Source organism: Gymnoscopelus braueri (assembly GCF_963280865.1).
Source record: "Gymnoscopelus braueri genome assembly, chromosome: 23".
Taxonomy (NCBI): domain Eukaryota; kingdom Metazoa; phylum Chordata; class Actinopteri; order Myctophiformes; family Myctophidae; genus Gymnoscopelus; species Gymnoscopelus braueri.
This window is the reverse complement of record NC_137625.1, coordinates 13,400,750-13,532,659: the sequence shown is the minus strand read 5'-3', so window position 1 is coordinate 13,532,659 and position 131,910 is coordinate 13,400,750. Positions and strand designations below refer to the sequence as shown.

Here is a 131,910-nt window from a genome sequence, read left to right as displayed (position 1 = left end):
GTTGTCTATGGTTTATAGAACACTGGATTATAGCTGCTCATGTGCATATATATTTTTATTTATATTTTTTTGCAGATTAATGCCCTACTTCGTTGTACAAGAGCATCACAAGTAAGTAGATCTAGAGAACATAGTCAATCTACAAGTCAAGTTCACAACGCAACACAAGTGCGTGTTGTGAACTTGTAGATCGGCAATTCACCATTTAAAATGTTTTTCAAATAGCAGCAATGACCATATTTTAGAATGAAGGTTATGAAACTTCTCAAAAGTAGGATACTAAACGATAACGTGAACAGAATCAAACCACCTATCACTAGTTTCAACAGATCTAGGAGGATGAGCTTAGAGTAGGGCCAAGCAGTTGCTTTTGAAAAATAGTGGAAGTCTTCTGGAAGAAATAAAATTCAACAGGCATGTGCAGTTGGGCACACATCGGTAGGAACTTCATACAAGGCACAATGTTTTAAATACCATGAAAAGATCACACAAAACATTAACTCATTGAAAACAGGCCTTCAAAACATTAACTCATTGAAAACAGAGGCCTTCAAAAATGATGCTAATGCAAGGGTATGTTTAAATATAAAAAAAATATACGTGTGTGTATATATATACACACACACGAAATATATATTTTTAAAGTAAAGTTATTGGTTCTAAATATCGGTTTTGATATATTTTCTATTAATTGCCCAGCCCTAACATTTCTTAGGGATGTTTATCAGGTTACGGTATCTAATTTGAGAAGCCATGCAAGAATCTCATGTAGCTAGTACATATACACAAGATGTTAACAAAATAAAGCCACATTAAATTTGATGCCCTCTGCTGGTGCCCTCTGCTGGTAGGTGACCACACTTTAGGTAAATAAGACAGCCAGCCATCTACCGCCCGGTAAGCTGTAGTGGTTTCAAGAGGGGAAAAAAATATCCATGTTTACTTCAAAATATAAGCTTTATTACAACAAAACTCACAAATAAATAACTTTTAAAAACTCAAGTTAAAAGACAGATATCAGAACTAAAACCTAAGCCTTTCTAAAATTATTAATACAATATACTCAAAACTGAATGACAGTTACATTTTGAGTATAATTGTTTAAAGCTCTGTCGAGGGAAAGAACCCCAAAAATAAAATCATAACTTAACACCTATAACACAAAACAATTAACACAGATCTCTGACACGGCAGCTACAATCACACATTGAAATTGACTATGTACACAATCAGGTGGCAAGAACGTGTATAATATTATAACTTTACAGTCTTGTGGTGTACAGGGGAAATACCTTTTCGGTAACCACATTGACTAGAGTCAATTTGGGAGACGTAGAGGAGTGATAGTCAGAGGCTTGAGATCAGATTGAGAGCGATCAGATTGAGTGCATAGGTATGGATGCAGTCCCTCATTAAAGCACTGGCCAAAGAACGTGTAGATGTGAGAGTTAGCATTCACATCATAAAAAGAGACCTGTCCCACGTCATAGTCTACAAAGACCCCCACTGCCTGTGGTCTCTCCTTCACAAACAGATTGAACCATGAAGACACAGAGCCATGTGCTCGATATTGGCCGGCATCCAGCACCATGACCCAGCATCCAGTCTTAAAAGACATGCTGACAGGATTCTTTCTGTTAACAGACTCTCTTGCCACTCCTACAGCCCAACTAGCCTTTCCCTTTACCTGAACCTCATAGTAAAACTTCCCTGATGTGAACCCTTCCTTTGACAACACTGCGTGATGTTTAAAGCGCTTTTTAGTATCAGGAACATTCTGAGGTGTTGCTCCAAGCGTCACCGCTTTCCTAGCCTCGATCTCCAGGCTTTTATTGCTTAGTTTTGCTAAAAAATAAAAGCCTGGCCCAACTATAGCCTGTACTGGGTATGAGGAAGTGTTTCATTTCCCAACCAACCAGAGTGCAGTGGGCGTCGCTCGTAATGTTGTGTTAACGGGGCGGGGGTTGACGGACAGATCGGTGAACCAATGGGATCAGGCGCCGTCTCTCGCCGGCTCTATACACACGCCCCTTTATACACGAAATCAGGAGGGTTGCAGCAGGCTACCGCTTTCCCATCTGGGGACACAATGAGGTTACAGTGTGCAGTGTCTGGGTCAAGGGTCACATCCACTGCACAATCCTTCAGCCTCTGCAGATTGATTTCCTGAGCCAGAAGAGCTGCACATCTTCTCACACAGGTGGTGTCAGGCAGATTGAAGTCAACCATGGTGTTCTTCTGGTCCTTGTTTAGCAGAGTGGGCAGGCTTGACAGGAACAGGACAAGGCGATGGTGATCGTCAGAGTGAGAGAGATGCTCCAACTCAACCCGTTTCTTGTTGAGCTCAGTGATTTCCACGTTCAGTTCTTTAATGAAACCCTTCGCTTGTTGCGCTGCCGCTTTACACCGGTCCTCAATCACCCTAGCCAGCTCTGGCCGGGAGCGGATCAGCTGGTCACTGAAGACTCGTGCCCTCTTGGTTGAGCGTTTGATCTCGCCGATCCTCTGTGACCGTGCATTTATCACACTCTGGACTTTAGCCATCATCTCAGGCACTTCTGTAAGTTTGGATTCATATTCTTTCTCAAGTGGTACAATATGGTGATTTCTGTGGTGCGTTTTCATGCAATCAACACAAATACAAGTCTGGTCTGTCTTACAATAGAGGTCAGGGCGCCGGTGATGGTTCTTGCACAACCTGTCTTCAAGACCTGATACAGGTGCAGTTAAAGTGTGGCCCCTGAGGCCTGCAACTCTCAGGTGAGGCTCCAGGTGCGTCTCACAGAAAGAAGTTAGGCATACCAGACAAGACACAACAGCCATGTCCTTCCTCTCATAACAGACATCACAAAGAACATCATCAGCAGATTGGTCTAGAACTTGAGCCCACTTCTTAAGTCCTATAGCCAACTCTGACAAGACAGTATTGACTTGCATTCGAGGTCTGGTTGGAAATGTTGAATTACACAGAGGACACTGGTAAATGTCCTTTATGTCCCAGTAGTGTTGAATACACGCCTTGCAGAAGTTGTGTCCACATGGTGTGGAGACTGGCTCAGCTACCACATCCAGACAGATTGCACAGAGCAAGTGCTCGTCTGAAATAAGAGTCCTGGAAGTTGCCATATCTGGATAGAGAGAAGACAAACAAGCATTTATGATATGAATCTTAAGCCATTTCAGTTTAACCCCTAGTGTCCCCATTCCGGGGCTAACATTCAGTAAAAATAGCCAATCTACAAACTCACAACACATAGCGTTACAACACTTGGGAGCTTGTAGATCGGCCATTTTCAGCAACAATATTTAGTGTAGAGCAAAAACAGAGGGGGCCTAGTATAGAGCCCTTTGGAATCTGTTCAACTAGGTATAAGGTTCAAATGGTTAACCATCATATGTAGTTGACCAGGGCAGTGGAGTAAAGTAACTAAGTACATTTACTCAAATACAGTATAATTGAGGTATTTTTACTTTACTGGAGTATTTCTAATTTCCAGTACTTTTACTCCACCTCAAGGCAAATATTGTACTTTTACTCCACTACAATTTGAAAACTTGTAACTAGTTACTTTGTATTATTAACAAACATTAACCACTTCAGCCCACTATACTCATTTCGCCCATTTGAAAATGGCAGATCTAGCTGCCATTTTCAAAAGATGTATACATTTGAAAACTTGTGAAATGGGACAGTCTGCATAAGGAGTACCTTCTACTTGAAGTACATTTTGATACCAATACTTAAGGGATATTTCACTTTCAAAAAAACTTTTGGTCATTTTATCATCTACTCAGGCTTTTGTGAGCCCCCCAGACCGTTTTTAAGTTGCTTGATTCATTATTTAGATATTTGATATTCATTTTATCAGACACGCCCCCTTCCTATACAAACCCATTGTAACTTCAAACTTCATTTGAACCATGTTAGATTCATCAAAAACACCCGTCCTTGGTTCTGGTGACTCATCCTGCCCTCCTAATGCGTGAGGGGGCCGTGTTTTTTCAATTACTTTTTTCATTTATTTTTAATATATTGTTTGGAAAATGAAAAAAATAAAAGAAAAGAGTAATCGGAAAAACACGGCCCCCTCACGCATTAGGAGGGCAGGGTGAGTCACCAGAACCAAGGACGGGTGTTTCTGATGAATCTAACATGGTTCAAAGTTACAATGGGTTTGTATAGGAAGGGGGCGTGTCTGATAAAATGAATATCAAAATACTGAATCAAGCAACTTAAAAACTGTCTGGGGGGCTCACAAAGGCCTGAGTAGATGATAAAATGACCAAAAGTTTTTTTGAAAGTGAAATATCCCTTTAAGTAGTTTTACCTCTACTCCACCTCAGAGGCAAATATTGTACTTTGACTTCACTACAATTATTTTAAAACTTAAGTTACCATGTAGATTTTTATTACAAAACATGAATTAACCACTTCAGCCCCTATATACACACACATTTCGGCCATTTGAAAACTGGTGAAATTGGACAGTCTGCATAATGACTAGGCTACTTTCTACATTGATACCAATACTTTCTGGAATTTCACTTGTAACAGAGTATTTCTACATTGCAGTATTGATACTTTTACTTAAATGCAAGTACATTTTCCACGACTGGACCAGGGTCCCCCAGGGATAGTATTTCCATCTGCATTCAGCACCAAACCCCTTTTTTGAAAATAGCAGATCTACAAGCTCACTATTAGTCAGGGGATATTAAAAAAATCTTGGAATAAATTCCTTACCAAAAAAAACCTTCACCAATGTGTTTGTAAAGGTGTCTAGTAACACATCTCATAAAGACTGAAATGCAGTTTCCCTTGGAGAATTTGTGACAGCTCCTGAAAGTTGGGGTACCCACCATAACCTTATGCGGGGGGGGAAATCTGTTTTAAGTAGCATGTGAGGGGTCAAACTAGGGTGTTTTTATGATTCTGAATCCATTGCAAGCATTTGTTTTGCACCAAAACCACTCCTTGGGCTAAAAACGCCCATAGCCATCGTTCTCCAGGTATACTTTTTGTGTAAAAAGCCCATTGAGATTGGGCCGTTTTTAGCCCAAGGAGTGGTTTTGGTGCAAAACAAATGCTTGCAATGGATTCAGAATCATAAAAACACCCTAGTTTGCTACTCACATGCTACTTAAAACAGAAATAAATTTAGATTTTTTTTCTTCCCTGCATAAGGTTATGGTGGGTACCCCAACTTTCAGCAGCTGTCAAATTCCCCTAGGGAAACTGCATTTCAGTCTTTGTGAGATGTGCTACTAGACACTTTTACAAACACTTTGGTGAAGATTTTTTTTGGTAAGGAATTCATTCCAAGATTGGACATTTTTCTGCTAATATCCCCTGACTATATGCCTTGTGAGCTTTACAGAATGTTTGCCCCAGAGAAGATGTTTAAAATTGTAAAAGTGTTTTCCCATAGCACACAGTTTGAAAATACTTATATTGCGTAAACAAGTGAAAAACACCTTTTCTTACCTCGAACTGTGGCGCAAGTTTAAAAACAAAATTCACTCCACTGAATGGATTCAGGCAGGGTGGATGCTGACATATACCTGAGGAAAGTTTCGGGAGCTTTTATAGACTAGTAAACAGCTGAAACTAATCACATTAATTGCTTGCCATGGGATCATACGACGGTTGTCTGTCACGACCGTCATGGATTAACCTCAACCTGGTGTTTGCACTTTCTCCCTTTTTACCCCTTACATCTACATAAACGTTCATATTTCAAATATAAAGTGCTTACCCTATGGCCATGGATGTTACAATACTGTACGGGCCCTCGGAAGTACCCGTATCTTCCGTATTGTGCAATAAAAATAAATGTAATCCGATTGGTGGCCATTTTCTTATAGAGTTTTAGCGTGCAATACACCTCCCAACTGATAAGGATAATTCCTTTTAACAGGTCGTTCATGAAAGTCCTTGCGGTCTTGTTTCCAATGAGAACCTGTGAGCAATTGGGGTTAAGAGTCTTGCTCAGGGACAAATTTCATATCATCGGCGCATGCTGGGATAGCCTGGAATCGAACTTGGGGCAACCAGGGCCTCTGGTTCCCTAGGCGGGCTAACCACTCAGCTATGGCCGCCCCTTGATAGGGTCACGTAGTTGAAAGCATCAGTGAAAATACAGATAAAATGGCCACCGATCGGATTAAAATGCTTTATTGAACAATACGGAAGATACGGGTACTTTTGAGGGCCCGTACATAATTGTAACATCCGTAGCCATGAGGTAAGCACTTTATATTTGAAATCTGTACGTTTATGTAAATGTACGGGCCAAAAAGGGAGAAAGTGCAAACCAGAATAGATTGAAGTTCAGTTACTGTCATAATATGACAGTCATGTATGTTGACTTTAACACCACTGGATATATAATGTGGACTTGTGTTTTTGAAATCTTGCTCTGCCTCCCAAGCAATGCAGTGTTTTAACTATTTCGTTTGAAAAATATCTGTATGAACAAATCTTTCAATAAAGTCAAAGTTGAGTCCGTTTTTTTTATTGTGGTTTCACCTCTTTGATTATAGCATGGATTATACTGCAATATTTCTGGAAACAAGAAGTTGATCTTTAAAGGGATAGTTCAACCACAAAATGACTTTTTTCTGTCGATTAGTCACCCCATGGAGACTTGAATTCATGGGGTGACTAATCAATAGATGATTAGATAACTGTTTCTGTTATAAAAAGAAGTTCCACTTTCTTAAATATCTATCTATCTATCTACCCCTCTCTCTCTCTCGCTCTCTCTCTCTATATATATATATATATATATATATATATATATATATATATATATAATTTTGTTTTACACTAAAAGGGTTTATGTACATTGGAGGGTAACCTATTCCCCAATCTGGGAACCCATCGCCAACTGAAAATGAAAAACAGCGCCCTCTGCTGTTTGTTCTATGTCTGTTGGCTCTGGGCGGAAGAAAACGTAACGCCAGAGCGCAAGGAAACCGGTGTTTGTTGTATGCCTTCAGCGCATCACTTCCGGTTGGTGCGACTATGTTTTCATTCTTCTTCATCAACACAAAGCCACAGGCCTCGACAATATCCCCGCCAAATTTCTAAAAGACTCAGCCGCCTCCATTGCTCCAATCATTACCCACATAATAAACCTCTCCATCATACAGGGACGGGTCCCTAACGATTTCAAAAAAGCAAGGGTGACCCCTCTGTACAAAAAAGGAAACAAATTAGACCCTGGCAACTACCGCCCTATTTCTATTCTTAGCTCCATTTCGAAAGTCATGGAGAAAATAGTCTATGAACAGGTCGATAAGTATCTTGCCGAAAAAAAAATCTAATCTACAAATTCCAATCTGGTTTCAGAACAAACCACTCCACTGACACATGCCTTCTCTATTTGAACGACTCTATCAAACAAGATATATACAAATATTGCGGCATGGTCATGCTGGACCTCCAGAAGGCCTTTGACACCGTCAATCACCCAATTATGATCAATAAGCTCAAAGCAATAGGTTTTGATGATACGTCAGTGAACTGGATGAGATCCTACCTGGAAGGGAGGGAGCAAGTGGTGGAAGTAAACGGCACCCAGTCCCCCCCCCCTCCCTGTGACTTGTGGTGTCCCACAAGGAAGTATACTAGGACCTTTACTGTTCCTGATATATGTGAATGACATGTCATCGGCCTGCGACTGCAAGCTGTTCCTGTTCGCAGATGACTCGGCCCTGCTAGTCTCGGACAGGGACAGGCTGCAGGTTGAGAAAACTCTCAGCTCCGAACTCAACAAGATCTGCATCTGGCTCTCTGACAACAAACTTTCATTACACCTGGGTAAAACTGAATCCATCCTCTTTGGGTCCAGTCCTAACCTTAGCAAGGCAGAGAGTTTCACGATCAAAGTGGGTGATGATGTCATCCAAAGAAAGGATGAAATTACCTACCTGGGCTCCATCTTGGAGGCAAACCTCTCTGGTAACAAAAATGCCGAAAAAGTGATCAAAATTGTCAACCAAACAACACGCTATTTGTGGAGGATTGATCGCCTAGTCAGTAAGAATACTCTGAAGATTCTTGCAGGGGCCCTCATTCAAGGTCATTATGATTATGCATGCACTTCATGGTATCACAACACCTCCAAGGCCTTAAAAACAAGGCTCCAAACATCCCAAAACAAACTTGTAAGGCTACTTCTTGGCCTCAATCACAGAACCCATCTAACCCCTGCTCATTTTGCTAGGATTGGATGGCTTAGGGTTGAGGACAGAGTACAGCAACTTGCTATGGGCCTGGTCTTCAAGATACACCACAACATTGGGATCCCCCTGTATTTGTCAAAATACTTCCAAAATGTTAATGCAGTCCATGATCATAACACCAGAGGCAGCTCCACGGATCATGTTCAACCCAGATTTGGCTCAACTAAGGGTATGAACTCGTTCTCATGCTATTCAACAAAAATGTGGAATGCCCTACCAAAAGGAGTAAAGGAGTGTAAACCCCTACTCACTTTCAAAACTGCCCTAAAGATACACCTTCAGGAGACTGCAATTCGAAAATGGCCCCTGTCTAAGTCTTAACCTACCCCCCCCTACCCCCCCCCCCCTTCCTTCATTTTCCTCTTTTGTATATATATATATATTTTATTTTTCTCTCGTCATACCAGTAACCTGAAAGCTGATTGTATGACATTCTGTATAGTAGTGTGTATATCTGCCTGCCTCTTATATTTCATCATGATTTGTGTGCATGGGGTTCTCATCTTAAACAAGCTTAGTGCTTAATGAGGGTTTCCAGTTTAGTAGACCTTGTATTGTGAATTTGTACTTCCATGTACTGTTATGTACTGTCATGTACTATTCTCATGTCTTTCTAAATAAACTACATCAATCAATCAATCAATTCCCACTAACAATATTTCTACACGGAACACTAACACCACTTCTCCCAGAGAACATGGATCGTATTGGGTTATAAGCCCACTTGTTTCTATGATGAAAGAGTAAGTTAAAATGTGAATATCTTTCCGTGGTTTTGTCTGCTCCGCGGACGCTATTGTTAAATTAGTTTTGGTTTGTTTCGAGGGGGGAAGGATCGACGGACACGTGAATCCCGCCCACTACATTTGATTGGGTAAAGCGCGGCCTGCTTCCTGATCTGAAGGCACGCCCATGCGCACACGTTATGACGAACCTCCCCGACAGATTCCAACGCAGTGCAGAAGCTGTTCTTGAGAGATTACCTATTCCCTAATAATGTATTATTATTATTATTATATTATATATTTTATATTCATGAATAAAGCCAGTAATTATATTTTATTGTCATTCATATAAATGTACATTCAGTGTAACGCTAAGAGTTTAAATAAAATAAAATAAAATCATGGCAATTATTCGCAATTACAATGTTGCATATCAATTATAATCTTTAAGTGAAGACCGTGCAATTTGGAACTTTTTCAGGCTAAGTATTAAATGATAAACAGTTAGGAGTGCTTTCATTGTCTCTGCCAGGCCAAAGGAGTGGTCGAGACTATGTTTTGGCCCCTGTCCATCCGGCCGTGTGTCTGTCCGTCTGTGACCAGCTAATCTCCGGCACCGTTGGACCGACCGAACTTTGCAAGCACATTCCCTGGAGGCCAGAGCAGAACCTCTGGCCTGTTATAGGCCGAAGCAGAGAAATACAGAAAATAAAATACATTCAATTTCCAATGTGCTAGACCAGTAGGTTCTTCTGGATCAGGGCCCATCTGACCACTTAACACGGCAGGCTATCTATCGGCTGTCGTGTCAAGTGGTCAGATGGGTGGGCCGCATGCATTTTCAGAGTTATGATCAATCAATCGATTGTTTTCCAGCTTGGATCAATGGAACTAACTATGTGTTTTGCCAATTATTTGGGCGCCCACTTGAGAACCACTGTGCTAGAAAACTAAAATAGCAAAAATAAGATGGGTACTGTCATGGGGCAGCCCGTGCCCTATAGACGAATCCACAGACGCGCTGCCTGTAGCTGCCTGTAGGCGGCCATTGCTGCGGTGTCGCGTCCGCAGAGCGTTGACACCGCAGCAATGGCTGCGCCCAGGGCAGCGCTCCGTGGATTCGTGTATACACAGACACACTTAAAATGGACTCTCTCACGCACGCACGCGCGCACGCACACACAGCCGGTTTGTTGTGGAAGTGATTGTTTGTGGTGTGACATGTTTTTTTATCTCTATTTATTCAATAAAAAAAGAACACAGACTTAAGGGGTTCAAACATTCTGTTTATTTAAACATTCTTTATTGGAACCGAGCTGAAATGTTTGTTTGTCACCGGTCTCTCCTCTGCAGTACTGGCCACGCGAAACAGAGCAGGGCCAGTCCATTTGGTTAAAAAGGGGGGTTTCCCTGGGGAACGTGCCAAGTACAGTAGAGGAGAAGGGATGTGTGTTTACCAGCGTTCTTGTTGTTAAAGGCTTTTGATTATATTGGCACCTAAATCTGTGTGATTAATTTGTGTTGTACAACATTTGTTTAAAAGTTTAGATTATTCCTGTTGTATGGGGAATGTCTGTAAAAAGGAACTGATAGCTAATTGGAGTCTGTACTTGTGGTAGGATCCACTCCCTATTTAAGGGAGGCTGCAAAGGACAGAGTTAGTCATACTTGGGCAGGCAAAGCGTTAACAGCCTGAGATAGAGCGTCCAGGGCCCTTATTTAACCCATTAAGAGCGGGAACACATACATCTGTGTGTCATTTGTAGATTTCTTTGGCTGTTCAAAAATGGCAGATGTACAATTATTATCATTATGAGCTTGTAGATCTGCTATTTTTGAAAAATCATGAAAAGTCATGCAAATCTTGGAATATATCTTTTTAAAGAGAACATTTGTAAAATATTTAGTTCCAGGGACCCCCAGAAGCAAAGATTTGAGTTGCAAATGTCTGCTTAAAAAAAAAAAATCTAATATTTGCACAAATTTTCATATATCTGCTATTTTTGAATAGCCCAAAGAAATCTAAAAACGACACACAGATGCGTTCCCGGTCTTAAAGGGTTAAGGGGATAGCCTTTTTGTGCGGTGAACTGTTGGATTTGTTGTCTTTAGTTTTGCTTTAAGTCTTTCTATTTCTTCGTAGTCTTATTTTTTATTTAAAATGCCTTCTGTTTATTTGCTGCATGGGAACGTTGATCATGTACCCATTTGATGAGAACATCACCAATCTATGATGTCATGAACTGGGTGCGGCTCCCTGGAGGATGCACTGAGGTTTACAATGTGTAGGTGTAGTCAAGAAGTCAGGCTCTGCAAGTGAAGAATGAAGACCAAATGTTCTGGAACCTTCCATCTACAAAGGTCACTTAAACTTTCTAAAATAGCTCTTGATGTGAATGCAGTTTAGACTGGAACAGATCATAGTTACTTTCCTCTGTAGCCGCCTCGGTCAGCTGCCTCTTCCTGAACGTCAGTAAGACGTTGACCTTTTTCTTTTTCATTTTGAATGCTCACCAAGACCATGCCACAAACTACAACTAAAGGTTTTTTTCTGCATGAGTCCTCATGTGTTTTTTCAGATCACTCTTTTGACGACAGCCTTTACCACAAACCATACAACAGAAGGGTTTTTCCCCTGTATGAATCCTCATGTGTCTATTCAGATCACTCATTCGGCCACAGCCTTTAGCACAAACTATACAACTGAAGGGCTTTTCCCCAGTATGTGTCCTCATGTGTCTTTTCAGATCACTCTTTTGATTACAACCTGTGCCACAAACTGTACAAATATAGGGCTTTTCCCCCGTATGAATCCTCATGTGTTTCTTCAAATGTTTCTTTTGACTACAACCTTTATCACAAACTGTACAAATAAAGGGTTTTTCTCCTGTATGAGTCCTCATGTGGTCTTTTAGATGACCCATTTGACCAAAGCCTTTGCTACAAACTTCACAAGTAAAGGGCTTTTCCCCTGTATGCATCCTCATGTGCGTTTTTAGATTGTCCATTCGACTAAAGCCTTTTTCACAAAACGCACAAGTATGTTTCCTCAGAGTTTCATTTTGTTCAGATGAGGTGCTGGCTAGAGGTTCTGTGTCACTGTATTCAGAATCATCTTCACTTTTCACTGCTCGTAATGTCTGTGTTGACCCATTAGCCTCCTCTGGTCTTTGAAGTAGCTCCTCGTGCTCCTCTTTAATCTGTGAAGGCTCCGATTCCTCCTGGACCAGACTGGGACTCCTCTCTTGCTGATGCCGTTTGTCTAGGCAAAAGATAAAATGAGAGAAAAACATTACAGGTTTTAAATGTTTGTGTTTCCTCTGTTTTGTAGCCCAACTTCCACTCTAAATAAATGCATGCACCATTTATAAACCACAAGTCTATCTTCATTTATCAAAGACATTTTTGACTGCTGCCAGCATCTGGAGGATCATGACACAAACACAGTTTACAAAAGTTATTTTTTATCTTAAAATATTTATCTAAACTTTTTTCCACACCAAAGTAGGCACAAATAGCCTTGTGAAGTCATGTGACAATGATCATCAAGTTTTAATACTCTATATCTTTCGCATGTTATTGCCTTCATAAATTTGTGGGCCGAATATCAAGGAGGCAACATCCAATCATAGAACTGGAATGCATGTTGAGGGGCCTGTGTACACGAATCCACAGAGCGCTGCGCAATAATGATAGTGGTGCAATCATTATTGCGGTGTCAGACTGCTGCTGCCAGCCTGCGGTGTGCATTCTGCTCGCTTTACCTGCTTTTTCTTGGACTGGGATACCCCAGTCCAACAAAGACGAGGAGAAAGTGACGTCAGTAGTGGCACCTTTGCTCTACCTTTTGACGATTGGCCGACACTGGGCAGATTGCCGTGACTTTTTGATGACTTTTTGATGAATGATATGCTTGCAAATGTTCCCATGCTCTGGGCGGGCGTGTAAGCGAGCCACAGCGCTCCTCAGAGCGGACACAGGCGACTTTCACTGGCCTGTGCTGGGAACAGGGCTGGGAACAGACAGGACAGACAGACAGGACTGCCGCAGCTTGTTTCTATACAAACTATTAATTGTAGCCTATAAATAGATCACATAGTTATTCAGTATCGATTAATGGCTCGCACCACTGAGACATCTACCAGAACGCAAAAAAAGACAAAAGCGATGTACCTGTGTTTATTTGTCACATACCAGCCAGTCACCAGCCATGAAGAATCTGTGTGTATGTGTATGTGTATGTGTATGTGTATGTGTATGTGTGTATGTGTGTGTATGTGTGTGTGTGTGTGTGTGTATAGCGTTCTGCCTGCTGTTGATGTAATTAAGAGATTTGATAGGGGATATGTTTTATATACACACATTTACAAATAAAAGAGCGTCGGAAAGGGTTCATGCATTAAATTACAACCCGGTATCCCAGTCACACATATGACATTGACATAGACCACCGAAGTCTGACGTAATTTACACATACTTTGTTTGTCAACCTGGTTCGCAGTTTTCCACCCCCATTCTGAATCCCATAGATGTATTTAATATCGCGTCAAATAAGAACTGTGTTCCAAAAACAAACGAATGATCCCGGCGGTTTTACTCTTATGGACACGAAGCATCAACTGACAAACGCTAATGTTACTTCCGCCGAATTAGTTAAATTTTCGCCAGAAACAGACTGTATCAAATATAAGTGACTGACTATCATAAACTATACAGAACCTCCTCCCAGACAATTTCGCCGAGACAGTTTGTTTATTTTTGGACCACAATTCTTGTATGAGACGATTCTAAGATGACCCAATGTTATTCTCCATAGCGAAATTACTTTACGAACCTGGGGATGAACGAGTGACGTCAGGACTTCGGTGGTCTATTATGTCATTTGTTCTTGTTACTAACTAAATGCTCTGGCAGATACAAAGTGTTACTGATATGCATCAAGTTATGTCACTTGTTCACATTGGAAGTGTCAAATAGTCATATTAATAGGCAACTGAGTCCTCCCGAGGCATGGCATGCAGAAGAAAACAGGCAAGTTATGTTATCCAGAAGTAAATAACATAAATGCCACCAACAACATGCTCACACATATTATATTAGCCACTGTCCATTACAGAGAAGCATAGACTAATAACCATGCCGTCAAGAATAATGCCAAGTTGATCCAGCAGAAAATAAGTAAATACAGTTTTATAGTTCACCTTTCTTTGGTGTTAACTGTGAAGAACGATGTTTCAAACATTATATTCCCTGCCATCATAATAGGAATGGATCCCAACGGCCTTTGCTGCGTGTCACCTCCCCCATCTCTCTCCCCATTTCCTGTCAGCCTACTTTCCTATCAATAAAGGCAGTAAAAAAAAACAACATCTTTTTAAAAAATGTAATAAAAGGAATGGGTAACTGATTAAAAGAAGAGGAGAAACAAAGGCAGACTCTGCTGCGTTCACGGGAGCAAGACATGATAATTTATTGCTGTCACCTGTGTACAACTTGAGCTTACACATTAATTATATGTCAGTGTAAGAGTAAAGATTGTGCAACAGTTCAACAGGGAGGTCGACAGAATGAAGGGGGTATGTTAACATCTTCGGACGTCTTCACTCAGTTCCACCCAGCACGTGTGTGGGCTTGCGTGCGTGCGTGCGTGTGTGCGTGTTACATCCCTTATCATTTGAGTCGGCCGTCGGTATGATGCGGTTGAAATTATAAATGAGCAATTGTGGTGCAGCCGAATATAATAGACTATTTGACACTTTCAATGTGAAGTAGTGACCTAACATGATGCAAGTCAGTGACACTTTGTATTTTACACATCACAACAAGAGTCTGACACCACGATAATGATTGTGGATTCGTGTAGAGTGCACCATCAAAACCACAAAAAAAACAACAACAAAAAACACTTTAGCTTCTGCCCATAGGGAGAACCAAAAAGCAGTGGCGTTGAACTGTGTCAGTTGTTCTTTTTCTGTTCTTTTGTTTTTTTTCACTTTTCATACCAGTAACCTGTAAGCTGATTGTATGACTTTCTGTATAGTAGTGTGTATATCTGTCTGTCTCTTATGTCATCATGATTTGTGTGCATGGGGATCTCATCTTAAACAAGCTCAGTGAGTGAGACTCCCAGTTTAGTAGACCTTGTATTGTGAATTTGTACTTCCATGTACTGATGTTCTCATGTCTTACTAAATAAAGTACATCAATCAATCAATCAGTCATACAAACTATTTCCCCCCGCAGCTTACTCATATCCTGACAGCTGCACCCCACAACTGACACAGCCCTGGTTGGCCATCAGGCCTGGCGAAGACACTTTCCTGGATTTCGATGAAAATATAATAATTATGAGCTCATTTGACAGCTGTAACCAAACAGAAAAAAAAGATAAAAAATAAACAAAGAAGAGAGAGCATGAAACTTACTGGTGTCGAGGTGGTTTTCAGGTTTCTGTTTAATAGACCTGGTCCTCGCTGGTGCTGGGGAACTCATCTTCACCTGCAGACTGGACTCCACAGACTGGTCTGGAATAAAGGAATAGAATAAGCCAGGGACCTTGTGTTAAAACATTTCTAAATTAGAATAAAAAGATAGATTGCTCAACATTTTCCAACAATAGCCGATCTACAAGTTCACAACATGTCGCGTTGCAATGCGATGTGAGATCGGCTATTTTTGAAGTGGTTAAACCAATTGATTGTGAAGCAACAAATTTTGCGGGGGATCCCCTGTAAACCCCTGCTGCCCCCCTCAAGGACCCCCGGGGGACCCGGACTTCACTAAGCACTGGCATAAGGACTTTGATGTGACATGGGTAGTGGATGAAGTCAGAATGGGAAACCGAGTGAACAGAGCGTGAGAGGAAGTGTTTTTCAAAGACTAGACTAGGGTTGGGTATAGCCCCTTTCGGGACCCTGTTTACCTTTTTTGTATTTGGGAAGGCGGTATCCAGGGTCCCTTGTTGGTTAGAACACGCTCTCTCGTACCGGCGGCTACCACTGTCTGGTCTCGAGTTTACAGCTCGTCGCTTAGAAGTTGCAGAGATTTCTCAAAGGTACCAAAAAGAGCAATACTAACACGCGAACAAGCGGCATCAAAAAGCGGGGATCGGCGATGCCGTTTAACATTTTAAATAATTTAGTAAACCTTAAGCTCATTTCTCACACTCTGCTCCACTGCCCATGTCCCGCCTCCCCGCGGTGACTGACAAGCTGCGCGTCCTACGCATAACTCTATGGTCCTCGTTACTGCCTCTGATTGGCGAGCTCCTACATGCTTGCATGACAATCACAACGCGGGGAGGCGGGACATGGGCAGTGGAGCAGAGTGTGAGAAATGAGCTTAAGGTTTACTAAATTATTAAAAATGTTAAACGGCATCGCCGATCCCCGCTTTTTGATGCCGCTTGTTCGCGTGTTAGTATTGCTCTTTTTGGTACCTTTGAGAAATCTCTGCAACTTCTAAGCGACGAGCTGTAAACCCGAGACCAGACAGTGGTAGCCGCCGGTACAAGAGAGCGTGTTCTAACCAACAAGGGACCCTGGATACCGCCTTCCCAAATACAAAAAAGGTAAACAGGGTCCCGAAAGGGGCTAGGTTGGGTACTGAATCGTTGCCAGCATGGCAGTAGTTCCTAGGGGTCCGGTATCTACCGGATCGAATCACAACACAGATTTTGGTGCTTTATCTCGGTGCCACTTAAAAAGGAGCACTTCACCCATTTTAAACAGATCTTCATATAATTGGTCTTGACTCTTCAGTCTTCACTAATGCTCGTTGTAAGATCGCACCATTTCTGTCTACTCACTCAGTGTCTCATTGGTGGGCTGTGGACATTTCAGAAACCTGCCTAACACAGTGACAACATCGATAGGCAGGTTTGGTCATTTCAAACATGATTTCAAACGTATTTTACATGTATTAACACAAGAACAATGGCTTCTATTTCAGCATGCTACATTTCCAGGAGGAGAAAAGCTTTAGTTTCTATAAGCTTGGAATACCCATGATTGGTATAATAGTAATTAATTTAGCCTGTAATGACAATCCCAAAATCGGGATGCCAGATTAATTGTTTAGTAAAATGTATGTTTTTCCACAATAAAAAATGTTGCTTTTTTTTACAAAATATCTAACTGGTCTAAAACGCCAGTATTAAGTGGGCTAGGACTCTCCAAAACCGGGATCAGCATCGGACCAAAACATCTAGCAACGGTTGGGCACAATGGGCAGCTCTAATATATACTGTATTCCATTGATGCAATGCAACATTAAGGGGACAGATGAATAGAACACTTAACTCCATTTAAAACACTGTCACGTATCATTTAATAATTATAATTAACACTAAAGGAGACGCATTTAACGAGAGAGAGACACAGACAGACAGAGAGAGAGAGACACAGAAGTGAGAGAAAGAGACAGACAAACAGACAGCGCAGGGCTGCTATAATAGGTTGGGCATGTAGAAATAACAGTTGTGGAAAGTAACTAAGTACAACTACATTTACTCAAGTACTGTACTTAAGTACAATTTTGAGGTACTTTTACTTTACTGGAGTATTTCCAATTTGATATACTTTTACTTCTACTCCACTACATCACTTCCTAGATATATATCACTTCCTACATACATACAGATCTACAGTATAAGCTCATTGTGAGCTTGTAGATCTGCCATTTCCAAAAAGATTTATATACATTTTCAAACTTGAAATGGGACATTCTGCATAATTAGTACTTTTACTTTTGGTACTTTAAGTACATTTTGATGCTAATACCTTGTACTTTACTCAAGTACATTTTGAATTCCGGACTTTTACTTGTAACAGAATATTTCTAGACTGCAGTATTGATACTTTTACTTAAGTAAATATTTGAGTACTTTTTCCACCACTGAGAAACAATAGGTGGGTATGCAACTTGGGCAGTAGCCCAGATGTCAGAGAAGTGGACTAGTAACAGTTCCAGTCCATCTTGCCAGATGGCACAGAAATCTGGCAAAATAACAGCTGGCAAACAGAGAGTGAAGATCAGAGATCAGATGCCAGCTCATCGTGCCATTGTGTCCTTGTTGTAGGCACAAGTACTATTCTATATCAGCTGTAGTATACAACCCTCGTAGACGTATTTATGATTCTGACGTCTTCAATCTACGAGAGTTGTAGGGTTCACGCCCCATGGAGACATGGGCACACTATGCCCCATAGACACTCCAAACGTGTACAAATTGAAAATAAAGGTGCTAACCCCCAAGCCCCAAATGTTAACTGACTCTACGCGGTAGTAGTTTAATGTAATAATCCATATCTTTCAATAAAGCAGTCTTTTAATGCCGTCTATGTCCGAACGCCATTTTTTCACCCTCGTTTACTTCCTGTTTACATTTAGTGTAATTCCGGGTTTCACCGGATGCGCCCCGTCACTACCGCCCATTGGGAACTTCCGACAGAATCGGCCACAGACGGCATTAAAACACTTCTTTATTGAAAGATATGGATTATTACATTAAACTACTACCCAGTAGACCCAGTTTACATTTGGGGCTTGGGGGTAAGCACCTTTATTTTCATTTTGTACATGTTTGGAGTGTGTACGGGGCATAGTGCAGAAAGTCCCTGTCTCCATGGGGCGTGAACCCTACAACTCTCGTAGATTGAAGACGTCAGAATCATAAATACGTTGTATTAGCTGTATACTACAGCTAATTCTATATAGTACTATACTATAGATCATTAGATTCTAATTTAGGCCATACAAAAAACTATTTGAAGCAGGGAATTTGGAGGGATGAGGGATGAGAGAGAGAGAGAGAGAGAGAGAGGGGGGGAGAGATAGAGATAGAGGAAAGAGAGAGAAGAGAGAGAGACAGAGAGAGAGGAGAGAGAGAGCACAGACAGGCAGGCAGAGCTAGAGCGTCTAAAGGGAAGGAGGAAGTGAACAGATTCAGAATAAAATATAATAAATCAAATCAAAGAATGAAACATGATGACATACCAAGTCTGTACAACATGACGACTGGTTTCAACATGGTCCCCGCTGTGCTGTTGTTTACATGTCTCTTTCTTCTCGTGCTGAACGCCATGTTTGTTTGGTGTGGGTTAAGGTTGTCTGTCGCCATAAAGATCGTTGTTGTTGAGCAAATCACTCATCAAGCTCTTCACAATCAGAACTAATGATAGTTCCGATCTTGACTTTCAAAATAAAATCTTTTGCACTGAACCCATAGGCAAAGCATCACTTTCTCCACAATAAGAGTTGTCTCTATCGCGCGCGCACACACACACACACACACACACACACACACACACACACACACACACACACACACACACACACACACACACACACACACACACACACACACACACACACACACACACACACACTTGCAAGAGGCCCATATCATGAGCAGGGGTCTTCTATAGAGCAGGGGTCTTCAACGTTTTTCAGGCCAAGGACCCCTTAGCTGAGAGATGAAGCAGGGACCCCCACTACTGTATATTGTATAAAATTGTGTTGCAGATTAAACTCTTTCATAGATTTCATATATAGCTTCATAGACAGCTATATTATGTGTATGTATTATTATGTGTAAACTTGACCTTTCATTCTGTACTTAGTCTGCTTTTTTCCCTACACCAAACCTCTTTGTCGAAGATAGCCGATCTACGCTCACAATGCCTCGCAGCGCAAGGTGTTGTGAGCTTGTAGATCTGCTATTTTCGGGTAATGTTCCCCATAGAATAGGGATGCTAGGGTTCAAGTGGTTACTGTAAAAAAAAGAAGTTCCTATCACACAAAGATTTGGTGCCCCCCCTGTAGTAACTCTGAGGACCCCCTAGGGGTCCCGGACCCCCAGTTGAAGACCCCTGCTCTAGAGCTTAAGTTAGAGAGAACTACAACTAGGCTACTCCTGTAGCTTACTTTCCTCCCAAGTGAAATGTGACTGATTAACACAGTTGGGATCAAAGTAGATGGAGGAATCAGTACTGTCACATTATGGATTTTAAATTCTCACAGTTGTACACATCATGAAAGCATGAAATAAACTGAGCCATAGTATTATGCCATTGAAAAATGAAGTATTATGCCGTTACAAATGAGACTATGGTATAATGAAAAAGGTAGCATGCCAGCACTTTTACTGCCAATGAGGGCATGTGAAAACGGTCTCTCACATTGCCATTCCAGCAAGCTATGGAAATCTAAATCTATAATTTAGTTACCATCAGTCATCTCTCAGGTAAAACATCTAAAAGTAGGCCAACAAATCTGGTACCTTTCAGGTGCAGATTTTTGTCTTGCTATCACAACTGCGACAACTTTTTTACATTATGGCACCATAATTCTTATCTTAATAGCCTACAATCTTAACAAATAATTATCCCCCTAAGCAACCAACCGACCAAGTAACTTGGGCAAGAAGTGTTTTTGAATGATACCACCATGCAAAGTATAACCTAGATAGGTTAATCACACGCTTTAATTTCATGCATTTGTTTTTAAATGTATTTATTTATTTACACCAACATGAATGTAACCAACATTTATTAGTACCACAATGAAAACTCACTTTAAAGTTTTAAAGAAAAAATAGCATGACATTTCTTTCAAAAACAAATCCCGCAAAAAATATTATCAAAAGTTATATTATCAATAAAGTCGTAGTGTTTTGCCAATTATTTCCCAATTACACCATTGGGATTGTTCTGCAGCATACACAACAGGGAATAGAAAACAGAAGATAAACCTTTATCTTTAAAATATAGTTTGTTCAACTGACAGATTCAACAGGTTAAATATATGAACTACCAAAGTGAGAAACATAAGCAGTTTTGCTCAAAATAAAATTACATTCTGCCCTTAAAATGAGGCTGTTTAGTCTTTATATATATGTTTAAAAAAATATTTTGTGGCCGATGCAATCATCTTGTCACTCTCTCTTTCATAATAGAACCCAGGTGCATCGCTCAGTGTCTGCCATCACTCTTTTGTTCATGACGCTTTCAGGCAGTTCTACGTTCATGACGTTAACGCGGCAGGAGCTGTTCTCGGGAACTGGACACTCCATCACTGTGTTCACACAGGACTCCCTGTGAGACTTCAAAATGTCATCAAGGCCAGTGACGGCTTCTGTGAGGTCGCCGACCCCAATGAGACAGCACAGCCCTGTGTTGAGGTCCCAGCTGACCTGCAGGTTGGACTGGTATACGGTGAGCTCCTCAGAGTGCAAAAGCAGGCAAACGTCCATCAATACTTTGTCGGTCTCCGGGCACACTTCCAGTATGACAAAGTTATACACAGTGAAGGACATCTGAGGGCCCCAGACAGCATGGGTATAGACCACGTCATGGAGAAAATGCTCAATGTCCAGTGTCAACCTCTCCACACACAAGCTTTGTCCACCATGCGTACCAGTGACCAACTTCCGGTCCCTTCCCTCCAGATCTGTAAAACTGAAAGTGAAAGGTAGAGCATCCTGTTCTGCTACCCCTGGCTGTGGCACGTGGTAGTGCAGGCGATTGTAGTCAAGGTAGCTGGGCTTGTCGAGGTCTGCCTCTTGAGAAGAGGATGAGGGCAGGTATGGCGGGTACGATGAGGAGGAGGAGGAGGCAGGGGACCTGTTGTATCCCTGGGGTAGCACGGAGGGAGAAGAGGAAGAAGATGGAGGGGAAGGGGTTGAGGTGGAAATTGCAGAGGGTTGACCTGAAGGAGGAGCTTCTCTCTTGGTGTAGAGGATCTGAGATGACCAGCTCTGCTCACCCGCTGGGCACAGGTAGACGGCAAGGGCCAACAACCTGTTGGGGTACATGGAGACTTTCAACAGCATGACCTGGTCCTTTTTCAGCTGTAAGGCTGGCTGGTAGGTGAAGTGTGGGTACAAAAAACCTGTGGGTAGTAGGTTGAACATTTGAGTCATTTGAGTGTACAAGGTGTGGAACACGTAGCCATGTTCCAGGCATTCACCTGTGCGCGTGGCTGGGGAGACAGGCCAGCAGCGGCCGCAGGGTTTGGATGGAGGGTTGGGAGCAACGGTGACGAAGCAGTCGCTGGAGTCCTGGTTATCCATGTTGACCACGAGCTGATCTGTGCTGGTGCTGCGTGCACTGAAGCCAGAGATGACAATTCTGGAGTCGTCATTGGGCCACTCACACACAGAAACATACAGGTCACTTTCTTCTATGATGCTGTCACATGCAAAGAGTTTCACACGCTGGACATGTTTGAGGCTGCGCAGGTTAAACTCCCACCAGTGCAGAAAGTAGTTGCAGTGCAAATTGTCTGACTCTGACGCCGTTGATTCAGAATCAGATTCGGATTCTTCTCTGGTGTAGGACAGGATGTATTGGCCACTTTTGGTGAAGCCAAGGAAAATGTGTCCCTCTGGAGGAAACTGTTCACTTACAATGATGTTCCACAAAGAGACACTCACAAGAGGCGACAGTTTCCTGAAACGGCCTTGAGAAAACTGGCCTGAAAGCTTTCCATCTGTGATAAGATCGACGACATTGTGTTTCTTCACTGATATCTTCTTTTTCAAACTGGGCGCCATCGTCACTAATGTGATTTTTCTGCACACAACTCTACAGGCAGCTATTTCCCCGCACATGCAGTGTTGCCAGGTTTTGCAAGAGAAACAAGCAACCAGGTCTATGAAAACAAGCCCAAAAGAAGCGAGCCCTTCGCCCTTTAAACATATGCATTGGCTATTTGAAAATAGCTGATCTACAAGCTCACAATGTGCGAAGTGACGCATTGTGAGCTTGTAGATCGGCTATTAAAAAAATATATAATAATAATCTTGTGAAAATAAATTAAATATTTTCAGATGGGGGTCCGCAGACAAATACATATTAATTTGGGAGTCCTTGACTTGAAAATGTTTGAGAAACACTAGTTTAAACAACATTAGGGAACAAGCCCAAATAAGCAACTACAATTTAGAAACAAGCCCCAAAAAAACACAACCCGCAACTACCAATATTTACAAGCAACTTACCAGAAAAACAAGCCCAAAGTCGGACATGGCAACACTGCTCACACGTGTGTTTTTCACAGTGTGGAAAGCATGGTTTCACTTTACGGTTCAGCGCTCTTATCTAGTGTAAAGCCCACCCACCGTATCCGGTCATTTGAACACACAATTTTACTAACGCATACGTGTCGCTTCCGTATCTGTTCTAGGACGGATCTGCAACCTGCATAGTGAATCGATCCCAGTCCAGTGTTTTCATTTGCTCAAATTTTCATAGGATAGTGCTTCATTGATAGCACCGCCCACTCCATGTGGGTTTAGCAGGAGCAGAGCCTAGCCATGGATCCAAGACGTTCATTTGTCATGACCGTCATGGATGAACTTCAACATAGCAGGGCCGGTTCTAGGGGGGCAGGGGGGGGCAGGGGTGGGCAGTGCCCACCCAAACGTGCATCCTGCCCACCCAATCAAAATTGGGAAAAAAAAAAAAAAAAAAAGTTTTTTTTTTTTTTTTTTTTTTTTTTGCCAAAGTTTTTTTTTCTTCATAAAATATTTATGTAACATTTATTTATTTTGATTGGGTGGGCACCATAGACTGTAAGTGGGCACCGTAGGTAGCATTTTAGACCCACCTGAACACGCACCGCTTAGTGTTTCTCCGAAGCGGGGGGGTGGGGGGACTGTGACTGGCCGACTGCTCGCAAAACATTTTTTTATAGGTCTAACTGTGCCAAAATGCATATTTTCCTATGCATATTTTCCTACGCATTTGGGGGGTTTGGGGCCCCCGAAAACCCCCCAAATGGTTTTGGGCCCCCCAAAAATTTTTTCCGCCGCCGCGCTTTGCGCGGCGCCGAGGAAGCCGCCCCCCCAGCATTTATTAATGCCCCCCCAGTTATTAATTTCTGTATCCGGCCCTGCAACATAGTGTTTGCATTTTCTCCCTTTTTAATTTGCAAATCTACATAAACGTTAAAATCTCAAATATAAAGTACTAATCCCATGGCCACGGATGTTAAATGTATTTACGGGTTCTTAAAAGTACCTGTATCTTCTATATTGTTAAATAAAAAGCATTTGAATCCGATCAATGGCCATTTTCTTTATAGAGTTGTAATGTATCAGAGTGCAATACACCCCCAACCGATAGGGCCACTTAGTTGAAAGCATATTGAGAAAATACGTAGAAAATGGCCACCAATCGGATTAAAATGCTTTTTATTGAACAATACAGAAGATACAGGTACTTTTGAGGGCCCGGACATAATTGTAACATCCGTAACCATGGGGTCAACAACACTTCATATTTGAAATTTGAACGCTTATGTAGATGTACGGGTAAAAAAAAAAGAGAAAGTGAAAACACGTTGATCATATATGACTGTCATATGACAGTCATATATCAGGGCTAGACGTCTAGACTCTAGAGCAAAGCCCAGAGCCTTTGGTTTGTTGTGCCGCCATGGAGCTGTCACACTTTGGTCACATGATATGAATCGTATTTTTTATTTAAAGTAAATAATATAGACCTTTCTCGCACCTTTATCAGAAAAGTACATCAAAATATCCGTCATGGATGAGGACGGATTACCGATTGTCGGTTCTGGAGTTGATCTGACTAAGGTTAGTGTGGTACCGAGGAACTGATCATGTTTACATTCCTACATACAAACCTTACATCGACGTGAATGTAAATAATGTAACGATGATCGTTACATTCCAAACAGATCTGTTGTGCCTCTCAGGTCAGATACTGTAGCTCCAACGTTTTGAGGTAGAGACTCAAACGTAAGCATTGTGCACACAATAGAATCCTCAGTAATAAATAATGTAGGCTATCTATAGTCATTGATTTATAACGAGATTTGTACACCCTCAGAATTACATTAATAGTCTGGTACAGATTATACAGTGGAAAAAGTATATATATTTTTTACTTAAGTAAAAGTATCAATACTGCAATATGGAAATACTCTGTTACAAGTAAAAGTCCGGAATTCAAAATGTACTTGAGTAAAAGTACAAAAGTATTGGCATCAAAATGTATTTAAAGTACCAAAAGTAAAAGTACTCATTATGCAGAATGTCCCATTTCAAGTTTTCACTTGTAAAAAAAATCTTTTGAAAATAGCAGATCTAAATGATCTATGGATTGTAGATCATAAATGTATATAGGGCTGAATGAAGTGGTTAATGTATGTTTTGTAATAATAATTCAAATCTGCAAAGTAACTAGTAACTAAAGTTTTCTAAATAATTGAAGTGGAGTAAAAGTACAATATTTGCCTCTGAGATGTAGTAGGGTAAAATTATTGAAAATTGGAAATACTCAAGTAAAGTACAAATACCTCAAATTTGTACTTGAGTACATGTACTTAGTTACTTTACACCACTGGATTTTACTGTGGTGCAGTAACTGCTTTGCACATGTATCTAATTTATCATTGATTACCACTTTATTATTGATCATGTCTGTTATTGAATAATCATGTATCTATTATTGATTATCATATCTCTTATTATTGATCATCATGTCTCTGTTATTATTGAACATCATGTATCGATTATTGGTTGTCATGTCTATAATTGATTATCATGTATTGATCTTGTCTCTATTATTGATCATCATGTCTGTTCCTATCAGGTCCCAGCTATACAACAGAGGAGGATTGTAGCTTATCTCAATCAGTTCATCGTGCACACAGTCAGGTTTCTCAACCGCTTTTCAACAGTTTGTGAAGAGGTAATGTATCAGTCTATACCATTTACCCTCCATTGATTACTTCACCCTCGTGGTTTGGGTCACTATAAACGTCTAAATCAATGTAGCAGTTGATTAACCCATTAAGCCCGGGGACGCATCTGTGTCATTTTGATTTGAACCACTTTAACCGTTATTTTATACTTTGGCTATTCCAAAATAGCAGATGTACAAGCTCATAGCGCGACACCGAGTGCCACGCTATGAGCTTGTGGATCTGCTATTTGTGAACTAGAAAAAGTGCTCGTCGGAGCACTGCCAGACCCCTAGTGGTTGAAATCTGAAGATCAGAGCACTACGTCACGCTAAGCTTGGCCAATCAAAAAGAGGGACAGACCGGGAGGAAAAACGTTGAACCGGGAGGAAAAACGTTGACCGGGAGGAAAAACGTTGAACCGGGAGGAACAACGTTGACCGGGAGGAAAAGAGGGAAAGACCGTCAAAGCCTCATGTAGGCCGACCCCCTGGGTCTGGCAAAAATCTTGAACATTTGTGCAAATCTTTGAATGTATATGTTGCAGGGAAATTGGAGAACCAGGGAAATTGGAGAAGGAGCGCTCGTTTTCACCGCCCCCCAGGCAATTCTGTAGAACCAACACTAGAGGGCAATGCAAGCCACAAGGCTTCCCAACCACAGTGCACTAACATATATGGCCCCGACCACACACGCGCACACGCTCATGCTTTCAATTTGGTTTATTGAAAGCATGACCGTTAAGATAATTTTATTGTGTTCTGGCTTTTAACATTTGTTTTAGTTTATCCCTGACACACACACACACACACACACACACACACACATGGATAGTAATCCATGAAAAGATCTATTCTCTCCCTATCGGTTTACAACTCGGACGGCGCTGATTCGACTAGCAGACCATCGGCCGGTCGGCACGGTCACTCGCGCCCGGATTCGCTCGGGCGTGCCTCCTCGGCCTCAAGCTCTGCTAAGTCGGCGCACCTCCGTCATGGACAATAACTATTATCACGTGTGTGTGAACGAGTGTTCAGCGTTCCCCTAGCGTAGCTTCCTGGTTGCTATGTGGGGGGGAACAACAAAAGCCAGGTCCGCCTCGCATCAAAGCCCCTCCTCGCGGCGCCGCCTCCTCCTCCTCCTCCTCCTCCTCCTCCTCCTCCTCATCACACCGCCTCGCATCAAAGCCCCGCCTCGCGGCGCCGCGTCCTCCTTCTCCTCCTCCTCCTCCTCCTCCTACTCCTCGCGAGCCTCGCGTAAAAAACCCTGTCTCGAAAAGCCCCGCCTCGCCCCGAAGCCCTGCGCCTAAAAACGAGCGCTCCGTTTTCAATTTCCCTGGTTCTCCAATTTCCCTGTGACATATATATTTTTTTTAAGCAAACATTCTTTTACTCAAATCTTTGCTTCTGGGGGTCCCTGGAACAAAATATTTTGAGATGGAGGTCTGCAGCCAAAGACATATAATTTTGGGGCTCCTTGACATGAAAAAGTTTGAGAACCATTGATTATAGCAACAACATAAGTGTTTCAGAAAACTGTTAGGATTTAGAATACATTTGTAGAATCCCCAGAAGCAAAGATTTGAGTCACAAATGTTTGCTTTAAAAACTCAGTGCCGTGCTACGAGCTTGTATATCTGCTATTTTTTAATAGCCAAAGAAATCAAAAAAATTACACAGTTTCTTTCCCGGTCTAAATGGGTTAACACAATGCTGTCCTGTCACAACTTGTCTCTCGCAGAAACTTGCAAGTATATCCCTCCGAATACAGCAGATTGAAACGACACTAAGCATTTTGGAAGCAAAGGTCAGCTATTCAACTTGTCCCCACATGTGAACTTTACATCAGTGATTCTCAACCTCTGTAATTTCTTTGTTGAGACAGATGTTTTTCTATAACCCCCATCTAAGAACATATTTTACTGATTTGGTCCGATATGGACTGTCAATGAAACTTTGGTCAAAACATTCTTGTCTGTTCTCTTGTTATATTTACTGGTACATGTATTAATGGTAAAGACTATTAATAATTTAGCTGGGGATTCCCTGGAGCCCTCTCAAGGACCCATTGGTGTCCCCGGACCCCGATGTTGAAAACCACTGCATTATGTTATCTCATGTTATCTTGAATACTGAACACTCCTTAATGGCATTGTGTGCACATGCCATTCAAATAGAGTAGAGTCTGTGTTTTGATTGTGCTATGTAGTGAATATCCTCTCAATCTCTCCACAGCTGTCCTCTATTCCTGGGTTGGAGGACGTCAAAATTGAGAGTGTTAGTCAGAACCTAACAGGAGAGACCAATGAACCGGCAGTCAATCAAAGCCAAGGAAATGGTTCTGATCCTGTGGGGGTGTCAGTGCCACCTACAGAGGTAGATAGCCATGCTTAGATACCAGTTTCTTTTGGGTCCAATGCCGATCCCGATTTTGGAGAGTCCTAGACCAGCGATTACCCATATTTTGTAAAAGATCAACATTTTCATTATCAAGCATAATTTTTGGGCGGTGTAGCCGCCCCTATAAGTGGGGTTGGGACACCTCATTAGTATTAGTTTCCTGCACTGTGATTGGCCCATTAGTTAGACCCCTAGCTGTACTGTGATTGGCTGACTCTATTGGCTGACTCTATTCAGCACTGTGATTGGCTAGCGAGACACATGATGACATTAATAACCTATAAATAGGATTATGCACTTCCAAAAATATTTTTTTTTGGGAAGTGAGCTTCCATCACTATGATGACCACTGTGATGACCACACCGCCCACTTCACACTGGGTGTGATTTTTATTATACATACTTAAATATAAAATAAACATAAACTGAACCTTATTTTATTTAACCACTTAAGCACCAGTGTTATGTGGAAACCTGGTATCTCCCAAAAGTGGGTCTTCTAGGAACCAAGATGGAAATTCAGCCCAGGATTGAGAATAGTTTGATCTATGCAGGGACAATGGTTGATAACTCACATGCCCTATCACTATGATTGTTGTGGAGGCTGCGCTCGTTTTGGTTTGAATGATAACTTATTCCGTCCAAGGGCTTGCTATCGGCCTGCCTTCAATTTGAAAAGTCTTTTTGTTGGCATTTGCTGTAAAAACTGTGCACATAATGGTTCAAAGTTTCCCTCACCGTGAACCAAATTGAGCACTCCCCAAAGAAATAGGCTTTGGAATAACATACTCACGTTACTTACAGTTCTAAAACGGAGACCGTTTTCTATAGAGTGCTGCAGTGCACACATACACATCTTACAATCACTTATCAATTCATATTTGATCTAAATATTCTTCTGCCCCTACACCAGACCTCTCAGAACGTTTCAGAACCTACTCAGGAGCCAACAGAGCATGTAGCAGAAAGCGTCTTGACAGTGGCCAAGGATCCACGCTATGCCCGATATCTAAAAATGGTCCAAGTGGTGAGTTTACCATGAAACCCACATTGTAAAAGTAATGTGTTAATTTAACTCTGAAAGTGTACAAATGGAAATTTGTACACTCTCAGAGTTAAATGAACACTGAGGATTGTACTGTATAGTTAGAGGTGCCCTGATGACTCAACCAGTGCATCAACCACCGAACTGCAATATCTGAGGAGAAAAAACCCTGGTATGTTTCACTTTATCCCAACATGCCTTCACTTTTACAGGGGGTCCCAGTCATGGCGATAAAGAACAAAATGGTCCTGGAAGGTTTGGATCCCAGCCTGCTTGAGTGAGTGCTATTTAATGACATTAAGTGCTGTTACCACAAAGTATTCAGTCACATTTCAACATGTCCTTACTGTTGGATCTCACTGCAGTTGTAAGATGTAAGAAATGTGTGACTGAGCCAACCAGGCTTCAATGGTTTTATTGTCACATGTTTACATTAGAGTTGCACAACGTTACAGACAGATACATTCTTGGATGTAGAGCCTCCTCAACATTGTAGACAAAATTCATGATAAAAAAAAACAAAAAACAACAACAACATACACAGTATAAAAGAAGATTTAAAAAGTCAGAATAAAGTAAAGAAAATAACTACATTTGATCAACAATGGTGTACAAATAGCATAGAGCTATTTATAGCAAGAATACTTATGCCACTAATACAATAGCATTTGCACAACTGTAAATGCTGTAGTATTTTATTTTATTTGCTCGCTATAAATAGCGAAATACTATTTGTACATTGTAGCAGTTTGTTTGCCACATGTCACCTCTGAGGCTTTGCTGGAGTTCCTCTGACACTCAGTCAGGCAGATGGCACAAACACGTTTATTGTAGTGAGTTCAAGATGGTACAAGGCAGAGCAGATGTACATGTGTTGTCATGGATGGTTAATCCTGTGTGCATTGATCGATGCACAACAGGTGTGTAGTCACAGCCAGGTCAGAGTCTAAACTCAGACCAGGTGTGACTGCTTAAATCGGTCCATCACCCACACCACATACATCATTGTTGATATAATACATAAATGATATACATTATATAAGTAAATAAGCCTTGCCAAGCCATGAGGCCCATAGGGCAGGAGCCCATCTCCTGTTTCTGTAGCGTGACTCAGCTTGATGTACAAGTGCATCGCCTGGACATGACACTAGTATGCCGCAGGGTATATATATACAGTATATACATAGCCAGTAACTTCCCCATGATTACTGTTCACAGATCACCAGATGCACCTGTGCCTGATGGAGGCCAGAGGAACACAGAGGGACAGGATGACGATGACAGCTCTGGCACTGAATCATCTTTCAGTGACTGACCTGCTTCCTCTGTCCTCAACACCATAACACCGTCTCTATGAGCCGCTCTATACCGTCTGTACTGGTCTGTATGGAACACCCTGTACCATCTGTACTACTGGTCTGTATGGACCATCCCATACCATCTATAGGGGTTTGCATTGACTTCACTAGACTAGACCATACAAACTGGTCTGAGTGGGCCCTCATTTCCCATCTGTACTGGGGAAAATAAACTATAAATGGCAGTCCTTGGTGAGTAAATTAAAGCTAGAACAGCATGTTGCTCCACCAAGATTTATCGTGTAAATAAAGGCCTGCAAACAACATTTTCAAAGTTGAGGTTAAAAAACATTGTTTGCTGAGACATTTTATTTGCACAATAAATGTCTTGGAGAGGGTGTCTGGGTTTGCATATAGATAAAACACCCGCCCACCACCGCAGACAATTCAAGAGTGCAATTCTTACCCACGGGTGTCCTTTTTGACTGAATTAGGGAGAAAATGTGTAAAAGCACAAGAAGAAAGCATTGTTTGGGCAGTAAATGCCCTGGAGCAGCATGCTTTTGATTTATGTAACATTAATGTATTCATTCAAGTATTCCATTGAGTCTGCTGCACCGGCACTAAGCTGGATGTGCACACACAGCCTTACTTGAATCAATGTGCATGTTGAGAGAACCACTAATTACGGGTTTCTTCATCGTACAGCGGTGTCGCGTCAGCTAAAATAGCTGATCTACAAGCTTGTAGTTTGTCTATATTCAATGTGTAATTGAGGCATAACAATTTGAAGGATTTTCAACAGCTGTCTACCTGTGTTTATGTGGATGTACAGTACATTAGGGACAGACAGTCATAGCAAAGTGTCTGTCTCTGATAATAGTGACTGCATTGTAGTATGAAAAGGAGTTTCAATGAGAAAGAAATTAATTGCACTCTCATTGGTTAGTTACTGACTGATTTTGACCTCTCTTAAAAAAGAATGACATCACATTTAACTGGTTGAATGTGTAAACAGTAATTAGAACGCAGGGCTGTATGAAGTAGTTTTATACAAATACTAAGCGTAACTTATGTAGATATTGCTATTCTGTGTGTGTGTGTGTGTGTGTGTGTGTGTGTGTGTGTGTGTGTGTGTGTGTGTGTGTGTGTGTGTGTGTGTGTGTGTGTGTGTGTGTGTGTGTGTGCGCGTGCGTGCGTGCAGTTTTGTTAGCATTTGTTGTGGATTATAGAAACATGTGTAAGAGCTACTTATGTTAAAGCTGCAATCCGTAACATTTATGTCCCGGGCAACAAACCATGGAAGAGCTCATTAATTTTGGGAAAATTTGCCATTTTCGTTCAGAGTGTTATGCAATACCTCTTGTTAACCAGTAGGTGTCCTACCTGACCACAGGATCTAAATGTTGCAATGGAAGAGCAGGCTAGGGAGACCACCCCAGGCTCCAACCACCACAGTTGTGTTAGTTCTATTGTATTGACATTCTCAATGTGGGGGGGGGGATAAAATATGTTTGTACATTTCACTGTACACTGTGCACAGTTGAACTTCTCATTCTTCTGGTGCCATGAGGAAACCATTAAACATGAGCAAATGTCATGTTCATCCATGGATAATCATCTCTATTTCATCGCTGTCGGCAGAAACCTTGTGTTTCTTTTGAGTTTTATTTTTTATTAATGCCCTATTTTATACTTTGTTGTTTTGTCAGTGTCACACAAAAGTTGATCCTCACTAATGCTCATTATAAAATATCCTCCATATCTCATCAGAAACCTGCCTACCAGTGACATCATGGATGGAGAATAGCGATTCCATGCCAATAGAAACTACAGCCTTTCTCTTCCTGGAAAGTGAGCATACTGTAATAGAAGCCATGCAACAATAAATTGTCAAATAATAATAATAATAATACGATGACGTCACTTGTAGGCAGGTTTCTGAACTTTGCACAGTCCACCTCTGAGACACAGAGCGAGTAGATAAAAATGGTACTATCAATTATATGAAGACGGTGAAGGTTCAAAATGGGTGAAGTGTTCCTTTATATCTGTCTGTGGGTTTTATAAATACTTAACCAATGAAAAGTATTAACAAGAACTTGTAACTAAATCATAAGTACATTGGAACACAGGTCCTTTTTACCATTTCCCTGAAAAGTAACGGTTTTGAACGTACAAGGTTTCTGCCTGACAGCGACAATATGAAAAATGATTTGTGATGATGGTTTAATAAATTGGCTTTACCAAGTGTACTGTAAATTTGTATCTTGCATTACTCAGAACATGCTTTGTACTTGAGTGTTAATTTAACACTTTAAGTTAGATACATTTGGTTGAGGGTTAATTTTGATTGTATTTTGAGTATAGATACATCACTAAAACCACAGCCATGTTGTTGAAGTCCAGAATGCACTTTGTTTAAGAAACCAAGCGACTTGTCGAGTTTTGTTTTGTGAGCTTTGCCTGTTATAAACATTGAATACACTTTGCTTCAAAATGTAAAAAAGAAAAGATTTATTTTCAAGCTCAGTCTTTGTAGCATTGTATCAAGCAAAACGGTGCCAATAAAAAAAATAAAGTGACTAAAATATATACTGTATATTCCTGTAAAAAGCCTGGTCTGTGTTCATGTGACCACCAATCTGTAAAATGATTATTTTTTTATTAGATGTGTTAATAAGTGCTCCGAGCTAAACAGAAGGTGGCAGTAACCAGATTATGTATCAGTGTATACAGCAGAGACTGGCAATCATCACTGGGTTACAATGGGTTGAGGAGGTCAAACCAGATCAGGTGGTGGTGTGCATTGATTCTTTAGCTGTATTAAAAAGTTTGCAGTTCATTAAAGTCAGTCAAGGAGGACTTAGGCCTAGTTACTGAACTTAACCATTATTTGTTAGGACTACACAGAGGTGGCATAGATGTACGGTTTTGCTGTTTGCCAGCACATGAGCGGTTATATGAGGGTGCTGCTGATAAGCTTGCCGAAAGGGCATTACAACAGGAGATAGCTCTACAAATATTACTAGGAAAGGGTGAAGGGAAATATGGCAGAGAAGGTGGGATGAAGATCGGAAAGGAAGCTGGTAGGCTATTATAAAATACAAAAAAACAGTCACTGCAAAGAGTTCTAATGAAAGGAGCAGAAGGGGAGTTTTGATTGATGTAGTTTATTTAGTAAGACATGAGAATAGAACATGACAGTACATAACAGTACATGGAAGTACAAATTCACAATACAAGGTCTGCTAAACTGGAACTCTCATTAAGCACTAAGCTTGTTTAAGATGAGAACCCCATGCACACAAATCATGATGACATATAAGAGGCAGTCAGATATACACATTACTATACAGAATGTCATACAATCATTGAGTCTACTCTAGACGCCGAGATGGACAGGCAACATTAACAAGACTGTGGGTCATACAGGGTTAAATAGCACATTGTTTATTATGCATAAGGCAGTGAGCAACAATTGTGGGAACTGTGGTGACACAGAAAATGTAGAGCACATTTTATTGAATTGTGACAGTCATGCAGAGGAAAGAGTACAATTACATGACAAAGTTTGTGAAGCAGGACGATAATGGGATCTTATAGGGATTCTTGGAGCAGAGGGGAAGGGAGTAGTAATGGTTGGTAATGGTAGCAGAATAAGATAAAAGTTAATCGCTGGGATAAATGACATGATGTTACACACTCTTGTACAGTAGGTGGCGGTATATACCTTTACCTTGGTTGCGATCCGTCAATAAACCAAGAGAAGAAGAAGAGGCGGAAGAAGAGTTGAGGCGTCGGGTGCTTGCGTTCCATTAGCGCATGTTAGCCACTAAAACCACAAACACCCATCGTTTCACTTATACATTCATTTACACTTTTGCACCAGAACGGTTTTATTAAGTCATGGATTCTAGAGGATCAAATCAAAGAATTATTGGTATGTATCTGAGTAAAGTTGCTTTAGCATTAGTGGGAAAACTGCCAAGCAACCAGTTAGCCTGGGATCAATACCATTTTCGTGTTTCTGATCCGGTCGGAGCGGAAATAACTTTACGTCATCAGGTGGCCGGAACCTCTGGCGCCGTGCACCTCCAAAATGATCCCCCTAGTTTAAAATGTGTTTTTTTTTAATATATATAATTGTTTCGCTTCTTTTGGTATAATAATGCTTTGGTATGTCCATCTTTTTTCCCAACTCGCAGTGTTACTAGTGAGACTAAACGAATTGATGCGCATTATGTGGGGAACAAAAGCAATGCGATGCCAACCGATACCCACCACCGGAACATGATATTTTTTTCCTCCTTTTTTCTAAACCGGATCTTCCTCCGCGGTGGAAATGCTGGTGACGCGAGGTTAATCGGCAGTACATGACTATTTAATGGCACTAAAAACGCATCACGCGTGTTAAAAGTGTTATAATGTGTTTATTTAAATCATTTATGTTATTTATGTGTGTCCTTTTGTGTTGATGCATCATGTCTGCGAAATGTGTTGGCATGTAATTTAGTCTAATGGCCACTGTACATTATTTGTCTCCAGCAACTACACTAGTTCATATTCTGATGCCCAGTGTAGTTATTGACAGTGGTGTAAAGTAACGAAGTACATTTACTCAAGTACTGTACTTAAGTACAATTTTGAAATATTTTCGACTGGAGTATTTCCAATGTTCAGTCCTTAATACTTCTACTCCACTACAGATCTCAGAGGCAATTATACTTTTACTCCACTGTCATTATTTGAAAACTTTAGTTACTAGTTACTTTGTAGATTTTTATTATTATTACAAAACATGCATTAACCTCTTCAGCCCTATATACATTTCGGCCATTTAAAATAGCCGATCTACAAGCTCACAATGCGTTGCAGGCATTGTGAGCTTGTAGATCTGCTATTTTCTATTGGACATTCTGCATAATGAGTACTTTCTACTTTTGGTACTTTAAGTACATTTTGATACCAATATTTTTGTACTTTTGTAAATTTGAGTACTTTTTCCTTCCACCACTGGCTATTGAACACTTGGGTCATAGTAAATGTAAAGAATAGTATATATTACATTTCTGTAGTGAAACAATTGAGCAAATGAGGTTTTGAAAATATATTGCAACCTGGTTTAAAGAACTACTCCTGGTTGTGCTGGGGAAAAAAATAGAAATAATAATTTGGGATAATTTGTTTTCTAAGAAAATATAAATATTATTTATTTTTCTTTGATTCGTTGAAATATAAGGAAACCTTTATACATACAAATCGACACAAGAAAATTAGAATAGATTTTTTTATAATCAGCTAAATCGACCTTTAAGCCCTGTAGGCCTACATCATGCAATTGAATACCGAAAATTGCTGATCTACAAGCTCACAGATTATCTATCTATTTTTAAATGATGAGAAGCCCCCCCCCCCACACACACACACACACACACACAAAGTTTCAACATAGATCACTGTAGTTGAAGTTGATTCCATAGTGTCAGTTGTGCTGTGCCCTCTATACAGTGGTTCTCAACCTTTTCAGGCCGTGACCCCTCAAAATAATCATATGTGAACTGGGGACCCCTCACCCTGACGCACTTGTAGGAATGTAGGAGTTGAGGCATTCAATTTAGTTTGCCTCTGTTCCACAGGTAAATATAGTGAAAATAGCAGATCTACAAGCTCACTTGTGAGCTTGTAGATCTGCTATTTTCACAATTTTTGCCTCTTTCTTATATCATTTGACAATTTGGCCAATGTTTTTTTTGCCATTTTAAAAAAAATGGTCTTTTTCTTTTCTTCCTTTTGTCCTAAAAGTCTTTAAATTGTCACTTCACTGTCATCTGGGGACCCGCCCCCCCCCTTCCAAATCATGTGGGGACCCGACCCACAGGTTGAGAACCACCGCTCTATAACGACCCATGCTCCTCTTGTGTCCCGCATAGACCCGGGTCTGCCCCTCTCTTCCCTGCGGCTGCTGGTTCCACCGCTGCGGCTGCTGTCCGCCGCCATGTGGCAGGTGGCCAAGCAGAAGGACGTCATGAGTTACGGCGCGCTGGAGCAGCTGGTGCTCACGGTGACGGAGTCGGTGCCTGGACTCATAACCCACATGCAGAGAGCTCAGCTCGTTCTGGGGCTGAGAGCCAGGGTGAGCAAGAAGTGCCGAGTGTGTCCAAGGTTGTTGTTACAACCACTTACACCCTCTCTAGACCAGTGGTTCTCAAACCTTTTCATGTCAAGGACCCCCAAAATGATATGTATTTGGTCGCGGACCCCCCCATCTCAAAATATTTTGTTCCAGGGACCCCCAGAAGCAATGATTGGAGTTGAACACAAATATACATAATCAAAGGTTGCAACAAAAAAAAACACGATTTATACAAAAATAGCAGATCTACTACGAGCTTGAAGATCTGCTATTTTTGAATAGCCAAAGTATAAAAGAAAATGTTCCAAGAAAAAACGTTTTTTTTTGGTGCAAGTGAAAAGATTTTAGTTCAAAAGTTATAGTTCTAAGGGGCGCCCGCTGGCCTAGCGGTCTAGGCTCATACAACATAGACTATATAGCTGTCAGGCTGTCTAATGCAGCCTGACAGCCAAAAAAACTAAGTAAAGACAGAAAAGCCCCAAAGAAATCTACTGAACAAACACTATAGCAATGATTACTATCAGAATATAGACCTGATTAACATTTATTTCAACAGACAAAATCGCAGCATCTTAATTTTGGGGGTTTTGCAGTGACTATATTTCTGTGTTTCAGCTTATTCTGGAGCTGTGCAAAGGTTCAAGCCGCGGCTGTGTTGACTCTCAAGCGGTCCAGCGCGGTCTGGACAAGCTGCGCTTCACCCCTACAAACACTGCAGTAAGCAAACCTTGTATCTCCATATTTCATATTTTAACCAATGAAAAGAGCTTGTGACTAAATAATAACAACATTGGATCCATTGGTGATTTTTTATCTATTTCCTGAAAAGTAACGGTTTTAGACCAGCAAGGTTTCTTACTGACAGTGACGATATATTTGACCTACATATTGATAATTATATAACTTTATTCATTGGTTCTGTTTTGTGACATCCGTTTGTTGTTTTGCAGTTCAAGAATGCGGATGTGGAAAAAACTGAGTCCACTTTCATTGCTCTTGTTCAGAGCCTGCTTAAAGACCCGGCAGAGAGAGCGTACTTCTACCAGGTTTGATCCTTTCAGATAGACACCAGCATAGTTCTGAATCCTGAGCGATAATGCTGCAATCCAGGGTTTACTTTAATGAATAAACATCATTGTAATGACCTCTTCTCTTTAGAGGATAAAACGTATGGAATCTAGCTTTAACACTCGGAGTTAAATTCACTCACGGTTTGACTGTGTAACATACCCCTAATAACTGACAATTTTATGTAAATAAATATATATATGCTGTCATCATTATTATTATATAATTCATCTATAGAGTTGACTTTCAAAGCAGAAGGCTAATAGTCTGTGGCTGTTTTATGAATGGTTGCTGCCTTCCAGGAGGTTTTTCCAGTGGAGTATGGATCCAAATATGATGATGCTCTGCATATTCTCCTGTGGGAGTTGGTCTCCAAACTGGAAAAGCTGTTTCCAGTACCAGACCTCAAACAGGTACCCTCCACACCTGCACCTAACTATTAATCTTACGGCATCGCCACCCAGATGTCTCAATCTCTATCCCTTGTGCAATGTGTTGCAAAACATTCCATGTTATACAAACCCATGCTGCTGAATTATGTCACAGTTGCATCCACGTAATGGAACGCTTTTAGTTTTAGTTTTTTTTTATTAATATTCTCGGGTTTACACACCACATACATTTAAAACACATTGCACTGTCCTTTCACACTGTATGCAAGTTGTCCTTGTACTGTACATCCAAACGTGCTGTATGTCACAATATACGACATCAAAGCAGTCTTTTTTTGGGGTGTGCTATAAAAGCCAACTCTGCCATTTTTCTATTTGATCTCTGTGTCATTTGGTGTGAATGAATCCTGAAGACCTGAGGCCGATTCTACAAATGCCTTCTAAATCAAGTAGTTCTCAAACTTTCATTTCTTTCATTCACGACTCGCATTCACACCAACAGATACAGAGAGACGGAGTTAATGGAGTTATCCTTTTAAGTGTAACAGGCTGTGAACGTGTTTCTGGTTGTGGTCCTAGACTGCAGCGTGGCTGGGGTCTGCTCCGTCCTCGCTGGAGGAATGTGCGCAGGCGACGCCTGAAGAGCTAAGCTTCATCTACCAGCACCATAAAAGCGCGGGTCTTCTGAAGGTGCCATGTGAGTGTCTTTAAAACCACTTAAACCCTATACCTAGTTGACACCCTCCTGTTTTCGCTCTACACGAAATATCTTCAGGGAAAATAGCAGATCTACAAGCTCAAAACGTATCACAAAGTGATGCGTTGTTGTGATCTGCTTCCCAGAATAGGAAGCCTTGGGTCCAGTGCTGTACCAAAGAATGAGAAAGGTTCAAAAGACATGGACATCCTAGACCTAATAGGGTGCTGAATCAAAAAAGCTCACCATGTAATAAAGATAAAATACACACACCAGGAGGCTCCCATTTGTAAAGATTTATTATAGTGACGTTTCGAGCACTAGGGCTCTTCCTCAGACTTATGTTTAATACAGAGAGTCGCCGGCTTACCTGGTGTGCAGATCTTTTATACACAAGTGTTGTACCATTGCCATATAGTGCAATCAAAATATTGTGGTGCCACAGCATCATTTTGAAAAATATGTATACTTTTTGTGTGTGTGTGTGTGTGTGTGTGTGTGTGCGTGTGCGCGTGTGCGCGCGCGTGTAAATAATGTACAATGTATATACAGTATATTAATTGTATAGATGTTCCTATCATCAGTCGTTAACTCTTTGACTGCCCCGGACGGGAATTCCCGTCCGATGGCTCTATGGCTATCATGGCCAATGACGGAAAGAGGTTTTTTTTTTTTTTTTTTTGATTTTTTCTGAATTTTTTGGTATTTTTTTGGGGGGGTTTATCTCAAAGGAACTAGGAGATAACGCTATCCAAAAAATTGCTGCTCCATTCACTTCAATGTTAAAAAACAAACAGAGGAAAAATGCACCTTTTTCCTGGCAATGGGACAACACATTCTGAAATAAGTCTGGCAGTGAAAGAGTTAATCACTGTCACTATGCTGCTACAATGTCAGAGGACCGGGACAAAACTAATTTGTACTTTTAGGTACATGTACACGAGACGTAACAATAAAGAACCTTACATTTTACTCTTTTCTCTCTTGCTAGATGGCCCTTCATCCACTGCTGGCAGCTGTATAATGTCTGCTTTATCCATCCCTCCCTCGCAAAAAAACACTGCTGCCATTGGACTAGAAGCGATGCATAGCTATGCTAACATACTTAATCCCATCACTTTTGTGGGAGCAGACCAGTATAGGGTTGTGACGGTTTACACCGATTACACCGAAGTGGTAGTCGGGCCTGAGTTCACTGAAGAGGTAGTGGAGTCAACAGAGGAGGTCCACATCCAGACGGAGCTCTGTGAAGCACAGATGGAGGCTGTAGAGGATGATGGTGACGCTGGTGAAGAGATGGAGGCTCTGAGTTCACATGGGGGAGAATCCGGTGAAAACCTAGATGTGGCTAAAGCACTGGAAACCTTAACAAAGACGTTTAAGCTCAGGAAGGAAGCCATAGACCTGGATGCATCAGCAGAGAAGGTTGATGATTCAAATGAGGTGGAGTCAGAATTCACCACAGTTGAAGGAACAGCACATGAAGTGAGCGTCCAATTAGACAATGAAGTTGATGACATTGTACAGCCTGGGCAGGTAGGGAACGGGCAGACGGAGTCAAACATGCAGTTCAGGGATGAAGAAGAGTCTGTGTCTGTCAGCCAAGGGCCGACAGACTCTTCCAGTGAACCCCCTGTCACTGAAACTCAACAGTCGGCCCCTGACCCTGAAACTCAACAGCTGACCCCTGGCCCTGAAACTCAACAGCCGACCCCTGGCCCTGAAACTCAACAGTCGACCCCTGGCCCTGAAACTCAACAGTTGATCCCTGGCCCTGAAAATCAACATTCGGCCCCAGGCTCTGAAATGCAACAGTTGCCCCCTGGTTCTGAAACGCAACAGTCCTCCCCTGGCTCTGAAACGCAACAGTCGCCCCCTGGCTCTGAAACGCAACAGTCGCCCCCTGGCTCTGAAACGCAACAGTCGCCCCCTGGCTCTGAAACGCAACAGTCGCCCCCTGGCTCTGAAACGCAACAGTCGCCCCCTGGCTCTGAAACGCAACAGTTGCCCCCTGGCCTTGAAACTCAACTGTCGCCCTCCTCGGAAATCGTGCGCAGATCCACCCGTCTCGAAATTAAGAAGTCAACCAGGCAGCACACACTTAAAGCCAAGACTTCGTCGAAGGAGAATATTGGAAAACATAAAATGTATAGTATATTATTTGCATACTTTTTGTATGATGAATATAACGTGTCATTCTGTTGTTTGCCACTAATATATCAGCAATATATATTTTTTTTTTTCACCAGGAACAGTGCTGAGGTAGCAATTGCCTCATCTGTCATAGCAGTCAAAGGAATTAACACAGGTAAATAAACTAGAGCCCCACCCATGGCAGATTTTTGGGTCCGAACTCGATTTTCGGAGAGTCCTAGATCGCTGATAACCAATGATTTGACCAATATTACCCGGAGGGGTCTTTATCACCGTAAAGGGGTTTATTTCTCGACAGTGACCTGCTCACCATTCATGGCTACTTAATAAAGCAATTAATAAAATTGTCACAAAATATTATAAAACTATTTAATAGATTTAGGATTTAATTGCTTCCAGTAAAGACAGATAAGAGTCCATTAGATCAGTGGTTCCAAAACTTTAGCTCAAGACCCAAAAAAGAAGTTAGATGTTTGCCCGGGACTCAAACTAGTGAAAATAGCAGATCTACAAGCTCGCGCCACGTTGAGCTTGTAGATGTGCCATTTCCACTACTTCTTAAACATTTATTTTTATGGAAATTATTTGTAAATTAGTTTTTACTTTTTTAAATATTTTTAAATATTATATATATTTTTTTAATCTAGGGTAAAAATGGGGGATATTTACTCACGATCCATTAAAATTGGTTTGGGAAACGGTGCATTAGATTATGGCAGGTGCATCCAGCTAACGCAACAGGTTGGCTAGGAAATGTCCAGTTGGAAATATTGATCAAATATGAATCAATAATCTGGTACTGCATTGCCTATTGCTTGCCTCAAATGTTTTCAAAAAAATGTTTTAGTTTACTTTAGCGTAAAAGGACATAGTGTGTTAACATAGCTGCCTTGTTGAATGCGGCAACAACCAAGCACTGCAGATTGATTGATTGATTAATGTGATTCAGCGGTCATTATTGAATAATAACAGATCAGAATCAAATATTCAACCAAGCCATATAATGAATACATTTAAAATACACAAACCGAACTTCTTTGACCACTTATGCCCTTTTCAAAAATAGCTGATCTACAAGCTCTTAACAATTTAACTCGCCTATAATGACATGCCCAAAATAGAGACACCAGAATAAAAGTGGTTAAAAATGTAGTCACTTCGGCTGCATCATTTCCGATAGCATGTCGTCAAAAATGTATCAAAATGATATGGTTGACACCAAATGCACATATTTGAACCGCTCTCTATTTCTTATTTATTCTAGATGAATGTGGAGAGATGACCTCCATCATCTTCACCTGCTCACAGTGTCCTTTCCATAACTCGGATGAAGACGGCCCCCCTCATATCCACATACAAAACGTCCGCACAGACGAGTACAGGACACTCACGGACGCAAAGCAGGACGGAGATGAATTCTTGCCTTCTCCTTGCGACACGGATCAAATATTCACCTCAATCAAGCTTTTCCCCAAAGGGGACACGCTCAAGACAGAACAACATGATAATGAACACCGTGAAGGTATTGCTCTAGAACTCTCACCCCCCCAAGGCAAACGGAAGGCCCTCACATGTGAAACATGTGGTAAGGTGTTTACGCGCACGTCAGACGTCCGCAGGCACCAGCTCACCCACACGGGAGAGAGGCCCTTCCATTGCTCCCGGTGTGATCGTACCTTCCAGCACTCGTGGGACCTGACCAAACACGAGAGCAAACACCACGGAATGCCAATCTCCTTCTCCTGCCAGATGTGCAAGAGCTCCTTCGCCAACCTCCGCGCCTTAACCGTCCACCATAAAGAGTCCCACTCGGGAGAGAGCAAACTCCCTCAGATCTGCTCCATCTGTAGCCAGAGCTTCTCCGCCGCCGCCGAGCTGCTCGAGCACAAGAAGAGCCACGGAGTTAGCCTGCGCTACGTCTGCCAGCAGTGTGGCGAAGGCTTTGCCACCCTGCTGGCACGCTCGCTGCACCGGCAGACCCACCAGGTCAAGCGGCAGTTCAAGTGCCAACACTGTGACAAGACGTACACGCGCAAGTCGGACGTGAAGAGGCACCAGGCCACCCACACGGGCGAGCGGCCGTACCAGTGCAACCAGTGCAGCAAGCGCTTCTCCCTTCGCTTCATGCTCATGAAGCATCTCCAGACTCACACAGGCGAGCGGCCCTTCCATTGCTCCCATTGTCCAAAGAGGTTCACGCTGGCCTCCATCCTGGTTAGACATGAAAGGATGCACACAGGGGAAAAGCCCTTCCTCTGCTCTCAGTGTGGGAAGGGTTTCCTCTCCCAGGGCGAGCTCTCCAAACACTACAGGTCCCATGTGGACGACAGGCCGTATTCCTGCAATAAGTGCGACAAACGTTTCAAGAGCAAAAAAACACAACAAGATCACATGGTGTCACACACGGGCGTGCGCCCGTACCCGTGCACCTACTGTGGGAAATGCTTTACAAAACCCTACGCACTAACCAGACACAATCTCATTCACACCGGAGAGAGGCCGTTCCCTTGTGGTCACTGCGAGAAGGCTTTTCTCACCCTTAGTGAAGCACAGCTTCATGAGCGCATTCACACCGGGGAACGTCCCTATCCCTGCTCTCTGTGCGACCTCAAATTCAAGAGCTCCTCGGAGCTGGCGCGACACAAACGCTGTCATTCAGGACAGAAGCCGTCGAGATCGTACTGTGAACTGTGCATGAAAGCGTTCACCTCCAAGGCTAAGCTGCAGAAGCACATGGAAGCGGCTCATGGAGAACCTTTGGACCCTCCGATTTCTGAACAAAATAACTGAACATGCATCAGGAATAATATTGTCAGAGGCAGCTTTGATATGCATGCCTCAGGCTAAACTGTTAATTAAAACCAGGTTTAAACAGAATAATAGTCTGTTACTACTCAGTGCGATTGACTGCTTAATTATATGTTGTTTGTTTGTTCATGGAATCCTGTAGGGTCATAATCGGACTCCCTTTACTTAAATAGTTTACAGTAGAATAAAGGGTTCAGGTTGTAATGTATACAGTCACTGTCAGGTGGAAACCTTGTATATCTAAAACTGTTACTTTTAAGGAAATGTGTTTCAGTCTTTATACTGTACTTTTCATTGGATAGATATTTATAAAACCCACAGACAGACTTAACCACTTTCAGTCTGTGGTCAGTAAGATTTTCAGAAAGCAAACCTCTTAACCCACCTTCAAGACAGTTTACTGTACACTTCAATTATGGCACCTAGGCTAATGCAGAAAACACCTATGGCTTCAGGATGCAGTGGTCCAAAAGAAAAAGATTTTTTTCATAGTCTTAACGTGTTGCTTATAGATTAGCCTAGCTATATTTTTTCTACTTTTGCACGACACTGTCATACGACCAAATATAAAATAAGGCATTTATTTATGAAAAAAAAACAACAAGAAAAATTATGGAGATAAACAAGGTTTCTGCCCGACTGCGACGATATGAGTTGTGCTTACAATGGAATCACAGCCATGCTGATCTATAGTATTATGGCACACCCTCTCATGTAATATTGCTTAATTACTGTATGCTGGCACTCCAGTGACATTCCATCATGTGTTGCAATGTAGACTTGGAGATTTGTCTTAAGTTTCTGCATTTACTATGCATTGTTATGTCACTGTCTTCAAACCCATAAGTCTGAATAGCTGTGACAGAAATGTTGAATTCGATTGAAAGATTATACTTGTTTTGACTGACAGTTTGAATGCTGCATCAGTTGAGTTTTCTTTTTGCCCTGAATTTCTTCTGTTGAAACCTTTGCACATTGCTTCCATTATTTATTCAGATGTATTATTTAAGTCAAATAATGAATGTAAATGTACATTAAATTCATTCTTTTTTTTTTTTTTACCGTTTGTGTATTGCCTATAATTTTAAATGTAATGCAATTGAAGGCCAGTGAGCTGTTTTTAGAAACGTAAACATAAATGTTTCTCCACTGAGGATATTCAACCCACTTAATTGAACTCTACTGTATATCAGTCAACAGTATAAAGCAGTATTAATTAGCTCTTACAGTTGTCCTGTTCACAGTTGTAACTTTAATTTACTCTAGAAGAAGGACCTCTGTCTTGTCCAGGGGTCTTCAACGGTTTTCAGGCCAAGGACCCCTTAGCTGAGACAGACATGAAGCAGGGACCCCCACTACATATTTTATAAAATTTTGTCGCAGATTAAACTTTTTCATAGATGGCTTCATAGAATAGTTTGCCAGCACTATCATCGGTGTTGTGTTGGATTCATGTTAATATGTATTTTCAGACATTTAACCACTTCAGCCCTCAGTACTTAGTAAACTTGACATTTCACTCTGTACGTGGTCTGCTCTTTTTTCCCCTCTACACCAAACCTCTTTGCCAAAAATAGACGATCTACAAGCACACAACGTCCCGATCCCGACGGCCTTTGCCGCGTGTCACTCCCCATCTCTCTCTCTCCGTTTCCTGTCGGCCTACTGTACTGTTATTATGACTGTCCTTTTTAAAATGGCATCTGTTTCTAACAAATGTGTTTAATTAACAGAAAGTCTTTAATTAGCCCTTTACTGGGCGGGGGTGCCTTTGAGAGAGACAGATGATAAAAATTCATGTACCATTTAACAAGGGAGCAATAGTGCATAATTACAATGGCCTTAGGGGTATTTTCTCACTGCATTCAAAGTCTATTTTTAGCATCCGGTATGACTCCTAGTACTGATTGAAGATGTGTTTTCATTAATAAAAAAAACAAACTGGAGCAGCATTATATTAATTAAAATTGGGTCATTTTATCGTTTAAGTTGACCCCTCTATCGTTTAAGTTGCTCGATTCAGTATTTAGCCATTTGATATTCATTTTATCAGACACGCCCCCTTCCTATACAAACCTATTGTAACTTCAAACTCCAAATTTAAACATTTGTGAAAAATCCTCGACTACCTTATTCCACTGACGAAAACAAATTAAAAACTAAGCTATGATGACCTAAAGTAAACTATGACTAACCAGAAAAAGTGCAGAAAGGCACAGGTCTCCGCCAGGTCGGGTAGGTTATTGTGGCCTCCTGGTGGCGCTATAATAGGCCAATGTGAAAAGTGTGCCATTTATTCCTCGGCCTCGACGCAATCAGATCTCATGATTTGAGGCATTTTGCTCAAAATATTTGTTTTGCAAAAATCGTCCTGCTGGTGGCAAGGGTGGTATTTCTTCCTCGGCCTAGTGGGAATGTGCCTGCAGGGTTCTGTCTGTTCTCACCAAGAGTAAGTCCGCCTCGCTGCCAAGTAGGACGAGTGGTCCTACTCATTCCTATGACAGTGTTGCACAAAAGTGGCAAAAATAGCTGATCTACAAGGTCACAACCTGTCGCATCACTACTTTTGAAAAACTTTTAACATTAACAAAGCAGCAATGTACACTACAGCTCTCTTTTTGGTTGAGCCTGACACCAACTAACCAAAGCAAATTGCTTTCAATTACGAGCACCTTTTTCGTTTGTTAGCATTATCTGCACAGATTTGGTTCTGTGTGTCAATCTCTGAGCCCATCAATTAATGCTAATAATAACAATAATAATAATAATTATTGCTATTATTAATGAATGAATTAGATTAATTCATTACTACATTAATTATTGTTACCACCCTCACTAGAGGCTTTAGTCTTGTTGAAGTTTAAATTCAAGCAACATAAACATAGATTTTATGAGAATTTGTAACTGTCACCTGTATTAATGTTTTTATATTGAGTAGGACCGTTGCTTGAATCTATATCGTTAATTTTCATGAGCTCAACAGTTGCCACCCCTATCTTAATTGAAGACCTACTATAATATCCTTAATTGACTATAAATTACGTCGTCTCCAATGGTCCAATTAATATTTTGACCTTCACATAAAAGATGTATTTGCGTGTGTATATAAATTATTTTCTAAATTTCAATATTTTTTAAAGGACATCTGGAGGGTTAGTTCTGTGTTTTTGCTAGAGATTAATGGACAATGTCATTAAAAAATTAAATCTGTTATCAAAGTTTCTTTAAAAATAGTTTTTACTGCCCTGATTTTCAAAACACACATTAGTTACATTTCTCTTTTGTGTTGACATCCAAATATAAGTACCATAAACTTATTCTGAAATGTAAAAATATTAAATAAGTCAAATTTGTCTGTGCGTCATGAAGGCTAAGGCTTGAGGAAGCAGATTCTAAAATGTCACTTAAATAGATTTGAGGACTTTCTGCCAGCTCATTGATGCCACAAATGGAGCATAATAAAAACCAAACGAGTGTCTCCTCCGCACCGAGAGAGGGTGTGCGTGGGTGGATTCCAAGTCCATCCCACCGCAGAAAAACACCACCAGGCTTGACCAGAGAGAGGGACAGCAGAGAGGACGCCACGATCGACGGAGGAATTTGTGGTGACCATGCAGGTGTAAAGAATGGCTCGAATAAACAGATAAATAGAGTGGAATAAAGGCGTCTGCGGATGCAGATAACACTTCAACGCGACACCCATCATCGGGATTTATGGTATAGTTGGTGCAGGGGGGTGGCGGTGGCGTATTAACAGCCAGTCATAAAGAATTGGGGGGGGGGGGGCTTTGTGTTGCAGGAGAACAAGAGAGAGAGGGGGCATAGCTAGAGAGAGAGAGAGAGAGGAAGGGTTTGCATGAAGGAGAGAGAGGGGGAGGTTGATAAAGCCGGAGCCAGCACCATGAGCTCTGCACTGCCTTACGACTCCCTGCCACCTCGGCTGAGTCCCGGCAGACGGGTTCTGGACTGGGAGCGCGAGCAGCTCGCCACACGGAGGCCGTCTTCTCCAAGGGGTCTCGACCTCCTCACTCTTCCGTCTCTCCCTCGTCGAGCGTCCGCCATCCCAGGCTACCTGCTCTCTCCCTACCGAGAGCATCCAGACCCCCTCCAGCAGCAGCGAAGCCTCTCCTCTTCCCTGTGCTCCGAGGGCTCCCTGGCACCCCCGGCACTCCCGCCTCCGGGCGCCGGCCAGCCCTGCTGCCGGCCCGTGGGCGTCATGCATCTCCTACGCCTGGGGCTCCTGGCATTCAGCTGCCTCTTCTGGGCAGCCGGGTTAGCCATCTTCACCATGGGAGTGTGGGCGCAAGCCTCGCTGGCAGACTACATGTTGCTGTCCGCCAACCGCTATCCCAATGCCCCGCTCATTCTTCTGTCTACAGGTGCGACCGTCACCGCTTGGGGCTTCCTCGGGTGCCTGGGGGTGGCCGCCAACCTGCCCTGTGTGTTAAGGGCCTACGGGTTCTTTCAGTTGGCTGCACTTATAGCCGGCCTCGCCACAGGACTCTCTGGCCTCTTCTATCGTGAAGACATCGCTGGAGGGTTTCGCAGCGGCCTGCAGCGAGCAGTGGCAGGCTATGCCGATGACGAGGGTCGGGCGGACGCTCTGGACAGCCTCCAGAGGGCCCTCGAGTGCTGCGGGGCCGAGGGTTGGCGCGACTGGCTGACCTCCGACTGGGCCAACCAGGATGTAGGATTCTCAGCCATGGGGAACGGCACCTGGGTGTCACTGCCGGACAGCTGCTGTGTGAGGCGCAAGGGGTGCAGGAACCGACCACTTCCTTCAACGGACAGTGAAGGAGTGGTCGCCGCCGGGATCCATCCACACGGCTGTTTCCGGAAGGTCTTCAGCTTCGTCAATGACAACGTCTTCCACATTGCTGCCACTGTATTGGGACTAGCCTTCACCCAGATAGGTGGCATTGCCCTAGCTTGTCTGCTAGCCAAGAGATTGTCACCAAGACATCCCCGACTTGTAGTGGCACATTAATGATCAATGGAGAAGTATAGGCACACTTGGACACATTGCCCATAACCTCTTATTTTAGACAAGACAATGTAAATAAGTTGCCCCTTGGATTCTTCAAAAAGATTCCCTAAGTCCTACCTAACGTCTACAACTCTGTGCAGGATTTAATTATTTCTTCTGATGTTTCATGAACATTGACCAGCAGATTCCCTCTTCAAACATGACAATGGAGAATGCACCATTACGCAGTATTGAGGTTGGCTGCAATTAGTAGATGTTAATTTCCACTGACTGTTATACATTGTGTGCTTGAAATCCTATAATTATTTTTGTTTTCCACTGCATTGAGTGAATTGGTAAGAGATTTAGCAATATTCACACAATAATTGTCAAACTTGAAAAACGTATTATTGCCAAATGTGCAGGTGGACCTTTGAGGTTTCAGGTGCTTACGCACTCTGGTGCAGTGAAGTATGTTAGACAAACGATGAGAAAGGTTACATGAGGTTATGCTACACATGTTTGCAAAATCACAAATATTTGCAAGTATATATTTGTTGCCATGTACCTTTGATTCAGAAAGGAATAGTGGAATAGTTCCCTCAGCAGTGTTGTATATTTTACAGGCACTAACTTCCTTTTTATGGGCTTAAAAACAAAAGTATGACTCTAGTAGTGCAACATTTCACTACATGCCTTCTACAACCAATAATGCATTGCATTGCACAGGTGCTGTGAGTGTCCAACATGCATGAAACATGCCTGGTCTTTGGTCAAAATGATCATCTCCTTTTGCTTTTGTAAAAATGTGAGAATACAATATTTCTCGTCTCCATCAAACTACTTTTTATTTTATTTAAATGTATTAGTGAGAATGTGCAGCTCATTATTCTGTGTTGCCATTGCTTTGATATAAAATATAAAGTTATGTCTATAGCAGAGGGGTTGATTGTACTATCTGCATCCATTTACAGTGCAAAGCAAAAGCCATGAGTGGTATTGAACACTGAATATTTTAAAAAATGGTCCCTGGACCATATTTAAATTTTCAGGGTTAAATTACCACTCTGGATTTTGCAGTGTAGGCCTAACTCTCTTTTCGGAACAACATGCAAGTTGGATCAATATATAATATATCCAGATAATTGTACTCATTATAATCCATCTCACCTCTCCTATTACTATTGATCTTTGTAAATGTGTTATGCTTGTATTATGTATCCCACATGATGCACATATTGTGTAAAATATATTCTAATGATTACCAGCAGTGGGTGAGAGCATGAGCAAATCTGTGTAGAACATATCTGACCGACAATAAACAAAACAAAAAATCTATGCCTCGTTATGGAAAATGGCATTAGATGTGCAGGATAATATCAATTTCAAGCTCTGACGGTTCTCTGTCTCTGAACATAAAATGTATTGGCACCAGCATTGTTGTACTATCACACCGTAAAATCCTGTGTGTTCATTTATCTCTGAGAGGGTAGAAATGGAACCAAATGCATACACACTTCACATCACAATGGATAAATTACCACTGAGGATTTTACTGTGCATGTAATGAATAGTTTAGTAAGTGAACTTTGAGTGAAATACTTTATCATGTGGACAAGCATAAAATATTTTATGTTCTAATATATATATAATAATCTAATATGATTAATTTAAACATGAATATGTGATTTGATTTAGACAAACTCAAATGTTAAACTATAATCATTTTAGACGTGTTGTTGTTGGTAACACAAGTTAAACTCTTTAAATTCTTTAAACATTTGATTTCCTGTCGTCCATCTTAAAGGCCTTTAGATGGAGCCCAGGGCTTGATTTTATGAGAGGAACCATCCTGGTTGGATGCCAAAGTGGTAAATTCCCTGCATCAGGACTGGTCAAATCCAAGCGACCTCTGACCCAGCGGCATTGAATTATGAGTGTATGGAGTGACATCTAATTTCTTCCGCCTGAGACAAAGGTCATTAGAGATTTGCCCTTGAAAGACGACAACAGAACAGGACTTGTTTCTGGATAGAAGCACAACCCCAGCCCCCCACCCAGAGTCAACCAACCCTGCACTGATTCATTCTGAACCAGAGGATCAGGCGGTATCAATCGGTTTGTTTAATGTACATTAATAGTTAATGTTCACAGTTTAAACTGCATGTGTAACAGACGTCATACAATGTATTGTTTACCTTGAAACTTAAATAAATCTGAGCGAAAAGAGACATTGTGTATTTGTCACAATAAAATCCAATTTGCGTGGCCTAGTGATTGAATTGATTTGTCTACACACTATGCAGTGCTCATGGTCTCTACTCTGACTAGTGTCCTCGTTTACCCTGCCATAGTGTGATAGTATTCTTTTGTTTAGTTTTCCAGTATGGCTACTGTATCTCCACCGGCAGTGGTGGAAAGTACATATTTACTCAAGTACTGTACGTAATTACAATCTTGAGGTTCTTTTACTTTACTTCAGTAGGCTATATTTAAATGTTTCAAATACTTTATACTTCTACTCCACTATATCTCATAGGCAAATATTGTGCTTTTTACTCTACTACTTGTAGATTTAGATTATTATAATTTTAAAAAAACAGCCTACATGAACCACTTTGCCCTATTTTATTCTTTGGCTGCCCAGCATGTCACATCACCTGAGTCCTGAGAGCTTGTGGATCTGCTCTTTTTGAAAAGGTTTGAGTAGGGTACTTTTACTTTGGTAGGCTACTGCAAGTATATTTTATGCCAATAGTTTTGTACTTTTACTAAAGTAACATTTTGAATACAGGACTTAATTGTAACTAAATTGTGGCATGGCTACTTTTACTTATGTACAAAATATTCAACCAGACATTCTATTATAAAGACTATAATTATAATTCACATGGTTAATAATAAAACATTTCACTATAGGATGCAGAATTATGGCTATTTGACAACTAGTATAGCCTATATGAAAACGTTTGGGGTTATGTTTTGTATGTCTGAGAATATAGTACATTGAATTAGTGAAATAGGCCTATACACTTTAACCACTTAAACCATGATTTAGGGCAGATATGATTGTGTTTATAGCATACTGACCTGACGCCAGGTTGAAAGTGATAAAGGGTGTAAAGAATTTGGTCTCTGAAGCAACTATATGGCTACCATTATAATATATTTTGTAATTGTACCACAACAATCACATGACAGCTCGATGTTTCTGTCAGTAACTGCAGGGCAGGCTACACAGTACATGCACTGCTTCTACTCCGCCTCTGTGTCCTACATTGGGGCTTTATTTTTCTACAGCCATGATGAGGATCTGGTGCGCTTGAGTCAAACCGCTCTCAAATGTCACAATATTAATAAACACAACAAATAGATCTTTTTTTGTCTCCAGAATGGAGCTCAGATCTGAACTCCTCAAGTCCATATGGTATGCCTTCACGTCGCTGGATGTGGAGAAGTGCGGAAAGGTGTCCAAATCACAGCTAAAGGTAAGGTCCGAAATCCAAGTCACAACTTCTTCTTGCAACTTCTTAGACGATCATTTTACTGATTAAAATGAAGGATATATAGCGCGATCGCGCCGTGCGACACCGTCTTACGACGGAGTATGAAATGGTTAAGTTTCTGAATGTAAACTCCATCGCAGGCGACGCCTTGTGAGCTTGGGGATCAGTTATTTTTCGGCAAGCGACACCGTGGTATTGCGACTATTATGTTAAATGGTGAGTGAACACTCCCGTCGAAATAGTGATATAGGCTGTAATTTATCAGTCTTATCAATCTGTACTTAAATGTTTTGCTAAATAACTGCAATGTAGAAATACTCTATTACAAGTAAAAGTCAGGAATTAAAAATGTACTTGAGTATAAGTGCAAAAGTATTGGCACCACTATGTACTTAAAAGTACCAAAAGTAAAAGTACTCAGAATGCAGAATGTCCCATTTCAAAAGTTTTCAAATTGATTTAAAATCTTTTGAAAATAGCCGATCTACAATTTTTCTATCTAGCTATTTTCAAATAGCCGAAATGTATATAGGGCTGAAGACTGCAGCCTGAAGTGTATGTTTTGTAATAAAATCTACAAAGTAACTCCTGGTGATTAGTAGTTTTCGTTCCCTACCTATGTTGAATGCACTTATTGTAAGTCGCTTTGGATAAAAGCGTCTGCTAAATGACTGTAATGTAATGTAATGTAATGTAACTAATAACTAAAGTTTTCAAATAATTGTAGTGGAGTAAAAGTACAATATTTGCCTCTGAGATGTAGTGGAGTAGAAGTAAAAGTACTGAAAATTGGAAATACTCCGGTAAAGTAAAAAATACCTCAGAATTTTACTTAAGTACAGTACTTGAGTAAATGTACTTAGTTACTTTCCACCACTACTGAATAGAAAACTTGTCCACATTTGTAGCTATAGGCTATGCCTAGTGTTAGAACTATTACCGTAAAAAAGATGAGCAGAATTTTGAAAAGAAATACACTAAGTTTAAATGGGAGTAGCCTATGCTCCCATTTCAACTCGTTATGCAAGCAGAGCTCCTACTCATATTTGAGTTGTTGTACATGTTCAAAGTCCACAATTCTGCCTCCCTTGCTGTCATATCACTTGCTGACACCTGTCACCAAGCTGAAAAGAGATGTTTATTTATTTATTCATTTACTTGTTACTGTACCCAGTAGTACCACCCACCTAAATCTGTTTATCTGTCACATTTCTGTCTCTGCCATGGTGCTTGCTGGCCAGTTCAGACATGTTTCCCTGGGGACATGAAGAATCCAGGGAAATAGCAGACTGTTGTCCAGACAGGCTGAACATCAGCTGAGAGTGTGTGTGTGTGTGTGTGTGTGTGTGTGTGTGTGTGTGTGTGTGTGTGTGTGTGTGTGTGTGTGTGTGTGTGTGTGTGTGTGTGTGTGTGTGTGTGTGTGTGTGTGTGTGTGTGTGTGTGTGTGTGTGTGTGTGTGCGCGCGTACAGGACAGGTATGTGAGGGAGAAAGGGAGTATATAGTAGTAGGTTACTCTAACCCAGGGGCGCACAGACCTTTTCAGAATTATCAATCCATGCTTCTCGTGACCCAACCCAAAGACAGCATATAGCAATGATAGCCTAATTAATTCAAAATTGTTTGACTGCTGACAAGAGCCATGTTTTAATCATTAAAAGCTAAATAAAGGAGCTCTGTAGGACACTGACAAAAAGGTAAATAATACTTTGTCTAGGCTTCATCAGTGGGAGTAAGTGAATGAAACAGAGCTGCCATGCTGGAAACAGGAGAAAAACGACAACAATAACAGCAACAACAACAAAAAGCGGAATTTTTATTAGCAAAAGGCTTCAGCATTTGTTGACTCAACAGCAATGCATTCAGGACAAACAAGCAACATGTTTTGACCACAACACAGGTTTTATTCAGCAAAGCTGAAGCTAAATGAAGTTTTTCAAGGCATACCAAAGCCTGCAGAAACACAGTAATTACTCACTGCTGTCAGTGAATACAAGAACCCTCGCCCCAAAACACACTCGCCCCGGGTCAGATCCGGCGACCTCGGAACGATCAGACCCACATATTTCTAGCTGCCAAAGTGGTCCCCCGCTGGGGGGGCGAGCGTTCCACGACAAGCGGGGTGAGTGATTCATCGTTGGCGGCGAGAGAGAAAGAAATGGGGGCGTGTGTGTTTTGGGGTGCGCGTTCCGGTTACCACTGCTGTATGAGTACATACTACATGTGAACAATTAACACAACATTTTTTTTATTATGTAATTGCATTTGACATTCTAATGATGTATACATGATTCCATGACCTGATAGATATCTCCTGTGACCCAGGTTTCAGTCTCACGTAGCCAGATGATCAGAGATCTCCACCTACCAATACATCTGGTGACATCTAAATTCAATGTAGGGGCTAAAACTGGGTGGAAACAATTCGGGGAAAAAAACTAAACAAACAACAGCAGAATCAATGCAAAGACCTTAGGGCGATCCTTCATATTGGGATGGGATTGGTTTTCAAAGCTGTGGGCGTAGGTTTGTTAGAGGCCGTTCTTGCCACTGTTCTAGCCCATACATTGACTATAGATTTCCCTAGACTTATCAGTAGACGGAGACCTCTAATCGTCTGACTACGTGAGACTAGCCAAGTTTGGGTTGCGACCTACAGTCTGTGCTGCTGTAACTGCATGTCTTCCATGTGTTTGTGTTTGTATGTGACCGTGGCGGTAACCGGAACCCTCTCCCCCAAAACACTCTCTACCCCATTTTCCAGCGGTTCTTATATGACTGAGGTTAAAGGGATAGTTCACCCCCAAAATTCTCTTTTTCTATCGATTAGTCACCTTTTGTCGAATTCCTAAGCCAATAATTTGATGACCGGCAGCGGTTCCGGTAGGAGACAGTCTCCTTTGTGTCTCCTACCGGAACCGCTGCCTACCGGGCCGCTGGTCATCAAATTATTGGCTTAGGAATGCGACAAAAACCAAAAAATATCCATGAATTCATGTCTCCATGGGGTGACTAATTGATAGAAATAAATATAATTTTGGGGGTGAACTTTGCCTTTAAGGTTAGGAATAAGTTTAGGGTTTGGCATAGTTTTACTGAGGTTATGTTTAGGAATAAGGTCGAGTTTAGGCGTCATTTTACTGAGGTTCCGTTTAGGAATACCTGGTGGTGACCGTTCTGAGGTTGCAGGATTTGACCCGGGGCGAGCGTGTTTTGGGGGCGAGCGTTCTTGTATTCACTGACAGAGATGCTCATAACCACTACACAGTGCTAACTATCTCTCATGTGTTTGTATGTGGCTGATAGTGACAGATCCCGTCCCATAACCTGTACATGATGTTAAATATCCCTCATGTGAAGTACTGTACAGTTCAGGTATTTAGCAGACACTCTTATCCAGAGCGACAATAAGCAAGGTAAATAAACGCCTATACATGCAGAGAATGCAGAGAGAAGAGCTGTGTAGTGCCTCAAGAGACTGTCGAGAATACCAGGTAAACCATGAACCTGGCATCTGTCTAAAATATCTAAATCTAATCTGCACGTGTGTTTGCATGTGGTTGTAAAAGGTGCTGTCTCATAACCTCTACACGGTGTTAAACATCCCTCATGACCCAGTGGCGTTGGAGGAGCACTTCCAGGATGACGACGACGGACCCGTGTCGAACCACGGCTACATGCCTTACCTCAACAAATACATACTCGACAAGGTACTGTCGTCCCCTGTCCACAATCACTGACCATGTGCCAACACACTACACAGCTCCTCCGTGTTAATGTATCCACTTGTAACTCAGAGAGAGTGTATAAATGTAGCTAAATGGACCCTATTAGGGTTAAAGCTGCAATCCATAGACTAAACTACCGCTCTTCCAAGACAAAGAAATCCCTGCTATAGGCCAGGGGAGATGCTGTGCTTACTTCAGGCGGTACTACTTTACTTGTCAACTAGTAGGTGGCTAGGTGCCCTATAGGCTGCCCTCCAACCACTGCAGATGTGCTAGTTATGTTGTATTATATTATGTTGTATTAACATACTCTACCGTAATTTTTTTAAATAATTTAAAATGAGCTTTAGTGTGTACTATGTCAGCAAAGTTGTTCAGTGGTCAGTATCAGAGGTTTGTGGGCGTGGTGGTCTGCTTCCAGGTAGGAATGTGTGTGTGACTGTGATGTCACAGGGCGTTGCTGAGTAAGAGCCAAGACAATAATCTTTGGTAATAAAGGTTAAAGGACCAGTCCGTCATGTTAACCCATTGACTACAAGTCATGGTATACTTCAGTGGTTCTCTAAGTGGGGTCCGGAGGAACCCCCTGGGTTACAGCTGGGCTAATATATCAATATTATATCTATATCATGATATGAGGACTAGATATCGTCTGGGTGAAGAGAAACTCACCTTCAACTGGGGGGCCTCCGATTTTTTGGTGAAAAAAAAAAAAAAGATCAAATAGTTTTTTTCTAACCCTAAAACCGAAATAAAGAAACCAAAAACGGAAAAAAAACTAACCCAATCCGCCCAAAACCGCGAAAATGTATGCACGCGCGTGCATGTGTCCCGCGAATGGGGGCCTCGAAAATTACTCTAGCCCATGGGCCTCAACTCCTATAAATCCGGCACTGGCTCAGCCTGCATCACTGTCTGGTATGGGAACTGTCCTGACCTCAATCGCAATGCAAAGGGTCATGCGGACAGCAGAACCCTCCCTCCATCCAAAACCTATGCTGCGATGAATGCGGTTCTTTAGTAAACAGAAAATATATATATGTTTTTTAAAGTTTCATTCAATCAGTAGAGAACTCACACAGGATACAGGACAAACAAGTCAAATTGGAAGTGATGAAACAAAAACAAAATTAACAGACAAAATTTGAACTGATACACTATCAAATTGAAGCTGATAAATGTGTTCTCTCTCCCGATTGGATGAAATTGGTATCCTGACTTCAAAATGTGCCTTCTGTTTTTCTAAGAGTTGGAGAGATTTGGGCGCCGATAGCCTAGTGGTTAAGGCGCATACTGTACCTCATATAGGCTCTAATGCCTATATGAGGTATGCTGCGTGTCACTCCCCGTCTCTCTCTCCATGTTTCCTGTCACTCATCCACTGTACTATCCAATAAAGGCAGAAAAGCCAAAAAAATATCCCCTCCCAAAAAAAGAGTTGGAGAGATGGGGAAACCCCTGTTATTGAACAAACACTCTATAGCAATGACTACTATTAAAATATAGAGCTTTAAAAGGATCCCTGCTACTAAGCCAAATATGCCATAATACATTATAATTGCCCTCTATAACTAAAATGAAACATTAAAAACACCTTAAATATATATATATATATATTATTATTTTTTTAAATTTATTTTCTTTATTAAGTTGATGATGTCATTTGTCCATGTAGGGTCCAGCCCTATGGAATTTATGGCATGCATGTGCTGATAAAAATGTATTAAAAACATTCCTGGGCTGGACCACACATGTACAAATGACATCATCAACTTAATTGCGATGGGCGTTGTCCCCCTTGAGTAAAAGATGAAAATAAATAGTTCATCTTTTTATCTTTTACTTTTAGTTATAGAGGGTAATTATAATGTATCAAGGCATATTTGGCTTATTAGCCAGGGATCCTTTTAACATTTTAACAAAAATGTTTTAGTTTTACCAACAATTCTTGCTGGTGCATAATGTTGTCTGTCTGTCTGTCTGCCTGTCTCTCTCTCGCTCTCATGTCTTATGTTCCAATGTACAATGCCAAATACACAATCAAATCGTTAATTGCAATTATTTGCATGACAATTAATTGTCAAGTGAGATGTCATGATCGTGACAACCCTAATAACAAGCAGTCCTGTGTTTCTGTCTGTCCAGGTCAAAGATGGTACGTATGACAAGGAGAAGTTTGATGACCTGTGCTGGATGATGACTATGAAGAAGAACTACCGCGGCCACTGTCCAGCGGGGGCACTATCCTCAGAGAGAGACTGCTTCAAACTCTTCTGTCTGTTCAACCTACTGTCTGAGGACCGCTATCCCCTAGTCATGATCCCAGAGGAGGTAAACCAGAGGGGTGGGCGAGGTTAGATTTGCTAGGGGGGACCGATAATTCTCCTTTTGATATCCCCACTCTGGTCTTTCATTTATATGGCCCTAATGGCCGGTGGGGATATGTTTTATCCCCTACACACATTTCCTTTCGGGAAATGTAGACTCTCTGTTATGTTTGATAATATCACAATTTAACAATTTAATTAAATATGGATGTTATCCACACATTTAACAATTTACCAAAAAATTAATAACCTTGTAATTCGGCTGTTTTTGCTATTTGTAGAACGACTAAGTATATAGGGCTTAAGTTGTTAAGACAATTGTTTTACAAATCGAAAACTGGGGATGGGGGTTGGGGAGAAAGAGTCTGAAGAAGAGCGGTGGCTGAAAACGTCACTTGTTTTGGACGCCTTATAAAAAGTCACTGAAAGGGAGCTACAGTGTGCAGTCCTCCTTGTTTGCCTTTGATCTCTGCTCGTTTTGGGAAAGGCACCTGCCTTCAAAAGGCTTTTGGATGTGTGTGACTTCTTTTGATCCTGGTTGGGGAGAAAGAGTCACATCCATTCAGATTTCTCACAGCAGAAAAAAAAGCAAGAGCAAGTAAGGAAATGAATCATGAGCTACTTCCTTCCTGCACTTGAGACCAAGCAATCTACCCCTAATGTATGTGGTCGGTGCAGCAGCTTCCCAGAGATTGGGTTTATTTTTAGCCCCACTAGTGGCAAGGCTGTCCATTCGTCCGTTCACACGAGTTATCCTGAAAAGTACTGGCTGGATTATCATTGAATTTGATGTGTACCTTTGTACCTTTGTATTGATCCCATGGCCCTTTCTCCAACACCTTAAGCTAACTTAAGCTGATAAATGGGTAATCTCTCCTGTTTGGATAAAATTGGTGTCCCACCTGAAAATGTATTCCCTGTTTACTAAAGAGCTGGAGAGACAGGGAGACCCCTATTACTGAACAAACACTCTATAGCCATGACTAGAAACTAGAGCTTTAACTTCAGTTTTTACTTTTTACTCAAAAATATCACTTTCACCACCTTTAACAACAGTTCATATTATCATAATTTGGGGATTTTGTTACGGTAGGTGGAATACCTTCTCAAGAAAATCTCCACAGCGATGAACACGGAGTGGGACGGGAAGCCCTTTGACGACCTGCTATCCCAGGATGCATCGGTCGGTGAGGAGGGAATGTCTGTTTGGGCCTTCCTCGAGCACATGGGCGCTGGGCGGATACTGAGGGTGACGAGCGCCGAGGCGTTCAGTCTGGCCTTGGACGAGGTCTTTCTGGAGATGTATCACAGTGTCCTCAAGAGGGTGAGCCACTATGTGTGTTTGTGTCTGTGTCCCTCTACTAGTCTTGTGTAGCTTACACCACAGGTTTTCAAAGTGCGATCCGCTACGGCATACCAGTGGGATTTCGAAAAGGAGAGAATTATGTTTTTTAATTGTGTAATAAAAAAAAAGTAATAAAAAAAATCACATCATTAAAAAATATTACATTCACAGTTAAAACTTGCAAATCTAATTAATTGGAAGATAGATTTTACAGTACTAGGCTTATGTATGAAATAAAGTGACAAAGACATAAATAAAGGACATTTTCTCTATGATTTAGTTCTGTAAACACACAATACGGTTTCAGTTAGTTAGCCTGTTTTAATTTTAATTTCAGTTATATTTTGTAACTTTTTCAATTAAACATGTAAATATGTTTTGTATGACATGTATAATATGTCTTTTATAGAAATATTATATATAATATTTCTATAGAAAACTAAAAATTATTAAACACAATTTTTATTTGTGAGTGTCTTCCCCTGACACTCACAAATAAACACCAAAATGATGGAGACACTGGAAATATACAGTACCAGAAACTTATTTATTTATGAATTGTGACATTAGTAAATCAAAAATGTCCATGGGTGCTACAGTAGGACCCTGCAGCATTCCTTTTTATGCTGTACTTCTGTATAGACAAACGCTTCAATGAGAGCTACTGTACGAGAGGTATCACGAAAAAGACATGTGAAAATGAATGTTACCCAGTATGACTTTATATAATAAGAATGTATTTGTTGTACAGGCACAAGCAGTGAAATGCTAGTGTGACCAGGTCTGCAAAACTGTGCTGGTCTTCATTGCCTCTGTGACGCTGTTATTGATATGCCTGCTTCTATGTCTCAGGGTTACATGTGGAAAAAAGGCCACATGCGTAGGAACTGGACAGAGCGCTGGTTTGTCCTGAAGCCTTCCTCCATAGCTTACTATGTTGGAGAGGATCTCAAGGACAAGAGGGGAGAGATCCAACTGGATAAGACCTGCGCCGTTGAGGTTAGTGGAGAAATGCGTCCAGTCCACTCTGTTTTCCACTGCCAGTAAATATGGCAGGTTTTAACAAAACTGCTTTAGCATGCCACTTTAGCAGATGCCATGTCGTTGCGGAAACCTTGTATCCATATTTCATCTTTTAGTTTTTCCATAAATTAATGCCATATTTCATACTTCGTCATAAGACAAAGTAGTGAAAACAGAAGATATGCAAACAGACAACGCATCGCGTAGCTTTTGATCTGCTAAAAAATTATATAAAAAAATTATACCGTAAGTCTGTCTGTGGGTCATATTTTTTAATTCAAAAGGGATTGTTATGCATGTTGATGTTGGTTGCTGGTGCAGAACAAACATTTCCTGAAAAGTAACGGTTTCAGACACACAAGGTTATTGTGCCCCATAGCAACGACATGTAAAATGGAAAGAAATTGTCGATCTACAAGCTTGCTATATTTGAGCTATTTCTGAAAAGTTCGACAGTAATGACATGCCAAAATTAGGGACGTCAGGTTCTTAATTATTGTTATTTCTTAGTCTTGTTATATCTGACATGCGGTGATAAATGTGAATTTCTCTTGTGTTTCTCTCAGCCTATCCCAGACAGGGAGGGGAAGCGCTGTCTACTCTGTGTGAAAACGCATAATAAAACATACGAGATGAGCGCCTCTGACCAGAAACAGAAAGTGGAGTGGACACAAGGTATGTTGGATGTATGGAAAACAACACAACGACCCATGCCAGAGTTTTTGGTCCGATCCCGATTTTGGAGAGTCCTAGTAGACCAGTGGTTCACAAATGGGTGTCCGTATACCTCTAGGGACACACGGAAGCAGTGCTTAATTTGTAAAGTATTTGGTGCCTGAGACTAAAAGTCACGACCCCGGGGTGTATATTTTTCATAAAGTAAAATTAATTGATTTAACCTTATAATTCCCCCAGAAAGTTAGGCCAAATAACAGAATAAGGGCTACTGTTTCCACATCAAATAATGCATTTAATAATCAAGAATGTAGCGATAGAAGATCGCTAGTATTATTTATGAACGATTCTGACAAAAACAGGAGGGTAGGGGTGCGTAAAAACAGCTCACTCTATCTATCTATCTCTCTCCCTCCCTCCCTCTCCCTCTCTCGTCAATTGTGCGTGCCTTCACTTTCGCAGACAGTGACACAGTCACAGACAGACAGACAGACATACATGTATCGATCATATTAAATGCTATTCACTCACTTTTATCAGGCACAAAGTCACAGAACACAGACGGATACGCACTGCCCAGCTCGGTTAACAACACAGACAGACTACTAGAGAGAGTTGCGCATCTGCGTAACGTTATGGTTTATTTATCAAACTTGGAAAGGAGAGAGAGAACACCCGACTCACATGCCGATAGCTTATAGATCAGCTATTTTCGTCGTTAGGGTTATACTATATAGGGTAAAACTGCAATTCATAAAATAGCAATAGTAATACAAACGTGTTGGGGTGTGTGTGTGTGTGTGTGTGTGTGTGTGTGTGTGTGTGTGTGTGTGTGTGTGTGTGTGTGTGTGTGTGTGTGTGTGTGTGTGTGTGTGTGTGTGTGTGTGTGTGTGTGTGTGTGTGTGTGTGTGTGTGTGTGTGTGTGTGTGTGTGTGTGTGTGTGTGTGTCCTTGCGTCCTTGCGTACAGCCATCCAGACAGCTCTCCGCCTCCAGAGTGAGGGCAAGCCCTCTGTGCATCAGGAACTGAAACTGAAGAGGCGGGAGCACCACAACCAACGGGAGCGCAGCCTGAGCGCCCGGAGCAGCGGAAGCAGCCAATCAGACGACTTAAATATCCAAGAGACGGAGAGAGAGAAAGAACGACAGGACAAGGAGATCGAGAGCATCATCCAGGTGAGAGAGCAGGAGGATTTATTTACTCCTGCAGAGCCACACCGTAAAAAAAATCCCTCGTTTTGTGGAAATGTATTACATATTCACAAAATGACCATGAAACGAAATACTCGTTTGGGTCGTTGAAAATATTGAGAATTACTGATGTAAGTGAAGAGATGAACATGTCTTTTTATGAAGCATGCAAGAGAACTGGAGGGTCGTCGAAGGGAGGCAGAGGAGAGAGACAGAAGACAACAGAAGGAGGTGCAGCTGGAACTGGAGAGACAGCTGAAGGAGGCAGAGATGGTGAGATGAAATCTCAACGTTCACAACAATCCTAAAAACAGGTAGTAAGTAAACAGTAGTTACAGCAACCTCTGGAAGTCTCTACCTCCAGTGTTAAAAACTAAGACTAAAGATATTTAGTCAACTAAGACTAGATTAAGACTAAACAATTTCAAATGACTAAAATAGGGCTAAAACTAAATGGTCTGTTATTCAAAAGACTAAGACTGAGACTAAATCTGAATTTGCTGTCAAAATTAACACTGGTATTTAGGTACTATGCATTGTTGATTTTATTGACTAAGACTAAGAATAAAAGACTAAGACTAAAAGTACTGTTATATTTAGTCGACTAAGACTAGACTAAGACTAAACAATTTCAGATGAAAATAGACAGTCTACTCTCTAATCAGCTATTTTTGCAAATTTACACCCCAGAATGGGGACGCTGGGGTTCATGTGGTTAATACATGTTGTTTTACGTCTATTATTATTTGTTTATTAACTGATCATCTTGTGCAGTGTCCTGGGTACGCTGAAAGGTGCTTATAAATGGGGTTCTGTGGGTATAACCCACTGTCCTGATTTGACTGTTGCTCTACAGATCTGTCCCTGAGGGGCTGTGGGGGAATATTAACAATATTCACAATTTAGTAAAACTGGGGTTGAAGACCATAGAGTTGTGGTCTAGCCTGGTTCCAGACCATAGACCCCGCCCACACTCTCTGAGTGGACTGCTCCTCCTGGTCTGGTGTCATAGGGTGCGTTCGGAAATACAGCACTGAGCGCACTGGCCAATACAAACTAATAGGCGAGTGCGCTCCGGTGCGCAATTTCCGAACGCACCCTATGTGAGCTTTTAACACCTTTACCGCCGGGCCCGTAGTTCTACGGGCCGTTAAATCCAACGGTTAAGCGCCGAGCCCGTAGTCCTACGGGCTGCGGTCTTTTCGCGCATGCGCGGTCCGGGTGCACTTTCGGAATTTTTTTGATCCACTTCCGTTTCCGGTTTGATGACAGGAAATAGAATTATTTGGGATCCGGTTTCGACGATCACGCCCGCTCCCATTCTACAGACGAAACTGAAACTCAATTCTCTTCCTGTAGTTTTTTCTCCTCGCATTTCACTGTTTAACGTAATCCGCTCTAACTACAGTCATGGAAGTCCGTTTGACACGCGGTCTTCACTGGGAGATACAGGGAGATCTCGCGGATGTAAACAGACCGTTCACGGCTCAATCTTAAGGATTTTAACAAGATCTATGGCGACATGAAAAAAACAAAAAAACAACAAAAACACCTTGGCACTGGTGAGTACATTATGAGATTAACCTCTGGCGGTGGATGTGTTAACGTAGAAGAAAAACCTGTCAAATCAGAGTCGGAGGTGGGAGTGGTCTAACGACAAGCCAATCAGCGAATATCTGCTAAAACAAGCTGTGCGATGACGTCAGATGTAGGCGGATCCGTGGATCTCTTGTGATTGGTTTAGGGAAATTTGAATCCCCTCCCCCTGGTAATCGCAGACTGAAGCTCCACGCAGATTCAGGCTGATAATCAGGCTAGTTGTGGTCCTCACAAGAGAAATGATTGTTATATGCCTAAAAAAGTGTTTGGGGAGTTACAGTGTAGGCTTAAAATCAGGAAAAGATTCAGGTTGGGGTTAGGATCAGGATTAGACATTTAGAGGTTATCTTTAGGGCTTGGGGTTAGAGTTATGACTGATTCACAGAAAATAGGGGATCTATAAGTTGTAGAATTTTTGCCTTCAGGGTTAAAAATTCCCCAAACTTGGCGTTCAGAAAATCGCCCTCCTAAAGTGTTGATGTTCTCACACGTACTGTATAGTAATACGTGTGTGTGTGTGTGTGTGTGTGTGTGTGTGTGTGTGTGTGTGTGTGTGTGTGTGTGTGTGTGTGTGTGTGTGTGTGTGTGTGTGTGTGTGTGTGTGTGTGTGTGTGTGTGTGTGTGTGTGTGTGTGTGTGTGTGTGTGTGTGTGTGTGTGTGTTCTCCCAGCTGAGGGAGAGCATGCAGGCGACGATGCAGGAGAAGGAGAAGGAGGCGGTGCAGCAGAAGAGGAGGATCCAGGAGTTGGAGAGCACCCAGAAGGAGCTGGAGGCCGCTCTCAGCGTGGAGGTGCAGGCCCGCTTGGAGGAGGAGAGAGCAAGACTGGACCTGGAGAGGTAACACACACATGCATGTCGCATGCATGCACGCACACACACACACACACACACACACACATGCGCAGTCATGCATGCACGCAACACGTTGTGAGCTGCTATTTTTCGAATTTAAAAATAATTGAGAATTGGTGAAAAGTGTTGAATCTTAAAAATAAACACAAAAATTCTCTTATGGAGGGTCCCTGGCACAAATATATCAATTTGGTGGTCCTTGACATGAAAATGTTTGAGAACCATTATTACGGTATTATTGTGGATGCTGATTCTGTTTTTCAAAAATCATATCACTAATATTATTAGGACAGCCTTTTAGGCACACACACACACACACACACACACACACCAATTGGCCACCTGGCGCCCCCTGGTGGCTCCCACTTTGACAACCTGTGCAATTGTCACAACACTACAGTATATAAACAGGAAGCAGTCAAAGCACTGGGAACTTCTCCTGTGCCACAAAAGGCTGTCTTTATCTTTGTGTGCTATGGATAATTCTGAGAGACGTTAGTAAACTTTTGATAAAAGAGACATCATTCGTCTTTTCATGTATTCCTCAAATTCTACAATTCGAACACATTTAATATCAAGGTTTTTTCCTTCCTCATAATCTAACCAGATTAATGCATGGACCACTTTTCCCCCAAGATTGGGACAAGAAGCTAACTATTGATTTGTTGGAGATGTGGTCTTTTTATGATTTAAGTCTGGTTTCTGACCTACTCACTGGGTTTCATAGAGCAATGAAGATTTTCTGCCTTTGTCCAGTGGTGGAAATACACTGTTACAAGTAAAAGTTCTGTACAAAAGTATTGGCATCAGAATATACTTACAGTACAAAAATAAAAGTAGCCTACTAACTTGTATTTAAAAAAATCAACTTTTTCCCCCCAAAATAGCTTATCTACAATCTGCGGCACGTTGTGACCTTAGTTGTAGATTGGCTATTTTTGCATAGACAACTTTAAATAGGGCTTAATTGGTTGATGGTAAGTTTTGTAACAATGTACTTTCAGTTAGGGTTACAACATCTCTAGCAGCTCTAAAACCAGATTGGTACATACTACAGATTGCTACTGTATGCACTTGTTTGTAGAAAACCTTTTCAAGTATTTTGCTGATGAAAGGAATGTTGGAGATTGGTTATGTGCGTGCGTGCGTGCGTGTGTGTAATTCGCCCAAAAATGTATACATTGTGTACATCCACTGAGAACGTGAATATTACACGGCGATAAAGTGCTGCAATTTGTACTCGAACGAGGTAGATTTTCCAGCACAAATCAAGGCATGAACTGCATGAACTGATTGATGATGATTTGAGGCTAAATACTCACCTGCCATTATCATTTTTGTTTATTCATCACACCCATGGTATAAAGACCTTTAAGATGCTGTATCACCTCACTTAGGGGCCTGCAGACCTTTAACACTTAAGCCCTATTAAATACTGTCGTACAGTGGTGTCATGCTGCAAAAATAGCTGATCAAGCGATGCATCACGTTATGCTTAAGCTTGTCGATCTGCTATTTTTGCTATTATTTCACCCAAAATATGGATGCCATGGTTGAAAGTGGTTAACTGATTTTAATACAGTGAAACATGTCTCTCTCTCTCTCTCTCTCACCCTCCAGGTTGTTGCAGGCTGAGGAGGAGAAGAAGCTGCAGTTCCAGCTCCTGCAGGAGCGGCAGAGCATCATCAGGCCCAGAGAAGAGGCACCGGAGGAGGCAGGTGCAGAGGAGCGAGACGCCCCCTCATCGGCCCTCCACTCCGCCTCCCAGGAGCTGCAGGACCTGCAGGCCTCCCGTCAGAGGAGCCACCAGAGGCTGGAGGTGAGATGAGAGGAGGAGAAAATGAGAGACCATGAGAGATCATGTTTTACATTTACTCACGTTTCTACGTGAGCAAGGTTTTTAGATGTATTGTTTGCCTTCTGTTTGTCTATTACTTTAAAACAAAAATATATACGGTACATATTATATCATGGTTAAAATTATAAATGTCATTCACAAGTCTATCCCCCCCCCCCCAGATATATAAGCTCACTGTGCGTCACTTCGTGCCGCGCTGCGAGCTTGTAGATCTGCTATGTTTGAAAAATCTTGATGATTTAAATCTTTGAATATATAAATTATTTAAGTCATTTTTAAGTCAAACCTTTGCTTCTGGGGGCCCTGGAACAAAATATTTTTAGATGGGGGTCGACGGCCAATGTTAGGATTTAGAAGACATTTTTAGAATCTGCCTCAGGTCTTAATGGGTTAATATCACCACTTTCTTGACTGATGTGTCTGCAGGAGATCCAGGAGAAGCTGAGGTACGCCAGTCAACATGTCCGGCACTGGAACGTCCAGCTCAACCGCCTGATGAAGCCCATAGAACCTGGAGGTTGGTCGAGTCATTGATTTGATGAATAACTTGATTTGATTTGATGAATATATAACTTAACAACACAGGGTCACCGTGACTTCTGTTATAAAATGAAAGTTACATTTTGCAAATGCGCTGACTGGTCCAGCGGTTTGCAAGATTAGTGCCGATCACACACAGACAGGCAGACACAACACAGACCCATTTCTAGATGGCTCGTCTCCTACAGAGCGAGCCTCACAGTAATAATTAAAGGTATAGCCTGACATCTGAATTCTGAGCCGCCAGAAGCAGGATCAGAAATCACAAATGCACAAGAATTTGATTTGGTGACGCAGAATAGCTGTGGGAACTCATACATTATATTCTATTTATTTATTTGTATTAATTGTGTTGCTGCTCTGCTCGGTGTCAGGGCATAACCACTGAAGCCCTTTATACTTTGCTGTACAACAAATAGCGAAAATAGCAGATCTACAAGCTTACAATGCATCGCAACCTGTTTGTAGAAGTACTATTTTCACTGTTTATCTAAATGTTGGACAAAAATGTAATTGTTTTTTAAAAAATCGTCTATAATGACATGCCCAAAATAGGGTCACCAGGACAAAAGTTGTTAAGAATAATTTATCTCATATTTTTTATTTTATTTTGTAATTTTTTTTCGTAGACCGTCCAGAACACCAAATGATGATAAAACACACGTGCCCCAAGAAGGAAGGGGCGTTGGCTAGTAATGAGTTCATCACCAAGTTCAAGATGAGAGCCAATCAAGACAGCCCGTCCCCTCAGAACAAGCTGGAGTCACACACATCATCACAGGAACATGACGACGGTTAGGGAAACGCTCTGGTGTTGTCGGCTCTATAACAACAAGGACATGAATGAGTCTATAACAGGGGCTCCCAAACATTGCCATGCCAAGGGCCCCCAAATAGCCATAGCCTCTGGGTGAGCCCCCCAAAATTGTTTTAAAAAGAAATAGGGAAAATAGCCGATCTGCAAGCTCACAACTCGGCGCGATGCAATGTGTTGTGAGCTTGTAGATCAGCTGTTTTCGATTTCTTTAAATGTTTTGCAAATTTTATAGAAAATAGTGACATGCTTAAAATAGGGATGCCAGTTTGAAAGTGGTTAAACTTTCAACCTCTTATGAGTTGAATTTTAAATTAAATATATAAATTATATTACATTATATACTCCCACGCACGCACACACACACACACACACACACACACACACACACACACACACACACACACACACACACACACACACACACACACACACACACACACACACACACACACAAGCGCGCGCACACACACACACACACACACACACACACACACACACACACACACACACACACACACACACACACACACACACACACACACACACACACACACACACACACACACACACACACACTGTACTGTATATGGTTAGGGTTAAAACCTTAACCTGTGGTCTGTGTGACCAATACTTATGCTGCAACAGATCATTTTGAAAGGGAACTGAAATAAAAAGGTTACTCACAAAATACACACAAGCTGTGTAAATGTCTTATATTATATTTAAGGAGAGCATATGACTTATAATATAACATCAATGAGCAGTACAAAAGTATGTGTACTTTGGTGAGAATATATTTTAGGTATTAGAAGATTAGTTTTGTTGAATAAAATGTTTGTCTGCTTAATATGTGTTGGTGTGTTATGAAATATGACTTCTAGAACATGCAAAATGTGTAAAACTGGTTCAATTGCTGCACACTTTTTTTAAAAATCTTTTACAAGTCTGTCCCCACTCCCCAGGGGCCCATTGTCTCTCCTCGCATATGTTATTGCTCTCAGGAATACATTGGGAAGGAGAAATGCATGTGTCTAGTACACCGCAAGGGAAATCACTATGCAGGGGCATCAGTTTCCTGAAGTAGGCAAATCTGAAGAGGAGAAAGGGGATTGTCGTATGCAGAAGAAATGAAGAGAATTGAGGGGGAAATAGAAAGGATGGCAGGACATGAAATGGAGGGAAAATGATGAGAGATGGGATTTAGCAAAAATATTGGTATGGCCGAGGTTCCACAGATAGAGAGCCCATTTATTTTTCGTTAAGCCTGGAACCAAGCAATCCAGACTCCTGGTGAATCATGACCACAAAACATTTGATTCTGTGTCAAAAAATATTGGAAAACTGCAAACAAAAGTGTATTTATTAAATAAAGTGTATCATATAATTAAACATTAAAATATGTTTGGACACAGAATCAAATGTTTTATGGTCATGAGTCACCAAGAGCCTGGATGGCTTGGTTCCAGGCTTAAAATAATTTATATAAATATTTTCGGAAATCTCAATGGGAAAAAGTAACGGGCTCTCTATCTGTGGAACCACAAAATGGCCGTCGATTGCTATTCCCTATACAGTCCATTCCATAGCCCAGACCCAGTGGTCTGAGTTTGTGTGAACCATAGAGTTTAAAATATTAAATATTAAATAAATAAATATTCATATTAAATTCCCTCAGTGAATTATCTTCTCTTCTTTTTAGTGTTTTACAGCGGATGGCATCCATAAAGTTGCATTACCGCCATCTATTGGAATGAAATACTCTGACTCTAATATATCAGTGTCCCTCCCTGGATGTGCCAATATAGTCAACGTCCACCCAAAGTGATCCTCTTGCTTCCATATGCTGTCCGTTCCTATTCACCCTAGAGTCTAGGGCCTAGACCCTTAGGCCTAAGATGGTGTGAATTCTTCCCCTAAGGTAATGTCCAAGTCTTCCCCTGTGACATCCAGTACATTTTTGATTGATTGATTGATTGATTGATTGAATGCTTTTTTAGTCAAAAATGTAAACAGCACGAGGTACAGTCAGACATTCAGACTAAAAGGATAACACAAAAAACTCCATGGTGGTCCTATGTATTCAATTCATAAGCATAGCATAAAAATAACACAATAATACACATCATCAACAAATACAAAACATTATGTGTACAAAGGATAAAAAAGGGGGCAAAAGCGCCAGTGTACACCTCCTTTCTATGGCAAAATGCATTTATCCTCCCTTTGGACACGTCAGGAACCCCTGGGGAGTTCCATTACATAACAGGGTGTTGCATTCATTGTAGCTTCCACAAGCAATGACACACAGGCTGGCAAAAGAAACTAGTTTGGACTTTGTTAAATTGTAAACTTAAGCAAGATGAAGCTATCAGACTTATTTATAGCCCTTAAGCACTCACGCTGTGTCTCTCTCGCTGTGTCTCTCTCTGTCATGTCAGCTCCTGCAGTCAAATCCTCGGTGTTCGTTTATACATTTTTAAATCAGTTATCCAACTCACGGACAGTGAATTTACCAAGAGGATACTCCGCCATTGTGAGCAGTCTAATAAAAAAATTAAAGTATAGTCTATCCCAAATAAATGAGCTGTGCTCTATTTAAATTAGACCTGTTGTGTAAACATGGATCTTTACAATACAATGTGACTCCATTGCGTGGGGGAGAAGTGTAGGGGCCGTGAGAAAATCATCAGTCAATAAGAACCTGAGATTGTCATGCCGGTACGTTATGCAGGGGATAAAAGGCCGGCAGGCTAATGTTAAGTCAAAAAGCATCAACTGATCTTTAGATTTTTTCCCTAGTTTTTTTCCTAAAGAAAGTTGAGTTTGTCTGAGGTGTAGACATCAGAGTGAGGCGTGTCTGAACTGAGGGGTGGAGCGGAGGGGAACGTCATTCCCTTCAGCTCAAACTGGGGTTCAGCATCAGAAGAGAAGAGAGAATCATATGGAGGAGGTTCCTCTGATCCTGTGGTCCTCGCCTGGAGAAAGACATTATACTTTAATGCAGTAAATATACAATATGAGAAACTACTTGAGTAAAAAGTATCAGCATCAAAACATGATTAAGGAACAAAACTGAAAGTACTCCCAATTGTTCAAAAATGTGTCAATCCTTTTAGAAAATAGCCAAAGTATAAAATAGAGTTTAACAGTATGTTTTGTAATATGCAGAGTAACTAAAGCTGTCAAATTGTAGTGGAGTAAAAAGCACATCACACAGGGCTTAGCGGAAACGAGGCTTTGGGTTTAAGCACAAAGCTATTTGGTTTCCTTATTTATTTGGGAGTGGGTCCATACCTCAGGTTGAGATGAGCTCATATGAGGTTCTTCAGGACCAGGCACCTGTAAGATGAAACAATCCTTATCAATTCTTATCTGTCAGGTTATACATCAGTGGTTCTCAAAGTGTGGTACAGGGACCCTCAGGGTTCTAAATTGATCTTTACAGGTCTGTAACTCAGTTATGGGTCCTTGAAATGTAAGCGTTTGAGAACCACTGGTATAGAATACATTTGAGGTGGACACATTATGATATGATAAACAGCTACCGGTGGTGGCTGGTAACTGGATCCAGGCTCTTGGGGGTAGAGTGGGTAAGTTGGTCCATGTGATGGACTAGGACTAGGATGAGCTGAAGTGGACGGCAGAATGTTGTCCTGTAATTGAACATAGCAGTTTCACAAGAAAACATAGAGTTGCTTCAAATATGAACTATTCTGAAATTAGTCTAAGCAGGGTGTGTTTGTGTTGGGTACTCAGATCATGGTAATATACATTGTGTTGGCACTTACATCATGGTAATATACATTGTGTTGGATACTCACATCATGGTAATATACATCTGGTGCAGTGTCAGGAACAGAGTTGTTCTTTCTAGTGGTCTTCTTGCAACAGCGCTTTCTCACATAGCAACAGCAGAACACCACCGCTAATATGCCGAAGGCAACACCAATATATCTGAGATAGGGATAACGCTCTGAAAGAACAGAAAGAAGTGCCCTGGTTTGTTTACGTGAACCAGAAACTTTGATGAGATTAAAGGCTCTTTTTCGAACACAAGAACTAAGCGAACCTTGCCGTGCCTTGAAAGAGGTTCATGATTTGTTTCCATTTGCGGCTTGGTTTCATATATGGTTCTCACGATCTAATTTAGGCCCTGCTCAGGAGGTACTACTAACCTTGACTTCTGGGAACCCAAGAACTCAGAACTAATACTTTCAACATTTGTCTAAAATAGCTATTTTCACCTTTTCATTTGTTTTTTAATGAGGTACTTCCCCCTTCAGCGGTGGTTATGGTTGTAATGCAAACTAAATGGAATGCGAGCACAGACTCCAGTCACAAAAGCGATATCAACAACTTGCTGGGCTCCAAAAGTAAATCATGTAAAGAATGATAGCCAGCACTCATGTTCTGTCCATTCAGGTACTTCTCATTTATTTAATAAGGCAACATGACCCAGAGACGTGTTTCGGCTACAAAGCCTTCCTCAACATAATCATCTTTCGATGAGGAATCATGATTGCGCTGAGGAAGGCTTTGTAGTCGAAACGCGTCCGTCTGATTTATGTTGCCTGCTATATTAAATAAATGAGATGTACCTGAATGGACAGAAAGTGAGTGTTGTCTATCATTCTGGTGCAATCAAACAAAACACCATCACAGGGTTCATGGGTTCTGGAAAGTATCAGATTATGAAGGTTCTGGGTTACCCTTCATAGTGGAAAAGGCCCATTAACGTGCTACCAGGATCAGTGCAGCATACTGTAACTCACCCTTTACCTGCAGAAACACCACGAGGGCCAGGTTGCCCTGCCAGTCACTGAAATCAAAGCGACCCGAGTCTGATGGCTGGAGGTCCTCAATGGCAATCTGCAGCGTCGGTCCATATAGCTTTTTAATTCTACCTGGAAACAAGCCTGACATCGACGTGTTGAACACGTGCAGTTCGCCTGCCTTCATCACCAGCACTTTCTCTGAATGATCCGCATTTGCTTTAAAGGTCATGTCAAACAACGCAGGATCCATCCCAAATGTGATGTGGAGGTCCTGGCCCTGGACTTTCTCCTGAAAGTACTGTTTCTGCTCTGTAATATGAGATAGAAGGGATGGCATTAAAATAAAACTATGGAATTAAGTCAGGATGAAACACTGAAATATCAGAGGATCATTTGCAGTGGTGGACAGTAACGAAGTACATTACATGTACTTGCATATTAACATTTAACATTTTTTTGGATACTTCTGACTTTCACTCCACCACATTTCAAATACAGATATTGTACTGTTGAGTGTACAATCTGTCTACCAGAATTGAGGAGGACACCCATGGAGTGCGGAGTCAGTGTTCGCTATTGTCTCACAGCAGACGCATGCTCCAAATAACTCCACACTTTGCAGACACAACATTGTTCCCTAACAGCAACACAACATTAATTCACCTATAATTCAGGGCTCCAGTATATACAGTATGCAGCCGCGATAGGCAAGCTAACAACCCATGGATTAAAGGACTGATTATTAATTATAAGGAGGCGACATAATTTGTTGCAGGCTAGGCCTACCTGATGTAATGCGGGGTCATACCTATGTTCCCCGGAGCTATGTTCCCCCACTAAGGTTATGGTTAGGGTTAGGTTTAGGTTAGGTCCTATATTCCCCGCTCTCCTAGGAAAGCGGGGAACATAGAACCTGGGGAACATAGAACCTGGGGAACATAGGTAGGTACGGTCCCATGTAATGCCAGCTAGCCTACCAGCTAGCGTTAGCTCAATCGTCTCCTCATCTCGGCTCATAGTCATACAACTCAAAAATGACAATTGGGGGTAGCCGCTGTCGTATATATTGCCCACCATTTCTTTTACACAATACAGAGATCTTCATATACAGTATGCGGAGATCTCTATCTGTCAGTCCTTGTTTCTTTTATGGGGATACTGTATGCCCATAAAAGGGACAAGGACTGACAGATGGAGATCTCCATATATGGCCATATCAGTTGGATCACTGGTGCAACGTAGCTGTGAGGGCCCCAACGCGGCCCGATCTCTAGATGTGAGGACCGCAAAGCGGCCCGAACCTCTAGTATTTCTAAGAAAGGAAAAAGTACATTATGAATTAACCACTTAACCACTTGAACGTCAGTAGCCAAAAATAGGGGGGGTGGCAAAAATAGCTGATCTACAAGCTCAAAGCACTTGTAGGTCAGCTATGTTTGCCCAAGACATTTGGTGTAGATGGGAAGCCAAAAATAGCCGATCTCCAAGCTCAAAACGCTTGTAGATCGGCTATTTTTGCCAAAGAGATTTGGTGTAGTAGATGGAGATCAGCTATTTTCACTACTATTAATATTTTTTGTACATTTCTGGAAAATCTTTTTAAAGTTTTTTTTAAAGTATCTATACTTTGACTCAAGAAACTGGGGTTGAGGACTTTGCCCACCACTGAGTTATTTGTGATACAATGTCAGATAATTCTACATCATTAACCTTCAACTTTCATCCTTTTTCTGGAAGCAAACTTGTGGTTTATGTCCCTGAAGGTGTAGTAGCCAACAGATTCATAGGTGAGTTTGTTCATAATCCACTTGTTGTTCAGCATCCTTCCCCTGCCTCCTGCCTCACTGGCTGCCGGGTTAGTGCGATTCCACAAGACCTGGGACTGGGTAAAGAAAAAACTAAATCGATCATTTCATAGAATAATCGGCTTGGGTAGCGAGAGAAGGTTCAAGTAGGAAGGAACCAAATCCAAATTGCTGGGTATTGGGTACCCATAAAATCTATAAAATCCTAATCAATTAAGGGTCGAGTATCTTCCTATAAATAAAGCATACAACAAGCTTTAACTGCTACTGTTTCCATTGTGTTGACAAGACATGGAATAAATGCATGAGAGGTTACTATTCATTAATGTTGACAATTATTGATGTCGGAATCGATAAAATCCTAATGATACCCATCCCCACTATTTTGGATATTAGTATAGGCGGCAAATAAAGACATAACAAAACGTTATGAAAATAGCCAATCCACAAGCTTGTGTTGCAACACTTTGTGAACTTGTAGATAGAATAATCAATAGTTGCATTCCTACCTCGTCTGACCCATATGTGTAATCCAGAGGAATGAATTCCAGGGAATACGCATCAGTGGGACATCTGAAGTAGTAGTCAGATCCAAACACCTTTGTCACTCTACTTGAGCAATCTAAACAAACACACACACACACACACACACACACACACACACACACACACACACACACACACACACACACACACACACACACACACACACACACACACACACACACACACACACACACACACACACACACACACACACACACACACACACACTTTAGGACAGTGATTTTACAAATGCCATTTTTACCACTGTTGCTATTTTAACCATAATCCTAAAGCCACAAATAGCCAATCCACAAACTCACAACAGGTCGTGCTGCAATGCCTTGTGAGCTTGTAGATCTGCTATTTTCGGTGCACGACGCCCACGTGCAACTAATAAATCAGGCATAACTCCAACCCCAACCCTTAAACCACAAAATGAATCTTTTCATAACTGTAAGCCTAACACTAAGATTATGTTTTACCATAAAACAACCATTTCTCTTGTGAGGACCAGGTAAATGGCCCTCACAGTGTCTATTTCTCAAATTCTACTATACTTATGGGGACATTAGGCCCTCACAAGTACAGTAATACAATACACACACACACACACACACACACAAACATGCAGAGGGGGAAACATGAATAATACTTAATAATGTGACAGGGGTTAACTGACATTACAGTGAAATAATGTGGTCAGGACTTGTGATTTAATCAGTTTTAAAGGCGTGGTTCTGAAAGAGTCTCGCTGTCTATAAAAGGGTGTGTCTGTGTGTCTGCATGCATGGGCCTGTGTCTGTCACAATTCTTTTGCAAGACAACTATTCCACAATCTCTGAATGCTATATAGAGTCTGGAAATGCACAACCCTGTCGTCTGTTCGTCATGTCTGTTGACGAAAATATACTTTGAAACATCTTTTAACATTTATTTGAAATATCCATTTCTGACAAGCAGCAGGCTAAATAGACTTTGATTATTTGGATTTACATTTACACCAAATTAGCGCAACTGCAAAGACGAAACGGATGCGGGGAGGAGGCTCATTTCTAGCGCTTCCTTTGCACAGACTGTATGACGGAAGCATTTGCAAATTGTGTGAGTCAACAGTCTGGCTGTCACGATTAGAACATCGAAGTTGACGATTAATTGTCGTACAAATAATTGCGATTAACGATTGAATTGTGTTTTTGGCATTGAACATTGGAACATATGAATACAAATTACATTTCTGTGTGCCTTTTAGGCTTTGTAATAAAAAAAATAAAAATTAAAAATACATTTTGGGGGTGAACTATCCCTTTAAACATAGAAAGAAATGACTGACAAATTTAATAATTTCATACTTTAAAACAAATGCAAAAATAGCGGAAATAACTGATCTACAAGCATTGTTAGCTTATGGATCTGTATGTCTGTCTTTCTGGAGCTAATCTCACAAACCACTGGACTGATCAGCGGCAAATTTCTTCTGTACTCACAAATTTGTTCACATATTTTCATTTAACTTCCCTTTTTATAATAGAAATCAGTGGGGCTCGGATTGTCCAAATTTGGATAGGGATGATGCCATCAGTTAGACTATTTCAGAGGCAGGCCGAATAAGGAAGGTTGCTGAAACCATGACCAAATGTACAGTAGTCACACATGCATATCATATGCACACGTCATATGGCTCTTTTCAACCATGAAGTGTAAAACCCACAACCTTCCAGAACCGGTTTAGTTATCATTTCATAGATTCTGTTCACGTCTCCATTATAACCAGAGACTCCCCTGAAGGGGGAGGTACGTCAGAAACAGTGTTCATTTTGACAGCAAATCTTGATTTTGTCTTAGACACAGTCTTTTGAATAAAATTCCATTTAGTTTTAGTCATCTGAAATGTTTTACTTTTAGTCTAGTTTTAGTTGACTAAATATTATAAGGTTTTAGTTAACTAAATCCACATCTGCAAGCTCACAACTCGTTGTGAGCTTGCAGATGGAGCACGACACAGCACACGCAGCCAAATGACTTGTCTTAGTTTTTATTTTTTTATATATATATTTAGTCATAGTTTTAGTCATGCTAGCTTAGTTTTTATTTAGTTTTCGTGAGTGAAAAAAAGGTAGTCGACGAACATTTTTTGTGGGCCTAGTCTTGTTATTTACATAAATCCTAGAACAGCACTGGAACACATATGGTCTCACCTTTGACTCCCACTCTGAATGGGTATATGAATGACTTGTCATAAGCGAAAAAACCCTCATCTCTCTCTGTCACCTCCCGTATGATGAACTCAGCTCTCGATATCTCGTAGCGTGGGTCCTTGGGGAGAACACAAAAACAGAGACGAGAGCCAATTGTAATTCTACCCTTGTAAACTCGTTCTGCTTCAAGTAAGATCGTAGGATCTGTCATAAAATAATCCTCGATTAAACTATCTGAACATCACAGGGGTTGGCATGAGAGTATATAGTCTGCAAAGAAATAGTCAAATGTCCTCAACCCAGGTCTGAAATGTAATCACTTCAGGTGCAAGGCCACTTGGCCTTTGGTGTTGTATATTTTGTCAAGAGTAGTAATGGAGTGTACAAAAGTTATGGGGCTACCTGAAATTAAAATGTTTGAGAACCACTGATGTAGGAGATCATATCCAATATGTCTAACTCACCGTCCGGTTCTTCGTGGCCACTTGTATCCGTTCATCATTTGGTACACTATGGCTGCCTGGTTTAGCTGGCACGAAGAACCACGCTCGACGAAAGGTATAGACCATAGGGGCATGGTATGGTACGGTATCACCCAAAGATATAGTCAAATCACTCCCATAGCATACCTCTTTTTGTGTGGTCCATCCATATGAGCCTTCAAACACAGACAGAGAGAGGTTAATCATCTCATACATGGGCAACTGGCGGCCCGGGGGCCACATGCGGCCCCCACCTTCACTTAATGTGGCCCGCAGGTTAATATCGGAATACTGATATATTATTGATTTCAGCTGTTACAATTCCAAACATGCAAACATGACCCGCTTTAATTACTTCTATACGTCTATATTAGTGGCTTAATGACTAGTATTAAAATTATATTGTCTTTTTTTATGTCCAATATATTTGTATCTAAGTTCATAAAGTTAACTTGAAATTAAATTAAAAAATTACTTTTCAGGATTCCAATTCAAAAATTGCAAAAAACTATTCGAGCTTGTATGAATGACGAAGTAGGGCATTAATTTACAAAAAAAAGTTAAAACACCGAGATATGGTTTCTGCCCCAGTATGAAATGTGGCCCTCTGGAGTGGAAACATAGTGGCTCCATCATCAAAGTTGCCGACCCTGAGTCTGCTATCTGAACATCACAGGGGTTGGTATAAGGGCATAGTCTGCAAAGAAATCGATCAAATGTTTGTATTATTTGCAGGTATATAGTTAATAATGAATTACCATGGTGGAAAGTAAAGTATATTTACTCAAGTACTGTGCTTAAGTACAACTTTGAGGTACTTTTACTTCACTTGAGTATTTAAAAATGTCAATACTTTATACTTCTACTCCATCTCAGGGGCAAATATTGTACTTTTAAAATCCACTGCAATTATTTGAAAACTTAATAACAAGTTACATCACAGATTTAGATTACTAATTAAAACAAATATTTATTCCACCTGTCACTGTGGCCACTGGCCAGTCAACCCCCGTCCGCATGCGCAGTAACTGCTCCCGTAAAATTGCATTGGGAAAACATGCCACAAAAAGCGATTTAAACGCTTGTTTCAACCCGTCGGTTTGATTTTCTCGAGCGCTAAAATATTAAACATCTGAGAGCAGTGGGGACGACCTTTACTTTTTGGATATGATGTGCGGGAAAGGGTAAGAATCATCATAGACCAATGTTTACTAAAATTGAGACTGGACGCACAGGTGATTGTTTTACGCAATCAATTCCCAACCTGTTGTTTTGGGGTGCGCTGGTTTCAGCACACCCCAACCCCAACCCTAGCCCTGAAACATGACTGTCATACCATGACAGTCATGGTGCCGAGTCCCCCTGGTCTAAAGTTGTGTTCGATTTTTTCACATTGCCAACTCTCACATAAACATAAACGTTCAGATTTCAAATATAAAGTGCTTACCACCGAGCCACGGATGTTACAAGGCGATGCGGACCGCGATGAGTACCCGTATCTCCCGTATTGTTCAATAAAAAGCATTTTAATCCCATCGCCGGCCATTTTCTTTTTTGTTTTTTTTTGTTTTGTAATGTATCAGAGTGCAATACACCTCCCAACCATTAGTGTCGCATGGTTGAAAGTATCGGAGACAATTTGGAGAAAATGGCCGGCGATGGGATTAAAATGCTTTTTATTGAACAATACGGGAGATACGGGTACTCATCGCGGTCCGCATCGCCTTGTAACATCCGTGGCTCGGTGGTAAGCACTTTATATTTGAAATCTGAACGTTTATGTTTATGTGAGAGATGGCAATGTGAAAAAATCGAACACAACTTTAGACCAGGGGGACTCGGCACCATGACGCTTGTATACAACCATGGCTACCCCAACCCCAACCCCTACTTGTGTGTTGGCTAGTGAGGCGCGTCCTAGGGAGACCTGACAGAATGGGTTTCATTGCGCGCATACTGGTTGCGCGCATACTGGTTATTATCAGTGTGACGTCGTCTGTTAAGGGGTCTATATTCGCCGGTGTCGCCTCCTACAGGCACCCTAGAATGACATGACGCTCGTCTGTCATGGTATGACAGTCATGTTTCAGGGCTACTGCCACTGCCTAGCCGCCTCGCCCTAGTGGAACCTCATCTCGGAGCTCTACAGCGGAGAGAGAGGTTTCGATTGGAGCTTTAGATCCAAGGCTAGATCATTACAATAATTTAGTAGCGAAAAACTGAAGTTATATTATTTTAAATCTATTGCGTTTGCATTAACATGACAGACATGAGTTACTTACCACCACAATAACATGACAGAATCACCAGAAATAGAAGTAACATGTCCTTTACAGAGAGAAGACAGCTAAAGACTGTAGATCCACCAACTGCTGTTATTAACGTCTAATAGATTTTAAAAGCAACACATTAGTAAAAAAAAAAAAAACTTAAAGTTAACCAAAAGTAAACAAGACAGTTCTTCTTCTTCTTCTTCTTCTTTTTAGTTTCCGTCAGGCTGTACACTGACACTTGTAATGCTGCCCTCCACAGGCGAGGAGTTTGCTACTGTGGTGTATTTTGCACAAGTGTGACAATATAGTTGAAAGGAAGTAGAAAGGTTCCAGTAATGTTCCCCAAGTCGATTTATTGGACAAAACAGAGTATAGAGCACCGGAGTCAGCCTTGCTGCTACATGGTGTGGCCGGAACAGAACAGAGCAAGAAGAAGAAGGGACAAGGCACGGTTTCTTTGTCCTCACAGAATTTATAGGCAGACTTCACATGTGTGTGTATGTACTTGCATACATTGCCTTCGTGTGTGTTGGATGTGCACGGAGCTAGGTGTGAGTGCTACATCTCTTGTTTGTGTGTGTGTGTGTGTGTGTGTGTGTGTGTGTGTGTGTGTGTGTGTGTGTGTGTGTGTGTGTGTGTGTGTGTGTGTGTGTGTGTGTGTGTGTGTGTGTGTGTGTGTGTGTGTGTGTGTGTCCATTGTGCAGACGAACAACACCCCAAGATCCTAGAGGTCAGCTAAGGTCAGATGCCCTCTGGGAAGCATCCTTTGAACTGGACATCTAGTGTTAGGGCAACCACTCTGGAATGTGCACTGTAGACCACTCAGTATCAGCCTATGTCTCTGTGTGTGTGTGTGTGTGTGTGTGTGTGTGTGTCTGTTCAAATTGGCTCTATAAGTCCATAAATGTGTATCATATAATGAATTGCATTTTTATAATGAATTGCATTTCTATAGCGCTTTTCCAAGTGCTCAAAGCGCTTTACAATGGTTCATTCATTCATACAGGTGGGGGACATTGGGAGGTAATGAAATATACCACACTACTTTACCCTACACTTTCGAATATAGATCAGTAGAGTGGAGAAAGCCCAAGACTGTTCTTCCAATATGCTGAAAATTCACTTCTGGTGTAAAAAAATAGTCTTAAAAGAGAAGCCTTTGAGGCCCTGATCTGCCAATTCCTCAAACATCTGCTGCCTTTCATTTCTGTACTTCTCACGTGACATGAGAACAAGACATGTTGCACTGTCTCCAGCTGTCCACACTGACGGAGTCCGTCTGGATGTTTGCCTATGATATTTAAGCAACTGGCTAGACCACAGTGTCCCAGTCTCAGCCTGGTTATAACAATGTCATCCCTTCTCCCAGAGTTCATTGTATACCTTTTTTTTTATATAGATGGCTGTACAGAAAAATACAGCCTGCTCCTTTCCTCTTCTGCCCGCTCTTTTTGCCACTGGATCTCTAGCTGTACAAATGCTAAAGCACTCAAGTTTCCCTAGTTGGACCTTCAGATCTATAATTTCTTTTTTTAGAGCTTTCTTGCGACCGTCAGATATTTCATTGCCTTTGACCCATACCCACAGAAAAACAACTTGGCAGCGCATTCTCTCTATCCTGCACATGCAACACATAACCTCACAGATCAAGTCAGAGCGGGCCTTTGATTCTCAAACCTCTCAAAGCCACCAGAGCAGCCGCAGAATCTGAGCATATCAAACTTTTTGCAGGTTTAACCTCCACTATCCAACACATGCCAATAGTGCAGCTGAAAAGACAGACATGTCGTCAGTTATGCGGATACTCTTCTGGATCTGACGCTCCCCACATACATGCCAACCCAGTTTTCCCAGAGACTGGGTTCTAGACCCGTCAGTAAATATCTGCACATATTCTTTCTTGAACTGACCTAGGTAGGTAGCCTGGTAAACCCTCCCTCCGGAAATCTCTTTTCCATTTGATTCCAGGAGTGAGTCTGGCATGAAGGCTTGTATGGGCGTTTCTAGTGCATTACCAAATAACCGAGCCAATCAGCGTCCTCGCTCATTGTTTTGTGATTGACAGCGGGGGTAGGCCAATCAGGTGGAACCCGAGTGGTTCACACGTCATTAATCAATACACCTTTCATACAAGCTGCTCATTAACATCAAAGACAAACCAATTACTCCTGGTGATAATCACTGCAGCCTAAAGTGGCTTAATTGGACATCAAAGGGCCACTTGGACATCAAAGCTACATTACTCCCGCCCAGCTCCAGCCCACAGCCAAATTGCCCATATAGGTCTACAGGCCAGACTCACTCCTGAAATAAAATACAAATGAGATTTCTGGAGGGAGGGTTTACCAGGCTACTAGGTAGGTACCTATGCATATGATCACTTGAAAGTAGGGGATGACCGTTCATAACAAAGTTCAAAGCTGGAATTCTCCTCTTAAACCCAGATACCATGAATCGACTTTTAGAATCCCCACTGACCAATCTGGTCCAAGGCCTCTTGGGTTTTTCTGTACAGGTGCCTACATTTTGATTGATTGATTGAATACTTTATTAGTCAAAAATGTAAACAGCACAAGGTACAGTCAGACATTCAGGCTAAAAGGATCACACAAAATACTCCTGGGGACCCGTTTCCATTGTGGTCCTATGTATTCAATTCATCAGCATAGCATAAAAATAACACAATAATACATGTCGTCGACAAATACAAAACATTATACGTACAAAAGTGATAACGGGGGGAGGGGTGGCGGCAGTGAATGACACCTCCTTTCTATGGGAAAATGCATTTATCCTCCCTTGTAGTCTCCCGATAGATGATTTTTCAGGCCAGTTTTGAGTGAATCAAGTGATTTACATTTCTTAATGGATGTAGTCAGGGCATGCCACATTTTGGTGGCAGAGTAGTAGAATGAGAATTTTCGCATGTTTGTTCTATATTTGGGTAGTACTACCAGAACGTTTTCACGCTCTCTAGTATTGTGGCTGTGGGTGTCACTCAGGTTGGAGAAGTAGTTAGTCAGGTATGAGGGTATTGAGGGCACTGTCCCTTTGACCATCTTAAAAACCCCAATCCCATTTTTAGATGCTTAACCCTGTCTTCTTGTACAGCACTTTGTAACATTGTTTCGAAAAATATATCATGTGTACACGGATATCTTAAAAAATAAAATAATAATAATTATACCAAATCTGCCGCAGTCTTTTCGGTCAAATCATCGTTTCCCCGGTCTCAAAATTTGACACGTCTGGAACCCCTGGGGAGTTCCATTACATTACAGGGTGTTGCATTCATTGTAGCTTCCACAAGCAATGGCACACAGGCTGGCAAAAGAAACTAGTTTGGACTTTGTTAAATTGTAAACTTAAGCAAGATTTAGCTATCAGAATTATTGATAACCCTTAGGCACTCACGCTGTGTCTCTCTCTCGCTCTCTCTCTGTCATGTCAACTCCTGCAGTCAAATCCTTGGTGTTCGTTTATACATTTTTAAATCAGTTATCCAACTCACGGACAGTGAATTTACCAAGAGGATACCCCACCATCTGATGGGCTTGTGAGCAGTCTAATACAAACATGAAAGTATAGTCTATCCCAAATAAATGAACAGCATAGTAGCCTCGTAGTTACTGTAGTTTCACATCCTACACACACAGAATGGAGTAGTCAGTGAGCTGTGTTCTATTTAAATTAGACCTGTTGTGTAAACATGGATCTTTACAATACAATGTGAATCTCCATTGCGTGGGGGAGAAGTGTTGGGGCCATGAGCAAAAACATCAGTTAATGAGAACCTGAGATTCAACGTTCTGTGAGATTGTCATGCTGGTACGTTATGCAGGGGATAGAAGGCCGGCAGGCTAATGTTAAGTCACAAAGCATCAACTGATCTTTAGATTTTTTTCTCTCGTTTTTTCCTAAAGAAAGTTGAGTTTGTCTGAGGTGTAGACAGTGTCTGAACTGAGGGGTGGAGCAGAAGGGAATGTCGTTCCCTTCAGATCAAACTGGGGTTCAGCACCAGAAGAGAAGAGAGAATCATATGGAGGAGGTTCCTCTGATCCTGTGGTCCTCGCCTGGAGAAAGACAAAAACAAAATTAAACTTTAATGCAGTAAATGTACAATATGAGAAACTACTTGCAGTTATATTGAAAAACACCCAGTTACAAGTAAAGGGCCTGTTTTTTTTACTTTTAAAAAGTAAAAGTACAAAAGCATCAGCATCAAAATATAATTAAAGAACAAAACTAAAAGTACTCCAATTGTTCTAATAATCTAAATATGCAGAGTAACTAAAGCTGTCAAATTGTAGTGGAGTAAAAAGCACATCACACAGGGCTTAGCGGAAACGAGGCTTTGGGTTTAAGCTATTTGGTTTCCTTATTTATTTGGGAGTGGGTCCATACCTCAGGTTGAGATGAGCTCATATGAGGTTCTTCAGGACCAGGCACCTGTAAGATGAAACAATCCTTATCAATTCTTATCTGTCAGGTTATACATCAGTGGTTCTCAAAGTGTGGTACAGGGACCCTGAGGGTTCTAAATTGATCTTTACAGGTCTGAGAACCACTGGTATAGAATACATTTGAGGTGGACACATTATGATATGTTAAACAGCTACCAGTGGTGGCCGGTAAGTGGATCCAGGCTCTTGGGGGTAGAGTGGGTAAGTTGGTCCATGTGATGGACTAGGACTAGGATGAGCTGAAGTGGACGGCTGAATGTTGTCCTGTAATTGAACATAGCAGTTTGACAAGAAAACATAGAGTTGCTTCAAATATGAACTATTCTGAAATGAGTCTAAGCAGGGTGTGTTTGTGTTGGTGCTTACATCATGGTAATATACATTGTGTTGGGTACTCACACCATGGTAATGTACATCTGGTGCTGCTTCAGTGTCAGGAACAGAGTAACCACTCTTTCTAGCGGTCTTCTTGCAGCAGCGCTTTCTCACATAGCAACAGCAGAACACCAACGTCAACATGAAGACCGCAACACCAATGTATCTGAGATAAGGAGGATAACGCTCTGAAAGAACAGAAAGAAGTGCCCTGAGTTGTTTATGTGAACCAGGGACTTTGATGAGATTAAAGGCTCTTTTTGGAACAAGAACTAAGCGAACCGTACCGTGCCGTGAAACGGATTGAACAGGTTCTTGATTTGTTTCCATTTGCGGCTTGGATTTACCTAAGGTTCTCTCAATCTAATTTGGGCCCTGCTCTGGAGGTACTACTAACCTTGAGTTCTGGGAACCCAAGAACTCAGAACTTATACATTCAACATGTGTCTAAAATAGCGAAAATAGCTGATCAACAAGAACTTGTAGATCGGCTATTTTCACTTTTTTTCATTAGTTTTTTTTAACACCTTTACCGCCGGGCCCGTAGTTCTACGGGCCGTTAAATCCAACGGTTAAGCGCCGAGCCCGTAGTCCTACGGGCTGCGGTCTTTTCGCGCATGCGCGGTCCGGGTGCACTTTCGGAATTTTTTTGATCCACTTCCGTTTCCGGTTTGATGACAGGAAATAGAATTATTTGGGATCCGGTTTCGACGATCACGCCCGCTCCCATTCTACAGACGAAACTGAAACTCAATTCTCTTCCTGTAGTTTTTTCTCCTCGCATTTCACTGTTTAACGTAATCCGCTCTAACTACAACATGGATGCCCCGTTTGACACGCGATCTTCACTGGGAGATACAGGGAGATCTCGCGGATGTAAACAGACCGTTCACGGCTCAATCTTAAGGATTTTAACAAGATCTATGGCGACATGAAAAAAACAAAAAAACAACAAAAACACCTTGGCACTGGTGAGTACATTATGAGATTAACCTCTGGCGGTGGATGTGTTAATGAGGTACTTCCCCCTTCAGCGGCGGTTATGGTTAAAATGCAAACTAAAAGGAATGCGAGCACAAACTCCAGTCACAAAAGCGATATCAAAAACTTGCTGGGCTAAATCATGTAAAGAATGATAGCCAGCACTCATGTTCTGTCCATTCAGCTACTGGCAACGTGACCCAGAGACAGACGCGCTTCGGCTACAAAGCCTTCCTCAACGGAATCATCTTTCGATGAGGAATCATGATTGCGCTGAGGACGTCTTTGATCTCTCTGTCATGTCAGCTCCTGCAGTCAAATCCTTGGGTGTTCGTTTATACATTTTTAAATCAGTTATCCAACTCACGGACAGTGAATTTACCAAGAGGATACCCCACCATCTGATTGCTTGTGAGCAGTCTAATACAAAAATGAAAGTATAGTCTATTCCAAATAAATGAACAGCATAGTAGCCTCGTAGTTACTGTAGTTTCACATCCTACACACACAGAATGGAGTAGTCAGTGAGCTGTGCTCTATTTAAATTAGACCTGTTGTGTAAACATGGATCTTTACAATACGATGTGAATCTCCATTGCGTGGGGGAGAAGTGTTGGAGCCATGAGCAAAAACATCAGTTAATGAGAACCTGAGATTCAACGTTCTGTGAGATTGTCATGCTGGTACGTTATGCAGGGGATAGAAGGCCCGCAGGCTCATGTTAAGTCACAAAGCATCAACTGATCTTTAGATTTTTTTCTCTAGTTTTTTCCTAAAGAAAGTTGAGTTTGTCTGAGGTGTACACATCAGAGTAAGGCGTGTCTGAACTGAGGGGTGGAGCAGAAGGGAATGTCGTCCCTGGGTCATGTTGCCTGCTTTATTAAATAAATGAGAAGTACCTGAATGAACAGAACCTGAGTGTTGGCTATCATTCTGACACTTTGCACCTTAATCCAATATAACGCACTGACCTTTTTTTCTTCTATTGTGCTTTTCTTTTTTTTCTCTAAGCACCTTAACCAACGTCCATAAGTATATCATGCACAGTATACAGTACATTGCTGCTATGCTCAGGCCCCTTCGTAATTTCTTTATCTCAGGTACTAGCGTAAAATGTAGATAACTTGTTTGGCTTTTTTGTTGTTCTCTTGTTTGATATCCCTTCCCACTTGCCCCCCCCCCTCCTCCCCCTCTTCTTTCTATGGAAATAACGTTGCGATGGGAACGATGTACGAAAGTGAATTTCACCCACCTTTTTACTGTGTAAACCTGTGATTTGACAATAAACCTGATTCTGATTCTGAAAGTGGAAGAGGGTCATTAACGTGCTACCAGGATCAGTGCAGCATACTGTAACTCACCTCCCTTTACCTCCAGAAACACTACGAAGGCCAGGTTGCCCTGCCAGTCTCTGAAATCAAAGCGACCCGAGTCTGATGGCTGGAGGTCCTCAATGGCAATCTGCAGCGTCGGTCCATCTAGCTTTTGAATTCTATCTGGAAACAAGCCTGACATCCGCGCGTTGAACACCTGCAGTTCGCCTGCCTTCATCACCAGCACTTTCTCTGAAGGATCCGCATCTGCTTCAAAGGTCATGTCAAACAACGCAGGGTCCATCCCAAATGTGATGTGGAGGTCCTGGCCCTGGACTTTGTCAGAAAACCACTGGTACTGCTCTGTAATATGAGATAGAGGGGATGGCATTAAAAAAAAACTCATTAAAGTATGGAATTAAGTCTGGATGAAACATTGAAATCTCAGAGGATTATTTGCAGTGGTGGACAGTAACGTAACGCAAGTACATTGCATGTACTTGAGTATATTTGTTTTTGTGGATACTTAGGACTTTCACTACACTACATTTCAAAGAAAGATATTGTACTTTTGAGTCTACTATATATTTATATAGTATCCAAGCTATCGGCTATTTTTGCCAAAGAGATTTGGTGTAGTAGATGGAGATCAGCTATTTTCACTACTATTAATATTTTGTGTACATTTCTGGAAAATCTTAGCATGTTTAAAGTATCTGTACTTTGACTCAAGAAACTGGGGTTGAGGACTTTGCCCACCACTGAGTTATTTGTGTTACAATGTCAGATAATTCTACATAATTAACCTTCAACTTTCATCCTGTTTCTGGAAGCAAACTTGTGGTTTATGTCCCTGAAGGTGTAGTAGCCATTGTATTCATAGGTGAGTTTATTCATCATCCACTTGTTGTTCAGCATCCTTCCCCTGCCTCCGGCTGCCGGGTTAGTGCGATTCCACAGGACCTGGGACTGGGTTAAGAAAAAACAAAATCGTTTTATTTTTTATTTTTTATAATCGATCCTTATTTTGTAGGGTTGGGTATCGAAAGTAGGTTCCAAGAATGAAGGAACCGAATGCAAATTGTTGGGTATTGGGTACCCATAAAAATCGATAAAATCCTAATCATTTAAGGGTTGAGTATTTTCCTCTAAATAAAGCCTACAACAAGCTTTAACTGCTACCGTTTCCATTGTGTTGACAAGACATGGAATATAATAATAACGCATGAGAGGTTACTATTCATTAATGTTGACAATTATTGATTTAACATTAGTTTACAGAGACAATTCAGCATTGGCTCCATCTCAGGTACTACTAACATACCCAGTTTCTAATAATACTAGTAAATATTATTTACTTCAGTTATTTTGGGCATGTAGGTGGAAAAAACAAACAACAAAATACAAAACTTTGTGAAAAGAGCCAATCCACAAGATTGCGATGCAACGCGCTGTGAACAAATATAGTGAAAATAGCCGATCTATATTATAGATGGGCTATTTTTACTATATTTGTTTAAGTAGCTATAATGTTAAATTATAATATAGGGCTAAATGGTAAATCAATTTACTGATTCTTTTTTTTTATAAAACTCGCTTTTCAATTGAAAAAGTAATCGATAAGAAAATAATCAATAGTTGCAGCCCTACCTCTGACCCATGTGTGTTTTCCAGAGGAGTGAATTCCAGGGAATATGCATTATTGGGACATTTGAAGAAGTAGTCAGATCCATACTCCTTTGTCACTTTACTTGAGCAATCTACACACACACACACACGCACACGCACACGCACACGCACACACACACACACACACAGTGGGGGGGACACGATTAATACTTAATAATGAATGTGACAGTGGTTAACTGACATTACAGCGAAATAATGTGGTCAGGACTCGTGATGCATATCAGTTTTAAGGGCGTGGTTCTGAAAGAGTCTTGCTGTCTATAAAAGGGTGTGTCTGCATGTAGGCCTGTGTCTGTCACAATTATTTTGCAAGTTTTGTTTACAACGCCTAGTCTCGCGTAGCCAGGCAACTATTCCACACTCTCCGAATGCTATATAGAGTCTGGAACGACACACCTTGAAAAGCAGAGAAAGGAAGCCGTCATGTCATGTCTGTTCACGAAAATATATTGTAACACTTATTTTTGAATTTCCGTTTCTGACAAGCAGCAGGCTAAATAGACTTTGATTATTTGGATTTGCATTTACACCAAATTAGCGAAACTGCAAAGACGAAACGGAAGCGGGAAGGAGGCGGGACAACCGCTTCACTCCCGGCTCATTTTTGTATGACGGGAGGATTTGACAATTGTGTGAGTCAACAGTCTGTATGTCTGTCTACCTGGAGCTGATCTCACAATACCAGTGGTGCTCAATCTGTGGGTCGTGACCCACAAGATTTTGGGGGGGTCCCCAGATGACTGTGAAGTGACAATTTAAGGACTTTAAATACAAAAAAAAAAAAAAAAGGAAAAAAGACCATTACTGCTAATCATAAGTAAACAAACTATACTGTAGGGGGGTCCCCAGTTCAAATATGATTATTTTACAGGGGTCACGGCCTGAAAAGGTTGAGAACCACAGTCCAAAACACTGGACTGATCAGCGGAAAATGTCTTCTGTACTCTTGTCACCAGGCTCGATAGAAGAATCCCACTAATTTGTTCACATATTTTCTATACTTTTTGAAATATTAAACTTTTACTTCCCTTTTTATAATGGAAGTCAGTGGGGCTCGGAATGTCAGAATTTGGGTAGGGATGATGTCATCGGCTTGACTATTTCAGAGGCAGGCCGAATAAGGAAGTGAAAGGTTGCTGTTGCTGAAACCATGACCAAATGTACAGTAGTCACACATGCATATCATGCATACACCATATGGCTCTTTTCAACCATGAAGTGTAAAAGCCACAACCTTCCAAAACCTGAAACTTTCCAGAACCTGTTTAGTTATTATTTCATAGTTTCTGTTTACGTCTCCATTATAACCAGAACCACCAGGTACGTCATAAACAGTGTTCATTTTGACAGCAAATCTTGATTTGTCACAGTCTTTTGAATACAATTCTATTTCCTTTTAGTCATCTGAAATGTTTTACTTTTTGTCTAGTTTTTGTCAACTAAATCCACAGTTAAAAAATGTTGGCAGGCCTTGATGCGTCTGATTTATAGCTTAGCTGTGTGCCGATAAAATTGTCAGTATATTTAGTCACAGTTTTAGTCATTATAGCTTTCCTTAGTTTTTATTTAGTTTTTCTTACTGTGTTCTGAGCAGGGCCCAAATTAGGTTCTGAGAAACATATATGAAACCTAGCCATAGCGGAAAGAAACAAATCCAGAACCTGTGAAATATGTTTCACAGCAAGGAGCGGTTCGCTCAGTTCTTGTAGTCAAAAAGTGCCATAGATAACGTCATAGACTGGCCACATGAAGCCACGCCATTATTGGGCCTAGTCTTGTTATTTACATAAATCCTAGAACAGCACTGGAACAGATGAGACTGAAGTGTCATATGGTCTCACCTTTGACTCCCACTCTGAAGAGAGTGAATGACTTCTCATAAGAGAAAAAACCCTCATCTCTCTCTGTCACCTCCGGTATAATGAACTTATCAGACGATATCTCGTAGTGTGGGTCCTTGGGGAGAACACAAAAACATAGAGACGAGAGTCAATCGTAATTCTAAGTAAGATCTGTCATAAAGTAATACTGGATTAATTGATTAATCTGAACATTACAGGGGTTGGCATGAGAGTATAGTCTGCAAAGAAATGGTCAAATGTCCTCAACCCAGGTCTGAAATGTTATCACTTCAGGTGCAAGGCCACTTGGCCTTTGGTGTTGTATATTTTGTCAAGAGTAGTAATGGAGTGTACAAAAGTTATAGGGCTCCCTGAAATTAAAATGTTTTGAGAACCACTGATGTAGGACAGTGGTTCTCAAACTTTGTCATGTCAAGGACCCCCAAATGGACACTTATTAGCCTGCGGACCCCCATTTGAAAAGATAAGCCAGGGACTCCCCATAAGAGAAGATTTTTACGGCTCTAGCAGTGATTCTCAACCATTTTAATTTTAAGGACCCCCAGTTTGACATGCATTAGGCTACGGACCCCCATTTAATGACCCTAATTCATATTGTAAAATCAATGTTAACTTAACTCTGAGAGTGTACAAATGGAACCAAATGGACCCGTTAGGGTCCATTTGTACACTCTCAGAGTTACAGACCCATAAGGGTCCATTTGGTTCCTATCCATCATTTAGCTGGGGACCCCCTGGAACCCCCTCAAGTACCCCTGGGGGTCCCCAGACCCCACTTTGAGAACCAATGATGTAGGAGATCATATCCCATGTCTTACTCACCGTCCAGTTCTTCGTGGCCACTTGTATCCGTTCCTCAACTGGTATCCTCGTCCTGCCTGGTTTAGTTGGCAGGAAGAACCACTCTCGACTAAAGGAAAGGATGGGCGTGTCCTCCACAGATATACTCAATTCACTCCCATAGCATACCTCATGATATTTTCCATATGAGCCTTAAAACACAGACAGAGAGAGGTTAATCATCTATTAACCTGTCTGAACATCACAGGGGTTGGCATTAGACTAGAGCATAGTCTGCAAAGAAATCGATTACATTTTTGTGTTATTTGCAGGTATAGAGTTAAGAATTAATTGTGGAAAGTAAAGTATATTTACTCAAGTACTGTGCTTAAGTACAACTTTGAAGTACTTTTACTTCACTTGAGTATTTAAAATTGTCCATACTTTATACTTCTACTCCAGTACATCTTAAATCCACTGCAATTATTTGAAAACCTAATTACAAGTTACATCGCAGATTTAGATTATTACTACATTAGCCGAAATCACAATGCGTCAATCGCAATGCATTGTGAACTTGTATATCTGCCATTTTGTCAAATGTTACAAACTTGTGAAATGGGACAGTCTGCATAATGAGTACTTTGGCACTTTAACAAACGTAGGGTAAGTGATATTTTTTGGTTAAAACGAAAGGTTTTTGGTTAAAAAGTGAAAGCTCTATATTCTGATTAGTATTCATTGCTAGAGAGTGTTTTATTCAGTAACAGGGGGTCTCCCTGTCTCTGAAAATAAGTGTTCAGGTGGGTTGCCAATTTCAGCTTACTTATTATTTATCAGCTTCAATTTTATAGTTTTCCAGTTCCAATTTTGCCTACTCACTTCTTTGTGTCATTACTTCCAATTTCACTTGTTTATCCTGTATGAGTTCTCTGTCCTGAATGGATACAATTGGTATCAAGACCAGAAAATGTTTACTAAAGAGCTGGAGAGACAGGGAGCTCTATACTCTGATATTATAATCATTGTTATGGTTGTTCTGTAACAGGGGTCTCCTGTTACTGAACAACCATAACAATGATTATAATATCAGAGTATAGAGCTATTTAACTCTTAAATAAAACAATTTGAATACGAGAACTTTTATACATTGTGGTATACAAATTTGAGTACTTTATCCAACACTGTTAGTTACTAGCCTTGGATCAAGACTATCATAAACACATGGTGTATCAGTATCAGAGACAGAGTATGTACTTGAGTAGAATGAGTACTGTACTTAAGTACAGATTCTGAGGAATCGGATCTGTACTTTTCTTGAGTATTCGATTTGGTTTATAATTATTACTCTTACTTGAGTACATTTCCGAGACAAATATTTTACTTTTACTTGAGTAACATTTTTACTGAGATCGTTTTACTTGCATGAGTTACTTACCACCACAATAACATGACAGAATCACCAGAAATAGAAGCAACATGTCTTATACAGAGAGAAGACAGCTAAATAAAGACTGAAGATCCACCAACTGCTGTTATTAATGTCTAATAGATACAGGTTCAAAGCAACAAATTGGTAAAAAAAGGAAAAAAGAAACCAGGTAAACAAGCCAGTTTTTTCCGACAAAACATTTTCAGCGAGAATAAACACGCAACCCTCCACCCACGTGACACTCCCTTCTGCCCAAGACGAAAATGGCAAGACTCAACATCTACGATTTACTTCGTATCTGTGTGAAGTAGGGAGGGATTCCCTTTCTCTTTGGTGTTTCGACCAGGTGGGCGTGGTTGCGTCCTCCCTCACACACAGTGCAGTGTGCCCCCACCTGGTCGAAACACCAAAGAAAGAGGGAGTCCCTAAACAAACCTACACCCACGTGACACTCCCCTTGTCTTCTGCGTTAATTTGCTTCCTTTTCGGGGTGGTTGGCATCATTACCGCCACCTGCTGGAGAGACAGCTTCACAGCGCAAACATGTCAAAGTCATGGACGGATCTAGCCCTGAAACATGACAGTAGTACATGACAGTCATGGTGCCGAGTCCCCCTGGTTTATAGCGGTGTTTTTTTACATTGCCAACTCTCAGTCTCACATGTACAAACGTTCAGATTTCAAATATAAAGTGCTTACCCCCGAGCCACGGATGTTACAAGGCGATCCGGACCACGATAAGTACCCGTATCTCCCGTATTGTTCAATAAAAAGCATTTTAATCCGATTGCCGGCCATTTCTCCAAATTTTCTCCGATACTTTCAACCATGCGACACTAATGGTTGGGAGGTGTATTGCACTCTGATACATTACAAAAAGAAAAAAAGAAAATGGCCGGCGATGGGATTAAAATGCTTTTTATTGAACAATACGGGAGATACGGGTACTTATCGTGGTCCGGATCGCCTTGTAACATCCGTGGCTCAGGGGTAAGCACTTTATATTTGAAATCTGAACGTTTATGTACATGTGAGAGTTGGCAATGTAAACAAATCGAACACCGCTATAAACCAGGGGGACTCGGCAACATGTGTTGTGAACCATGGCTAGGACGGATCACTTTGAGTGGACAGTGGTCACTGTGGGGCGGCAGTGGATCAGGGGTAGAGTGAACTATGAAACCGCAAGGTTCCCAGTTCGATCCCGTCATCCCGGGTTCCTCCAGAGTTAGTGTCCTTGAGCAAGACATTGAACCCCTAATTGCTCCCGATGAGCAGGTTGGTGCCTTGCATCGTTTCCTCCGCCATGTATGGGTGAATGTAATGCACAATCTATGTAAAGCGCTTTGGATAAAACAAAAGCACTATTTTTGCACCATTTACTGAACATATCACTCCAACAGGTGGCGGTAATGCAACGATCATGGACTATGATCATGGATGCCAACCGCTCCAAAAAGAAGCGAGGAAGATGAACGCATAGGATGAACTACTCTAAGATGGTAAGCAAAGATGGTTAATTTATGAAGATACGCATTCCGGATTGTAGCCACTACTAGAAACGACATGGTACACAAATTCTGCAGGATTTGTACTTTTAACTCCACCCACTTAGGAGACCACCATGTAATGGTTTTCTTAAGTGGACGCCTCCGTCTGACGGCAAATCTCGCGAACGTCCTTTGTTTAAGCTCCGTTCCGGTAGCAAATATAACACATCCGGTTTCTGAGCTAGCAAATATAAGGTTTCCGGTTGCCTTCAAAGTAAGAGCATCGCATTTAATGTTTTATGAAAGACATACATGCATTTCGAAAAAGACATTTATACAGTGGTGGAAAGTAACTAAGTACATGTAATCAATTACTGTACTATGCATTTTGAAAAATACACGTATACAGTGGTGGAAAGTAACTAAGTACTACTCCACTACATTTCAGAGGCAGATATTATACTAGTTACTTGTTACTTTGTATATTTTTGATTATAATTACAAGACCACTTCAGCCCTATTTAAACTTTGGAAATTTGAAAATAGCCGATCTACAAGCAAAAGATTTTTATATTTATACAAGACCACTTCAGCCCTATTTAAACTTTGGCAATTTGAAAATAGCCGATCTACAAGCAAATATTTGTATATTTAATTACATTTTGATACCAGTACTTTTACTTAATTACATTTAGAATTCAGGACTTTTACTTTTGCAGAGTATTTCTACATTGCAGTATTGATACTTTTACTTAAGTAAAACATTTTAGTACTTTTTCCACCACTGCATTGATGGATGTATTTATAAGAATTAGCCTACGCCCTAACAGGTCGTTATTGAAATTGGCCTTTGATCCACATTCAATGGGCACTTAGCACATTTTCCATACACCCATGTTTAACCACTGTGATTAGACTGTAAACAGGTTTCAGATTTAAATTGGAATGCCAAAGATGGCAATCCCCTTTCTATAAATAATAATAGTAGCTTGTACAGGTGTAACATGTGGGGGGTTTATAAACATATTTAACAATACAATACAGTGTGTGTGTGTGTGTGTGTGTGTGTGTGTGTGTGTGTGTGTGTGTGTGTGTGTGTGTGTGTGTGTGTGTGTGTGTGTGTGTGTGTGTGTTTGTCATGGCATGGTGTTTTTTCCCCTCAATTTCTTTAGAGCACAAAGCCCAAATACCATTGAATATAATATATATGTATATATATATATATACGTATACGTATATGTATATGTATATGTGTGTGTGTGTGTGTGTGTGTGTGTGTGTGTGTGTGTGTGTGTGTGTGTGTGTGTGTGTGTGTGTGTGTGTGTGTGTGTGTGTGTGTGTGTCAATGCAACAACTACAGTTGTTAAAAAACAGTTTTGTCTGAATCCAGCCACTGTAGTCCACACACTAAACCTATATTTTCTACAGAGGTTGTGAATATTTGATTGTTAGGTTAGTGCATCAATGATCTTGTTGTACAGTATGTTAAAATGTTTTGTTGAAATGTATATACAAAAAATCTGTTATTTCTAATTATGCTGCCGGTATCGTGTCTGTGATTATAATGAGCAGGGGATTTGAGCAGGTCACAGCTGATTAGAAGGTTGTAAAGTAAGGGTTTTTTTTAGGCAAACTTTGCAGCATTGGGTAAAGAGTAAATAATATATATATATATGTGTGTGTGTGTGTGTGTGTGTGTGTGTGTGTGTGTGTGTGTGTGTGTGTGTGTGTGTGTGTGTGTGTGTGTGTGTGTGTCCAATTTGTATAGGCTATGCACTGAAAAGGGCCCTTTTCTGACCCTTGACCTCACTGGACGGCCCGCCACTTTTTTTTACACCTTAGTGCCGCTTAGCGGAGAGTGTGGCTGTGTAGAGGGGGTCTCCCCGAACGCGTGCGTACCTCAGAAGTTCCGGCACTAAGCACCGTCTCCTGTCCAGTGTCCAATTTGTATAGGCTATGCACTGAAAAGGGCCCTTTTCTGACCCTTGACCTCACTGGACGGCCCGCCACTTTTTTTTACACCTTAGTGCCGCTTAGCGGAGAGTGTGGCTGTGTAGAGGGGGTCTCCCCGAACGCGTGCGTACCTCAGAAGTTCCGGCACTAAGCACCGTCTCCTGTCCAGTGTCCAATTTGTATAGGCTATGCACTGAAAAGGGCCCTTTTCTGACCCTTGACCTCACTGGACGGCCCGCCACTTTTTTTTACACCTTAGTGCCGCTTAGCGGAGAGTGTGGCTGTGTAGAGGGGGTCTCCCCGAACGCGTGCGTACCTCAGAAGTTCCGGCACTAAGCACCGTCTCCTGTCCAGTGTCCAATTTGTATAGGCTATGCACTGAAAAGGGCCCTTTTCTGACCCTTGACCTCACTGGACGGCCCGCCACTTTTTTTTACACCTTAGTGCCGCTTAGCGGAGAGTGTGGCTGTGTAGAGGGGGTCTCCCCGAACGCGTGCGTACCTCAGAAGTTCCGGCACTAAGCACCGTCTCCTGTCCAGTGTCCAATTTGTATAGGCTATGCACTGAAAAGGGCCCTTTTCTGACCCTTGACCTCACTGGACGGCCCGCCACTTTTTTTTACACCTTAGTGCCGCTTAGCGGAGAGTGTGGCTGTGTAGAGGGGGTCTCCCCGAACGCGTGCGTACCTCAGAAGTTCCGGCACTAAGCACCGTCTCCTGTCCAGTGTCCAATTTGTATAGGCTATGCACTCCTTTGAACAGCATCTATCAATTTAGATAAATAATTAATGTTTTAAATCCGTTTTTGTTACACAGAAACATAATATGTGATATATAGCTTCGTTTAAATGCTTAATTTATAGTTTTAATGTGCAAATGAACCGTTTTTCAATGGTTTTCAATGGTTTCTTTTTACTCTAGAGGGTACTCTTATTCTGAAGAGATCGTCCACCGGAAGTCTTATATTTGCTCCGTTATATTTGCTGACTGAACACTGCTCTCTGCTTACTGGTGCTAGATCCCGCGAGAATGTGTTGCTGGGACAGAGGAAGGTCGATAATAAATTCGATTTTCTCCTGATTTGTCTCTCTGAAAAAAGCCATTTAAGTATGAACATCTTGGGAATATTGTGTGGCTTGTGACGACCGTGTCCAATATGTAGTTCAGTGACCGTGGGGATAAAGAATGGTTCAGAAGCTGTGTTCACGTTCACTCTCCCATTGGAATGAAATGTAAATGAATAGACCTCCAACCTGCTTCCGGTCTCCTAAAAAGGCGTCTGCCTCTATTATGGTCCGCTACTTCCCGTTAGTTTACCAGTATATCTCATTGAAAATGTTTGTTTTGATGCCAACTGCCGTAAAACAATAATAATAATAATAATAATAATAATAATAATAATACGAAGAAGAATTGTAGCCTTTAACCTGTATTAGACATTAATAACAGCTGTTGGTGGATCTTTAGTGTTTATTGTCTTCTCTGTGTAAAGGACATGTCACTTCTATTCCTGGTGGTTCTGTCATGTACATGTGTTGGTAAGTATCTCTGTCATTTTCTCATAGGGATATAAATAGTCATGCAAAAGCCAGTGGTGGAAAAAGTAGCCTACTCAGATATTTTACTTAAGTAAAAGTATCAATACTGCAATGTATACATAGTCTGTTACAAGTAAAAGTCAAAATGTATTTGAGTACCAAAGTATTGGTAGCAAAATTTACTTATAGTACCAAAAGTAGAAAGTACTCATTGTGCAGAATGTCCCATTTCACAAATGTATAAAAAATCATTTGAAAATAGCCGATATACAAGCTCACAACTCCTCGCAAAGAGATGCATTTTGAGCTTGTAGATCGGCTATTTTCAAATTGACAAAGTATAGGTCAAGTGGTTTTGTAATAAACAAAATCTACAAAGTAACTAGCAACTAAAGTTTTCTAAAAATTGTAGTGGAGTACAAAGGGCAATATTTTCCTTTGAGATGTGGAGCAGAAGTAAAGTATTGAAATTTGGAAATACTCCAGTAGAGTAAAAAATACCCCAGAATTGTACTTAAGTACAGTGCTTGAGTAAATGAACTTAGTCACTTTCCACCACTGGCAAAAGCAAGGGATTTAAATTAATTCACCCATATTTCAGTTTTAATTAACAGTGGTTGGAAAAAGTTGCCTACTAAGTTAAGTAAAAAAAAAAGTAACACACTCAAGTAAAGTCCTGTATTCAACATTTTACTTGAGTAAAAAGTACAAAAGAATTGGCATCAAAAGGTACAATTAAAGGTGCAGTTGAGTAAATGCACTTATTTGTTCAAATAAGTGTTAGATAACTATACTCTGATAGTAATCATTGTTAACGTTTGTTCATTAAAGGGTCCCCCGTCTCTCCAGCTCTTTAGTAAACAGGAAAAAAAATGTCAGGTCAGGAATCAGGATACCAATTTTATCTGTACAGGAGTGACAATTTAAGTGAAATTGGAAGTGATGACACAAAGCAGTAAGCAGACACAATTGGAACTGTAACACTATAACGTTGAAGCTGATATGAATAACCTGATTGGCTGAAATTGGTAGCCCACCTGAAAATGTATTTTCTATTTACATTATTAGCTGTAGAGAGGAGAGACCCCCATTACTGAACAAACACTCTATACATAGCAATGATTACTGATCAGAATATAGAGATCTAACTGTGTTCTTCTAACTTTAACCAAAAACCTTTTGTTTTAACAAAAGAAAACTAAAAGCACATAACTTACCTTTTATTAAAGCTGCACTATGTAACTTTCCTCTTATACCCCGGATTTGAACCCGGTTTCCTGTGCAAAGTGCTGACATTTTTTACCATTGAGCTAATAGAGCCTGCCTGCTTGCTCAGGGGATGAATTGAATCTTGACCATCAGGTCAAAATTCGTGTCAGATCCTGTGTCTCTAGGTGAGACATGACCTTTGACCCGATCTAAATGTCTCAATAGAAGAGCAGGGAGACAAACATACAACCATCCCAATAAGTTATATTGTATTGTAACATACTGTGACATAAAGCCGCTTTTAAGTGCCAAAAGTAAAATTCTTTCAAAAATGGCAGATCTACAAGCTCACAACGCATTGTGAGCTTGTAGATTGGCTAATGCATAAATGACTAATGTATGTTTAACTTTTTTTTTTAAATCCATGTCTGCAAAGTAACTTGTAATTAAGTTTTCAAAAATTGTAGTGAAGTAAAAAGTACAATATTTGCCTCTGAGCATATAAAGTATTGAAAATGTTAAATACTGAAGTAAAGTAAAAGTACCTCGAGTACTTAAGCACAGTACTTGAGTGAATATACTTTACTTTCCACCGCTGGTAAATGGCAATTAATCCTGAATTCTATACCTGCATGTTGAATTGCCACAAATAATACAAACATTTGATCGATTTCTTTGCAGACTATGCTCTCATGCCAACCCCTGTGATGTTCAGATAGTTAAATAGATGATTAACTTCTCTCTGTCTGTGTTTTAAGGCTCATATGGAAGATATTATGAGGTATGCTATGGGAGTGAATTTACTATATCTGTGGAGGAAACGGGTCTCATTACCTTCCATCGAGAGTTGTTCTTCCTGCCAATCAAACCAGGCAGCCGGACGATACCAATTTCTGAGGGGATACCAGTGGTGATGGAGAATGGGACGGTAAAGACATGGGATATGTTCTCCTACATAGGAAGACCATATTTAAAAAAAAAACATAATCACTTAAAATCCGATTTCTAAAGTAGTGAAAATAGCCGATCTACAAGCTCACAGCGCTTCGCAATGCGATGCGTTGTGAGCTTGTAGATCAGCTATTTTCACATTTTCTAAATTCTTCTAAATTCTTTTCTAAATTCTAAAAGATTTTCAGTACAGCAATGCATTGATATTAAAAAGAAAATGTGCTATGTAATTTGTACTTTCGAACACTTTAGTAGTAGTTTTTTAAAAGCAAGTACTCCAGTACTTTAACTCCTCGAAATTTGACAGAGCAACTCTCACTTGTAGTTGAGTAAGATTTGACCAGGAGTGTCTATACTTTTACTTAAGTTCTGAGGTTGAGTACTTTGTTCCCGACTGACTGTATTACTTGGCATCAAACAAACAAGCTAAAAGAGAATGTACTGTACATAATATGATGGGAGAATTATTTAGCAAACCGAGATATTCAAAATAGACATATACGTGTGTGTGTGTGTGTGTGTGTGTGTGTGTGTGTGTGTGTGTGTGTGTGTGTGTGTGTGTGTGTGTGTGTGTGTGTGTGTGTGTGTGTGTGTGTGTGTGTGTGTGTGTGTGTGTGTGTGTGTGTGTGTGTGTGTGTGTGTGTGTGCGTGCGTGCGTGCGCGCAAATTACAATTGACTCCTGTCTCTATGTTTTTGTGTTCTCCCCTCTTCTCCAGACGTTGGACCCACGGCGCTACGACATATCGTCTGATACATTTATTATACGGGAGGTGACAGAGAGAGATGAGGGTTTTATTGCTTATAAATTGAGCAGCCACACATTCACTCTCTTCAGACTGTCAGTCAAAGGTGAGACGTATGACACTTCATTCTGGTCTGTTCCAGTGCTGTTTCTAAAATCATGTGGGCCCGGACCACCAGGAGTCCAAATGGTCTATTATGAGTCTGTAACTCTGAGAGTCGGTGTACAGGTCAGTTTGGTTCCATTTGAACACTCTCAGAGGTACATTAACTCTGAGGAATTTACAATGTAGATTGGGGGTTCAGGCATAGTTTAATTCAGTGATTCTCAACCTTTTTAATTTCAAGGACCCCCAGTTTGATATGCATTAGAGCAGTGGTTCTCAAACTTTTTCATGTCAAGGACCCGCAAAATGATATGTATTTGGCCGCGGACGCCCATCACAATTTGTTTTTGTTCCAGGGACCCCCAGAAACAAAGATTTGAGTTACAAATGTTTGCTATAAAAATAATAAAAATGTTCACGATTTTCCAAAAATAGCAGATCTACAAGCTTGTATATCTTCTATTTTTGAATAGCCAAAGTATAAAATATGGATAAAGGGGTTAAAATGATTGTGGCGCTTTATTAACTAATTTTGCTGGGGACCCCCTGGCACCCCCCCAAGGACACCTGGGGGTCCCCAGACCCCACTTTGAGAACCAATGAATTAGACCACGGACCCCCATGTGATACAGTGTTTTAGTTTTTCCTCTGGGCCCCAATCTACGCTGAAAGATCCTCAGTGTTTATTTGCCCAGACCTGTGGCCTGGTGGTCCCCGGACCCAGTATTGAGAACCGGCGCGTTCTAGGATTTATGTAACTACCGTAACAAGACTGGGCCCAGTAATGTCATGGCTTCATGTGGTCAGTCTATGACGCCAGTCTAGTGCAGTACCTTAACCCTATTTTTTAACATTACCGATACTTAGCGGATAAAAGCGCCAAATTTTGCATGAGGCTTCTTTAGGACCTACTGATGGATTCTAGCCTGGGATCCAAACTTTATTTTGAAAATTATCCATACAATTATCAATATCCAACCAATAGCTTTGTTTACAAAGCTGTTTTGCCAAGTCCTGGAAAAGATGCGTTGTGATTGGCCAGTAATGTCACTTTGATTGGCAGTTGTGCCGAACGCACACCCCAAAACATAATTTACAAGACTGTGGCGGCTTGTGTGGGACAACCAAGGTATGGATGCGTGTGTAATGACAACTAATAACAGATTCATGGAGAAGAAAAAAACGCTTGATTGCAACAAATAGCGTAAGTAGCGATATGCTTATGGGCTCCACTCTATGCTATTGGGGCTGCTGGGGAAACTGGACGACAGGGGAAATTCTGAAAAAGACCCCATGGCCAGTAGGAAATTGTATTTATTATTTTATTTTAGTCCAGACTTGTCCTTTAACCCATGTCACATTCATTATTATGTATCACGTGTGTGTGTGTGTGTGTGTGTGTGTGTGTGTGTGTGTGTGTGTGTGTGTGTGTGTGTGTGTGTGTGTGTGTGTGTGTGTGTGTGTGTGTGTGTGTGTGTGTGTGTGTGTGTGTGTGTGTGTGTGTGTGTTTAGATTGTTCAAATAATGTGACAAAGGAGTATGGATCTGACTACTACTTCAAATGCCCCAATAATGCATATTCCCTGGAATTCACTCCTCAGGAACTCGCATACCCGTATGGGCCACAGGTAGGGCTGCAACTATTGATTATTTTCTTGATTATTCTATCGATTACTTTCTTTTTCACGTGCGTGCGTGCGTGTGTGCGCTCACTTGCTACAAGTTGCCGTGAAATCAGTAGATTATCAACACAGTATTATGGTGCTAGTAAAGGCTGGGAGAGTGTGTTGTTACTGTTGTTTTATAGTCGTTTGAATTATAGTTTATATTTGGGAATCAACAGGACCGCCATGACATCGCGACACCTATCAATCTTTTTTTATTTTATTTCTTTTTTTTACCCAGTCCCAGGTCTTGTGGAATCGCACTAACCTGGCAGCCAGTGAAGGCAGGGGAAGGATGCTGAACAACAAGTGGATGATGAACAAACTCACCTATGAATCTGTTGGCTACTACACCTTCAGGGACATAAACCACAAGTTTGTTTCCAGAAACAGGATGAAAGTTGAAGGTTAATGATGTAGAATTATCTGACATTGTATCACAAATAACTCAGTGGTGGGCAAAGTCCTCAACCCCAGTTACTTGAGTCAAAGTACAGATACTTTTAAAAAATCTAAGATTTTCCAGAAATCTTTGTTTTCCATCTACTACACCAAATGTCTTCGGTAAAAATAGTCGATCTATAAGCATTTTGAGCTTGTAGATCAGCTATGTTGGCTGCTGAGGTTCAAGTGGTTAAGTGGGTAATTCATAATGTAAGAAAGTACTTACTGCTTAAGTGGTTAATTCATAATGAACTTTTCCTTTCTTAGAAATATAATAGACTCAAAAGTAAAATATGTCTTTGAAATGTATAGTAGTGGAGTGAAAGTACAAATATACTCAAGTACATGTTACTGTCCACCACTGCCAATAATCCACTGAGATTTATTTTAATGCCATCCCCTCTATCTCATATTACAGAGCAGAACCAGTACTTTTATGACAAAGTCCAGGGCCAGGACCTCCACATCACATTTGGGATGGATCCTGCGTTGTTTGACATGACCTTTAAAGCAGGTGCGGATCATTCAGAGAATGTGCTTTTGATGGAGAAAGGCGAACTGGGGGTGCACAACACGTGGATGTATGAAGTGTTTCAAGATAGACTTCAAAAGCTATATGGACCGACGCTGCAGATTGCCATTGAGGACCTCCAGCCATCAGACTCGGGTCGCTTTGATTTCAGAGACTGGCAGGGCAACCTGGCCCTCGTAGTGTTTCTGGAGGTAAAGGGTGAGTTACAGTATGCTGCACTGATCCTGGTAGCACGTTAATGACCCTTTTCCCAGAACTCAAGATTAGTAGTATTGTACTTTCTGAGCAGGGCCCAAATTAGATTGTGTGAACATTATGTGAAACCAAGCTGCATATGGAAACAAATCAAGAACCTGTTTCAAGGCACGGTACGGTTTGCTTAGTTCTTGCTGTCGAAAAAGAGCCTTTAATCTCATCAAAGTTTCTGGTTCACGTAATCAACCCAGGGCACTTCTTTCTGTTCTTTCAGAGCGTTATCCTCCTTATCTCAGATACATTGGTTTTGCTGTCTTCATATTGACGTTGGTGTTCTGCTGTTGCTGTGTGAGAAAGCGCTGCTGCAAGAAGACCACTAGAAAGAACCGCTCTGTTCCTGACACTGAAGCAGCACCAGATGTATATTACCACGATGTGAGTACCCAACACAATGTATATTACTACCATGATGTAAGCACCAACACAATGTATATTACCACGATGTGAGTACCCAACACGATGTATATATTACCATGATGTGAGTACCAAACACAATGTATATTACCATGATGTGAGTACCAAACACAATGTATATTACCATGATGTAAGCACCAACACAATGTATATCATCATGATGTACCAAGCTGCTTTTTTTTATTTCAACATCCTTCAGTTACAGGACAACATTCAGCCTTCCACTTCAGCTCATCCTAGTCCTAGTCCATCACATGGACCAACTTACTCTCACCCGCTCTACCCCAACGAGCCTGGATCCACTTACCAGCCACCACTGGTAGCTGTTTTATCTATCATAATAATTTGTCTCAAATGTATTTAACTATAATAGTGGTTCTCAAAAAAAATTCAATGATCCCCATAACTCTCAGAGTTACAAACCTCTAAAGGTCCCCTCAAGGAACCCTGAGGGTCCTTTTACCCCACTTTTGAGAACCACTGATCTATACCCTGACAGATCAGAATTGATAAGGCTCGTTTCATCTTACAGGTGCCTGGTCCTGAAGAACCTCATATGAGCTCATCTCAACCTGAGGTATGGACCCACTCCCATACCTATAAATAGGGAAACCAAATAGCTTTGTGCTTAAACCCAAAGCCTATGTAAAAAGTACTATGAAATATATTAACAGTCAAGCAACTGCACTGACTTAAATGGTGTCTTCTGCTGGCGCACAATGCATACAGGCTTTCCCAAATCCATGGCAAAAGTTCATTTTTTTCAACCCCCTACTAAGACAAATTCCGTGCTTGGAAAAAAAAACGGAAGGAGTCTAACAAACCTATCGGAGATCACGGAGGTTCCCGTTGTAGTTAAATAGCACGTTGGACAAAGTACTCAACCTCAGTACTTAAGCACGTTCATTACAGCACTGGTCACATACTGACGCGATGACGTTATGATGGCATTGACCAATCAAGAGAAAACCTGCATGTTACAATTGACGCGCGTTACAATTGACCCGGTTCTCCCCTGCATTTACTCAATTACTGTACTTAAGTACAATTTTGAGGTTATTTATTCGTTTACTTGAGTATTTCCTTTTTCTTTCATTTTTTCTTACTTTATACCTCTACTCCACTACTTCTCAGAGGCACTTTTTACTATTTGACAGCTTTAGTTACTTTGCAGATTTATATCATTTTTATTAGCATTATTACAAAACATACGGTTAATCCCTATTTTATACTTAGGCTATTTTCTAAAAGGATTGACGATTTTTGGAAAGATTGAAGTCCTTTTAGTTTGTTCTTTAATTATATTTTGATGCTGATACTTTTGAACTTTTTTACTCAAGTAACATTTTACTTTACACACACACACACACACACACAGGCCTTTTACTTTAGTTTCTCATATTGTGCATTTACTGCATTAACCCATTAAAACTGGGAGAGCATCTGTATACTGTATATGCTATTTTTAAACATGTTTTTTTTAATCTTGAAAGTGTTTGAAAATGTTAGTTTAGAAGGCATTTGTAGAATCGGTCTCAGGTCTTAATGGGTTAAAAGTATCATAATTGTTTTGGTCTTCTTTCTCCAGGCGGGGACCACAGGATCAGAGGAACCTCCTCCATATGATTCTCTCTTCTCTTCTGGTGCTGAACCCCAGTTTGAGCTGAAGGGAACGACGTTCCCCTCCGCTCCACCCCTCAGTTCAGACACGCCTTACTCTGATGTCTACACCTCAGACAAACTCAACTTTCTTTAGGAAAAAAAATGAGGAAAATCTAAAGATCAGTTGATGCTTTGTGACTTAACATTAGCCTTCCGGCCTTTTAATCCCCCTGCATAACGTACCGACATGACAATCTCACAGAACGTTGAATCTCAGGTTCTCATCGACTGATGATTTTCCTCACGGACCCAACACTTCTCCCCCACGCAATGGAGAGTCACATCGTATTGTAAAGATCCATTAGCTTTAAATAGAGCACAGCTCAATGACTACTCCTTTCTGTTTGTGTCGGATGTGAAACTAACTACTAGGCTACTATGCTGTTAATTTATTGCCAGACCCAGGGGGTCAGGCCTACATGAGGGAGGCTTTGTCTGTCCCTCTTTTCCTCCCGGTCAGGATAGGATAATTCCTTTTAACAGGTCGTTCATGAAAGTCCTTGCGGTCTTGTTTCCAATGAGAACCTGTGAGCAATTGGGGTTAAGAGTCTTGCTCAGGGACAAATTTCATATCATCGGCACATATGCTGGGATAGCCTGGAATCGAACCTGGGGCAACCAGGGCCAGCTGGTTCCCTAGGCGGGCTCACTAACCACTCAGCTATGGCCGCCCCGGTCAACGTTTTTCCTCCCGGTTCAACGTTTTTCCTCCCGGTCCCTCTTTTCGATCAGCCAAGCTTAGCGTGACGTAGTCAATCAATCAATCAATCAATCTTTATTACAGCCGAAGCCAATAAGGGACATACAAAACATTAAAAGTTAATATATAAAACAACTAAAAAGCACAGTAAAACACAACATTATAAAATGCACTTGTACCAATGCTTCCACATTTGGGAGCGGTATCTTACTGAGCTATGCCTTGGATTTATCATATTGATAATCACCTCATTAAGAGACCCATCAAGTCTACACTTAAAACTATACATAAGGTTTCTCAGGAGAGCTTGAAAGGTGGTTAGACCCGAGTCACAAAAAAGCTGACTAGCACTGCCACCCCTAGGCTTCCTCAGGAGAATCCTGAGAGCGTCATTGTAAGCCACCTTAAGTTTGCGTAAGCTCTCCTTTTTATATTTCACCCATAAAGGGGCAGTATACAAAGAAGTGCAGTATGCTCTAAACAAATTAATTTTAACCTCATCAGAGCAGTAGTGAAATTTTCTTACCAGCATATTAGCTTGAGCATACAACATACGTCTCTGTCTGAACATGTCAGCATCATCTTCCATCTTATCATTTATGATATGCCCCAAATATTTACAACTGTTGCACACAGTAAGGGTTTGCCCAGACAAATAGAAAACAGGAAAATTAAGTTTCAGGTCCTCCTTGGTCCTGCAGATCATTACCACACTCTTTTTGGCATTGTACTTCACGTCAAACTGAACACCATAATCGGAGCAAATGTTAAGTAGCTCCTGAAACCCAGCACTACTAGGGGATACAATGGCCAAATCATCGGCATACATAAAGTGATTGACCAGGGTGTTACCTATCATGCAACCAGTCCTAGCCCCTCCCAGCTGCTTTGACAGGTCGTCCATATATAGGTTAAAGAAGGCGGGGGATAAAAGCCCCCCCTGCTTAACCCCATTGCCTACACCAAAGGGAGAGGATATGCTATTCCCCCATTTCACTCTCATACTTTGTTTGGCATACCAGTAAGCCAGGATGCGTATGATGCATCCAGGCACACCCCTCTGATTAAGTTTGACAAAGAGTTTGTGATGATTAATACGGTCAAAAGCCTGAGACGCATCAATAAAACCTATCAGCATAGTAGAGCCTTGTCTTCTATATGTTTCAACAGCCTCTTTTAAGGCATATATACATAAGTCTGTACTGTGTTTAGCCTTAAAACCAAATTGGTTGTCTGTGGTGGAGATAAAAACACTTATCCTATCCAGTAGGATCCTTTCAAGTACTTTAGACAAAATGCTGGCTAGGGCAATGGGTCTATAATTAGCCATACTCCCAACCTTGCCCGCCTTGTCCTTAATGACAGGCACTAGGATGACTGTGAGCATGGAATCTGGTAGGATCCCATGTGTTATCAGTCCTGTAAGGCAGATTGACAGCAGTGCTGCAACTCTAGGGCTGGCTAGCTTTAGGTGCTCAGCACTAATGTTATCTAGGCCACATGCTTTTTTATCAGCTAATTGTCTAATCGCTAGATAGATCTCATTAGGGCTGAAGTGTACTCCACCCTCATCTAACTTACCTATATAATAGGGTTCACTCTTTACACAGTTGAACAGAGCAGCATAATGCTGCCTCCATAACTCAGTTATGTTTTCTGTACCTGAAACACCATCAATATTACAAGGCAGTACTGCTTTAGACCTATTTATATTTTTAACCTCTTTCCAAAAGCCATTGGCATTATTGCTTAACAGTTTCCCAGCCATAGAATCAGCTCTCATAGTTTGCTCATGCTTTCCCACAAAACGCACTGCCTGCTTATACCTGGCATTAGTTAACTTTTTATAAATAAGTTCAGGCCCCTGTCTAGGTTTCTCAGCAATAACCCAGGCCCTATGGGCCGCCTTAGCTTCTTCATGGTGGCTAGCAACATACATGTTCCAGCCCGGCTTGATGTTTTTAGACCCTCTAGGGTGAGAGAGTAGGGGCCTGCTGGCCACAGAGAGAGCATTAACTATACCATTATACATAGTACACAGGTCAGTACAGTGATTGGGGTCCTTACAGTTCACATTACATAGAATAGCATCCATTGGCACATGAACTTGACTTAAAAGAGCATCTGTTCTCTCACTGTAAGAGGAAACATCATCTTCTGAGAGCTTTTCCCAATCTATCTTGGTCTCATATTTACCATTACTCTCAAGGGTTAACTCAGGGAGCATACCCGTGACCATTATCATCTCAAGGGGGAAATGATCAGTAGTGGTAGCTTCATACAGCACCTTCATAGACCCAATCGCTGCATGAGCATCTGCAGTACATATTACATGATCAAGCCAGCTAGTTGTACTGTGTGCTTCACTATAGTATGTAAAGCTGTTAACAGGTAGAAGCTCTTGACTGGATAAAACAAGATTATTATCCCCACAAAAGCCAATCATATGTTTAGCAAATAGGGAATTATTGTCACCAATGTCAGCATTCATGTCCCCCATAATATAAATGCTTGTGCACTGGTGATCAGAAATGAATGAACTAATAAACTCAAGTCTGTTCACGTATTCATCATCATTTTCTCTGGACTCATAAGGTGTATAAATGTTCAGAATAATAAACTCTCTCTGGTTCATCTTTACCTGTACACCCATGCACCAGTCTGCTTGGAGCCTGACAACATTGATTACTGGGTCCAGATTTTTACGCCACATGATGGCCACGCCCCCAGAAATCCTCCCTCGCACAATGCGCTGAGAGAGATCTGTAGTTGACTCCCCCGCGCCGTGAAAGTTTTCATGAACAGAGTTTAACCCCCCTAAGTCTTGTTTGGAGAGGAAAGTCTCCTGCAAGCATAGGATATCACAGTTTTGCAGCAGGTTATCCACCTCTGCACGTCGGGCTCTGTCTCCCATGCTCCTACCCAATCGCAGTCCCCGACAGTTATAGGATGTCACACGCATTAATGATTTGAAGTTGTAGCCTCAGATTCCACATTCTCTGGGCTCAGCAGCTCATTACTCCCCACAGTAGGATTGCTAAGAGCTGCCCTGGGTACACGGGGCTCGTAATAGCGCCTGACAAAGACACCCGTTGGCCAAATATGTGTACTGAACATGTCCGCCACTTCATTGCAGTCCGCGGTAACATGAAACGAGCCAAATCTGCCAGGCGTTTCAATCTTTCTACATGTCACCGAAGTATTGGCCAATTTTTCAGCCAGATAGTTCTTCAGAGTAACAGTGCTCTGATCTTCAGATTTCAACTTATAAAGTGGTTTGTATGTGTGTTACGTACTAGGAATTTATTCTGGGTCTGGCAGAACCAGGTCTCCTGGTCTTATTTGACTATACTTGAATTTTTGTATCAGACTGCTCACAAGCCCATCAGATGGTGGGGTATCCTCTTGGTAAACTCACTGTCCGTGAGTTGAAACACTTTCCTAGCTTTTTTTAACTATGTTGATAAGAGAAAATATTTTCTAATAAATATTCATATTCAAGGCTACCAATGTATGCTTTGTTTTTAAATAAGCTTTATTTCAATTTTGAAATTGAAAAGTGTGGGGTCGCCATAAAATGGGGTCCTGGTATAAAAAGGTTTGAGAACCCCTGATATACGTAGCTTACCAAGCGACACTTATTTGGTATCACTGCAAGATTTACATGCTTAGCATTTATCCTTAATTATTTCATGCTCTATATTCTGACAGTAATCATTGCAATAGACTGTTATGGTAACTCTTATAGTTACCACTATGGGTGTCCCTGTCTCTACAGCTCTTTAGTAAAAAGGATGCATTTTCAGGTCAGAATACAAATTGTATCCAATGAGAGAGAACTCATACAGGAAAAAGGATAAACAAATGAGATTGGAAGTGATTACAAAAGAAGTGACAACTTCTGAACTTGAAACACTCTATTGCAATTGTTACATCACAATATAGAGCTTCAAAATAAAAAAGAAACCTTTTTATTTTGACAAAAAAATTACAAAAGGTAAACATAACAGCATGGCTTCCCTACGGATCATATTGATGACATCAGTGTGGAACTCATTTGGACCAGAACTCTGGCTGAGTCAAGTGTGACTGCACTACTGTCCAATCAGAGCGAGATGGAGGGGTGACATCATCAAATGGTATGATGATGAAGCCTTGTAAAGAACAAATGGAACGGTGGCGTGTGTCATTAAGAACCAACCAAAGGCCTGCATTAACATTTCTCCAATCAGGGAACCCATTCGGTCAATTTTAAACAAAAAGCATTAATCTGTCTTGGGAGATTAACATTTCTCTAACAATGATAGTTGGACTTTCAGTAATGCCAGTAAAACACTACGAGGATAAAGAGCAGGATAACAGAGCTTGTGCTGGTATTCGAGAGGACTTTAAGGAATGTTTGCTTCATCACGACTGCGTCTTAAAGGAGGGCAAACTACCCAGTGAGTGCTTGAAGAAGGGCCATTGCAAGGCCCTGCAGACCTCCTTCTTTGAGTGCAAGAGGTCCATGCTGGACCCAAGGTCAAGGTTCCGTGGAAGGAAAGGATATTGATAGGCGCCCAAATATGGAGTTCCAATTGGTTTTAAAATTCTATTTCAAGGACCCCCCCCCCCCCCCCGTTTGCTATGCATTAGGCCACGGACCCCCATAACTCTTGAGAGAGTACAAATGGAACCAAATTGCCCCTTTAGTTCCATTAAACCCTTTTCAAGGGTTCATTTTGTTCCTAACCATCGATCATTTAGCTGCGGACTCCCTGGAAACTCCCTCAAGGACCCCCTGGGGGTCCCCGGACCCCACTTTGAGAACCACTGCTATAAATAACACAAATCTGTTTGTCTAAATAAGTCCAAATATGGAGATGACTGACGTCATATTGACTGACCGGCCTCCCTGATTAGCCGACCCGACCCATCGACTTGGCGGATTGGCCAAGGTGTGTGTGACATTGGTGCGGCTGTACCAATTTAAGTGCCACGTTGTGTTTTTCTTCCTTCAGCCCAAAATGAACATCCAACCCTTTTCACTTAGTTTACACAGATCATGAGCCCAAACGTCATTTGTCTTTGACTCATTTTTATAATCCTATGTAAAATATGGCTGAGGAAAACATATTCCTTTTCGTTCCGAATTTGATCGGGTACGCCCGCATCGTGCTGGCGTTGCTGTCATTCTACTTTATGACAAGCTGCCCGGTGCGTGCCGTCCTCTGCTACCTGCTCAGTGCTCTGCTGGACGCCTTTGATGGCTACGCTGCCCGAGCACTCAACCAATCTACAAAGTTTGGTGCCATGTTGGACATGTTGACAGACCGCTGCGCCACCATGTGCCTCCTGGTAAACCTGGCCCTGCTGTACCCTTCCTATACGTTCCTATTCCAGCTCAGCATGTGTCTGGACATTGCCAGCCACTGGCTGCACCTACACAGCTCAACGATGAAGGGATCTGCCAGCCACAAGGCCATTGACCTCTCTGGTAACCCCATCCTCCGTCTTTACTACACATCCAAGCCAGTGCTGTTCGTCATGTGCTCAGGGAACGAGTTGTTCTTTTGTCTGCTCTACATTCTCCATTACATTGAAGAGCCGGCTGCCTGGCTGTACTGGCTCCAGGGAGTCTGCGCCATCATCTGTCTCCTCAAGTCCGGCATCAGCCTCCTGCACCTGGTCACCGCCTCTCAGAACATGGCAGCTTTTGACGCAGCAGAGCGCGAAAAGGCCAGGACCACCGAGGCCAAGCGAGGACCCAAAATGCGGGGACCATCCGTAGCAAGTTGACCCACAGCGCATTTTTGTCTAACCACTTGAATCATTACCGCCTACAATTAATCAATGGCAAGAGAGATTGTTGAGAAGAATCACGAGAAGAATCAGCCTAAGCTCCAGATGAAGTATGACATCTTTATAAAAACAATTGGGTTCCTGTAATAGGTCATTTTAGCGTTCCGGATGATTATAATTTGCATTGCTGTCTAGTTGTTTGAGTTGTTAAATTTTTCTTTGTTTTTGTTAATGAGGATGGTGGTACGTTGTTCCAAAAAGTGCACTTGCTTCAGAGAACCCCCAGAAATGTCATGTTTATTATTTCTGGCAGCTGTATAGATCATCATTCTAAGATCTTACATTTGTGTATGTGCATGCATGCGTGCACACACCATACACACACACACAGACAGTCACACACCTTAAACATACAGTTTTATGTGAATAGTTTGTTTCTGAGATGTATTAGCTGTTGTTTATTGACGCTGCTGCCACCGCACACTATCACCACCAGAGGGCCTAGTGGAGTTGGAAGTCGTCCTGAAAAGAGAGCGGGTCAATTGAAACATAAACCAGAAATGATTTGTATCTCTACAAAATGAACAGATTATATATATCTATACAATATAAAAAATTTATAGCAGGAAAAAATATAATAATGTTAAGGATAGTAACCCTGGCTAATCTATTTTGGACAAAAGTTTAAAAAAAGCTCACAATACGTCACATTGCAACACGTGAGTTTGTAGTTCTACAATTAGATTTATTTGTTGTACAAAGTAGTAGGCTATATATGGCTTAAGTGGTTAACCACTTCCCTATTCTGTCTAGAAGGTGTTTGTAATGGTGTCTAGTAACACATTTCAGAAAGGTTGAAATTCAACTCCTCTAGGGAATCCTGTAATATGGGGAAAAAACGTGTCTAAGTGTCTACTGAGTGTCTAGGTAAGGGTAGTGGAGGAGCATGGTGATTTCACATCATTATTTATTGTAATGACATTATAACACACCAGTAGGGCTACATCTATCGATTCATTTCATAGTGATTACTCTATGGATTACTTTTTCGCTCACACAGCAAGCTTGTAGATCAGCTATTTTTGCTACAGTGTATGTCAATATATTTCCCCAAATTGATTATTTGTATTCAAATCGACTAGTTTATTTTAATAATCAATTAAATGGATTAGTTACCTTTCTCCTGTAAGCTACAGATGACCCCGCTGTATACAGCTGCTAACGCTGCTCCGCACGCCATTTCTACCAACACACGCTCCTCATCTGGGGAATACAAGCACACACACACACACACACACACACACACACACACACACACACACACACACACACACACACACACACACACACACACACACACACACACACACACACACACACACACACACACACACACACACACACACACACACACACACACACACACACCACAAAAATTATGATAATTCATGCATTTAAACGGCCAATGCAGATACATACGTAATGCCTAAAGTTCAACAGGATTATGAATAATCTTTCATTTGACCACCTGGCGTCCCTATTTTTGTAAAAAGAAATTAAAGTAAAAGAAACTAAAGCGAGGATTATGAAGTTATATTTGTGTCTTTATGAACTAAACAAAGATCCAAATAAAAAAGTGACTGTGTGTTGTATCACTGAGGCACAGCCTTCAGTCAGTGTGCTGGTTGACTCACCCAGGAAGGTCTCCACAGCCTGCAGAGCTTGTTGATCAGTCACCACTTCCGACAGAATGGTCAGCTCATCAGACTGGCTGTATTCGAATGCCTTTGTGCAAACTGTCTTAGCTCCGAGACACTTCGCCTCACTGTGCCCAGAGAGAGAAGAGAGAGAGAGGACAGATGATGGTTCAGTCAGTAACTTGTTTAAATGTGTTATAAACATCTTACAGTAATTGTCCAAGAGGCAACAGCTGTTCTTTTGACTGTCGAGCCACAGAACTGGAAGTGGACAGGTTGAATGGATGGATGGATGGATAGATGGATGGATGGATGGATGGATGCAAAAACATGATTTATTTATTCATGTATTTATGTATTTATTTCTATATTACCAATCTGCACCAGTTTAGGTAGTCAGTTGAGTTTTGTTTGTTGTTCTGTTTATGTCCATGGAACTTGTGAAATATTCCTGCATCCTGGCTAGTGCATACTTGTAAAAGAGACTTTGTCTCAATGTATTTTTACTGGTTAAATAAAGGTTAGAAAGACAGAAAGGAAGGTGTGGTCACCTGGTGATGTCATCCAGGGTGACGACCTTCCCTGCTTTCACCGCAGCATTGAAACAGTCTGCCCCCACAGTCTCCATGGCAACAAGGGGCACGTCCAGCCAGCCGGCCTCCATCAGGCCCTGGGCGACCCCACACAGGAGCCCTCCTCCCCCCACAGAAATCACCACAGCCCCAGGCTTCAGGTTGGGGCCCATGGAGGCCGCTATCTCTGTAATCACACTGGCATGGCCCTGCCTGGTGGGTAGTAGTAGCAACCGTTATATATATATATATATATATATATATATATATATATATATATATATAGTTTTGTTTTGTTTTTTTTCAAATAAATAGCAAAGATTGTGTGTGTGTGTGTGTGTGTGTGTGTGTGTGTGTGTGTGTGTGTGTGTGTGTGTGTGTGTGTGTGTGTGTGTGTGTGTGTGTGTGTGTGTGTGTGTGTGTGTGTGTGTGTGTGTGTGTGTGTGTGTGTGTGCGTGCGTGCGTGCGTGCGTGCGTGCGTGCGTGCGGTATGTGTGTGTGTGTACCATAGCAGGGGGTGGTCAAACGGGGGAACGTAGGTGAGACCCTCAGTGTCTCTTAGTCTGAGCGCTTCCGCGTTGGCGTCGTCCCACACCTAGTGGACAGACCATGTAAAAAACAATAGTAATGTCCTCCCCAGATCTTAACTCTGACCACTTTCAACCTGGATAATCCTATTAAGGGAATATCATTATAGGCCAAAATGTTTGAAAGTTTTCAAAAATGTTCAAGCTTTTTCAAAAGTAGCAGTAGTACTTTTGCACAACACTTCTATATGACAAAGTATAAAATAATAGGGCATTCATTCATGAAAAGAAAGAAAAAATCACACCCTGTGTGAAGTGGGCGGTGTCTTGCTAGCTAATCACAATACTGAATGGAGTCAACCAATCATGTACAAAAAATTAATACATTTATTGAAACACTCTTTATGATGGAAGAAACCATAACTAAAACTTTTTTTTAAGTTATGGTTTCTTATATAGGGCTATACACATGTGTCATGTGACACTGGCCAATCACAGTCCTGAATAGACTGTGATTGGCCAATCACGGTGCAGGGTTAGGCGGGGTAAATTTTTGTACATTTTTGTACATTTTTGTACATTTTTGTACATTTTTGGCCAATCACAGCGCAGGATTTGTTGTACAAATATCCAAACCTCACTTATAGGGGCGGTTTCACCGCCCAAAAATCACACCCTGTCTGAAGTGGGCGGTGTCTTGCTGGCTAATCACAATACTGAATGGATTCAACCAATCATGTACAAAAAATAAATACATTTATTGAAACACTCTTTATGATGGAAGAAACTAGCCTGGTTCCAGCCGAATCTGCCTTTGCAAAATCGCATCGCACTTTAGCCCTCGGCAGATTAGGTCTGGCCCCCATCCATAGAGATTCCATTTCTCTCCCTCCGCAGTGGTGTAGAGCCAACCAGGGCCCAGTATCCAAATGTGGGCGGGCTTATCACCTTATTTGGAGCAATGACGTACAAGGAAGCACTGCTCTGATTAGTTCGTGAACAAGGAAGCACTGCTCTGATTGGTTTAGGTCTAACCAATAGAGTCCGTTTGGATCTTTTTGTAACCGCCCCTTGGAAAAAAATCTATCGTTGATAGGGACCAGACTAATATCCACGCAGTGTGTCGTGTGATATTGTCTGGCCACGCGAGGCTAGGAAGAAACCATAACTTTAAAAAAACAAATTTATGTTTTTTTTAAAGTTATGGTTTCTTATATAGCTATGCACATGTGTCATGTGACACTGGCCAATCACAGTCCTGAATAGACTGTGATTGGCCAATCACGGTGCAGGGTTAGGCGGGGTACATTTTTGGCCAATCACAGCGCAGGATTTGTTGTACAAATATCCAAACCTCACTTATAGGGGCGGTTTCACCGCCCAAAAATATGGAGATACAAGATTTCTGCCCGACAGCGACAATATACTGTAATATGTACATTATGGATATTCTATGTGATATACTGTAAGTATATATATATACAGTAACGTCACCTTGCCCACTACGTTGACAGTGGCTCCCTGGTCCTGCAGTCTGTCCACCACCAGCTGAGGAGACGAGGCAGGCACCACGATGGTGGCTGGTAGGCCCATCTTCCTGGCCACGTAGGCTGCCGCCATGCCGGCGTTACCCCCTATACAGACAGCAAGCAGAGCATTATAGCGTATACTCTCTAACACAGTGGTGCTGGGGACCCCCTGGTACCCTCCCAAGGACCCCCAAGGACTTTGAAAACCAATGCTCTAACAGACGTACATTACATTTACTCAATTACACTTACGTAAAGGGGTGTTTCACTTTAACACGTCTTGTGTCATTTTAATGTCTACTCCGACTTTTGTGTGCACCCCAGACAGTTTTTAAGTTGCTTGATTCAATATTTAGACATTCGATATTCATTTCATCAGACATGCCCCCCCTCCTATATAAACTGAACTTCAAACTCTATTTGGGTGCGGCAGTGGCTCAGGAGGTAGAGCGGCCGCTTGGGAACTGGCAGGTTCCCAGTTCGATCCCAGTGTCCTTGAGCAAGACACTGAACCCCTAGTTTCTCCCGATGAGCACGTTGGTGCCTTGCATGGTTTCCTCTGCTGTGAATGTAATGCACATTGTAGAGCGCCTTGGATAAAGGTGCTATATTAATGCACCATTTACCATTTTAACCATGTTAGACTCATTTGAGTCTAGTGACTGATATTGTCCTTCTAATGCGTGGGCCATGTTTTTCAATTGCTTGTTTCATTTATTTTTACAAGGTTTGTACCTGACAGCAATGACATGCAAGAGCTCTCACCTGAAGAGCAGACCACTCCTTTAGACTGCCTGGCCAGCTGCACAGAAAAGGAGACGAGAGCAGAGGAGAAGTTGTTTAGAGAAGTTGACAAAAAACACATTCATGTGGAATTGTGGAAAAATATACCAGTGAAAGATTATATGAAAAATAACTTTGGTTTAATTGAAAAGGTAACACAATATGAATTTAGATAAAACATACTGCAATGTAGAAATACTCTGTTACAAGTAAAAGTCCGGAATTCAAAATTTACTTGAGTGAAAGTACAAAAGTATTGTCAAAATGTACTTAAAGTACCAAAAGTAGAAAGAATGTCCCATTTCACAAGTTTTCAAACGTATAAAATGTATTAAAAATACTTTGAAAATAGCAGCTCACATCTACAAGCTCACAATGTGTTGCGATGCGCGAGCTTGTAGATCGTCTATTTTCAAACGGCCGAAATCTATATAGGGCTGAAGTGGTTAATGTATGTCATGTTTATGTTAATAAAAAGGGGAGTACTTGTTCCACCACTGGAGGCTACCTGTTGGCAGAGGTGTCCTATCCCACGTATCTTGAAGGAGCCAGAGGGCTGGGAACTCTCCATCTTCAGGTAGACGGTGGTTCCCAGCCGTTTGGACATGGAGACGCTCTCCAGCAGGGGCGTGTTGATGTGGAAATGCTCTGACATCACTGCAGCTGACACTGAACAGAAACCGTTTAAAACAGTGGTTCTCAACCTTTTCTGGATCGGGGCCCATTTGAAAACCTCAAAAGCATTCGCAGACCACCCACCTGACCACTTAACTATGGGTGGGCTATACTATCTATATTCAGATAGTAATCATAGCTATAGAGTCAGTATTTGTCCAGGGGTCTCCCCTGTCTCTCCAGCTCTTTAATAAACAGAACATTTATTATTATTTTCTAAAGAGCTGGAGAGACAGACCCTGTTATTGAACGAACACTCAATAATTTCTATCACAATATAGAGCTTTTTGAAATATCACCTTTAACAGTAAATATGTCATATCATGTCAAGCTGTTTTACCACAAGCCTATTAACTGACAAATTATATTAATTGAAAAGGTCTTATGAAATACTATTTAAATATATCTAACAAAGCTACAACATATGTATTTAACATTTTAAAAGATTGTCCCATGTTGTCTGGCTGAGATTTATAACCTCTGCTACACTGCTCCCTGGTGGACATCCAAATAACTACACCAACAGATGTCTACTGTTTATTAAACTATGGTTTCCAAACGCTAAAGCTGGGATCTGGATCTGCTCTTACAGTGTGGTTTTGTTTTGTTTCTATGGTAACGTTGCATCACAATAAGAAATATTGAATGAATAGAATATGAATATGAAAAATGTACACTGTCTGCAAGTATCCTGATTAATGTTGGTGTTTAGTGTAAACAGCACTTCTCATGCACTAATCTAATCTAAAGTAAAGTTATGTCACGTTTCTATACAGCTATTATTAACTGTCCTATAATGATATTAAATGCAGACTTACATAGAATACTGACAGAAGCTCTATGTTGTTGCTCATCGTTTGAGTAATGAGTATCAGCACCAGTGTTGCCAGGTTTTGAGAAAGAAACAAGCAACCAGGTCTATGAAAACAAGCCCAAAAGAAGCGAGCCCTTCGCCCTTATAGAGACACACGGCCGGAAGCGGAAGGCCTACAAATCCACGCCCACTTTTGACACTCGGGGTCCGTTAGAACGATGAACTGCAGCTCTCAATGCAATCTCTATGAGAGGCATTGTAAAATACCGTCATTTCACTGGTTAACTACTGAGGCTGTAGCGATTTTTTTTGTGTTCTAATAATCTGTCCCATTTGTTTAATTTGTCCTTTTTAATGTCCCATATCTTTCATCTCGATATACTACCCACAATATACTATAATATACTCCATCAGTATGTCAAAACCGCTAGCATCGGAGATCCAGACTTTAAGTGGTCGCATCACGGACGCATCCCTTGAGGTTTTCAATACCCAGAAAACTGGCGAAAGTGGCCGTTTTCAATAGGTTTTGGTCATTATCTCTGGAACAGAAGGTCCAATCTGCTCAGTTCAAAGCTTGTTGGATGCGTGACTTTGAGGACATTAAGCACGCAATGACACATTTTCGGGTTATTTTTTTTTTTAGGGGAGGCGAGATCTTAGTTGGGCAGGCGACCGCCTCTCCTGCCTCTACTACAGTGGGGTACGCTGTCGGTCGGCGCTCGGCGCTCGTAAAGACAGTGATGTCACTGAAATGCCTGTCTGCTGTCTACCCTCTGCTGTGTTAGCATTATGGGTAACTCGTTAAAGTGGCAAATTAAATGTGAAACACATCAACTATTAAGAAAACAAGAAGATATGTTGACAAAGACACTCCATACATTTGGAAACATATTTTTATTTAAATCAATATCGTCTCCAGTTAATGTACGAATATTTCAAAAGTAGGCTAATTCTCATATCCTCTCATAGGGATTGCATTGGCAGCTGCAGTTCATCGTTCTAACGGACCTCGAGTAGCGGCGCTGTCTCAAAAGTGGGCGTGAAATTTGTAGTCCCCGTGTGTCTCTATACACTGGCTATTTTAAAAAGAATCTTGAAAACAACAAATATTGTATGGGGTCGTCCTGACATAAAATGTTTTCAGATGGGGGTCCGCAGACAAATACATATTAATTTGAGGGTCCTTGACAGGCTTGACTTGAAAATGTTTGAGAAACACTGGTTTAAACAACATTAGGAAACAAGCCCAAATAAGCAACTACACTTTAGAAACAAGCCCAAAAAAACTGCAACCACCAACTAGCAATATTTACAAGCAACTTTACAGGGAAAACAAGCCCAAAGTCGCTTATAATAAGCGGGCATGGCAACACTGGTCAGCACAAATCATGTGCACAAATCTGGCACAAATCTACTAACTACTGTAACCAGTCAGGATCCCATATCCCAGAGGGACAGGAGCATTGTGATTGGCTAGTTGGTTGTCTGTGGACACCAGGTTGGTAGAGTTGCCAAAAACTGTACTCAAGTAAAATTATGTTGTACTTAAAATAACAATGACTTAAGTAGAAGTAAAAGCAGTCATCCAAATAATTACTTGAGTAAGAAAGTATCTAGTGAAAAAAGAAGGGGAAAAAAGCTCATACTGAGTTACTTCATATGATCTGCCTGATTAATTGTTTGAATAAGCAGAATGTAATTGAAACGTCTAAAATACAAAATGATAATTGCTTGTCCAATATAAATACCTGTAAACAAAATTGGCTGAAGTCCCTCTGAGAGAATGAAACAAAGAATGTACATTTAATTAAAAGACAAAATAAATGGTAAACATGAAAGTAACAAGCAGAATGTTGCCAAATCATTTGAAAAATGATACTTTTACTCCATTACTTTGGCCAGTGATTATACATTTCAGTAAAATTGTAATTAATTTCAAAGCAACTTACCAGGCTGAGTGTGTAACTCTAGTCCCCTAAGCTGTCAACATAAAAACTTCAACCTTTGGATTCCTGCCAAGGTTGTAAAACTACTTCACCTCTTGTCCTCAAGTCACACACTGTGCAAAGTCCCTTGTCATTACTAGTGGATTAAGTGTAAGGTTTTACAAGTAAAAGTCCTGTATTAAAACAATGTAGCATAGTAGCATACTCACTGTCAGGGCTGTGCACATGCAGGGGCTGCAGCTATCGATTATTTTCTTAACAATTATTATTTTTCAATAGGCCTAATCGAGAAACGTGTTGAAATATTTTTGTCATTCTTTGTTGCAAAAATAGCTGATATTACTCACAACACGTTATGATCTTATAGATCAGCTATTTTAACATTGTTTTTGGGGGGGGGGGGGGTTGAAAATGTTCGCCTATAATGACATGCCCATAAATAGCAAAAAAAATAAAAAAAATGATTATATTGATTAGTTTGATGAACTGTCACGCCCTAGCAGTCATATACCCTGTTGTTGTTGCACTCTTATAGTGACTATCACACTATAATGCATTATGACAGTGGTTATACTGTATTTCAATTATATGAGAATGATATCACACTGACAGTGTATTATAATACAACAGTATGGTTTTATTGTTTTTATTCTAGTTCATTTTAATGTGTTTTTATATTTTATTGCCTTTTCTTGTTGTTTTACTGGAATTTTAACAGTGGAATTCAATTTCCCCTCCATAATCAGTCAAGTATTCATATTCATATTCTATCCTATCCTATCCTATCCTATCCTATCCTATCCTATCCTATCCTATCCTATCCTATTCGGTTATATTCTATTCTATTCTATTCTATTCCATTACATTCTCCTATCCTATCCTATCCTATCCTATCCTATCCTATCCTATCCTATCCTATCCTATCCTATCCTATCCTATTCGGTTATATTCTATTCTATTCTATTCTATTCCATTACATTCTCCTATCCTATCCTATCCTATCCTATCCTATCCTATCCTATCCTATCCTATCCTATCCTATCCTATCCTATCCTATCCCATCATACCTATCCTATCCTATTATATTATATTATATTATATTATATTATATTATATTATATTATATTATATTATATTATATTATATTATATTATATTATATTATATTATATTATATTATATTATATTATATTATAATCTTGCCGCAGCCAACCCTGGTTAATTGAGTTCCATCAGCGACCCCGAGCGACATTAACTCCCTCCAGAGAAATAAGCATCAATACAACTCGTCATCAGTAGTTGGTTTCACAGCCTAAAGCATTACATATCGGTTTACCTCATTCTTGGCCAGCCGATTATCTGTTTAACACGATCCTTTTTTATTCTATCCTATTCTAAACTGTCCAAACTCCGATGCAGAAGGTGGCGGTAATTCACCAATAAAGTGGACAAAGAAGAAGAAAAACAAGAAGACGAAGAAAAAGAAACATGGCGCCACCCTTGAGGATCATGCCGGGTGATGATCACTTCCAATAGTAACACTTAACCTAGATTTGGTTGTCTTCCTCCTTTATTCGTGTAGTAGACATGAACCACCGTGGTGTACATATAATAATATAAGTGTCTCTAGGTCACAACATGTTGAGAACAGGTTGTAGAGGGCAGCAGGTGGTCCTGGTGTCACTGTGTAGGAGGCTAGTGTCTTCCAGCTCCAGCCAGGATGGGACCACCACGTCCTCCACCGGGACTCATCGACCACCTCAACGCGTGCCCGAAACCGCGGCCCCCGAGCCGGACAGCGACGCCTCGGAGGTAGGGCTGTCAGAATACTTCAATTGCCTAGCTCTGGTCCATAGCGTTAGAAGGATTTCTCCTTAACGCTATGTTACTTTAAAAATGTGAATACATTTTCAAATATTCTCCAATGAAATGGCAGATCTGCAAGCTTGCAGATCTGCTATTTCCACTATCTTTAAAATATTTTGAAAGTATAAAATTGTTAAATGTGTCAGTAATATCTCTGCCTGTAATGTATATAAGCCTATATTGCTTTGTATATTTAAGTTATTTGTCATATCTACCCTGTGTAATTTGTGATTATTAAGTAAATAAAAAAACAAACAGAAATTTAAAAATGTATTCATTCGTTCCAATGTTCAATGCCAAAAAAACGTGTTTAAATCATTAATTGCAATTATTTGTGTGACAATTAATCATCAACTTCAACAACATTTTTAATCGTGACAGCCCTACTCAGAGGAGCACGGAGAGGGAGCCACCGGCCGTCCGAGGGTGGGGAAACCCCCCGGCCAGCGCTCTGTGTTCCTGTTCCCCGGGCAGGGCAGTCAGTTCGTGGGCATGGGGAGAGGGATGCTGCGCTACGGGAAGGTCAAAGAGATGTTCGCCGCGGCGGAGAAGATCCTGGGCTACGACCTGCTGTCCCTGTGTCTCCACGGACCCCACGAGGACCTGGTGAAGACGGTCCACTGCCAGCCCGCCGTGTTCGTCACCTCCCTGGCGGCGGTGGAGAGACTCAACCACGTAAACCCCCAGGTAATAGTGATGTTGTGAATACTTAATTAGACAGAAAAGCAGACGGCTCGATGTACAGTCATACATTTGGGATAAAAGGATAACACAGTCCTGCGGACTTGTTTCCATTGTGGTTCTATGTATTCAATTCATCAACATAGCATAAAAAATAACACCAAAATACACACATACACTGTACGTATATCGGGACATTGCATATAGTTAGTTTAGTTATTCGTTTTTATTGTGGCCGATGAAGAAGGAATAACTGACAGAATGTGTTTATAAGGACCTGCTCTGTGTATAACATTGATTCAAATGAATGTTTGTAATAACATTGTTTTAATTAAATTACAAACAATCATGACACATTCTTCAAACATGTCAAAAATAAAACTACATTGTTCTATACAATATACAAGATCAATATAGAGATGCACTGGTGATGGGGACAGTTGGGAGGAGGCCCGGCAATGTCTGGAGGTATGGGGGGCTTTAATTTAGGAAGGGGCCAAACGACCGAAAGGTTCTTTCTTCTAGTATACCTAAAGTGCCAGTGAGACCGCAAAAATACTATATTCACAGTCATTACATACAGCGATAGTGCCAATGTGACTGCTTGTGTTGCCCAAGATGGACATGGCAGCACTGCAGCAGGGCTCTTTTCTGCAGTTTGTTGAGCAGCCTGAACACTGTGTTATTCTAATCATGTGTTGTATACTTGTACCTGCAGGCCATTGAGTCTTGTGTTGCTGCTGCAGGATTCAGTGTTGGAGAGTTTGCTGCCCTGGTCTTCTCTGGTGCAATGGACTTTACAGAAGGTACTAACCCTAGAAATACATCCCTATCCTATGTTATCATCATTTCAAGGAGCTGTAAGTGATTCAAAATATGCTAGTGGTCCAGAGCTCAAATGGTTGAGCACCACTCATCTGTCCCACCTATGTCCTTCAGCTCTGTATGCAGTGAAGGTACGAGCAGAGGCCATGCAGAAAGCGTCGGAGCTCACCCCCAGCGGCATGCTGTCAGTGATTGGTCGACCGCAGGCCCAGTACAATTACGCATGCCTGCAGGCTAAGGAGCACTGCAAGAGCCTGGACATCCAGGAGCCTGTCTGCAGGGTGGCCAGCTTCCTCTTCCCTGACGGCAGGGTCATTGCTGGACACAAAGAGGTACAGAGTAGGGCTGGGCGATATGACTTCAAATCAATATCACGATTATTTCAAACTTCCTTTTTTTTACGTTTATTTAAAAAGATTGTGAACAAAAAAAATAGTGAAAATAGAAAATCTACATGGTCACAACGCGTCGTGTTTCAGATAGAAAGAACCAGGAAGTGCAAAATCTCTAATGCTGTTTCTGGGTTTTGGGATTACAAACTTTGCCACTCTGTAGAAATGATCAGAACTATTCTGGGCACTTGGGTGGCACAGGGGTAAAGTACCTGTTGAATCCACGTGGTGCTTCCGGCTTGGCTTGAACATCTATATACGAACACAATTGGCCATGTTCAGGGGAGGGATGCAGAGCAGGAAAGGCGATCTTTGTCGACGCATGTACTCGTCCTACAGGCCACCTGTCAGCGGGGGGTGTTGAACGGGAGGATTAGGATGGTTATATGATTTTATGTCCTTCCAGTAGGGTCTCCTCACTGGCAGGTGAGCCAGTAGGGTACAACAGCAGTGGCAACACAGAAATGTGTTGGGAGGATTAATTGGCATAACGACTAAATTGGGAGAAAAAAGGGGTAAAAAAAAATTGGCTATGCTTAAAAAAAAACTATTCTCATCATCTCAGTTAGCAGCAATGTCCTTTTCCCTCCCAGGCACTGGACTTCCTCCAGCAGAACTCTCGGCAGCTCCATTTCATGAGGACAAAGCCTCTGCCAGTGAGTGGAGCGTTCCACACGGAGCTGATGCAGCCAGCCATCCAACCCCTCAGAGAGGTCCTCAGACAGGTGGAGGTCAGTATGCCCACCTCCTCCAACTAAAGCCTGACCAATGTATGCACAGTCTCTGAATGAGTAAAGATATTTAGAGTCTGTCAAAAACATAAATGTACAGTGAATATATGAATGACACCACCGTGAGACCTGTAGGATTATGTACATGTTAGAAATCACACCACTGTTGGTGAAATACTGTGATTCCATTCATGACGTTTTCTCTCTCTCTCTCATACACAAATCCATTCAGGTGCGACGCCCGGAGATCAACGTGTACTCGAACGTGGACGGCAAGCGCTACATGCACGAAGGCCACGTGCGCAAACAGCTGGTTAAGCAGCTGGTTTCACCGGTGAAATGGGAGCAGACGCTACACGAGATCTACGAGCGGAGCCAGGGTCAGTCGTTTCCTCGCACCTACGAGCTCGGCCCGGGGAAGCAGCTCGGTGCCACACTACAGAAGTGTAACCTGAAGGCCTACAAGACCTACACACATGTGGACGTGACCGATGATGACGAGGATCACTGATGCAAAGGACTCTCACAAGCGAAATAACTGACAAAGGGGGCAATCACATCGAAGTGCACAATAATCAATCAGTTTCTCCATAGTGCTGATTTGTGGGCATTTAGATGTTAGTTCTGCCAAACTGAGTGAGGACAGACCCAGAGGTAAGTGTCATTACAAACAACCTGGGGGGGACAGAAGCACTGATACCGTCCCCACTTTTTCTGTGTGGCGATGGCTTTGGCCGGCGCACAGGGAGACATAATGACTTATGCCGCCATCAGATAAATGATTATAATGTTGCTTTCTCCTTTAAACGTGTCTACTTGATCTTTCTCAATCCATTTGAGACGAGAGCTAATGAACTGGGATTTTGGACTCTCGCTATTAAGACCAGGTGGAACTGAAAAGCACTGACTGGCTATTTATGCTCTTGCTCATATATTATTTTATAATTAAATGGATGTTTTGTTATGAATGAGACAATGTTTTCTGTTAATTCAATTTATTTTCACCACATGAGGCATTTTCCAATATAGAATAGAAAGTCCAGCTCCCTTTTATTGCAAAAAGAAAGATTACAAAACTCTGCTGGACAGAAACTGTTGTCTTAGAAACATGCACTTTCAAACTTGGAACAACAAAACAACAGTGAACCATCATTATACACAGGAATCTCCACAGTGTTACAAAGTCTAATGTGTTGACTTAACCACTTAAGGGCTATTTAAAAATTCTAAACATTTTTGAAAATAGCTTCACCCTCAACTCGTAGAGCTGCTATTTTCAAAAACATTTAAATAATGACATGCCAAGTTATTAATTAATAATCAATGAATCCATATTGTCCCCAAACAGGTTCCAAGTGTATCACAATCTTTTATTATAAAAAGAGAAACTGAAAAAAATCCATTAAAAAATAATCACCATTTTGCACACAATTTCAATGTTTTAAAAATATGTTATGACCAAAAGACCCGCTTATGGCCTGCTAGCCTTTCCACGCGACCCATAATGCAGTGCAAATGGCTGGGGTGGCAACCAGTGCCACGGTCACAATTATCCCTGTGGTCCAGCCAGTGTAGGTAATACTAGACACCTGTGGGGGAAAATTGCATCATAATTGGTATATTATATTTTACTGTATTATATTATAATTATGCAGTAAACTTGGGCTGTCCTCAACTAAAGACATTCTTAGTCAACTATAACAGTCTGTGATAATTCTGTGACCAATCGATTAGTTGATTTAATCGACAAATGTGTGACATTGTGTTTGCAGCATACAATCCTGAAGAGACCAGCCTTTTCACGTTGATGCTGTGATGAACTGAACATTCTAATGTTAATTTCATAATGTTTTGCCTGTTGGCCTGTAGACTTCTAGAAATAAAGGGTTATATCTAGTGTAGAAGAGATGTGCTCATCAGAAATAATTCATGATTCAGCGTTGAGAAAAGCTCAACTAACACCTGATGCATCATTGCAAAGACAAACCGGTCGATTAATTGATTATTTGATGATTATGAGGGGACAGCCCTACAGCAAACGCGTAAAAACACATAAGAACTGGGAGAATAACTGAAGTGTTACCCAGCCTGTCCAGGCCTCTGCTCTGAGGATCCCCTGCCCAGGTGTGGTGGCTGCTAGCCAGGCCTTCAGCACAGCAGATAGACCATGGAGTCCCACTCCCTGGTGCTGGATCTCCCTGGAAGAGATTAAACATGTCTATTTCCAAGTTACATTGAATCTAGGGCTATAATAAAACCCAGGTCGATGTTCTTACCGATTATTCAATCGTTTGCCTTTTAGATGCATCGAATAATCAGTTTTTTTTCTCCAATCTTTTTTATATACATCTATGAATCAACACAAAAATATATATATATTTTGTTTATAAATGACTAAATCGATTAGTTGCACAAAATCGCCACTGTTTTGAACTGAGCTTGTAGATCTGCTATTTTTGAAAATCAATTATTTTTATTGAAATCTTTTTTGAATTTTTATCGTTTGATTAACTGTTGCACCCCTAATTGAGTCAAAACGATTTCAGGGATTTGTAGTGAAATACATTATGCACGCCGTTCGAGACGGTCAGATGTTATGGTCAGCAATCAGCATACCGATAGAAGGTCCTGCTCAGTGTTTGGGCGAATCTTGGTATCTGGACAGCTGTGGGCCACTGGTTCTGCAGTCTGCTGGCCCAGTCCCGGTCCAGCTGGTCTCCTATTTCTGCCAACTGGCGTCCAATGGCTCGAGCCGCCCTGTCATTGATCCTAAAGGGGGGAGTATGATCTCTTGTTCAGTGAATAAGTTGTAGGGCTGCACAATTAATCAAAAGTAATCAAAAACCATGATAACAATATTAAAGTATCTAAGTGAAATGTTTTTGTTTAAAATAAAAGTGGAGGGGGGGGGGGGGGGGTTCGGGTCCAAAAGCACCAGGACCGATCTGGCCCTAGTATTTACCTGACGTTCACATCAGACCTGGTGCTGGTGTCATCCTCATCAGGGCCAGCCTGGAGGGACGTGACACTGCTTGGCTGACTTGCTTGTTCCATCATCTTGTTTACTGGGCAGACACAATAATCATTGTGAAATTTACTTGAATGAGAAAAGACTTGTCGAAATCGTCTGGAAGAGTGAAAGCTCCGATCCGTAAAGTTTATGTCCTACCCAGGATTCGAACTCTGGATCACCCGCACAAGACAAAAAAATATATTTTTGGGTACCAACTCCAACCAGCATTGCTGTGCTAGTTATATATATTGTATTAACATACTCTACCATTCAGATTGGTTAAAATCATGTTTTATTCACTAAAGGGATTGCAGCTTTAACCACTTTAACTATAACTTAGTTGATTGGAGTACCCCAGGGCTCTATATACTTTGTCCACTCCTTTTTCCAAATCTCTTCGCTGAAAATGGCACATATACAAGCTCACAACGTTGTGTTGCGACACGTTGAGCATGTAGATCTGCTGTTTCCGCCGAATGTTCACCTGTTTTCGCAGAATGTTTGCCTATTTTGATATGCCAAGAACAGGGATGCAAGTGTTCATTAATCATTAACTGTGTGTGTGTGTGTGTGTGTGTGTGTGTGTGTGTGTGTGTGTGTGTGTGTGTGTGTGTGTGTGTGTGTGTGTGTGTGTGTGTGTGTGTGTGTGTGTGTGTGTGTGTGTGTGTGTGTGTGTGTGTGTGTGTGTGTGTGTGTGTGTGTGTGTGTGTGTGTGTGTGTGCGCGCCAGTGCATGTTTGTTATCCTAACATGACTCCTCCTAACGCTCATAACCTTACCTGTGTAAATAGTGGGTCATGTGACCAGGATAGGTGGTGGGTGTGTTACCGGGGAGAAAACAAGGTCCTTCCTCACAGTTGAAAAACATGACATCATCTATTGTTAGATTCACTTGCCTGGCTTGGCATTTCCCTGTCTGAGATGATGTCAAGAAAACTGCACCGAATGTATATCCCATCAACTAAGAAATTAGTCAATAAATATTTACACATTCACTTGCCTGTCTTGGCTGGACATAAGTTATGGTTGGCTTGTTTTTATTTGAATTTCTCTGTCTGAGATGACTTATTTACACTTATTTTAATGACTAAATTGTTATTTTAACCAATCTGTATGGTGTAACTATTACATCTGCAGTGGTTGGAGGTGGTCTCCCTACACTTCCATTGAGACAAATAGACCCTGGTGTCGGGTAGGACAAATACTGGTTGACAAGTAGTATTGCCTGGAGCTCATAATAAGCCCAATATCTCTCTTGTCCAAGTGCAGATGCTGTCTCGGCTCAGCGGTCACGTCCTGGGTTCAAACTTGGAATCCCAGTGAGGAGGACACAAAAGTTGGAGATTGCAGCTTTGATATAACTCGGGAGTGTACAAGTGTAACCAATGATGAGTTATAAATGGACAACTTAACACTGAGGATTTAATACTGTGTATTTCAATGATCCGTCCATAGGCCTTAAACTTGTTCTCTACTGTCACCAAACCTGTTCCTGTGTCACCTGAGATCACATGCTGGAGGAGGGCTGAATGCAAATGCTGCATTTAGATTTACATAACTCAAATCAACCGAACTGCTCTTTCCTCCATCCAGGAAAACAATGAATACCAGTAGCCAAAATAATTGGTCAAACCAAAACTTTTGAAACTTAACTTTAACTTAATTTCTAATTAAACACCTGAATGTACAATCGGTCACTGAGAAGTTATCTCTGAGATAGTTGGTGTGAATTTGTCCATGCACAAATATTTTGCAGTCGATGGCTTTTTTTGTGGCTTTTATATGGCTGTTATAGCAGCTTTAAACATTAAACTGCACGTTCATAACATGGCTGATCGGAAAATCTTTGATACTTTTGTAATAGTTATAGCCTATATGGTTCATATTTTAGTGGTACTACATAATAGTTTTATGTCATGGTTTTAGTAGTACCAGTTTTTATTTTTTAAATATTTTTAATCTGGGAGGAACAACATTTCAAATTGTTGTTGTTTTTATGTAGGCTTATATGCAAGTACACAAGAAAATGACAATAAACTGAATCTTCTATGCAGTCTAATCTATGTATGTTATCTAGTAGTCATAACAAAGGGATGAAGTCATCTCTCAGCCATATCAAGCAAGGTCATTTTGAAGATCACATACATAGGAATACTAGTTTTCCAATTGATTTACTTTATATGTATTCTTAACACGGTAAAAAACATAAACATTGTTATCCCTCTGTAGTCTTTTATATCAATGTCTGTGTGATATTAGTCAAAGGAGCATTGGTCCACAGACTCCACACCTGTGATAAACAAGAGAGCAGGTGCATGCGCCAAAATTAATGCTCAGATTAAAACTTACCTTTTATGTAGATTAAAGTAGACGCCGCCCTGAAACAAACACACAGACATTACGATGAAAACTTTTCCAAAATTAGTGGCGAAAAAATGATTTAAGAATGTTTTTTTGACAGTACTCACAGCAGCGTCCTTTAATCTTGTTCTGTTCAGGTAACTGCCAAGAATATATCATTAGCCACGCCTAGACGTGCTGTTACAGGTATTGACCGCCTGGGGGCGTCTCCACAGTGAAATGGTATGACCTCATCAACAGGCAGAGCCTATAGAGCGTCGCAGTTCCCGCCCACTTCCTGTTTTTTTTGGTGCCGGAAGAAAAAACTCAATGCATTTTTCCATTGACATTTCCAAAAATATTTATATCTATTAATTTAAGCCTCGAATCAAGCCATCACGAGATGACATGAATCATGACCATAAAACGTTTTTTTCTGTGATTTTTTTTAATTTTATATTTAATTATATGATATACTATATTTAATAAATACCCTTTGTTTTGCCGTTTTCAACAAAAAAAAATCACAGAATCAAACGTTTATGGTCATGATTCATGTCATGTCATGATGGCTTGATTCGAGGCTTAAATTAATAGATATAAATATTTTTGGAAATGTCAATGGAAAAATGCATTGAGTTTTTTCTTCCGGCACCAAAAAAAACAGGAAGTGGGCGGGAACTGCGACGCTCTATTCCGCCTAAATTATTTGTTTGGGAAAATGCAAGTAAGTTAGTTAGTATTGTAAATACATTTATTATTGTACATTATACATTATGAAGAAAATGTTTAAATGGCTTTTCAAAGAGGAGTTTTTTTTTCTTCTCGTTTAGATACCAAGCACAGGGAAATATTTTATTCCTCTAAAATTGTAAGAATGAATTTAGCTTTTTGGATCTTTTCATTTTTGTAATGCAATGCCCATGCATAGTATGTAGGCTATGTATTTTATGCATTTTCTTGTATGTTACAATAAAATGCATGTTATAATGAGAAAGG

General features: G+C 41.2%; 13 protein-coding genes across 20 annotated transcripts; 7 read left to right on the top strand and 6 right to left on the bottom strand.

The window, feature by feature from the left end:
• Window positions 1-10,240: 10,240 nt before the first annotated feature.
• Window positions 10,241-19,103, bottom strand: LOC308079681 (uncharacterized protein). Its single transcript, XM_080421239.1, has 3 exons — window positions 18,972-19,103; window positions 15,401-15,499; window positions 10,241-12,237 (listed from the first exon to the last, which is right to left on the bottom strand). Exons 1-3 carry the CDS (start codon window positions 19,093-19,095, stop codon window positions 11,513-11,515), a joined length of 948 nt encoding a protein of 315 aa, XP_080277365.1. The 5' UTR covers window positions 19,096-19,103; the 3' UTR covers window positions 10,241-11,512.
• A 1,819-nt stretch (window positions 19,104-20,922) lies between these two features.
• LOC308079543 (DDB1- and CUL4-associated factor 15-like) lies at window positions 20,923-22,530 on the bottom strand (the record flags this gene model as incomplete). The annotated part of the gene is made up of 1 exon (XM_080421092.1): window positions 20,923-22,530. The coding sequence occupies one exon, from the start codon at window positions 22,528-22,530 to the stop codon at window positions 20,923-20,925; it is 1,608 nt and encodes a 535-aa protein (XP_080277218.1).
• Window positions 22,531-24,433: 1,903 nt separating this feature from the next.
• LOC308079470 (WASH complex subunit 3-like) lies at window positions 24,434-31,269 on the top strand. 2 transcript variants are annotated; one of them, XR_013932611.1, is made up of 8 exons: window positions 24,434-24,576; window positions 25,598-25,696; window positions 27,429-27,494; window positions 27,923-28,063; window positions 29,001-29,114; window positions 29,345-29,409; window positions 30,351-31,064; window positions 31,162-31,219. XR_013932611.1 is itself a non-coding variant. In XM_080420987.1 (7 exons), the coding sequence occupies exons 1-7, from the start codon at window positions 24,526-24,528 to the stop codon at window positions 30,445-30,447; spliced, it is 633 nt and encodes a 210-aa protein (XP_080277113.1). In that variant the 5' UTR covers window positions 24,434-24,525; the 3' UTR covers window positions 30,448-31,269. The 2 variants fall into 2 exon arrangements, 1 of the variants encoding a protein (XP_080277113.1); XM_080420987.1 differs by having other exon boundaries at window positions 30,351-31,269.
• Window positions 31,270-34,227: 2,958 nt separating this feature from the next.
• On the top strand, window positions 34,228-44,647 carry LOC308079144 (uncharacterized protein). Its single transcript, XM_080420521.1, has 9 exons — window positions 34,228-34,373; window positions 36,364-36,566; window positions 37,182-37,283; window positions 37,517-37,612; window positions 37,937-38,047; window positions 38,606-38,723; window positions 39,715-40,870; window positions 40,973-41,031; window positions 42,142-44,647. Exons 1-9 carry the CDS (start codon window positions 34,340-34,342, stop codon window positions 43,665-43,667), a joined length of 3,405 nt encoding a protein of 1,134 aa, XP_080276647.1. The 5' UTR covers window positions 34,228-34,339; the 3' UTR covers window positions 43,668-44,647.
• Window positions 44,648-47,586: 2,939 nt separating this feature from the next.
• On the top strand, window positions 47,587-48,672 carry LOC308079955 (tetraspanin-7-like; the record flags this gene model as incomplete). Its single annotated transcript, XM_080421622.1, has 1 exon — window positions 47,587-48,672. The coding sequence occupies one exon, from the start codon at window positions 47,587-47,589 to the stop codon at window positions 48,670-48,672; it is 1,086 nt and encodes a 361-aa protein (XP_080277748.1).
• Window positions 48,673-51,896: 3,224 nt separating this feature from the next.
• Window positions 51,897-68,674, top strand: def6c (DEF6 guanine nucleotide exchange factor c). 2 transcript variants are annotated; one of them, XM_080421750.1, is made up of 12 exons: window positions 51,897-52,139; window positions 55,725-55,865; window positions 58,029-58,214; window positions 59,304-59,534; window positions 60,408-60,554; window positions 61,145-61,253; window positions 62,222-62,427; window positions 62,608-62,715; window positions 64,711-64,877; window positions 66,513-66,711; window positions 67,177-67,267; window positions 67,920-68,674. In XM_080421750.1, exons 1-12 carry the CDS (start codon window positions 52,044-52,046, stop codon window positions 68,087-68,089), a joined length of 1,851 nt encoding a protein of 616 aa, XP_080277876.1. In that variant the 5' UTR covers window positions 51,897-52,043; the 3' UTR covers window positions 68,090-68,674. The 2 variants fall into 2 exon arrangements, with proteins under 2 accessions (XP_080277876.1, XP_080277877.1); XM_080421751.1 differs by lacking the exon at window positions 51,897-52,139 and adding an exon at window positions 52,240-52,373.
• Window positions 68,675-69,828: 1,154 nt separating this feature from the next.
• LOC308080040 (uncharacterized protein) lies at window positions 69,829-80,373 on the bottom strand. Of its 2 annotated transcripts, XM_080421753.1 has the most exons (11): window positions 80,193-80,373; window positions 77,893-78,086; window positions 77,429-77,546; window positions 75,197-75,309; window positions 74,593-74,764; window positions 72,880-73,191; window positions 71,929-72,080; window positions 71,653-71,760; window positions 71,402-71,446; window positions 70,929-71,082; window positions 69,829-70,894 (listed from the first exon to the last, which is right to left on the bottom strand). In XM_080421753.1, the coding sequence occupies exons 1-11, from the start codon at window positions 80,233-80,235 to the stop codon at window positions 70,890-70,892; spliced, it is 1,416 nt and encodes a 471-aa protein (XP_080277879.1). In that variant the 5' UTR covers window positions 80,236-80,373; the 3' UTR covers window positions 69,829-70,889. The 2 variants fall into 2 exon arrangements, with proteins under 2 accessions (XP_080277879.1, XP_080277878.1); XM_080421752.1 differs by having other exon boundaries at window positions 69,829-71,082.
• Window positions 80,374-82,723: 2,350 nt separating this feature from the next.
• On the bottom strand, window positions 82,724-93,518 carry LOC308080041 (uncharacterized protein). 2 transcript variants are annotated; one of them, XR_013932667.1, is made up of 11 exons: window positions 93,085-93,518; window positions 91,689-91,858; window positions 90,846-90,960; window positions 88,966-89,075; window positions 88,122-88,284; window positions 87,364-87,678; window positions 85,046-85,209; window positions 84,803-84,910; window positions 84,588-84,632; window positions 83,182-84,256; window positions 82,724-83,117 (listed from the first exon to the last, which is right to left on the bottom strand). XR_013932667.1 is itself a non-coding variant. In XM_080421754.1 (10 exons), exons 1-10 carry the CDS (start codon window positions 93,125-93,127, stop codon window positions 84,101-84,103), a joined length of 1,389 nt encoding a protein of 462 aa, XP_080277880.1. In that variant the 5' UTR covers window positions 93,128-93,518; the 3' UTR covers window positions 82,724-84,100. The 2 variants fall into 2 exon arrangements, 1 of the variants encoding a protein (XP_080277880.1); XM_080421754.1 differs by having other exon boundaries at window positions 82,724-84,256.
• A 4,050-nt stretch (window positions 93,519-97,568) lies between these two features.
• Window positions 97,569-106,705, top strand: LOC308079680 (uncharacterized protein). Of its 4 annotated transcripts, XM_080421237.1 has the most exons (11): window positions 97,569-98,058; window positions 100,026-100,195; window positions 100,936-101,068; window positions 102,580-102,695; window positions 102,973-103,138; window positions 103,594-103,905; window positions 104,177-104,337; window positions 104,576-104,695; window positions 104,909-104,953; window positions 105,965-106,120; window positions 106,153-106,705. In XM_080421237.1, the coding sequence occupies exons 1-11, from the start codon at window positions 98,016-98,018 to the stop codon at window positions 106,153-106,155; spliced, it is 1,425 nt and encodes a 474-aa protein (XP_080277363.1). In that variant the 5' UTR covers window positions 97,569-98,015; the 3' UTR covers window positions 106,156-106,705. The 4 variants fall into 4 exon arrangements, with proteins under 4 accessions (XP_080277363.1, XP_080277362.1, XP_080277361.1 ...); XM_080421236.1 differs by having other exon boundaries at window positions 104,582-104,695; window positions 105,965-106,705; XM_080421235.1 differs by having other exon boundaries at window positions 105,965-106,705.
• Window positions 106,706-111,817: 5,112 nt separating this feature from the next.
• On the top strand, window positions 111,818-112,554 carry LOC308079469 (CDP-diacylglycerol--inositol 3-phosphatidyltransferase-like). The gene has a single exon (XM_080420986.1). The coding sequence runs from the start codon at window positions 111,836-111,838 to the stop codon at window positions 112,514-112,516; it is 681 nt and encodes a 226-aa protein (XP_080277112.1). The 5' UTR covers window positions 111,818-111,835; the 3' UTR covers window positions 112,517-112,554.
• A 26-nt stretch (window positions 112,555-112,580) lies between these two features.
• sdsl (serine dehydratase-like) lies at window positions 112,581-119,158 on the bottom strand. Its single transcript, XM_080420985.1, has 9 exons — window positions 119,121-119,158; window positions 118,136-118,296; window positions 117,610-117,646; window positions 116,810-116,949; window positions 115,295-115,383; window positions 114,768-115,001; window positions 114,214-114,344; window positions 113,696-113,782; window positions 112,581-113,041 (listed from the first exon to the last, which is right to left on the bottom strand). The coding sequence occupies exons 2-9, from the start codon at window positions 118,280-118,282 to the stop codon at window positions 112,938-112,940; spliced, it is 969 nt and encodes a 322-aa protein (XP_080277111.1). The 5' UTR covers window positions 118,283-118,296; window positions 119,121-119,158; the 3' UTR covers window positions 112,581-112,937.
• A 3,395-nt stretch (window positions 119,159-122,553) lies between these two features.
• On the top strand, window positions 122,554-126,379 carry mcat (malonyl CoA:ACP acyltransferase (mitochondrial)). The gene is made up of 6 exons (XM_080421029.1): window positions 122,554-122,876; window positions 123,312-123,617; window positions 124,330-124,417; window positions 124,551-124,768; window positions 125,422-125,559; window positions 125,792-126,379. The coding sequence occupies exons 1-6, from the start codon at window positions 122,703-122,705 to the stop codon at window positions 126,068-126,070; spliced, it is 1,203 nt and encodes a 400-aa protein (XP_080277155.1). The 5' UTR covers window positions 122,554-122,702; the 3' UTR covers window positions 126,071-126,379.
• A 189-nt stretch (window positions 126,380-126,568) lies between these two features.
• On the bottom strand, window positions 126,569-131,092 carry bik (BCL2 interacting killer). The gene is made up of 6 exons (XM_080421030.1): window positions 131,040-131,092; window positions 130,921-130,949; window positions 128,522-128,624; window positions 128,176-128,328; window positions 127,643-127,757; window positions 126,569-127,148 (listed from the first exon to the last, which is right to left on the bottom strand). The coding sequence occupies exons 3-6, from the start codon at window positions 128,614-128,616 to the stop codon at window positions 127,041-127,043; spliced, it is 471 nt and encodes a 156-aa protein (XP_080277156.1). The 5' UTR covers window positions 128,617-128,624; window positions 130,921-130,949; window positions 131,040-131,092; the 3' UTR covers window positions 126,569-127,040.
• Window positions 131,093-131,910: the final 818 nt, after the last annotated feature.

Coding starts and splice junctions, on each gene's coding strand:
- mcat (XM_080421029.1), top strand. CDS start 122,703: ATGTTGAGAACAGGTTGTAGAGGGCAGCAGGTGGTCCTGGTGTCACTG. Junction 123,618..124,329: donor TCAACCACGTAAACCCCCAG/GTAATAGTGATG, acceptor TTGTACCTGCAG/GCCATTGAGTCTTGTGTTGC. Junction 124,418..124,550: donor TGCAATGGACTTTACAGAAG/GTACTAACCCTA, acceptor TATGTCCTTCAG/CTCTGTATGCAGTGAAGGTA.
- LOC308080040 (XM_080421752.1), bottom strand. CDS start 80,235: ATGTTACTTCTATTTCTGGTGATTCTGTCATGTTATTGTGGTG. Junction 78,087..80,192: donor TCTGTCATGTTATTGTGGTG/GTAAGTAACTCA, acceptor CTGTGTTTGAAG/GCTCATATGGATGGACCACA. Junction 74,765..75,196: donor ACACATATGGGTCAGACGAG/GTAGGAATGCAA, acceptor TTCTTTACCCAG/TCCCAGGTCTTGTGGAATCG.
- LOC308079469 (XM_080420986.1), top strand. CDS start 111,836: ATGGCTGAGGAAAACATATTCCTTTTCGTTCCGAATTTGATCGGGTAC.
- LOC308080041 (XM_080421754.1), bottom strand. CDS start 93,127: ATGTTGCTTCTATTTCTGGTGATTCTGTCATGTTATTGTGGTG. Junction 90,961..91,688: donor TGGCCACGAAGAACTGGACG/GTGAGTAAGACA, acceptor GTTCTCCCCAAG/GACCCACACTACGAGATATC. Junction 84,911..85,045: donor CAGATGTACATTACCATGGT/GTGAGTACCCAA, acceptor GTTCAATTACAG/GACAACATTCAGCCGTCCAC.
- sdsl (XM_080420985.1), bottom strand. CDS start 118,282: ATGTCAGAGCATTTCCACATCAACACGCCCCTGCTGGAGAGCGTCTCC. Junction 115,002..115,294: donor TTTGACCACCCCCTGCTATG/GTACACACACAC, acceptor ACTACCCACCAG/GCAGGGCCATGCCAGTGTGA. Junction 113,783..114,213: donor GGCTGTGGAGACCTTCCTGG/GTGAGTCAACCA, acceptor TGTATTCCCCAG/ATGAGGAGCGTGTGTTGGTA.
- def6c (XM_080421750.1), top strand. CDS start 52,044: ATGGAGCTCAGATCTGAACTCCTCAAGTCCATATGGTATGCCTTCACG. Junction 55,866..58,028: donor ACAAATACATACTCGACAAG/GTACTGTCGTCC, acceptor CTGTCTGTCCAG/GTCAAAGATGGTACGTATGA. Junction 58,215..59,303: donor TAGTCATGATCCCAGAGGAG/GTAAACCAGAGG, acceptor TTGTTACGGTAG/GTGGAATACCTTCTCAAGAA.
- LOC308079470 (XM_080420987.1), top strand. CDS start 24,526: ATGGATGAGGACGGATTACCGATTGTCGGTTCTGGAGTTGATCTGACT. Junction 24,577..25,597: donor CTGGAGTTGATCTGACTAAG/GTTAGTGTGGTA, acceptor TGTTCCTATCAG/GTCCCAGCTATACAACAGAG. Junction 25,697..27,428: donor TTTCAACAGTTTGTGAAGAG/GTAATGTATCAG, acceptor TGTCTCTCGCAG/AAACTTGCAAGTATATCCCT.
- LOC308079680 (XM_080421235.1), top strand. CDS start 98,016: ATGTCACTTCTATTCCTGGTGGTTCTGTCATGTACATGTGTTG. Junction 101,069..102,579: donor CTTCAGACTGTCAGTCAAAG/GTGAGACGTATG, acceptor GTGTGTGTTTAG/ATTGTTCAAATAATGTGACA. Junction 103,139..103,593: donor AAACAGGATGAAAGTTGAAG/GTTAATGATGTA, acceptor CTCATATTACAG/AGCAGAACCAGTACTTTTAT.
- LOC308079681 (XM_080421239.1), bottom strand. CDS start 19,095: ATGGCGACAGACAACCTTAACCCACACCAAACAAACATGGCGTTCAGC. Junction 15,500..18,971: donor CGTCATGTTGTACAGACTTG/GTATGTCATCAT, acceptor CCTTTATTCCAG/ACCAGTCTGTGGAGTCCAGT. Junction 12,238..15,400: donor TGAAAACCACCTCGACACCA/GTAAGTTTCATG, acceptor TCTTTTGCCTAG/ACAAACGGCATCAGCAAGAG.
- bik (XM_080421030.1), bottom strand. CDS start 128,616: ATGATGGAACAAGCAAGTCAGCCAAGCAGTGTCACGTCCCTCCAGGCT. Junction 128,329..128,521: donor AGGTCTGATGTGAACGTCAG/GTAAATACTAGG, acceptor TCCCCCCTTTAG/GATCAATGACAGGGCGGCTC. Junction 127,149..127,642: donor CAGAGGCCTGGACAGGCTGG/GTAACACTTCAG, acceptor TTTCCCCCACAG/GTGTCTAGTATTACCTACAC.
- LOC308079144 (XM_080420521.1), top strand. CDS start 34,340: ATGGATTCTAGAGGATCAAATCAAAGAATTATTG. Junction 34,374..36,363: donor ATCAAATCAAAGAATTATTG/GTATGTATCTGA, acceptor TGTCCCGCATAG/ACCCGGGTCTGCCCCTCTCT. Junction 37,613..37,936: donor AGAGAGCGTACTTCTACCAG/GTTTGATCCTTT, acceptor GCTGCCTTCCAG/GAGGTTTTTCCAGTGGAGTA.